The 144179-nt window shown below is 45.1% G+C and overlaps 4 protein-coding genes across 13 annotated transcripts in view; 3 read left to right on the top strand and 1 right to left on the bottom strand.

The window, feature by feature from the left end:
• TAGLN3 (transgelin 3) overlaps positions 1 to 1388 on the top strand; it is a 13449-nt gene extending 12061 nt beyond the window's left edge. For all 4 annotated transcript variants that reach the window (XM_085852785.1, XM_085852810.1, XM_085852794.1 and 1 more), the window contains exon 5: positions 375 to 1388. In XM_085852785.1, the coding sequence (XP_085708911.1) occupies positions 375 to 519 (145 nt within the window). In that variant the 3' untranslated portion in view covers positions 520 to 1388. The remainder of the gene's footprint in view (positions 1 to 374) is intronic.
• Positions 1389 to 52415: 51027 nt separating this feature from the next.
• ABHD10 (abhydrolase domain containing 10, depalmitoylase) lies at positions 52416 to 61703 on the top strand. 2 transcript variants are annotated; one of them, XM_085852634.1, is made up of 5 exons: positions 52416 to 52561; positions 59482 to 59665; positions 59813 to 59924; positions 60020 to 60157; positions 60274 to 61703. In XM_085852634.1, exons 1-5 carry the CDS (start codon positions 52444 to 52446, stop codon positions 60649 to 60651), a joined length of 930 nt encoding a protein of 309 aa, XP_085708760.1. In that variant the 5' UTR covers positions 52416 to 52443; the 3' UTR covers positions 60652 to 61703. The 2 variants fall into 2 exon arrangements, with proteins under 2 accessions (XP_085708760.1, XP_085708750.1); XM_085852624.1 differs by having other exon boundaries at positions 59804 to 59924.
• A 1293-nt stretch (positions 61704 to 62996) lies between these two features.
• MRPL39 (mitochondrial ribosomal protein L39) lies at positions 62997 to 87936 on the bottom strand. 3 transcript variants are annotated; one of them, XM_085852611.1, is made up of 10 exons: positions 87918 to 87936; positions 83721 to 83897; positions 83271 to 83410; positions 74945 to 75044; positions 74671 to 74738; positions 67722 to 67834; positions 66772 to 66831; positions 66453 to 66657; positions 65916 to 65963; positions 62997 to 63125 (listed from the first exon to the last, which is right to left on the bottom strand). In XM_085852611.1, exons 2-10 carry the CDS (start codon positions 83758 to 83760, stop codon positions 63036 to 63038), a joined length of 864 nt encoding a protein of 287 aa, XP_085708737.1. In that variant the 5' UTR covers positions 83761 to 83897; positions 87918 to 87936; the 3' UTR covers positions 62997 to 63035. The 3 variants fall into 3 exon arrangements, with proteins under 3 accessions (XP_085708737.1, XP_085708730.1, XP_085708721.1); XM_085852604.1 differs by lacking the exon at positions 87918 to 87936 and adding an exon at positions 87474 to 87570; XM_085852595.1 differs by lacking the exon at positions 87918 to 87936 and adding an exon at positions 87393 to 87565.
• Positions 87754 to 141583, top strand: LOC147031680 (uncharacterized). 4 transcript variants are annotated; one of them, XM_085851980.1, is made up of 6 exons: positions 87755 to 88286; positions 108632 to 108735; positions 114738 to 114766; positions 119937 to 120019; positions 120680 to 120776; positions 135517 to 141583. In XM_085851980.1, the coding sequence occupies exons 5-6, from the start codon at positions 120689 to 120691 to the stop codon at positions 141234 to 141236; spliced, it is 5808 nt and encodes a 1935-aa protein (XP_085708106.1). In that variant the 5' UTR covers positions 87755 to 88286; positions 108632 to 108735; positions 114738 to 114766; positions 119937 to 120019; positions 120680 to 120688; the 3' UTR covers positions 141237 to 141583. The 4 variants fall into 4 exon arrangements, with proteins under 4 accessions (XP_085708095.1, XP_085708106.1, XP_085708102.1 ...); XM_085851969.1 differs by lacking the exon at positions 108632 to 108735 and having other exon boundaries at positions 87754 to 88286; XM_085851976.1 differs by lacking the exon at positions 108632 to 108735 and having other exon boundaries at positions 87755 to 88127.
• The last annotated feature ends 2596 nt before the right edge of the window (positions 141584 to 144179 follow it).

Below are 144179 nucleotides of genomic sequence, written 5' to 3'. Positions count from 1 at the left end.
TTGGGTGGTGGGCTTGGGATCCGAGGATCCTGAGTTCAAATCCCACTTGCCGTTGAATTAATACCAGGTGGGGTTGACTCTGCCTGTCATCCTTCCGAGGTCGGCAAAATGAGTGCCAGCTTGCTGGTATCCTGTGTCGGGGTGGCGACCCGTCCAGAATTGTGTCCAAGAGCCAAGGAGACTGCTGAGGCAGCATCAATTCTCTGCACAGAGTATGGTCTCAATGGATGGAATTGTAAGGTTGAGCTGAAAGCTGTGTTAAGGAAATTGGCAAAAGCAATAATGAAGTGGAGCAGAAATGGTTTGATATGCATTTGTGTTTTATTGTGCCTAACTGTTCAAAATGTTCTAACTTCAACTTTATGACTCCGCAGGAAGGCACAGGAGAACCCACGGGAGTTCTCCAATGACCAACTAAGGCAAGGACAGAATGTGATCAGCCTTCAGTACGGGAGCAACCAGGGCGCAAGTCAGGCTGGGATGACGGGTTACGGCCAGCAGAGGCAGATCATCAACTAGGCCAATCTGTTTAGACCGAGTCGAACTTTGCTGTTAAATGCTCTTTGTCTGCGAACTGGCCTGGATTGCTTGTATTGCTCCGCTCACAAGCATAACCGAGTAACATTATGGGTGGCACAATGCAATTTTTAATGAAACACCCACCTTTGTCTCTCCTCCACATTCACTTGCCGTTTTACAAAATTGCATTCCAATTTAACTTTTATCGACAGTGAGTTTGCCAATGATGGCTTGTAGCTTTGCTGATGTTTCCATCATGGAAATGGGAAAACGAAGCTGCCTGAAATTTGGAACCTGTCCATGAAGTCGCTGTACGTTTTCTCAATGTGTCACGTGACTATATTTGTGCCCCTACATGGTGTTGTGAACTGTCTGGATGAAACATTGATGCTTGGTCCAAATTCTGACTTTCCTCTGCTTATTCAGTTCTTTTTCATTCTCACACTTGTCGACAAATACTCCTGTTTTTTCACACTTCCTTTGTACAAGGTTTAACGGCACATAAAACAAACAGTCAGTGCTATCTTGGCCTGTTATTCCGGGTGTACGGCTATGGCTATCCCAGGCAAACTTTCTGTTATTATCTGGATTAGACATTCCACTTCAGGATCCACTTGTTGGATTGAAGTTTATGTTTTCACAAACATGCATTCCTTTACCCTCGCTTCCCTTATTGGTTGTTGGCTGCCATTTTGATAGACTGGCTTTGTAGTTGAGTGAAGTTGTGCACTTTGCCTCACTTTTTTGGGTCTGTTTGCCATGGCTATTAAATGTTTTAAATTTTCTTTTTTGCTGTGGATATTAAAGCTCCTTTGGTATTTTTGTGTTTCTTTTAAAAATAAAACCTTTGGCCAAGTATGCTGGAAAAATGTATGAAATGCTTCATCGGTTAATGTCTGGTCTGTCATGTCCTCAAGATATGGAATGTTTTGACTGTGACTAATTCAGGTCATGGAAGAGGTGGAATGATACCGTAAGCGTTATTTGGACGATCATGGAAATGTTCTGGTGCGCGGAGAATTCTGAGTGGTCGTGGCTGTAAAACATGGTTCGGAGAATGCAGGTGTTTAAAGAAGTTTAAAGTTGACTTGGTTGAACAGAAAATGTTTTGAACCACCTGTCAAATGATGGATAACTTTGAAAATCTCCATTTATAGAAGCACGTTCCTTCGGTGCATTCTCTGCATGTCTAACATCATTGTGGAATGAGGCTGCAAGTCCAGAGTCAGAGGTGAGAGAAAGGTGTGGGAAATAAAACAACGACTTGTAAGAAAATTAATAGATGTTTAAACCTCGAGACTGATAATTTTTGGATTCTTGTGTTCTGCACGAAGGCAAGTTTCGTTCTGCCGAAGCAATTTCATGGCAAGGGTTATACTAGGTAGTTTGCCATTGCCTTCCCAGCAGGAATTTGGCTTTGTGCCGGCAATGGCTCGCCTATTCTTTGTGAAGGACACCGTTGGATCTTTAACGTCCGCCAACAAATGCCGGCAGACGGGACGCCCAGTTTCACGTCCATCCGAGGGACGGCCATCCTGCCACCCCCGAGACTGCTGGTGTCTCTTCAATCTCTTTTTCTCCAGCAGAGCATGTTCGACTGTCCTCAGATGGGGAAACCAGGTTAAATTTGTGAAGGAAATGTTTATGCAAAATACAACGTTTAAAGAAAGAAATTTGGTGTGCCCAAGTCAAAACTGGCTTTGAGCTTTTATGAATGGGAAAATATAAATATGTATGTACACACACACACACACACACACACACACACACACACACACACACACACACACACACACACACACACACACACACACACACACACACACACACACACACACACACACACACACACGCTTTGATAACACTTTTTGGTGAAAACCAGGCTTATATGATTTTTTTGTCTTTGCTTTTATTATTTTTTGGTTTCTGTTAATCTGCTGATCTTTATATGTAAGTACATGATACACAAGGAACTTTGGTGGAGAAGGAGGTCATTTGGCCCATCATGCCTGTGCTACACCAACCCCAGTAACCATCAGTCATCCACACACAGACTAACGATATGTCCTCCAAATAACCCCCATACCCCTCCATCTCCAATGCAACCAGGTACTGATATAATCCAAATTTGAACCTATCCACCCCCTCCACTGCCATTACCTTTCCAGGGAGACCATGCTATGCATTAACCACACTCTGACTGCCTTAAAACTGTCCAACTTTCATCTTCTTTACACAAAAGCTATGGCCCCTGGTCCTAACACTCTCCACTCTGCTGAGAAATTCCACTGCACCTGTCTTGTCCACACCTTTCATTATTTTAAACATTTCTATCAGATCCACTCATAATCACCTCCTCATGTATGAAGTCCTGTCTACTTCAGACACTCCTCATGACTAAGTGTAGCTCAGCCCGGAATCAAGCCAGTAGCCATACGCTGACCCCGATATGTGGCAGCTATGTCCTTCCTCACATGTGACCAAAATTGAACATAATATTCAAGATGCCCTCACTAAATTCCTATATGGTACAGTGTCAACACAACTTCTTTCGATTCATCATTTATCCCCTTATGAATACAACAAACAACCTGAAATCATGTTTGTTTTACCAAAAGCTGCGAGCTGGCACTGTGCTGTCTGCTTATCCCCTGTTACCATTTCCAGATCTTTCTGTGTGACACATTCCAAGCCTGCCCCTTTCATTATGCAGTCCCTATTTTTATTCTTTCAGGTTAAATGATAAACAAGTTAACTTCATCACATATATACATATATGTATTGTTGCGGCCACGGGTACCGAGACACCAACTTGATTAATCCCCAGTTGCCCTCGGTAGAGCCGGACCTGGGGCCACCGCTCACAATTAACGTTGTGGTATGGTGGGTTGTTTTAGAACCACGAACGCCACCCAGTTAACCACGAGTTCCATTGTCCACTGTCTAATTATTCCGGTTAACTAGAGGTCACGTGGTTACCTGAGCGGGGAGCGCGCCCTCGACAAAGCACCAATGTTATCTGATGAGATTTTAACTCGGGCGGCCGAGCGTTTTAACCGCTGGTGCGTGCTGACTATTTTTGGTCAAATCTGTGGTAATTACCCCCAGTCTATTTCGGTTCGGACAATGCTCGACCAATGGAAGGAAAGGACAAACACGGACAGGTTGGAAATCGACAAATAATTTATTAATAATAAAATAAATAAATAAAAAGAACTTTATTTGCTGAGGGAAATAAAGAATGAATTTCAAAGCAAAATCAATCAAAATGCCAGGAAAGAGACGAAGAGCAGATGCTTATTGGGGGTTGACTTACTTACAGATAAACACAGACAAGGGTACCCAAGAGGTCATTCAGGGGGGTAGAAGAATCGTCTCACTCCGTGAGACGTCCGTGAAGTGACGTGAGAAGAGAGTAGTCGTCCGTGAAGTGAAAACATCCTGAAATGTGTGCGTGCGTGTCACGTTCGTCGCCAGCACCCAGCCTTGCCGTGCACCCTCTCGCGAACAGCCTTGAACGCCAGTCAACGTCTGGGAGGGCACGGAGATCGTCTGTCACGGGCTTAAGCCTTGGTGCTACGACACGGGCAGCTTCTCACACTTCATGAAACTGGTGACGTCCAGTGACCCACACGGTCCATCGGTGACTGACCCGTGCTTCACTTGTTGGTGGCCGACCCGTCCCTCACTCGCCGTCGGCGCTACTCACACCCACACGCACACTACACGCTCACTTGCTCAAGCACTGGGAAGGACGAATTGTCACGTTGTTGGCGCTGGTCAGACACCCACACACGCACCACACGCTCACTTTCTTCTCCTCTTTTGCGCGCTTACACCCATTTTTTGCTCGCTTCTCGCGCTTACTTCTCTCGCTTTTGTTTTGACTCGCTTGCCCTCTCGCTTTCTTCTCCTCCTTTTCCTCTCTGGCTTTTTCTCATTCTCTTCTCCCACCTCTTACTTCTCTCGCTTTCTTCTCTTACTTCTCTCTGTTCTTAGAACGGACCTCCAACTCGTTTTGTATCTGCGGGCTGTCTTGGCGGGTGCAGTCCGCCCAAAGCTCACCCCGCCCCACTTGCTCACAGTTAGCATGACGACCTGTGTGCTCCAAAAAAAGGCGGGCATCATAGCTCACGAAAGAACGTTGCTGAGGAAAAATAAGGGCGGGTGTCAGAGCTCGCGAAAGAAATGTGTGTAAACGTGTCTGTCGTAAAGAAAAAAGTTTCCCATAAGAGAGGGAATCTATTCTTTACCCTTCTCAACGCATCACATTTTAAATCCCACTAAACATGGGGATGGGGCTAATCTGAACATGCATTTAAGGAAATAATTGTCTGAGGACCTGGATGTGTGGATGCATTCATCAGACCGGATTCTGAAATCTGTAACACTATATTGTTACGATTTGGAAGTTTACTGCACTCAACATACAGGTCCGATAGATCAATTATATCGGTAAGTACATGTTGCCAGTTAGGGTCCCGTCCCTAGTCTAATGGGGATTAAATGTTCATGCGCTGTGGAGTTATTTTGACAGTTTGGGTTTTTATTTTACATTTTTTTCACCAACATGAACGACAACAACAGCTGCGGATCACTCCAGCTGCGAATAAAACAATGATGAAAACCCTCTGCTCCCGGCATTCTCCACACGCTCACGAGGGGAAGGGTCATGCCCCACCCACCAATTTGCTTGGCGTGGCGCCAGGTAGGGAAAAGGTCAAGCCACGCCCGAGAAAGAATCACGCCTGAGTGAGCCACACCTGAGAACGAATCATGCCTGAGTGAGCCACGCCTGAGAAGGAATCATGCCTGAGTGAGCCACGCCTGAGAACGAATCACGCCTGAGCGAGCGCGCCGGAGAGGATAAAAAAACAACAGAATCCTCGCAGAGAGCATCTTAGAGCGTCTTCTTCCTCCTCCTCCTCCTCCTCCTCCTCCTCCTCCTGCTCCTCCTCCTCCCGATGATCAAGAGCTTGGGCTTCAGAGACACCATCCACCACCGGAGCTGCAAGGGTGTGCACCGTCTCTCGGAGGGATACGGAGGAGAGGCTTTGACTGTCAGGACGAACGCCGAGTGGAGCTGAGGAGGCTGATCGCGGCTCGCCGGTGTCTGGGTTTGGCTCACCTCGCGCTGGTGCCTGGGTCGCCTCAACGCGAAGACCACACGAGGTGGACAGGTCCAAGGCAGAATCTGGTCTTCAGCTCGTCCTTTACATCCGGGCTGGAGGCCTCAATAAAGACCATTTTGGTCCGCTTCTTTTGGGTGTATGCGTATGTGTGTTTGTGGCGCCAGTCTGCTAAGTAATGAAATGTTGAGTGCCTTGCTGTACATACGTGCTTATTAATATTCGGATAACTCTGCCCTTACGTGCCCCCCCTCATTTTCCTATTGTGAATAAATATACTATACCCATGTGTTAAATGTGCCGATTCGTTTTTGTCTTTCTTTTATTGGTTTATCGTGCTGCGTATTGGAAAATTAGCCAGGCTGTTGCCGCTGTAACGGGACAATTGGACCGACGGATCTCGGCGATCAACCGCTAGGTTCTAACACGGTTCGAGTACGCTAAGCGGCTCGTTCTGTACGGGTGCCTGCGAGGGTGTGGAGACTCGGTAAATCGCCACGTGGAAATCGAGGTATTTTTGAAAATTGTCAAATAACCCTGTACCACCTGGCAGAAATCTTGACGCTTCACGGTCCGAAAGGGACCCGTACTTTTTCTGAGTTTTCCGAAAAGGTATGATCTAAATTCCAGGCGATCGGTCGAGCCGACTCTACTGCTCCATCTAGCGGTCGTGCTCGCAGCCGATACCCGGCCCCCGTAACCATTGGTGTTCAGGAGCGGGACTTGTACCCCTCCGTCTCCACGAAATTCACGGATTCGGATCAGGGGTGGAGGGAGAGAACCCCCCCCCCCCCGTTTTCCCTAAATTCCCAGCACGCAACATGTTGAACCAAGACGAGCTGAGGCAGGTGGGTAGTGGTAGTGTAGTGGGAGACGAATCTATGGCCCAGGACGAAACCACCGTACAGGACACCGCCATGCAGGTTGACCATCCCCCACAACCAAAGTCAGAGTCCGTAATGGGCGCAGGGGCTGCGGTGTAAAGGGGATCTGCGAAGCCATATGGATGCGAACATGCGAGCAATGGAAAACCGAATGAGGGCGATTTACAAGCAACGAATGGCAAAATGGATGAGATGAATGGGAATATGGAAAACATAATGGACGAGATGAGGGGCGACATGGATGCAAATATGCAAACACTGAGCCCCGAGGGGTGAAATGCAGCGCATGGGGTGAGGCCTGCAGACAGGCTTGGACGGGATGAAAGGCATCATGGCGGCACCACGTGACGAAGACACCGAACCAACACGGAGTGTGCAGTGTGTCCGGCCCGCAATGGCCACAGGTAAGGTCGGGACGAGGGACGCCGTCACGGTAATTGGGGAGACACGAGGGGACGACGGAAAGATTAACGGAGACGCAGGAGACAAAGGAAGAAACACCAGAGACGCGGGAGGAAGAACAGGAAAAGGTGAAGGAAATACGGGGAAACAAAGATAAAGAACACAACGACACACACACACAGCACAACGACACACACACAGCACAACGACACACACAACGACACACACAACGACACACACAACGACACACACACACACACAACGACACACACACACAGCACAACGACACACACAACGACACACACACACACACACACACACACACACACAACGACACACACAACGACACACACAACGACACACACAACGACACACACACACACACACACACACACACACACACACACACACACACAACGACACACACACAGCACAACGACACACACACAGCACAACGACACACACAACGACACACACAACGACACACACAACGACACACACACACACACACACGACACACACACACAGCACAACGACACACACACAGCACAACGACACACACAACGACACACACAACGACACACACAACGACACACACACAGCACAACGACACACACAACGACACACACACACACACACACACACACACACACACACACACACACACACACACACACACACACAGCACAACGACACACACAACGACACACACACACACACACACACACACACACACACACACACAACGACACACACACACAGCACAACGACACACACAACGACACACAACGACACACACACACACGCACACACAATGACACACACAACGACACACACAACGACACACACACACACACACACAACGACACACACACACACACACACACACACACACACACACACACACACACGACACACACACAGCACAACGACACACACAACGACACACACAACGACACACACAACGACACACACACACACACACACACAACAACACACACACACACACACACGCACACACAATGACACACACAACGACACACACAACGACACACACACACACACACACAACGACACACACACAGCACAACGACACACACAACGACACACACAATGACACACACACACACACACACACACACACACACACACACACACACACACACACAACGACACACACACACACACAACGACACACACACACACACACACACAACGACACACACAATGACACACACACACACACACACACACACACACACACACACACACACACACACACACACACACACACACACACACACACACACACACACACACACAACGACACACACACACACATAACGACACACACACACACACACAACGACACACACACACACACACACACACAACGACACACACACACACAACGACACACACAACGACACACACACACACACACACACACACACAACGACACACACAACGACACACACAACGACACACACAACGACACACACACACACACACACGACGACACACACACACACACACAACGACACACACACACACACAACGACACACACAACGACACACACACACACGCACACACACACACAACGACACACACACACACACAATGACACACACAACGACACACACACACACACACACACACACAACGACACACACAACGACACACACACACACACACACACACACACACAGTTAGTGAGGGACAATGGGGTTGAGCTTGGGGAATGTCTCGTGACCCGGTGTGAGCAGCAGGATAGCCTCCTTCAGGAACGGAGGAAGGAAATATGTTCCCTTGAAGAAGATCGCGACGAGGTGGATCCGGTCGAGCCGAACGAGGTGGAGCGGATGAGTGCTGTTAAGGGGTACACGCGCAGCTTGGGGGTATGGAGGCCCCGGGATTGCTTGGGGTAACGCGAATCCCCAGCGTGATTGTCCCGGTGTGTGTGGTAAAGAGTGTGAGTGGTGAGGGTGTGTTGAAACGTGCGTATTGTGTTTTTTGAAATAGCGTTCGTGAGTGTGTGGAAATGGACGATGGACCGGTCCAGACGGGAGACACGAATGGCGAGCCTGGAGGGCCGCAAAGGGTTAATTTGACCTATGGGCGTCGATTGGTGGGGGACGGGGGGGACATGTGCCCCCCACTTTTTTATCAAGGGGGGGGGACAACATATCGATTTCCCCCCTCCCCCACTTTTTTCATTGAACGTAAGTTACGTAACACAGAACGAGCTGTTCTAGTACAACCAGGCCGAGATGCTCCTCAAATACAAGAATAAATTTTTTAATCTCTATTAAAGTTTTATTGGTCTATTATAGTTCTATTAAAGATGATAGGTTAACAATTCAACATTGAGAATCCGTGCTTCCCAAGCCATGGTCTCCCACCGGCCAAGCGTCCATAGCGACGTCGCTTTTTGATCCTTCGATGTCGGCTCTTCCTATCATTGCGAAGCAGAATTCGCCAAGCGTTGGATTGTTCACCCACTAACAGGGAACGTGACCAGGACATTTTGAGGTATGTTGGGACGTTTTCGGACTTTGTATCGTCATTTTATGAGTGTTTAAAGACATCGCGGCTTCATGGCCAGGAGCGCCACGCCTCGGATAGTGTTAGGCCGCAACGGCTCAGGGCCCTTTAGCGGCCAAAATAGTTTAGTTTATTTCACCTTTCCAACTTATATCGCCGGATGCCTGATGTTATTACCTGCACGATGATGTGTGTGTTTAATTTTTGTGACTTTGCACCGTCGAGTTACAAGCCAATAAAAGATTTCGCGGCCTGGTATGCTGATTGAGATGGTGGAGACTGTGCAGGATGACGCGGTTCCACTCTACCGGCTCGCACGAACGAATGGAAAGATATTTTGTAATTCTATTTTCATATTTCGCAGTCGATAACAGTGGCCTAAATCCCAACGTTGAAAACCGGGTGAAAATCAAAGGAAAGTGCGTATTTTGGCGACTAAATTAGCTTCGAATACTTGGGAAACATAAAATAAAATGCGCTGATTCACTCGCTTTTGCGGCGGTTAATGTAAATATTTTTTTCATCGGTACTTGGACTTGGGGGAGGTATATACCGACACAACGAGAGGTATCATTCGGTCGTCGGACTTATGAGGATTAAAATATAGATTTTAAAAAGGTAGCTGTTGAAAAATATGCAAAATTCACGTAAGCGGTTCGGACAAACGAACGGAAAATTATTTTTGAATTCTGTTCTCGGATTATACAGTATCTATAGGGTAGTAATGAGATTACCTCGAAAATCCGATTAAAAAAGGCTTAGGCTTTGTAGCTTAGCCGCGGCTAAGTTCCGGTTTAAGTTTTTTACGAGGAAAAATAACGTTCCGGAAGGAATTTCTCTTCCGCCATCATCATCTATATATTAATACTGAAGGACCAATTTTGTGCTCCTCCGAGCGGTCGAGTCACATTTTTCTCGGTACTGTGACCTGGATTGAAAGAAACTTCGTACCTGTGAGAGTGCATCGCATATAGTGGCAATAGTCAACTTTCAACTCTGAAGCAGAATAAACACTTTTCGTTTTACATTCGTTTACATGGCGACGTGTGACGTCACCACATCATCGGTCATTCGGAGACGTCATTACGTCTGCCGTCGACAGACCGTTACCACTGAGAGGTGTAATTGCACTCCTCGAAAATAGCGTCTGCAATGTAAAACCCTCTTCTGCACATGCTGACTACCTCAGAATGTGAATTTGACACAAAAAATGTAACAAGAAACATTGTATCTTCTATATATTAATACTGAAGGACCAATTTTGTGCTCCAACTGGCGGTCGCGTCATGTTTTTCTCGGTCCTGTGACCTGGACTGAAAGAAACTTCGTACCTGTGAGAGTGCATCGCACATAGTGGCAATAGTCAACTTTCAACTCTGAAGCAGAATAAACACTTTTCGTTGAGATGGGGGCGAGGAGGGAAGAGGCGGGGGGCAGGGGATGAAGATATGGGGGCAGGGAGTGAAGAGGCGGGGGGCAAGGTAACCTCATTTTTGGGTGGGGGTAAGCAAATTGAAAGCGGGAAACGGGGGGAAATGGGACAGGGGCTGGGGTGAATTAGGCGGAGTTGAGTGTGAGGGGTGGACAGGGGGGCGAGGGCTCGGGGGCAAGTGGGGCGGGGAATCAAGAGCCCGGGGTTGGGGAGTGAAGAGGCGGGGCCGGGGTAATTCTATTTTTGGGTGGGGGTAAGCAAATTGAAGGTGGGGGGGGAATGGGGCAGGGGCGGGGGATGAGTAGGCGGGGGCAAGCACGCCCTGTCCAGTCCATGTCCCTCGAGTGTGGGTGAGCTGGTGAGGGTGTTTGAATGAACGGAATCCATCTGTGACGGGGCTTCGGCTAGTCCGAATAATTTTCCGTTTGAACGAGGACGAAGACGAAGGATAGACCGACAGAATAAGGTGTCTGATTAAACTGTGTGATTTAGAATGATTAAATTAGAGTTTTTAAATGCAGCGTTGAAAATAAAATAAAGTAGATTGTCAGTTTCTTCACCATATCGACCCCGCAACGGCTTGGGGCCCCTTCAGCGACCAAAATGGTTTATTTCACCTTTCTAACTTATATCGCACTATACTTAAACAAAACGTACGGGCATGCACTAAACTTAAAACGTACGGGCACGCACTATACTTAAACAAAACGTATGGGCACACACAAAACTAAAACAAAACATACGGGCACGCACTATACTTAAAGAAAATGTACGGGCACGCACTATACTTAAACAAAACGTACGGGCACGCACTATACTTAAACAAAACGTACGGGCACGCACTATACTTCAACAAAATGTACGGACACGTACTATACTTAAAGAAAATGTACGGGCACGCACTATACTTAAATAAAACGTACGGGCACGCACTATACTTAAACAAAACGTACGGGCACGCACTATACTTAAACAAAATGTACGGGCACGCACTATACTTAAACAAAATTTACGGGCACGCACTATTCTTAAACAAAATGTACGGGCACGCACTATAATTAAACAAAACGTACGGGCACGCACTATACTGAAACAAAATGTACGAGCATGCACTATACTTAAACAAAACGTACGTGCATGCACTATACTTAAACAAAACGTACGGGCACGCACTACACTTAAACAAAATGTACAGGCACGCACCATACTTAAACAAAACGTACGTGCACGCACTATACTTAAACAAAACGTACGGGCACGCACTATACTTAAACAAAACGTACGGGCATGCACTATACTAAACAAAACGTACGGGCATGCACTATACTTAAACAAAACATATGTGCACGCACTATACTTAAGCAAAACGTACGGGCACGCACTATACTTAAACAAAACTTACGTGCACGCACTATATTTAAACAAAACATACGTGCACGCACTATACTTAAACAAAACGTACGGGCACGCACTATACTTAAACAAAATTTACGGGCACGCACTATTCTTAAACAAAATGTAGGGGCACGCACTATAATTAAACAAAACGTACGGGCACGCACTATACTGAAACAAAATGTACGAGCATGCACTATACTTAAACAAAACGTACGTGCATGCACTATACTTAAACAAAACGTACGGGCACGCACTACACTTAAACAAAATGTACAGGCACGCACCATACTTAAACAAAACGTACGTGCACACACTATACTTAAACAAAATGTACGGGCACGCACTATACTTAAAACGTACGGGCATGCACTATACTTAAACAAAACGTACGGGCATGCACTATACTTAAACAAAACATATGTGCACGCACTATACTTAAGCAAAACGTACGGGAATGCACTATACTTAAACAAAACGTATGGGCACGCACTATACTTAAACAAAATGTACGGGCACGCACTATACTTAAGCAAAACGTACGGGCACGCACTATACTTAAACAAAACTTACGTGCACGCACTATACTTAAACAAAACGTACGGGCACGCACTATACTTAAACAAAATGTACGGGCACACACTATACTTAAGCAAAACGTACGGGCACGCACTATACTTAAACAAAACTTACGTGCACGCACTATATTTAAACAAAACATACGTGCACGCACTATACTTAAACAAAACGTACGGGAACGCACTATACTTAAACAAAATGTACGGGCACGCACTATACTTAAACAAAATGTACGGGCATGCACTATACTTAAACAAAATGTACAGGCACGCTCTAAACTAAAACAAAACATACGGGCATGCACTATACTTACACAAATTGTGTGGGTACGCACTTTACTTAAACAAAACGTACGTGCACGCACTATACTTAAACAAAATGTACGGGCATGCACTATACTTAAACAAAATGTACAGGCACGCTCTAAACTAAAACAAAACATACGGGCATGCACTATACTTACACAAATTGTGCGGGTACGCACTTTACTTAAACAAAACGTACGGGCACACACTATACTTAAACAAAACGTATGGACACGCACTATACTTAAACAAAACGTACGGGCACGCACTCTACTTAAACAAAGCCACGCAATTTCAAAGTTAGGTTTTTTTTGTTTTTTTTTGCACGTATGGGCACACACTAGTGGAAGTGATGAACGTATTTACAAATCAACAAACTACGTGCAATAATTCGAAAGAAGAGAGTGCACGTCCGGACGGCAACAGATCTTAATCCCTCATCTCCTGGTCTCGTGGTTTGTGAGAGGTAAATAATTACATAAATGTTCACATTACAACTGATTTTAGGTCATTGGTTAATTAAATGCAGATTAAATAAAATGATGAATATAAATAATCCCAGGTAATAAAATACCAGGGTATCTGACCCCAACCAAAAGTAATAAAAGTAATAAGCGCATAACTGGGAACTAAGCGAGTAATGGGATGCTAAATTGGGAGCTCAGATGCTAAATTAAGAACTGAACTCGTATCGGCGCTCTTTTGGTAATACATGTGCTACGCAAAGCTTATCACATGTCAACATTGTGCCTGGAGGTTTAGTGACCTAGCCAAAAGTATGTTGACCTTAAAAATGCCCTGTTACGCAAAAATAACCCCTATAATTCACATGTCAAAATTTATTGAACTGAAATGTAATTCCCTTCTCGTTTCATGGAGGATATGGATGTCAGAAAGTTTTTCGCGACAGCATCAAGTAGCACATCCCCGACCACTCTCCTGGAGCAATCAAGTTCCCAGAAAGAGGTGGACGATTCAAAGGAGAAGATAGCAGAAATGGGTGCATGTGCGAGTACTCGGCCTAATTTCCCAGATCAGCCTTTTCAACTTCATGATGTCAGTTGTATCCCAGTCCAAATACTGCCAAACCAAAAGTTGAAGTTTCAACAACAGTGGTTCAAAGATTTTCCGTGCCTTCATTTTGATCAGAGCATCGGCGGTGCACTCTGTCACACCTGTACGGACGCTTCTCGTGAAAAACTTACCGAACTTGCCCACTGTGCAGAAGACGCATTTGTCTCGAAGGTCTTTCGGAACTGGAAAAAGGCTACAGAAAAATTCAGACAACACGAACGATCAAACACACATAGGCTTGCCTCTGAAAATCTGAAATGTCGCAGAAGTCAACCTGGTGTCCATGTGCAGCTGAGCAGCAAACTGCTAGAAGAGCAAAGATCTGCACGGTCAGCACTTCTGAAGATTATCACCTCACTGCAATATTTAGCCCGACAAGGTTTTGCAATTCGTGGGAAGGATGCCTCTGAAGGGAATTTCAAAATGCTCTTACAGTTGCGGGCCAAGGATGATATAAACCTCAAGACGTGGCTGTCAAGGAAGACGACGTTCACAAGTGGAGAAATTCAGAACGAAATTCTACAGTTTATGAGTCATGCCATCCTCAGAAATATCTGCAGTAAAGTGAATGAAATGTCCACTCAGTTCGGACTCGTAACTGATGGAACACAAGATATTCAGGGAAATGAGCAGGAGTCGGTGTGTGTGCGCTATGTGACGGATTCCTTTGATGTTCAAGAAAATCTCATCGGCCCCTACCAAGTATCATCAACAGCAGGAGTATCACTTTGTAAGATGATTCAGGATGTCCTAATTCGGTGTCAACTCTCTATTGAACACCTTAGAGCGCAGACTTACGATGGGGCAAGCAACATGTCCGGAAAGTACAAGGGCTGTCAAGCACAGCTAAAAAAAACTCCAACCGCTGGCCAATTATGTTCACTGTGGAGCTCATGTCACCCAAATCATTACATCCAAAGCCCTACATACTGCACCGTTCATAAGAGACCCCCTTGATTATGTCCAGGTACTCGGCAACATCTACAACAACTCTGGAAAATTCAAGCATCTGTACTTGAATATCCACGCTGACGATGCTGACACTCCTTGCCCTACACGCCTGAGGCCAATTTGCCTGACGCGTTGGTTAACTCGTTCTCCTGCCGGGAAATCAATATTGGATAACTATGAAGCGGCACTGGATGCCCTTCAACAAGCAAGTGATGACTTTGGTACGAACACGGCATCGCGAGCCAATGGTATTCGAAGCTGTCTCTCATCAGGAAAGTGTGTTCTCGGTCTGTTTGCATCATTGCCCATTCTCCAATCCCTTTAATACCTCAATAAGGCACTTCAGGGTTCACAAGTTACCGTCTCTGGTATGCTTACTGCTGCAAAGGTAACTGCACAGAATCTCCAATCTCTCCATACCGACCAGACGTTTAAGGAGGTTTTCGAAGCAGCACAACAGAAGCTCCAGCAGTGCCAACTAGATCCAGTGACCCTCCATCGTAAGGGCAAGCTTCCGAAGAGACTTGATGGAGGCACGCAGGAATACACTGCCAATTCTGCAGAGGAGGTATACAGAGTTGAATTTTTCAAAGTCATCGACAACGCATCCGAGAACTTGAACGAGTACTTCACATCAACCGACCTCATGGCGTACAGGGACTAGGGTGAAATGCTCCTGCCTGGGTCATTCAAACCACAAATAGTCCGCAAATATTCCGAACTGTCGGATTCCCAAGAGTAAGAACTTGGCTTCTTTCGTAACCAGTTCAGTGGTTCATCTGTTGAGGATTACCGTAAGATATTTGTAGACATGGTGCCGGAAGTCCGTCGAATGTTCCCACAGGTAGAACGTTTGCTTAGGCTTCTATTTGTTTCCCCAGCAAGTTCATGCGAAGCTGAACGGCCATTCAGCGCACTCAGACGTATGAAGACTTGGTTACGTTCCACAATGACCCAACAACGCCTCAACCATCTCATGATCTGTCATGTTCACTGAGATTGTCTGACTGCACTTGACCCCCAAGACATTGCTACAAAGTTTTTAACTGGATCGGCAGACAAGAGGGTTCATATTTTTGGCAAGTTTTAAGGTAAGTTGACCGTACTCGTGTAATATCAATTTGTATGTCAGTCTAGTTTAGTGAATCGGTTCAAGGGTCGTGAGAAGGAGGCTTGATAAACAATTCTTTATATATCCTCGCGGATTTTGTGTGCGAAGCGAACCTCGCGAAGCGGGCCGGGTGCGAGTGACGTAAACCGCGCGGCACGAGAGCCGGGTAACGGGCGCGCGGTTCACATGGGGAACACGGCGGAAGCGAGCGTTTGTTGCAATTGGCGAGGCGACGATATGCTTTTATTATCGCCCAGAGGAAGGGACGTGCGAACTGCAGACCGCCATCCTGGAGCTGCGCTCCGAGTACACGAGGCCCCGCCGGATGTAGTGAACATCCCGGTGATTGGGCAAAGGAAGCACTAGTTTGTGGGATGGGTTAGCGTTAGTTAGACCGGCTTCATGGGGACCTGAGTTGTTCCTCATGGAGCCCGTGGAATGGGTTAGTTCGAGCCATTTTAGGATATATTTGGAGTGGAAAATGGATTTTGGGAGACATGGACAGACATGGAATGTGTAGTGGAGATGTAGATTAAATGGAATGTGCATTTGTGTAAGGGATACATGGAACGTGATGGAAGAAATTTGGGAGCAGATTTCAATGGGCATGTTGGGGAAAGGAATAAAGAGGATGAGGAGGTGATGGGTAGGTACGGTCTCAACAAGAGAAATGTGGAGGAGAAGAGGAAGGCCAAAGAAGAGGTTCATGGATACGGTGAGGCGGACATGCGGGTGGTTGGAGTGACAATGGAAGATGTGGAGGATAGAGCGAAATGGAGACGGTTGATCCGCTGTGGCGACCCCTAATGGGAGCTAGCCGAAAGATGAAGAAGAAGAAGAAGAAGAAGCATTTGTGGAAGGGATGACGAAGGAGCACGAAATAGTTAGGGGAACATAAGCAGAGTATGGAGTGGATTGAAAAGTGAAAGGAAAATGTGTAATGAGTGAGTATGGGACAGCAGGCCTGAGTGTGTATGGAGTGAATGGGGAATGTATGGTGCGAATGAATGATTGGGGGGAGGAGTGATTCCCACCCAAGGGACCCCGGGGTCAGTTTAATGTTAGTTAGGGGGTTAGTTAAATTTACCAAATGGAGGTCGTTTTGTTGGTGGTGTGGAGAGAAGGCATGATACCCGTTTGGAGGGTGCAGGAGTAAAGTTGACCGGCTGGGAGCGTGGCTTGGGAAGGTGAGTACCGAGTAGTGGGCACTACGGGCACCAAAGTAGTCGGCCAAGGGTGCAAGGGACCAGGATAGTGTACTGGGCACGGGCGACCCGTGGATCGGGACCAGGAGCACCAAAGATGCCACGTGGGCATGGAAGGGGGGCTATGCCAGGAAGGGCAACCCCCTTGTTCATAGGGAGCAGGTAGGCTCGGAGACATCCTCAGGGCCCGGGGGTGCTGTAGTTAGAGTTCGGCAGGGGGAAAATCCCTGCCAGTTGAGCCACGTTGGCCAGCCACGAAATTGTGCAAGGGCACGAGTGAAAATTGGAGGGCTAGGCCCAAATTTATAATGGACACCAACACAGGCGACGGGAATTATGGTTGTTAGAACATATAGTTTAAAGTGACGGCGTTTTGGAAAGCCCCAGGGTAGTTTAAAGTTAAAGTTAAAAATAAGAAAGTTAGGAGATGTACCCCCTTCGCACCATCCATCCATTCGCTCTCCGTAGGCTGCTGGACTCTCTGTGGAAAGATTGCTGAAATCTGAGGAGGCCATTCTGAGGATTCGTTGGGCCTCGAGACAGGACGCTAGTCTCTCCCTATTCCCCTCCAGAAAGGGATCTTCGGGGTTGGGAGTAGGCTTGGTGGACAGAATAGGTTAGCCGGACAAAGACAGGAATTGGGTTCGGGAGACGTAATTATAAAAGGGAAAAAAATAAATAAATAAAAATGAAACGGGGCTAACTTTGTTCATTGTTGCGAATTAAGGGAGTGGGTATGGACAGAGACAGGCAAAGGCGATAGGTTGGGGGGAGACCATAGGTTAGGTCCTAGCCCGCTTCACTCCTGAGTGAGCCACGCCTGAGAACGAATCACGCCTGAGCGAGAGCGCCGGAGAGGATAAATAGGAATAGAGAATCCTCGCAGAGAGCGTCTTCGAGCGTCTTCTTCCTCCTCCTCCTCCTCCTCCTCCTCCTGATGATCAAGAGCTTGGGCTTCAGAGACACTATCCACCACCAGAGCTGCAAGGGTGCGCGCTATCTCTCGGATGGACACTGAGGAGAGGCTTTGACTGTCAGGACGACCACCGAGCGCTGAATGAAGTTGAGGAGGCTAATTGCGGCTCGCCGGTGTCTGGGTTCAGCTCGCCTCTCGTTGGTGCCCGGGTCGCCTCAACGTGAAGACCACATGAGGTGGACAGGTCTGAGGCAGAATCTGGTCTTCAGCTAGTCCTTTCCATCCAGGCTGGAGGCCTCAATAAAGACCATTTTGGTCCGATTCTTTTGGGTGTGTGCGTATGTGTGTTTGTGGCGCCAGTCTGCTAGGTAATGAATTGTTAAGTGCCTTGCTGTACATACGTGCTTATTAATATTCGGATAACTCTGCCCTTACGTGCCCCCTCATTTCCCTTTTGTGAATAAATATACCCATGTGTTAAATGTATCGGTTCGTTTTTGTCTTTCTTTTATTGGTTTAGCGTGCTGCATGTTGGAAAATTAGCCAGGCTGTTGCCGCTGTAACGGGACAATTGGACCAACGGATCTCGGCGATCAACCGCTCGGGTCACACACGGTTCGAGTACGCTAAGCGGCTCGTTCCGTACGGGTGCCGGCGAGGGTGTGGAGACTCGATAAATCACCACGTGGAAATCTAGGTATTTTGAAAATTGGCAAATAACCCTGCACCACGTGGCAGAAATATTGACGCTTCACGGTCTGATAAGGGACCCATACTTTTTCGGAGTTTTCCGAAAAGGTACGATCTAAATTCCGGGCGATCGGTCGAGCTGACTCTACTGCTCCATCTAGCGGTCGTGCTCGCAGCTGATACCCGGCCCCGCAACAATATATATATATATATATATATATATATATATATGTATATATCCCTGTGTCGTAAGAGGCGACCAGTGTTGCGTCAGGAAGGGCATCCAGCGTAAAACATGTGCCAAATCACTATGCGGATCATACGGATGATCCGCTGTGGCGACCCCAAACGGGAGCAGCCAGAAGAAGAAGAAGAAGAAGAAGAAGAAGAAGATATATATATATATATATATATATATATATATATATATATATATATAAATATATATATATATATATATATATATATATATATATATATATATATATATATATATATATATATATATATATATATATATACACATACACACCAGTCGTCCCTCGCGATATCGCAGTTCACCTATCGCGCCCCCGGTTCATCGCGGGTTTTCCCTTGGAACCGAACTAATTTTTTTCTGCGGATTCCCCCGGTATATCGCGGTAACAATATATAAAATATAAATTATTTAAGCAATAAATTACAACGTGTGGCGCTCGACCGGTCACACAACGCATGAGACAAAGACATGGAGCGCGCTATTCATTTATCCTTGGCGCTGATTGGCTGCTGCCCACGAGGCACACTCTCGGGTCGAAGCAAGCAGCATCCGCTAGCATCCTTCAGTTCATCGCGTGTCGCTGTCTTGCGTGTTTTGCTTGTGAACTTCGAATGTTTTCTATGTTTTTTCTCCAAGCCCTACGATGCCGCCAAAACGCCATGCACCTTCCAAGGCTTCTGGCAAGGAACCAAAGCACCAGAGGAAGGTCCTGATGCTCCAGGAGAAGGTTAAGGTGCTCGATATGCTTCGGGAAGGAAAAAGGTTTGCCACGGTTGGATGCCATTACGGTTTGAATGAATCGACCATACGCTACATCAAGAAGGACGAAGCCAACATCAGGAGTACCGAAGCAGTCAACTACTGCCAAAGTGCAAAAAGGGTGGCAAGTGCACGCAACAAGAACATCGACAGGATGGAATCGGCATTGGCCCTTTGGATCACCGATTGTAGGAAGAAAAACATCCCATTGGACAGCAACACCATCAGGGAGAAGGCCAGAAAACTCTTTCGGCAATTCGCTGGAGTAGCAGGTACCGAAGAGGATGACCCCGACGACCCCCTTTACCAGGACCATCGACAGCACCAGATCCAGCAGCAGACCCCATTGAATTTCAAGCCAGCAAGGGCTAGTTTGACCGATTTCAAACTGAAGAATGTATCGCTGCATGGAGAAGCCGCATCTGCAGACAAAGGAGCCGCTGAAAAGTACCCGGAGACATTCAAGGCGATCATCGAGGAGAAGGGGTATAAGCCAGAACAAGTTTTCAACATGGATGAGACTGGCTTGTTCTGGAAAATAAATGCCATCCAGAACTTTTATCATGAATGAGGAAGCCCGAGCCCCTGGATTCAAAGCTCAGAAGGACCGATTAACCCTGATAATGTGTGGCAATGCTGCTGGGTTCATGTTGAAGCCAGGGCTAATTTACAAGTCTGCGAACCCGAGGGCCATGAAAAACAAGAATAAAAACGTGCTGCCAGTCCACTGGATGCACAACCCCAAGGCCTGGATTACGAAACTCCTTACGTTCGATTGGTTCCACCAGTGCTTCATCCCTCAAGCCAAAATGCACCTCGGCGACCTCGGAATGGAGTTTAAGGTGCTGCTGCTGATGGACAACGCTGGAGGCCACCCACTGGATTTATCCTACGAGGGAGTGCAGATCGAGTTCCTCCTGGCAAACTCAACATCCCTCATCCAACCTACGGATCAAGGCGTCATCCGCGCCTTCAAGGTGCTTTACATTCGCAACGCCCTGTAGCACCTCGTGGAGGCCATGGATTCAGGTCAGGTATGGGAGCATGTGCCAGAACAGCGCGTCGCTGCGTCCACTTTCCGCCGGTACTCCAGGGGCCTCCGTCTGGCCATCCCCCAGGCAGATGCCAGGCCCATCCCCATCTCCTTGAGATGATGGTCAACCTGCTGCAACCATGAGGCACGTGGTCGGCCCACTGGCCTCCTCCACTCATGAGACTCCCTCGCTGAGAGAATCTGGTGAGCAGGATCAGCGTCAGGAAAACGAGCCACATGTCCATACAGCCGCAACTGACGCTCACGGACTATGCAGGTAACAAATCTCATCCGAGTCTCTCTCAGCAACCGCTCGTTGGACGCAAAATCCGACCAGCGATAGCCAAGGATTCTCCGAAGACACCTGGTACCAAAGGAATTAAGTCTCCGTCTCAGATCCTTGGTCAGAGTCCAAGTCTCGCACCCATAGAGCAAGACTGGAAGTACCAAGGACCTGAAGACTCGGACTTTCGTCCTCTCGCACAGGTACCGGCAGCGCCACACCCCATGATCCAGTGAATCCATGACTCCCCAGGCCCGACCCAGACGTCTATTGACCTCTGACTCGCAGCCAGAAGAGACATGAATATCACTGCCAAGGTAAGTGAATCTCTCCACGACCTCAACATCCTCACCACAAACAGACACAGACAGGACAGCAGCATCCAAGATGTCACCGAAAGCCTGGATCTTCACCAGCCTTGAGAAGTTTGGCATGGATGCCACAAATCCCTGGAGCTTTGCCCCGTTTCAACTGGTTCACCGCAGCACGTGTTTCCACAAGCGAAGGTGGACCACAGTTGATTTGAGGGTCAGCAACAGGGATTGTAACACCCTTGACGTCCAACTCGACAGCTGGGGGATCAGCCTGGTACAACCGCTCAAAGTAACCGGCCCAGCGGGCCTTCACTTCAGACTCCTCTGTCAAGAGCCTACCACTCTCTGCTCGAACTGCAGTGCTCCGAGGGATGGGCTTGGATGAACGTAATGCGCGAATTCCCCTGTAAGCGGGACGAGAATCACCTGTCCACAGGTGATGCTCTACCCCCTCACAGATTCCTCGCACATAGGCCTCCTTGTCCACCCTCAGTGCACGTACAGTTTTACGCCTCAGCTCCCTGAACAGTTCAGCTCTGCCATTCAGCCTGGCCCTGCGACTCTGGTCAATGGTATCCAGTGTCCCTTGAGAGACAAAATTCTTCTTTGCCCTGCGGTGAGCTCCAAGACATCCACCGGCAACATCAAGGACGGTGGTCTTGAAGGCGCTCCACAACTCTTCAGGACCCCCCAAAGCACCCAGACGCCCCAAGTGTCCACTCAGCATGTTCGCAAACTCCTCAGCTACTCTCTTATCCCTGAGCTTGGCAACATCCAGCCTAGGCTGGGATGGTACCATTCTCCAGGATTTAAGGTGCAGCTTTGGAGTTGCTACAACAAGCCTGTGGTCAGTATTGAGGAACTGAGCACTCCGGTAGACCCTGCAGTTCTGGATCATCCTCCAACGACCGTCAATGAGGACATGGTCAATCTCCTTTGCCACACCGCCAGCGTTGGATTACCAAGTCCAGCGATGAGCTTGTGGGCGCTGAAACCATGAACCAGCCACCCTAAGTCCATGACTTCTTGCAAAGTCAAGGAACTTAGTGCTATTCTGGTTCATAGTTCCTGACCCATGGGGACCAACACACACCTCATAACCGTCCCTATCAGTGCCAGTCGATGCAGTGAAATCCCCCAAGACTAGAAGTGTATCTCGTCTGGGGCACTGATCAACCACAGACTCGAGTGTGGCGTAGAATGCATCCTTCACGGTGAGATCACTCGCCTCAGTCGGAGCATAAACAGAGACCAGGGAAATGACACCTAAGGAGTGACGAATCCTTAATCTCATAATACGCTCGTTGACCGGTGTTACCTCAATTATCATTGGGGTCAGCTTATTGGACACAGCTACAGCAACTCCTTGGGTATGGTAACCATCAGAGCGACCAGACCAATAGTAGGTGTAACCACCCACCATTATCTCGCCGCAATCCGGTCTCCGAACCTCAGAGAGAGCTGCAATCCCGATGTCCAAACGCTTGAGCTCAGATGATAACAGAGACAGGTGATCATCCTCTCTTTGGGATAGGACATGCCAGGCACCCACCCGAAGGGACCGCCTCAGGTTAACCCAAGGAGACCGCCGTCTGGTGGACGACACCTCAGCACCACTCCGACACACTCTCCCGCAATCTGACCCAGGGATGTTACCCCGTGGTTTCCCTCCTATCATCAAAGATTGGGGGTCCCGAAGGCTTTGCCCCAATCCCGTCATCCGGTGAGCTGCCCTGCGAAGAGAAGCTGCACAGGAGGTACTCCCACGGAGTGGGTTTTCAGATTTTTTTTGTGTTTTTGCGTTTTGCGGAATGAAGGGTTTTACGGTGGCCGGAGTGCAAATCCTGCCACCAACCTCCTAATAAAAAGTAACCCAACTGCAGGAGGACGTCTGCAGACACAGTTGGGCACTAGATATGGATGGCCATTGGCTCACAAGGAGCTCCTCCGCCCTTTGAGGAGCTCACAAGGAGCTCCTCCGCCCATGGATTCTGATGACAGTTTTTCTCTGAGGGCGTATTGGTGTGATTTCACGACAGCAACATGTCTCCAAATAATTCAGAAGGCTCTACAAGAAATGAAAAAAAAGAAACCTTAAACGCCTGTTGGAAGAAGCTGTGGCCAGAATGCATCCACGAATACAAGGCCTTTTCTCCAGACGAAATTCACCATTCGACAGTCGATAAGGCGGTCAAGCTGGCGAAGATTCTAGGAGAAGGATTCGACGACATGACGTAACCCCCGCGATAAACGGGGGACGACTGTATATGTATATATATATATATATATATATGATTGACTCCTCCCACACTCCTCCAGCCAAAGAAGCTGCATAAGCCGATCCGAGAAGGCCTACCCAAGGTAAGTGCTTTGCTGTTTCAAACCCTTCCTGGAGTTCCTCCACAACTATAAAGACTTTCACACATAGTACACACATGAGAATCCCAATGCTCCACACCCCCTCAGCTACCGGACCGGTTTCATCGCTTATTGGTGAATCATCATCAGCGACAGCGCAGATAACAATGCATACCAACGAGGCTCCCAAGCATGAACCACATGAAAATGTCAAAAACAGTCAATATATAAATAATGCTGATTAGGTGAGAGCTGATTGGCTATTCCCTCCATTAACAGGTCAGAGATATGGGTGGGTCAACATATATGTATATCGAACTGTGGTGTCGGTGTGTTGCTCTGTCTGTCTCCCGTCTACGGCGGTCGCATCCTGTGTTGCATTTGAAAAGCTGCATACACAGATAAAGCTCAACATTCACTCTTTTTATAATCCAGTCTTATTTAAAATCAACCCTAACACCTGAATTAAAGTAGATTTAATACAGATCTTCATGGAGTAACACAATTTAAAACTGGACTGGCACTCGTTAGTACGTATAACTTCACTCGGCTGAACAGTTTACGTTTTGTATCCATTGATAGGCCGGATCTCCGTCCAGACCTGAACCAAAATCTAATCTGCGTGTTCTTGTCACCTACCCAACTGATCCACTGAGTTTCGTCATAATCCCAACACAACTTTTTGAAATATCGCGCTATTTATCGTTTTGGCCCTATATATCGCTATATATCAGACATATATAATGGCTATATTATATATGTCTGATTGATAACGAATCACTTAAATATTAGATAATTCTAGTATCTGGATTCGGATCTTCACCAAAACGGAATCTTTTCATCCTTGTCACACACCCAAACTCTCCACCAAATTTCATCGGAATCCGTCCACAACTTTCTGACATATCTTGTTCACAAACAGATTGACAGGGGTGTAAACATCACCTCCAACCGCCTTCGGTGGTGGAGGTAAAAACAGTTGTTTTCTTTTTCTAACACGTTTGGAAGAAAGTTGTGATATTTCCCCACTGCTCACCGTAAATACCATAATTCCTTTTTTTCCAACCTCCTTCCATCTCCTGCAAAAAAAAAAATTCCATTGAATGTATTGACATAATGTTGTTGTTTTTCGAGACAAGCTTTCATGTCATGCGAATAAAATTGCACTAGCTAAACTAGGCACAGATGTGAGGCCTTGTACATTCCAACAAACATCACACATTTTTCCCAGAGGTGGTTGCGTTTTGCGATGCCAATGGAAATCGAAGTCATGGTCGCTTTTGAAAAATTACAATGTTCGTAAAAACAAGATTTAAAAACCATAAACATTCAATCAAATGTAACATAAACAAGTCTGAAGACGACGATGGTTCACGAGCGGTATTTTACGATGTAGATTGTTTCAGAAGTCAAGGATGAGACGATGTGATAATGTTTGACCAAGTTATAAAAATGATCAACATGATGTGGTACGAGTGACGGATTATTCACTGCAAAATGTCGAAAACCCGGTTTCGTTCAACAACTTAAAAAATTTGACCTTTGCATAACCTTTAAAGGTCCCAAAACAATGTTGTGGATATTAAAATAAGGAAACAGGATACGTGCTATAGGTTATTGGAGTTAGTTCGTCGAAGAAGGTCGAAAACGCAGTTCAATTCCCCCAACTTTGAAAATTTGACCTTTGTGAACTTTAAAGGTCGAAGGTCAAGGATTATGACCTTTGGTGCAAAACTTCCTCTGGAACATTCCAGGAACAATATAACGTCATATAGGCTATATGGCATTTCACACTCCTCGGATTATCCATACTTTGATGAAATCAGCGTAAAAAACAAACTTGAAGTGGGCGCCGCGGGCAAGGTGTTCGAGATAGAGAAAAATGGTTTCGAGACTTTAGGTGGGGAATGACCTCAAGATTATGCATAAAAAATATTGTCATCCTAGCTCTTAAAGTTTGGGCGGTCGTATGATTTTTGTCAAAATTCGCAATTTTCTAAGTTCGTGACCTTGTGACCTTGACCTCAGGACGAAAATGAAAAATCGAGCTCCGTGGGGCTATGCAGGTGTCATTGGGCTAACCAAATACCGAAACCCCTGTCAGATTTGACAAACCCCCTCGGAGAAGATGGATTTTTATGTCAAAATTCGCAATTTTCTAAGTTCGTGACCTTGTGACCTTGAGCTTGGGACGAAAATGAAAAATCGAGCTCCGTGGGGCTATGCAGGTGTCATTGGGCTAACCAAATACTGAAACCCCTGTCAGATTCGACAAACCCTCTAGGAGAAGATGCAAATTGAAATTGGCTACCCCCTAAAAACGCGTTTTTTGGGCGTGGCTCCGCTCATAATGGGTGCACCACGCTCATTCTCAGGAAAACACAACTAGATCATGATATAAACCTCCCACCAAAATTTTATCAGGATCAGATCAAAACGCACGGAGCTATGCTCGGGACAGACAGACAGACAGACAGACAGACACACACACCAATAACGAATATAGTGGTCACTTATTTTTTTTCGTGAAAAATATTTTTTCGTGAAGCAATACTCTTTACTCAGTCTTAGTGTTGCTGAAGCAGTTACTGGGAAAGGGAGTGACGATGAGAGAAAGCAAGCGGTGACTATGGGCAGCCCTCTTCAAAGACTATATTGAGGGATGGGCACAAGATGACAGACACAGCGACTCTGTTTTGGACGAGAGGATGAGGGATGAAGGAATGGAGGTGAGCGTTCACCTGAGAATTTGGGGGTGGGGTAACCAGGTGTGAGATTCAGGAAGAATGTGTTTGGACTTTGGGAGGACAGAGGGGTGAAGCTGGATGTGAGGTGATAGAAACGTGAGTCGACCAACCTGCCTGCAGTTGTCAATAAGCAAACCTTGGGACTCGGCCTTCCGAAGATATTCCAAGAACGTACAGGTTATGGCTATCCAAGGAAATCGGTTTTATGGTTTCGGATATCCAAAGAAAACTTTCAGTAAACCATGCTTGACATAAAGTTTGATTATTTATTTTTTTTCCTACATGGTCTAGGCTCGTGGAAGAGCTATGACAGAACAGATCAGGACACAATATGACAAAGGGAACAGCAGGAGAAGAGGGAAATGTCATTCGCAGGACAGAGGGAGAAAGTAGACGAAAATAGACAAACAAGGGATGCAGGTAACGATGGGTGAGGGAGGGAGAATGCAAGGGGTGGACAACATGGATACATAAGCAAAATTTAGGGAGGGATGGGGGGGTGGTTTAACAGGTGTAGAAAAGATCTTGATTTTGGATGTGGGATAACTTCAGATGGTGGTGAACAGCTGTATTGAACACCTGGTGCCATTGTTTCCAGGGCGTGAAGCTGAACAAGATGTGAGGCTGTGACCTGTGGACCCAGCCGAGAGGGGAGAGCAGTACTCCATCAAGCTGCGGATGAAAGCCTTGTGGGTGGATATGAGCTCAGGTGTGCCAAGGAAGGACTTTGCACAATGGAGGATGCTCAGTCGGCGTCTAGCTTTGGAGGCAACTCTAAAATGTGGCTTGCCCACCAGCGATCATGGCTGAGAGTGAGACCCAAGAGTTTAGTGACGGAACCTCTTTGAAGGGGTTGGTATGAAAGTCGATGGGAGGATTTGCAGTGTGGTCCTTTTGGGGAGAGAGAGAGAGTGTGCGTGGGATTTCTCCGGATTGAAAGACATATTTCAAGTGTTTCACCAGTTTGTGATTTTGTCAAGTTCTGGGGAGAGGAAAGAGGCTGCTGCCTGTATGTCAGAATAATGAGACATGTCATGACAAAGAGTGGAGTCATCAGCAGAGATCGAGGATTTTCAGATTTGGAGAGATCACTGATGAAAATTATGAATAATATGGGCCCTTGAACACTACCTTCGGGTACTCCAGCCTTGACAGGGAGAGGAGATGAAAGGGTTTCCTGTTGAGAGCAACACATTGGCTACGAGAGTGGAGGAAGTTGCAGTCATCCAAGAGTGGAGTTGGTATTGGATTCCGTAGACAGACAGTTTGGAGAGCAAGGCAGGATGTCAGACTATGAAAAACTTGAGATTTGTCCAGAGAGACGGCCCTGATCTCATGTCTGACATTGAGGGGCTCCAACCATTGTTGGGAGAGTAGAAGCAGCATGTGCAAGGTAGAGTTACCAGATGTGAATCCGAATTGATGATCTGAGATGAGGTTGTTGGAGAAAAGGAACGATTTTATATTTACTGCGATGATGAATTTCATGACCTTGCTGATGATTGGAAGCAAGATAATTGGTCTGTAGTGAGGGGGATCCGATTTTGCACCTTTTATGTAATGCTGTGATGTTGGCTGATTTCCAAGCAGATGGAAGATGACCTATGGTAAATGAGAGGGTGAAAAGGGCATAGAGAGGAATTGCAAGAGCAGCAGAGCAGGTTTTTGGGTCACGTGAGCTGATGCCGTCCTGAGAGTCGAGGGTTGCAGGAAACGTTTCCACCTTTTCAGGTGCAAACAACACAGAATTCAAGAACAGTTGGGTACGACTGGGAAGGATGGAGAGAGAGAGACAGAGACAGAGACAGAGACAGAGACGGGTTGGTGACACAAGATTATGAAGCAAACACAGAATTGAGGAATTCGGCCTTCTCACGAGCGGAGTCGGTTGTGGTGCCATTTGAAGTGAGAGAAGGGATGGAAGGGGAACATACTCCAGCGATGGACGTAACAAGGCGCCATTAGGATTTACAGGAGGGATAATAAGTTTGAAAGTTGATTCTTGAGATTGGACAGATGTTGTTTTCTGGTTCTCCTGAGCGTAGACACACACTTGTTGCGGGCTTTGTGGAATGATCTGAGGTTGCCTTTTTGGTGGGATTTAGTTCCAGGAGGATAATGCAAGTTGTTTTAAAGCACCTTCCTCACCATAGGATTCAGAGAATCTTATTTTCTTCACTTATTCAACTGGTTTTGATTTTCATACACTTGGAAGTAGTGTTGCGGTTTTTACACTGGACTATCATACAATATTTAACTTCACTAAATGGATTGGGCACACAAATCAATGTGAGTCATCCTTTTCCTGTTTAATGGCTCTGCCGTCCAAGGAGAACTGCTTCAATTAGCATTCATGGTTTGGGGCTTTGCCAATATTTATTTCAAATGGATTTGTTAAGTTTTCTCACCGTTACATATGAACTAGCATTAATGTTGAAACAGCAATTCGTGCACTTTCATGGTTTCATTATCTCATCATGAAGAGGTGAACGTTTATGTCGTGATCAACCAAAATGGAAACATGTGGCTGTTCAATGCTTCAAATTATTGAAATCTTAAGCCTGGTGTTGGTTGAAAGGTTAAGGTGGCGCTGGATTAAGATCTTCGGCTCTTGAGTTCAAGCCTCTCGTCTACCGTTGAATGAACACCAGGTGGGTTGATTCTGCCTGTCACCCTTCCGAGGTCGGCAAAATGAGTACCAGTTTACTCGTAACAGGGACACCGCAGCAGAAGATGATGCAGCCAAGAAGCCACAGGCTTCACACGAATAAATAAATAAATTTAAGTTCCGGCATATACACCTGTGCGTGCCAGCCGTACTTCTCACGTGGTGCCTTGCACAATATATAATCTACCTGACACAAAGACACACTCAGAGAAGCACAGACAGAAGAAAGCCACTCTCGGTCCATCAGGCCCCTGATCATGCACACAATCCCGACAACCCAGGAATACAAGATTATCACAGCACCCAAAAAAAAGACAATGGTACCTACACATTCCCATTTGAAACCACATGTAAAACAATCGGATGTCTGCAACTTACAAACATCACTCATGAGCCAAACCTGGCTAATCTTAATTGCTATACCTGCCATTGCAGCCATTATCCCAGCTGTATCCCTCCATGACCGCTCTTCCCATTCGTATAAGTAGTTATCCAGATCCATTTTAAACTACCAACTGTCCTTGCTGTTGTTACCTTCCCCAGAACAGCATTCCATGCATTAATAACTCCATAAAACACCCTCCAGGGGCCTTGCTTCCGTTCAAACACTCCTCTTTGCACACCATTTGTGCCCTCTGGTTCTGGCAGTTTCACCCTAGTAAACCAAAAAAAAACTGTGCAGCTTACATTTTATCTTCACCCTATATTATCTTAAACATTTATATATGAGGGGGTCATCTCGTAATCGCCTCTTTGCTGATGTAGGTAAAGGATGTAATATTAAATGAGGTGAGTGGAGGGAACAACGTAAGGGTGCTGCTGCAATTTCCCTGCTGTGCTTCAAATTTTCAATGAAACCAACTGAGTGCACAATTGTGTTGCATCTGGGTTCATTGCAGAGGCTTCATGTGCGACAGGTTGAAACAATAGATGATGTCACTCCCCATTGTTTATTTGCTATTCCCTGTCTTCCTTTGCGTTCCCCCCCTCCCTGTTCCACTCTGTCCGAATTTCCTTTAAAGGAAACAGTTGAACATTTTAGGATGACTTGCCTCTCCTTCGTGCTTTAAATGCTTAAACCCACCCCCTATATTTCCCTCGTCCTCTAACCACTCTTTCCTCCTTTACCCATGTTCCCTCGCCCTCACTACCCTTTCCCCCAACATTCCAAAGTTTCAATCTGTGCAGATAACGTGAGAATTTTTGGCTTTCGTAGAAACCCATGGAGGAAACGACACAATCCGATGAGAGTTTGAAAGTTTGGTGAACGGTGAAAGTAAAGTTAAAACGAGAAAAGTAAAGTAATACTGATGTTGCTGATTGTGAATAGCATCCTCGATATAGGGAATCGGACACAAGAGTACCAAAAGAATTTCACGTCAAATAATGCTGACAATGAATTATTATTAAGGATTAGTTCAACTCTCATGTTGAGGCCTCTCCATTGTGGGTTTTCATTGATTACCTTCGCATTCTGCGAAAGGTTATGTTTTGGTCGGCGTGTATTTATTTATTTATTTATTTATTTATTTATTTATTTGTAATCTTGTGATTCGTATAACTCAAAAAGTATTAAACCGAATTGCATGAAATTTGGTGGGATGATTGGTTATTAGCCAGGAAGCATTCGATTAGATTTTGGGATCGTTCGGGTCAAAGGTCAAGGTCAAGGTCACGAAAAGGTCAAAATAGTCTTTTTACGATAACACGGTCAATTTTTATTCAATTTGCATGCAACTAACGCCAAAATGTTCAGAATTCAACACCTCATCTTGTGATATGCAATATGACACAATGACGCCCATACTCTTGTCAAAGGTCAGGGGGGTCACGACCTTGAAAAATATGCGGTTTTTGTCATAACGCGGTCAATTCTTGTCCGCTTTACATGAACCCAGCACCAAAATCTTCAGAATTTAATGCCCAATCTTGTGACACAATGACATCATAACACATGTCACTGGTTGGGGTAAAATGTTGGGGGGGGGGGGTCACGCCCTTGAAAAATATGCGGTTTTCGGCATAACTCAGTCAATTCTTATTCGATTTGCATGAAACCAGCATCAAACAAGATTACCTTCTCTTGTTGAAACGTTGTATTCACCGAGCTTGCGAGTGAAGACTCGCCAAAACGATGTGAGTTGATTGTTGTTTAGTCCGTAGCCCCCGAAAGTTCGGGGGGGGGTCATGACATTATAGATATGTGGTTTGTGTCATAAGACCATTCATATGAAACCAGTTCCCCACACTCATACCAAGAACAAAAACAGCAGTGGCGGCGAAGGTATGCACTCTATGAGTGCCCGTTCTAGTTTAATCGATAACTTGAGATATGTTCTCTGCTGGATAACTGTTCACACTTTTGCACAAAATTTAGATCCAAAAAGGTGAAATTATGGCCTTGGGATGGTATACATCTTCTATCTTTTCTCTCTCTTTTCGCTCTCTCTTTTTGTCTGAAAAAAAATTCAAAGGTTAAATTAACAATCGTACATCAAGAAAATGACGTGCTGGAGGGAAGTGATGACACAATGGGAGGGAGTATTATACATATTAGGGCTGGCGGGTGAGCAAGACAGAAGGGAAATAGGGGCAGTAGGAGGGAGCCAGGAGGCTGACAATGGAGATGTTTAGAGGAAAACAGGGAGGGGGTGTGTTAAGGATGCTAAGGGGATTGCCGGATTGTAGAGATAAGGCTGCTGGACCACCATATCCTCAGCACAAGAAAGAGAGAGAGCCAAACGGAATTACAAGTTATCATGATGCTGAGGGCTTGGCTCTAAGATCACACAAAGAGACTTTAAAGGAGTTGCGTCGTATCCGAGCCTTTTTAGGAAGTACAATCTCTGATGAAGTGATACACCAGTGTGGCATTCCCAATGGTTGCGTCGAGTAATCCTGCAATCCTGTCATTTCGAGTCACTCTTGAAATCAACTGTAATTGTTGTATCATTTTCAGTAGTCATTTTCACTGAGTTTTGAAATGAATTAAATGGCAGTGTTCCATATAAAGATGTCTTCCCTGTTTATTTTCCATGCTGTGCGGATAGTTTATTTTATGTAGTTTATGTGCGGATAGATACTGCCCTGCAGATAGTTTATTGGTGGGAGTAAAGTAAAATAAATTATATAATCAGTACTGGACGGTCCACGTGACCATATTTGGTTTGTTGATGCACCAAGCGCAGGGCAGTAGGAGAGGAATGGAATTTCAGTGTCGAAGCCGCAGCATGGATTTCCCATTAATTATCTTTGGAGCAAATTACATCACCAGTAGTGTTGAAAATTGGTGATTAGGTCACCGGTGAAGTCATTGTTTCTCTTCCTTGCTTTTGTGCTGCCTGTTTTGGTGATAATGACTCTTTGCCTCAACTTTTTGCCGCTGCATTGTCCTTCTGTGCTCTTCTCTCTCCGTTCTTGGACAAAAAAATGTCGGAAAACTTTCCGCCTTCCATTCCTTACTCATTACGCAATGAACTGAATTACTGTCGTGATCTGCCTCCTTTCTTCATCCTTTGAGATCATGTATTTCTGCAATCTTGCTTCACTGCACTGAATATCTTTCCTCAATGCAAATTGGAGATCCTCGTTTCCTCCATAACAAAAAAAATCCTCCATTGGGTCCCTTCTCTCCTTCATCAATCGCGTTAAAATATGTAATTTCGTGTTTGTCTGTCTGTTTGTTTGTAGTCGATGCGTTCCGTCATTACTTATTCAATCTCACAGAAACTTGCCAGAGGGACGAAGGGTCATAAGGCAAAGGTTGTAGCTACTTGGTTGTGTGGCTTACCCTCACCCGTGGGTTCCAAAGATGGGGCTGATGCAAATTGTCGACGGAAATGTGTGCAACGCCGCTTCCGGTGGGGGTGGGAGAGGGTATTACGAGTGACGCTTCAGAGGCCTTAATTGTATCATGAGTAAGAGGCCTTCACCTTATTTTCAGTTGTTTAGCGTATTTTGCTTTATATTTGACTGCAAAAAAACCTGGAGAAATTTGCCCCCATGTTTTGTTGACTTTTTCCACCTTGGAAAAACACCATGTTAAGTTGTATAGATGGCAGTGTGAGCGTTGTTCACATTATCGTAGCATTTTTTTCCAAGGCCGCTTCCAATAACAAAAGTAAGAACAACAATAACGATAGTAGCATCTATGTATAATTCCAGCAATCTGTGTGTGTCTGTCTGCGACCGCCGTTTCTCTACAACCGCTGGTCCGATCTGATTGAAACTTGCCAGGAATATTGCCGGGGACCTGCGGATGTGCCTTTTCAAGGTTTGATATTAATCAGACGAGCGGTTCCCAAGTTACGGCCATTTTATTGCTTTTTTCAGTGTTGGAAAGGTGTATATATCGCAGCTGAAGTGTCGTTCCACCTTATCATGCCATTTTTTCCCCAAAGATATCTCAGAATAATGATAACAGCATGTTAATAATAATAATAATAATAATAATAGCACAATAAATGGCAGTAATAAAAAGAATAACGTGATACAATGACCAATGTCTGTCAACCAATAACGGCCTATATATTGTCGTTCAACCAATAATGACCAATAATGTCTGTCAACCAATGACAGGACACGGTGCTATGACGTCACAAATGACGTCACAATTAATGTATATTTATTTATTTATTATTACTTTTTTTTGCATGATTGACGTCAATTCTTCTTCTTCGTTTGGTATGACGTCACAATCGACGCTGGGGACCTGAGTATGTGCCTTTTCAAGGTTTGATATCGTTTTTCATCCGTTTTAGCTGTTTCCCAAGTGTTTCCCAAGGTTTGGAAGCTGTTTTTTCCCAAGGTTTGAAAGCTGTTTTTTTCCCAAGGTTTGAATTAATTGTTGTGCTTGGTAGACATTTGTGAATACATTTACAGAGAGAGGGGGAGAGAGGAGGGGGGAAAGAGGGTGGGGAGAGAGCAGGGCGAGAGAGGGGGGTGGGAGAGAGGGGTGTCGCAATTCAAGAGGGGCGAGAGGGGGCGAGAGGGGGGTGAGAGTGGGGGTGAGAGAGAGGGGCGAGAGAGGAGGGGGAGAGAGGAGGGCGAGACTAGGGGGGAGAAAGGGTGGGGAAGAGAGAGGGGGGATCACAATTCTTCTTCTTCTTCGTTTGATATGACATCACAATTGACGCTGGGGACCTGAGTATGTTTCCCAGGTGTTTCCCAAGTTATGGCCATTTATGATACAGTTGGTCCGATGTAATTGAAAAAATGCCCCAATCCAATCGTCGTTTACGAGAGTGAAGGAACGAAGCTGTACATACTGGCACGCACCTACGGGCCCGCATTAGTCATAATAATTTTAACAAAAATAATAGTGACAATAATTGGCAATAATAATAAGGATAATAATATGACTCCTACCACCTTCCTGTTCACTCCCGTATGAAGTCAGTGTATCCAGTTCCCACCCAAATAATCATATTTTCACACTCATTTTACTGGCACGATATCACATACAATGGCCTCCTTTAAATTGCGATATTCAAAAGTAACAAATACTTTGACATCCAACTGAAAACTTTCATCCACATGCACTGCAGCACTTTGCCTTTGGAAATTGGATGGAGACTTTGCTGCAGCTCAATAATATCAAAAACCAAATACTGTCCAAAACTAGAAAGAAGCAGTTTTCTGTATCATTATTAAAACAACTTTTCAACCACAATGCTTTGACTTTTATAATTCCAGGAAATGTCTGAAACAATCCTGGTTTGTTGGACCCAGGTACAGCACATATTGTTACGGATTTGGAAGCCTTTGGCACACAGACAGTCAGCAGCCCCCGCAGTTCAGTTATTTCGATAAGTATGTGTTTATAGTTAAGGTCCCATCCCTTATGTCTAATGGGAATTTCATGCGTGCGCTGCGGGTTTATTTTTTAGTCAGGGTTTTTTTTTACAACAACAATAACAGCGGCACCGTCCCTCACTCAACCCAGTCGCCATTGTGCACGTGTTTCTGGCTGCGGACATGGGTGGGACCCCTCGCTCCCGAGCCGACTCCGCCCACGAGGGTAAGGGTGCGCCCTTCGTCCAATCAGGAGGCTCATCGCCTCAGAGCCGACTCCGCCCACGAGGGCAAGGGCGCGCCCTTTGTCCAATCAGGAGGCTCGTCGCCTTAGATTGAGACTCTGCCCAAAAAGGCAGGGGTGTGCCCCTTGTCCAATCACGCACAGAGGGCGACTTTCCCACGACATCCCAGCCAATGAGGGTTGAGATTGCCACAGAGGGCGACTTTCCCACAAGACCCCAGCCAATGAGGGTTGAGATGCCTCAGATGGCGATTTTCTCACCCCGCACAAGAAAAATGAATAAAGGAACGCCAGGCTCCGGAGCGCTGGTCTTGGGGGTCGCGGGTATTGGTGCTGGCTGGTTCATCTGGTCATGGGTCATCGTCGTCTCTGGTCTTCTCCTTGGTCTTGGTTCGTTGGTGCATGGCTGGCTGAAGAGCGCAGTCCCTAGTGCTTGGTGCGGCAACGAAGGTGTGGGTTCGAGTGCCCCCCCTCTCCTGAACCAGCTCGTCTCGACCAGACCGCACGAGGCGGAAAGGTACCCAACCGGCCCCATTTATTTTGGGTGTGTGTGTGTGTCGGTGGCGCCCGTCCTGTAAGTAGAAACTGTTTAAGTGCCTTGTACATTAAATTGCATTTCTGATTGTCGGTTTAACTCAGCTCTTTCCGTGCTCCCCTGCCCCATTATAAATAAACTCCCAATTGTTCAATGTACCAGCTCGTTGTTGTGCTTTCTATTATTGACCCAGCACAGTTCGTGCTTGAGAACCTGTAAGCCGATTGGGCTGTAAGTTGTCGTTTGGACCGACGGACTTTGGTAACTCCGCTCAGTTACACCGGACCGAGGTCGCTCGAGTCCGTTGAGGGTGTGACTTCCCCGGCAATTTGATGACGTGGGTACTTAAGCTTATTTAAATTTGGCTATTAACTCCACCCAACGCCGTCAGAGAATTGGCGATCACGGTCCTTAAAGTGACCCGTGACCTTCGGAGTTGTCCGAAGGTTACGACCTGCAATTCCGGGTGTTCGGTTGGAGACTGCTCTACTGCTCCACCTGGCGGCCGTTCCTCGCCACCAACCCCCACCCATAACAATATATCATACTTAACACCACTGGCTCTTTCTATGGTACAGTCAGTACTGTGTTAAAAACCATCTTTTCACTCAGTTATTTTTTGTCAAAATATATATATATATATATATATATATATATATATATATATATATATATATATATATATATATATATATATATATATATATATATATATATATGAGACGTTTGTCTAAATTTTTTTAGTTATTTTGGTGAGCTCGCTGTAATACTAATATCTGCAATAATTTGGCTGAGCTTTCAGTAATCTTCTTTATAAATAATACACTTTATTATTCCGTTTGTTTGTCTTTCCAATGGTTTTTCGATTCAACGACTCGACCAGTGACCTTAAAAATAATTTTATTATCGAGGTTTTTGACTTTGTCCGAGGAATTTCGGTTGCATGTTATTTTTTTTTCCATTAGGAATGACCGTTTGTGTTATTTATACTTATCCGCTTTTTATACACTTTGTTTACTTTTCCGCGATTGAAGAATTGAAGATGACCCAATCTCGCAAGGTTGTGAATTAAACGTTTTTTTATTTATTTACTTTTAACATTGCTCTGAACGAACAGAACAGGAATGTTACGTACCAACGGGAAGAAAGGGGGGAAGACGTTGTGATTTGAACATTCCGTCATTATTTACTTTTAACACTGTTCTTGATGAACGGGAACAGGAACAACGCAAGTATGTTTAAATCATTCAGGCATTTGACTTCGTGCTTCACTTACCTTATGCTGTCGTTTTAGACTATCATTTGTGCCTAATTCAATTCATATATTTAATGCTAATGTTAAAAGGATATGAGGCACCATTTTTGTATTGAATATGGGACTATCAAAATGACATACAGTATGAATGCTGACGAGGCATTTTGTGTGTGTGTGTGTGTGCGTGTGTGTGTGTGTGTGTGTGTGTGTGTGTGTGTGTGTGTGTGTGTGTGTGTGTGTGTGTGTGTGTGTGTGTGTGTGTGTGTGTGTGTGTGTGTTTTCAGTGATTTGCTTCTGCTAGCAGGGCACTTTTAATCTGCCGTCATCGCTCCCAACGAAATCTGTAATTCAAATGGTCTTTTGAACATAATTTTCACCATTTAAACGAAAGATTGGCAATTTCAAAATGGTGAACCATGATTGTTGTGTTCCTGGATGCAAATTTGGCTCGCAGAGAAATATAGGAAGTACGAGAAATATCAATGGATGTGAGGTGTCGAGTTCCAACAATTTGTAGTTAATACAAGCAAGCAGCGGAAGACACACACACACACACACACGCGCACACACACACACACACACACACACACACACACACACACACACACACTGACACACGCACGCACACGCACGCACGCACACACACGCGCGCACACACACATGTGCACACACATACACACACACATGGACAGACTCTTCTCCTTTTAGCAATAGATGCACAAATAGAATACAATTGATCTTGTGCACCGGAACCAAACATGCTATATATTTATAGCAGCCCTCACAGCTCCCTCCCCCTCCCCCCTCCCCCTAATTGAGGTAACAATCCTTCTCGAGCATGCACAAGAGACATTCACATACCCCAAAGATCGCTATTTGTAGGTGTTTCTATATATATATATATATACTTATAGCTTTCTGGGGCGGATTATGTAATTTTGAAAGTCCCATATTGCCAGTGTATGTTTCATGTGGATTTTGGACAATAAAAAGAATAAAATGAAATTAAATGATGGGACGAATGGCCTCATCCTGCACCAAAGTTACTTTTGTGTAATTGTGTAACGTTGTTAGGAACAGGAAGAAAGGGGGAGGGGAGAACACAGAGTTGGAGTTTGGGGGGGTGGCAAAGAGTTTGGAGAAGAAGGTTGTGGGATTGAGGGGAGTTGAGGTGTTGTGGTTGGGTGGAGGGTTGAGGACTTGGCATTGGGAGGGGGATTGAGGATTTGAAGAAGAAGGGGGAGGGGAAGACAGAAAGTTGGGGTGGGGCAGGGAGTTGGGAAAAGGAGGTTGAGATGTTGGTGGGAAGGGGGTTGAGGACTTATGGAAGGCGGGATTGTGAATTGGGGGTTGGGTGTGGGGGTTGAGGTCTTGGTGCTGAGAGGGGGTTGAGAACTTGGGGTTGGGAGGGGTGTTGTGGACTTGGGGTGGTTGGGGGAGGACTTGAATAAGAAAGGGAAAATGAAGGATAGAGTTGAGGTGGGAGGGGGGGGTAGAGGAAGGACACATAGTTGGTTGAAGGGAGTTGAGGCTGGGGGGGGAGGGGAGGGGTGTTTAGGAATTGGGGTTGGGTGGGGAGTTGTGGACTTGAAGTTATACTTTACATTAAGTGGAATTTCCCTGATTGTAGTAATGAGAAACTGGAAGGACACTCTTGAACATCGCGAAATCGCCAGATATGCCTCCGCCCACATTATTACATTATTATACATACTTGTACCAAATTTGATTTAAATCCCTGAACCCAAGTTCAAAATATTAAATCATTCTGGCAGCTAGACCATGCATATGATCAAGTTGAAATTTAAAACATGTATTCCCCATGACTACTAGATCATAACTATGACGTTTCACATCGATTTATGAAGCGGTTCAACAGAGAGAATTTTAAGGATTTTGTTCAAACCAATATGGCTGCCAGACCAATATGGCTGTGACCTATTAATTATTAGTGAACACCCTGCTATCCCCAAGGCTTGGGGAACATGTGGGTGAAGTTTCCCCTCGATCTGTCAAGCCGTTCTGGAGAAGAAGATTTTTAAAGGTTTATTCTTAAAGCAATCAAAGCTGCTAACCATGTGACTTGTGAAATCATTGGTGGAGATCTTTTTGTTCCTCATGGATAGGCGATCATACTTGTAGTTTTTCCTCGATCTGTGGCTACTGAATTACGAAAATGATAGCGTCATCAATTCCCCCCCCTCCCAAAACAATGTTTGCCTAAGATGACCCTCAAAAATTTTCATACTGATCTGATAGGGTGTTTGACATCAAAAAACAAAAAAAAAAATCAGACTTGTTTCCCATAGGGAGTGAGTACTTGCTATGTGCCAAGTTTCAATTTTTTTTCCATTAAGTGATTTCAAAGATACAAAGGTCCAAAGTTTTTCCTTTTTTTCCAACATGGCTTCCACCACGTGACTTATGACGTCATGATTACCATTAAAAATTAAAACATTCTACATGAGTTGTCGCACATATGGTGAAAATTTCTTGTCAATCAGATAATTAAGCGGTGGCAGAGGAAACAAAGAAAATTAGCATGGACGGACGTAGGGACGTACGGACAACCCGAAAACATAATGCCCCCGGCCACTTCGTCAGGGAGGCATAAAACGCAGTGTTTAAGTTCAGGTTCATCAGCATTATGTGATCTATGAGACGTGCACGTGGATATAGTATAACATAACATGGTTGTAACCTTTTGCCTAAAGGATGTAATCCCTTTATCTCTCGTTTCCAGATACAACTCCACAAGGTCTCATCAGGAAAAAAAAAAGAATTACCCGGTACATTGTGATCTCTTAATGAAACCGTCACAATGGGAACCATCTGGCACAATCTCGCCTCTCCTCTCCTCTCCTCTCTTCCACCTCTCCTCATCCTCTTCTCTCATCTCCTTCTCTCCTCTACTCTTCTCGACATAATAAATCACCATGAAAGTGGTTTGTGGCTACAATTGCATGCTGAGATGAAGTACCCTCTTTATGGAGACGTTATATTCGTTCATCGCACGATGTGGAAAAGTCATTCATCCATTCGAATTAATTTGCGTGCAGCGACATTCTACATCACAACAAAATCAGCCGCACCAGCACATGGCTGCTCATTTACATCATTGCTGGGAGTGTCACTGTGCCCTTGATACAGATACAGCACAACCTTGATGACAACAGGAATTTGGAACTTGTCCAGGGTACCAGCGATAGCTCGCCTACTCTTCATCTTAAAAAAAAAAAAAACGATGGGATATTCAATTCAATGTCCACCAAAAACCAGTGTTGGTGGACGGTGCACATTATGCATCGCCCTGGATAACGGATCACTATCGGGTGACATTGTGTAGCTGCGTCAAGTTTTACGTTCGCGCTTGATGATACCTCAAAGCTATTTTGCCAAACTTCTCGAGAGGTGCACAGTGGTCACTCAAGTGGCCAACATCATCAATTCAACTTTGGCTTGAATGTATGAAACAAGCATCACGCGTGCGCCCTCTGTTGCGTCATATGTGAACTTGCCATGAAGCAATATATCTCAGCGCAGTTTTAGGAGCACTCACTCATGGGACTGCGGACGCAGCTGACTAGCCGGCTTGTACACAAAATTGATACCCTTTATGCACTTCAACTGTTTCTTTTCACCTGAACTCTGCCAGGATGCTCACAACGTTTGTCCCGATTACGATACTCTGTGTAGGATTGTATACCAGACAGTATGTATTGTGATCACCGCACTCGACAATGTCTGGGTATTTAATATACTACTTTATGTGTATTTTGTTCGTCATATTTGCAGTCGAAAATGGCTTTCATGAGGAATAACTATTACGCACTGTAATTTGTAAACATTTTCAAATTTATAGATCCTCCGCGATACTCAACGTTTTATACCAAAAAATATTGCAAAGAGGAGTACAGTGATTGTTATAGTTTGTCTGACAGTCAAACGGAATTGAAAGTCATACCAAACAGGAAACTTACTGTTTTTAGGGACATCATAAAGGACACAAACAACAGGTACACAAATAATGAATTTAATGTGTTAAATAAGGTGGTGTAAAAGTCACTGCATCGATGGCGGTAAACTTCAGCGACAAATTTTTAAACAATTCTACAACATTAAAAAAAACTTTTATTATATTTAAATTGAATTATATACTTGAACACTCGACAACACAAATCACCTTCTTGGCAATTCCAAAAACCTCGAGTCTCGCAATACTTGGACAAAATATTACGCCATTTTATGCCGTCTTGACTACTCAAATGCGCCGCTCACCCTCTCTGCGTTGGGGAACATCGAGATTCAGAGAAAATGGCGGCTCGTAGGAAATATAGCTTGTCCTCAGAAATGCAATGCAAGTTGAAAAGACCCTTCCCATGTCCTTTTCCTGAACACTGCGTGGGGTAAGGTGTTCCACGAACTCTCTAGTTCAGGAAATGTCTGTCTGTCTGGTTGTTTGTTTGATGCACCCCTGAGCCACTGGATGGAACAAGTTGAAAATTGGTGGTTATACTGTACGTGTGCAAGGGAAGCTTTTAGGTGGTTAAAATAATTCATACTCCTCGAAGTGGGTACTGCCACCCCAAATATGTTTTAGTCTTAACATTAAGAAAAACAGATGCTTCATATACTGAACGTTCGTAACATTAATAACTAGAATTGCAATCAGTGGAGCGCATACCTCCGCCACGTTATACCTGATCCACGAGAACATATCGGGCCCAATAAATTTTTGAGATATCGTGCTGTACAGGACTATATCGTTTATGGCCCCATCTCTCAATGGTGAAGAATCACTTAAAGATTAAATAACTCGTATCCAGATCCGGATCCGGATCTTCACCAAAATTTAATCAATTTCAAAAAATTTCATCCGAATCCGTCCACAACTTTTTGAGATATCCTGCACACAAACAGACAGACAGAGGAGGGGTGAAAACACAACCTCCTTCCACCTTCAGTGGCGGAGGTAACAACAGATGAAGATGGACGTGCACAAAAAATAACAATTCATGCCCCCGAGGATTAGGGGGAACATGGCAATTCTCTCTTTGTAAATGTGTATTGTTTGCGCCACCTGGTGAGTGGGAATATCTATTACAAGTAATAACTGAAATACCCCAATTCTGGGGGTATTAACCCATCTTTTTCATTTTTTGTTCTCAAAGAATTACGGATGGGATAATTCCCCCGTGAATTGGCCCTTCCCTATTTTAGTATGCAACACATATGACCCTCGTAACTTTCTAAGCGCCAAGTGTTACTTGTAGTATTCCCTCCCACTGGAGCAGCGCTGTGCCAAACATACAGGGGTGCTCCAAAAAGACCCGGACAACTTTGATTGTTAATACGTTTAGAATCGCAAACGATACAATGATACCCTTGGGTTTATATGATAAAGAAATTCATCAAGTTTTGTGAGCATCATCAATACACTTCAATGTGAGCTCCGTTTGTCGTGCGCAGACATCAAGGCGGTACAAGAGTTCTTGCCATGTTCGACTCAGCATGTTTGCGTCCACCAATGTGCATACAGCTGTGATCCGAGAACGAAGATCCTGCAAGTTTGCCACCTTGGTGTTGTAGACAACATTTCTGACAAACCCCCACAGAAAAAAATCAAGGGGGGTTATGTCTGGTAATCGTGGGGGCCAGCCGGTCGTCCATCTCAGCCAATCCAGCGACCTGGAAATTCTTTTTGGAACCTTCTGATTTCGAATCATACTCAGTGCAGTGGATCAAGTAGCCCATGTGTTGCCACTTTGGTGACAGTTGACTACCTTCACCTTCCAAGCCTTATTTAAAAAAAATACAAGAGAAAACAGAAGTTCATCAATCTGGAGAGTTTATCAGTCCATGTACTAATCAGAAGGATTTTTGCTCTGGTGTACTGATTGTAATGTACAGGGTGTTCCAACAAGACCTGGACAAATTTAGTTGTTAATACATTTAGTTCCACAAATGATACCATGATACCCTTTGTTTTATATAGTACAGAGACTCATAAAGTTTTCATTATTTTCAGGTCTGGTGGTTTAATGTAAAAGGAAATGGTGACTCCACAGGAGAAAGTTCAGAAAGTCTCATGGTTCATCGAGACGAGATCTGCCACGCAAGTTCAGCGTAATTTCCGTACAAGGTAGTGAAGGAATCCGCCATCGCAGACTAGTATCACAGAGTGGTATAAGAGGTTTAAGGGGACCGGAAGTAGTCAGAGACAGAAAAGTACCGGTCGACCAGGCATAAGTGCAGCAGACATTGAACGAGTGCGTGAATCATTTCAACAAAGTTCTAAAATATCAATCTGACATACATACAGAGGACTGGGACTACCAACCACCACTCTACACAGGATTTTGCATAAAAGACTGAAGCTTTATACCAACCAGGTGCAGATTCTGCCGGAACTCAAACCAAATGACGGGCCCAAACGCAAGGCGTTCTACCTTGGAAATGCTCAGTCGCACAGAGGATGACAAAGATTTCCTGAAAAAGGTCATGGTCACAGAAGAAGCTTGCTTTTATGTATCGGGGGAGGTCAACTAGCACAATGTGAGGATCTGGGGGCTCTAAAACCCCCAACATGGTCATTGAACACATATGCGATAGTCCAAAGGTCAATGTGTGGTGTGACCTTCTCCGTGACTGCTTGGAAAGATAGTTTTTCTTTTCTGATGATACAGTAACCTCAACAATTTACATGACCATGTTGGAAGGATTCGCCTTCCCACAGATTGAAGACCTGCAACCTGATATCGGTTTTCAACAGGACGGCACTCCCCCTCATTGGGCCATAATCGTTCGAGCCGTCCTGAATGAAAAATTTCCAGGTCGCTGGATTGGCTGAGACGGACCAACCGGCTGGCCCCCACGATCACCAGACATAACCCCCCCTTGGTTTTTTTTTCTGTGGGGGGTTTGTCAGAAATGTTGTCGACAACACCAATGTGGCAAACCTGCAGGATCTTCGTTCCCTGATCACAGCTGCATGCGCACTGTTGGACTCCAACATGCTGACCCGAACATGGCAAGAACTCGTGTACACTGATGTCCTGTGCATGACAAACGAAGCTCATATTGAAGTGTATTGATGGTGTGCACAAAACGTTATGAGTTTCTGTATCATATAAACCAAAGGGTATCATTGTATTATCATTTGTGATTCTAAATCTACGAACAACCAAAGTTATCCACGTCTTTTTGGAACACCCTGTAATTACAACGAGACTTGCCCCTCCATCCTGAATCCTCGGGACTGAATTATTTTTGCCACCAAAAACCTCCCGGTGCACAACCGATTACAACCGAACCAACTCTTTTTAACTCATTTTACCCTGAGGTTCAGAAATGCAGATAAATAGAAGCCAAACAAACAAACAAACAAGAAGAAGAAGACGTTGTGCAGAGCACGATGCTTACAAAATCCATAAACCAAATTTGACCTCAAAATGATTTGTGGTTGAATTCAACGACAAAATATGCAACTCTTCAAATTTCAAGTGAATCTGATGAAAACTGACAATTTTAGAAACTCGGCTTATGTTGACCTTTTGGCCGAGATGGACCTAGAAAATATTTGGTGGTTGAATTCAGTGATCTGAAATATAAACCCTCTTCAAATTTCAAGTCAATCAGATGAAAGTTGAGGATTTTAGAAATTTCACCAAAGTTGTTGACCTTGGGCCGATGTTGACTTTTTGACCTTGTGACCTCAAAAAATAGGTTTCTTCCTTATGACAAACTCTACCATGCGGTGAAGTTTCATGAAAGTCGGCTTAAAATTGTGACCTGTAGGTGACAAACAGACAGAATAACAAAATCGACTTGCCAATATGCTTGAAAAATCTTCGATTTTGCAAAGTAACAAACACGTGACTTTTCTCTTTTCTACGTGGGACTTTTCTCTTTATTACATGGGACTTTTCTCTTTATTACATGGGACTTTTCTCTTTATTACATGGGACTTTTCTCTTTGCTACATGGGACTTTTCTCTTTGCTACATGGGACTTTTCTCTTTTCTACGTGGGACTTTTCTCTTTTCTACGTGAGACTTTTCTCTTTGCTACGTGGGACTTCTCTTTGTCACGTGGGACTTTTCTCTTTGTCACGTGGGACTTTTCTCTTTGTCACGTGGGACTTTTCTCTTTATTACATGGGATTTTTTTCTTTGCTACGTGGGACTTTTTAGAGGGTCTCAGGGTTATAAAGGGTCTTAGGAGTCTTAATAGTTATTTGGGGTCTTAGGGGTCAAAAGTGTGGAAGGGCTCAAAATGTGTACATGTCTAAAAGGTATGTTCCAATAGTCCATAATTAATATACATCGTCAAGGTCCAATAAAAAGTCATTAATCGACATACTCACAGAGGTCAACCAATACTTCACCTCAACGAGGGTTCACCGCCAACTGTTTTTCAGTTTTATATTCAGTATGGTGTGTAATTATACATACAGTATGTATCAAGTGAATTGGTTGAAAATTGACGATCTATGTAAACTTGACGTTTGACCTAGGTCAGGTCAGGTCAGTTATGGGAGCATGTGCCAGAACAGCACGTCGCTGCGTCCACTTTCCGCCGGTACTCCAGGGGCCTCCGTCTGGCCATCCCCCAGGCAGATGCCAGGCCCATCCCCATCTCCTTGAGATGATGGTCAACCTGTTGCAACCACGAGGCACGTGGTCGACCCACTGGCCTCCTCCACTCATGAGACTCCCTCGCTGAGAGAATCTGGTGAGCAGGATCAGAGTCAGGAAAACGAGCCACATGTCCATACAGCCGCAACTGACGCTCACGGACTATGAAGGTAACAAATCTCATCCGAGTCTCTCTCAGCAACCGCTCGTTGGACACAAAATCCGACCAGCGATAGCCAAGGATTCTCCGAAGAGACCTGGTACCAAAGGAATTAAGCCTCCGTCTCAGATCCTTGGTCAGAGTCCAAGTCTCGCACCCATAGAGCAAGACTGGAAGTACCAAGGACCTGAAGACTCGGACTTTCGTCCTCCCGCACAGGTACCGGCAGCGCCACACCCCATGATCCAGTGAATCCATGACTCCCCAGGCCCGACCCAGACGTCTATTGACCTCTGACTCGCAGCCAGCAGAGACATGAATATCACTGCCAAGGTAAGTGAATCTCTCCACGACCTCAACATCCTCACCACAAACAGACACAGACAGGACAGCAGCATCCAAGATGTCACCGAAAGCCTGGATCTTAGTTTTCACCCAAGAAACCCGTAATCCCAACGGCTCCGATTCCTCATTCAGCACCTCGAGGGCCCCCAAGAGGATGTCTAAAGTCTCCGCAAAGATGACTGCATCATCTGCAAAGTCAAGGTCCGAGATCTTGACATTCCCAAATGACGCACCGCAACTTGATCTCTCCAACATCCTCCCTAAAATCCAGTCCATACAAGTGCTGAAAAGTGTGGGGGCAAGTATACATCCCTGACGAACTCCAGTAACAACTGGAAATAAGTCAGAGATGGTACCACCACACTTCACAGCACTCTCAGTACCAGAGTAGAGTTCAGACATCAGATCGATCAGTTTTGGTGGCACCCCACGAAGACCAAGAATCCTCCAGAGGACATCCCGATTCACTGAATCGAACGCTTTACAGAGATCAACATAGGCTGCAAGCAGCCCCTGCCGAAACTCTCGTCTGCGTTCGGTGAGGACACGAAGTGCAAGGATACGGTCAATCGTTGACCTCTTTGGTGTAAAGCCTGACTGTTCTGGACGCTGGTGCTCAAGCAGATGGTGGCGAACCCTATCGAGAATTATCCGAGCAAAGACCTTGCCCGGCACTGAGAGCAGCGTCACCCCTCGGTAGTTGTTGCAGTCTTGGCGATCACCCTTCCCTTTCCAGAGAGGGACAACAAGGCCCCTCTTCCAGTCAGTTGGGATGATGCCTGTGTTCCAGGCAGAGCACAAAACTGCATGCAACGACACGAGTGCAGCATTTCCACCAGCCTTGAGAAGTTCGGCATGGATGCCACAGATCCCTGGAGCTTTGCCCCGTTTCAACTGGTTCACCGCAGCCCGTGTTTCCACAAGCGTAGGTGGACCACAGTTGATTCGAGGGTCAGCAACAGGGATTGTAACACCCTTGACGTCCAACTCGACAGCTGGGGGATCAGCCTGGTACAACCGCTCAAAGTAACCGGCCCAGCGGGCCTTCACTTCAGACTCCTCTGTCAAGAGCCTACCACTCTCTGCTCGAACTGCAGTGCTCCGAGGGATGGGCTTGGATGAACGTAATGCGCGAATTCCCCTGTAAGCGGGACGAGAATCACCTGTCCACAGGTGATGCTCTACCCCCTCACAGATTCCTCGCACATAGGCCTCCTTGTCCACCCTCAGTGCACGTACAGTTTTACGCCTCAGCTCCCTGAACAGTTCAGCTCTGCCATTCAGCCTGGCCCTGCGACTCTGGTCAATGGTATCCAGTGTCCCTTGAGAGACAAAATTCTTCTTTGCCCTGCGGTGAGCTCCAAGGCATCCACCGGCAACATCAAGGACGGTGGTCTTGAAGGCGCTCCACAACTCTTCAGGACCCCCCAAAGCACCCAGACCCCCCCAAGTGTCCACTCAGCCTGTTCGCAAACTCCTCAGCTCCTCTCTCATCCCTGAGCTTGGCAACATCCAGCCTAGGCTGGGATGGTAACATTCTCCAGGATTTTAGGTGCAGCTTTAGAGTTGCTACAACAAGCCTGTGGTTAGTATTGAGGAACTGAGCACTCCGGTAGACCCTGCAGTTCTGGATCATCCTCCAACGACCATCAACGAGGACATGGTCAATCTCCTTTGCCACACCGCCAGCGTTGGAATACCAAGTCCAGCGATGAGCTTGTGGGCGCTGAAACCATGAACCAGCCACACTAAGTCCATGACTTCTTGCAAAGTCAAGGAACTTAGTGCTATTGTGGTTCATATTTCCTGACCCATGGGGACCAACACACACCTCATAACCGTCCCTATCAGTTCCAGTCGATGCATTGAAATCCCCCAATACTAGAAGTGTATCTCGTCTGGGGCACTGATCAACCACAGACTCGAGTGTGGCGTAGAATGCATCCTTCACGGTGAGATCACTCGCCTCAGTCGGAGCATAAACAGAGACCAGGGAAATGACACCTAAGGAGTGACGAATCCTTAATCTCATAATACGCTCGTTGACCGGTGTTACCTCAATTATCATTGGACACAGCTACAGCAACTCCTTGGGTATGGTAACCATCAGAGCGACCAGACCAATAGTAGGTGTAACCACCCACCATTATCTCACTGCAATCCGGTCTCCGAACCTCAGAGAGAGCTGCAATCCCGATGTCCAAACGCTTGAGCTCAGATGATAACAGAGACAGGTGATCATCCTCTCTTAGGGATAGGACATTCCAGGCACCCACCCGAAGGGACCGCCTCAGGTTAACCCAAGGAGACCGCCGTCTGGTGGACGACACCTCAGCACCACTCCGACACACTCTCCCGCAATCTGACCCAGGGATGTTACCCCGTGGTTTCCCTCCTATCAAAGATTGGGGGTCCCGAAGGCTTTGCCCCAATCCCGTCATCCGGTGAGCTGCCCTGTGAAGGGAAGCTGTGCAGGAGGTACTCCCACGGAGTGGGTTTTCAGATTTTTTTGCGTTTTTGCGTTTTGCGGAATGAAGGGTTTTACGGTGGCCGGAGTGCAAATCCTGCCACCAACCTTCTAATAAGAAGTGACCCAACTGCAGGAGGACGTCCGCAGACACAGTTGGGCACTAGATATGGATGGCCGTTGGCTCACAAGGAGCTCCTCCGCCCTTTGACAGGTTTTCTTTTTAATCCTGCTGGGTGTCCATATCCAAACACCCTCCTCACCAGAAAACCTGGTGGGGGAGACGGTTTAGTCGCCGACAACCCGACCATGGAACAGGTTAGTACAGGTTTACATGGTACCTGTAGCAGGTCACAGTTTGACCTATTGACCTCAAAAACAATAGGCTTCCAGCTTGTCATTACCTCTACCAGGTGGTGAAGTTTTGTGGTGAAGATTGGAGTAAAAATGTGACCAGTAAGGGATTGACCTACAGACAGACAGAACAAGAGTGAAAATTGCTTTCCAATACATGCCCCCTACAGGTCCCAATGAATGTTCGGGAGATAAAAATTTGCGTTTAACGCACGCTCGAGCCTATATCGGAAGCAAAATGAAGAAGAAGAAACTCTTGACAAATCGTGTTTGGGTCTATTCATCAAAATTGAAGGAAAATCCATTTTCATTTACCGATATATTTTGTAGACTATAAACCAATAACGACAGCGAGGATAACAAACCGGAGATAAATATTTGTTTGCTTGAATGCACACTCAAGCCAGTACCAGAACCAGAATGAAGAAGATGAAACTCTGAAACCCAATGTGTTTCGTTCGGTCTAGGTTATTCCAATTGCACTGGGACTAACACCCAGCCCTGAGGCCTGAGGCCTGAGGCCTGCCGATCTGTGCTGTTTAATGCAATGGCAGTGCATGATTCTATTGGGGTTAAGTTAGGTCAGTTGTTCAGGCAATGGGTATGAAGCAGTGGGATGGAGTTAGGGCAGCTGAACACTGACCCATGTATCATATGTGATGTTTTTGAAGTTTAAAAAGGAGCCTGGTGTTGGCTTAGTGGCTCGGGTTGCTGGCTTGGGATCTTTGGGTCCTGAGTTTGAGTCATGTTGGCCACTGATTTATCACCAGGTGGGGTTGACTTGGCCTGTCATCCTTCTGAGGTAGTGAAATGAGTACCAGTGCACTGGTACAAGAGCACAGCATCAGTGGCACAGCCATGCTCTCAGGAAATGATAGCTACATGACAGCCAAGCTGCCATTGCGCAAGAAGAAGAAGTTGAAAAAGAGCATAACTGTTAAAAATTGATGAAATGCCCTGAAAGTTGAACTTGTTCTGTAACTTTTCATAATAAAGCAATGAACTAAGTTTCAGTTAAATATGTTTTGGGAAAAAAAGTCGCAAAAGTCTCAGGTGCGAGAGAGACAGACAGACGGACCGCAAACCTACCCTATATAGACAGAGGACGCATGAGTGTCGATGTTTGAACCTGTCCATTACGCCATGATGGAGTCGTACAGACATCCCAAACTGTCCTTGTCCAAACATTACCAACCACATTTTATCACCATCAAGAAAATGTGCAAAAATGGTTTAACCATTTAAATAAGGTTTAAAAAGGTATCCCAAAACTTAGAATTATCCCTTTGAAAATGCAAAAGCAAAAAAATGCCAATGTCCCGGACATTTTTAGAAATTTAAAAAACCCCGCCGGACGGATATGTAAGAACCGAAAAGGAGGACATGTCTGTGCAAAACCTTCCATATGGTAGCCCAACCTACAGTCCCGTAGTGTACTTTTCATCGGTGCCAACTTGTTAGTACTTTCCCATGATGAATCTTGTTCCATTTACTCGTCCGACCAATGGCAGCACTGCAGGCGTGGTTCTTATCTGGTTTCGAACCAATCATTTTGGCCGACACGACCACCGCGGGCTCTAGCACCTCCCTCGTGAGGGAGGAGAGAAGAGGAGAGGAAGGCTTTCACATGAGTGCGAGAGTTAAACTAAAGTTCACTGGAGTTAAACCACATTCACAGCCCGATCTTCAGCGACACATCATTTCCTCTCTTGACTCACAGAGCTTGGTTCCATGTTTGTTGTTCACGGCTCTATCTTCATTGGGTTTTCGCTCCTTTCAACCGCAGGACTATCATCATCGAACCCCTTTTGCTGAGCAGCTTATTCTCATGACACCTGATTGGCCCACCGGGTGATTTGCCATTTCTTGCTTCTTATTGAACTTGCGTCCACTGGATTCACCCGCACTCAAGCATAACAGCTTATGGGACAACGCTCACAATGGACGAAGTTATCAACCTTTGGCAGTGACAAGTGGATAACTCGAGTCTTCTAGAATCAGGTGGACATGACACCCAATTTAACGTCCATCCGAGGGAGGGCACGCACCATTGATGAATCAACCTGCCTGAAAAACACCAGGATAGTCGGGTCGGGATTCGAACCCAGGCTACATAGCTCAGAGGCGAGTGTGCCTACCACCTCTAGGCCATCCTGTCCTCCCCGAGGTTGCATTGATTACAGTATACTGCAGTGAAACATTTTTAGATCCTCGTGGAGGATCTCTAAGTCTTACTCACGTTGTTGTTCTTGTGGACTTTTTTGTTTCACAGCCTACAGTTTTCATCGAAACTTCCTGAAACTTGGCGTATACATGTGAAAATACCCTGCGCAGACAGTAACCATCTCCGATTTTGAAAATTCCTCTGAGAAAAAAAAGTTATGACGTCAAAATATCTCCGCTTAATGGAAATCGCCTAGAAAATTATCTCAAACTCGGCAAGCTTTTTGAATTCTGTTTGCGGGAATCGAACAGGGCATTGGCAGAGATGAATTACCGCACATATGATACATCACTATGACGTCATATCAATTTTTTATGACGTCATTCCTATTTTTTGACACTTTTTGTGTCACAACCCAGAGTTTTCATCGGATCTTCGTGAAACGCAGAAAGCCCACGCGCAGGCAGTAACCATCTCCGATTTTGGAAATTCTTCCGAGAAAAAAAGTTAACGTCATAATATCGCCGCGAATGGAAATCGCCTATACCACTATCTCCGAAATTAGGCAAGCCGTTTGAATTTTGTTTGCGGGAATAAAGCCGGGCATTAGCACAGATGTAATTTATCGCAAACCTGATACGTCACAATGACGTCATATTCATTTTTATGACGTCATCATTAAGAGGACGAGGATCTTCGCTCATTCGAGCTTGTTTTTTTTAAAATTGTGTGCAATGTATGTCGTCCATGTCGGTACAGTTGGTAATAGAATATTAGAGAATCGATAATAACTTTTCCGGCGGTTTCCTGTCACAGCTTTGTGAGGGTGCATTATTCGTCTTTATTTATCTTACTGCACGGATTTATTTAACATGTGAAAAATGAAACACAAATTATGGATGGAGAAAAATAAATGAAGAAGAGGAGTGCGCATGGCGTGCTTGGTGAAGAGATGTGCGTCGGCCCTTTCCCCTCGAACCGGTCTCATCCGTCCTTTCCCGCCCCTTTGCCCTATTTTCCCACCCCGACTCAGAACGCCTTGGGTGCAAAGTAAGCCGTCGTCGGTGTGTGGTCGTGTAGACTTGAGGATCGAGATTCGGATCCAGCGTCCTGACTTTTTACATCGCGCTGTTATATAATTGGCTATTCTGTCCTGCGTCTTCTGTCACACTTGTGGGCGGAGATTGCCGGGTGGATTGTGGGCGGAGATTGCCGGGTGGGTTGTGGGCGGGGATTGCCGGGTGGGTTGTGGGCGGGGATTGCCGGGTGGGTTGTGGGCGGGGATTGCCGGGTGGGTTGTGGGCGGGGATTGCCGGGTGGGTTGTGGGCGGGGATTGCCGGGTGGGTTGTGGGCGGGGATTGCCGGGTGGGTTGTGGGCGGGGATTGCCGGGTGGGTTGTGGGCGGGGATTGCCGGGTGGGTTGTGGGCGGGGATTGCCGGGTGGGTTGTGGGCGGGGATTGCCGGGTGGGTGGTGGGCGGGGCTTGCCGGGTGGGTTGTGGGCGGGGATTGCCGGGTGGGTTGTGGGCGGGGATTGCCGGGTGGGTTGTGGGCGGGGATTGCCGAGTGGGTTGTGGGCGGGGATTGCCGGGTGGGTTGTGGGCGGGGATTGCCGGGTGGGTCGTGGGCGGGGATTGCCGGGTGGGTCGTGGGCGGGGATTGCCGGGTGGATCGTGGGCGGGGATTGCCGGGTGAATCGTGGGCGGGGATTGCCGGGTGAATCGTGGGCGGGGATTGCCGGGTGAATCGTGGGCGGGGATTGCCGGGTGAATCGTGGGCGGGGATTGCCGGGTGGATCGTGGGCGGAGATTGCCGGGTGAATTGTGGGCGGGGATTGCCGGGTGGATTGTGGGCGGGGATTGCCGGGTGGATTGTGGGCGGGGTTAATGCGAAAGAGCGACGTTTTTTTGTACTCAATCATTTTCTGTGTGACGCCAGAAGTTGATTTTCTGAGCAGGAAGTGATCATCTTCTTGTTCCGTTGTCGACGCGCAGGCAGCGTTGTAACGCTCATTCTTCATTGTTTGTTTTTTATTCATATTTTTTTGCACGTACGTTTTTTTTTTTTTTAATAGCACGGCGACATCGCGCTGTGATATAATTGGCTATTCTGTCCTGTGTCTTCTGTCACACTTATGGCCGTGTACGTCCCTTTGATCTGAGGGCTATAAATAGAAATTTGTCCAACGTCACAACTCTTCCCATCATGCATGCTGAGTCACCCGTGTGTACATTTAAATTTTATAACTGCAAAATTGTTTCATCATTGTTAACCTTGACTTTTATTGCCCCCAGCCGCGCGATATCAAAGTATTCGCTTCTTGTTGGTATTATACTTACAACTACAATCCTGAAAAATAAATTTGTTCTTTTTCTGCCCCCCCACCCCCTCTCTTTTATCAAAAGGGCTGGGCTGACAGGATGGCCTAGCTCGAGGTATGCACACTCGCTTCTAAGCTATCTTACCCATGGGTTCGAATCCCGTCGCAGCTATAAACTGTCATCCCAGTGTTCCACAACAACAGATGGGCGTCCCGTCTGCCAGCATTCGTTGGTGGACGTTAAAAATCCCACAAAGGTGTCCTTGGTGAAGCGTGGTCAAGCTCTCACCGGCACCCCCTGATCACATTCCGAATTCTGCCCAAAGCAGCAAAGGGCATTGAATCAGCATAGCAGCAGCAGCAGCAGCAGTAGCCTCAGCCGACACAATCAAGTGTGTCTCTGTCTCTGTCTCTGTCTCTCTCTATATCGAGTGCAGCCTGTGGCTGCTGGTTGCATCATTGGTCGGGATGCGGCTATGCCATTGATGCAGTGTCCCCCTTACCAGTACACTGGTGCTCATTTTGCCGACCTTGGATGGATGACAGGCTGAGTCAACCTCCTGGTGTATTAATTCAGCGGCCAACAGGGCTTGAACTCAGGACTTTTAGGATCCCAAGCCATCACCTTAACCGCTAAGCCAACACCAGGCTACACAATCCAGTGAAACTGACCATTGTCTCCAGCAGTCCCAGCAATTTAGCACGACCAACCTCCATTGGGAAACACTCAAGATCCTATTTTTGGCCTCAGGAATGGAATAATGGGTCCGGTGGCCCAATCAGTATGCTTTTCATGAACCCACAAGTGTCATCGTGATTATATCAACAATTCTTTTCAATGAGAGCAAAGTCATGGAATCAATCATCACTACTGACATTGTCTTTCCTCTTAAAAAAAAATAAGAAAAAGTCTGATATGTGACAACCTGTTTGTATTCAGTCACTTGACTCTGGATATGCTGCTGTTCCTCTCTCTCGGCATTGGTCGGAGTTTCTAAATTTCAAACAAGAGGGAAAGACCGTTTCCCTGTACGTGTCTCAGGTATTTGATTCATTCTGGCATCTTGCTTTGCTTGCCAAGCTTGCTCACTGTGGCATACCAGGCTGCCAACACATCTGCCTTTCTGACTTCTTCAACTCTCAATCAATGTGTTTCCATCAATGGAACTCTCTCCTCACCTCTCCAAGTTGTGCCAAGAGTGCCCCAAGGCAGTGCATGTGGCCCAGTCTTGTACCTCATCCACACGACGTGGCCATAAGTATGTGGTCACCTGCTCGTCCAACGTCTCATTTTATTTCAAAATCATGGGCATTAACATGGTGGTCCCCCCTTTGCTGCAATCACAGCCTCGACTCTTTTGGGAAGGCTTTCCATTAGATGTTGGAACATTGCTGTGGGGATTTGCTTCCATTCAGCCACAAGAGCATTCGTGAGGTTGGGCACTGATGTTGGGCAATTAGATCTGGCTCGCAGTTGGCGTTCCAATTCATCCCAAAGGCGTTCGATGGGGTTGAGGTCAGGGCTCTAAGCAGGCCAGTCAAGTTCTTCCACACTGATCTCAATAAACCATTTCTGTATGGACCTCGCTTTCTGCACGGGGGCATTGTCTTGCTGAAACAGGAAAGTGTCTTCCCCAAACTGTTGCCACAAAGTTGTAAGCACAAAATCGTCTAGAATGCCATTGTGTGCTGTAGAGTTAAGATATCCCTTCACTGAAACTTAGGGGCTCAGCTCGAACAATTAAAAATAACCACCCCTCCCCCAGACTATGATTCCTCCTCCACCAAACTTTACAGGTGGCACTATACATTCGGTCAGGTTGCGTTCTCCTGGCATCCACCAAACCCAGATTCATCCGTCAGACTGCCAGATAGTGAAGCGTGATTCATCACTCCAGAGAACGCATTTCCACTGCTCCAGAGTCCAATGGCGGTGAGCTTTACACCACTCCAGCCGACGCTTGTCATTGCACATGGTGATCTTAGGCTAGTGTGCGGCTGCTCGGCCATGGACCCCATTTCCTGAAGCTCTCGCCGAAGAGTACTTGTGCTGACGATGCTTCCAGAGTCAGTTTTGAACTCTGCAGTGAGTGTTGCAATCGACGACAGATGATTTTTCCACGCCACATGCTTCAGCATTCGGCCGGCCCGCTCTGTGAGCTTGTGTGGCCTACCACTTCGCAGCTGAGTTGTTGTTGCTCCGAGACGTTTCCACTTCACAATAACAGCACACAGTTGACCGGGGCAGCTCTATCAGGGTAGAAATTTGATGAACTGACCTGTTGGAAAGGTGACATACGATGATGGTGCCATGTTGAAAGTCACTGAGCTCTTCAGTACGGCTCATTCCACTACCAATGTTTGTCTATGGGGATTGCATGGCTGTGTGCTTCATTTTATACACCTGTAAGCAATGGGTGTGGCTGAACTAGCCGAATCCAATCATTAGGGGTGTCCGCATACTTTTGGTGATGTGGTGTATATCGCCGACTTAACGCACTAGAAACCCTGTCTTCCTTTTTGTGGACGACGTCACGTTTCGTCGTACAGTGCTCCCATTCCACTCATCTGCGGATTGTAGCTGCATCACTCTTTGCTGATTTGGAATTGTTTCAGCGCTGGTCTGATAAATTAAGCATGTCCTTCAATCCTGGAAAATCTCAGTCTAACCCTGTCACTGTGGAAGGATCGACAAACAAATCCCACATATTTATTTCAATAATCAGCCTTTGGAAGAGATTCATTGTCATGAATTTCTCAGCATTATACTGTAATCGGCCATGACCACTGCTTGACTGACCACCGAGCAAAGCTGGGCTCTAATACCAGCTACAGACTGGGCATCTTCTGTTGTTCCAAGTCATTCCTTGAAAAATCAGAACTACTTTCCGCCTTCAAGGCCTTTGGCCGTTTTGAAATGAAGTAATGCTCCCCTCGAAAGGCTAGTGCCTCAGAATTTTATCCGGGACAGACAGCCCAAAAAGTCGTACATCCGACCTTCATCTGCGGAGGAATAAAAACATGAGGTTGACCTAATCGTGTCGCTATCTGAACGCCATGGCTAATGGTGTGAGGAATTCAGGTTCAAAGGCCAAATACGACACATTCGTTATTTACTCGGGTCCTTGCCATTCATGTAATAGTACACAGACAACTACTAATATCTTTGTCCCACATGTGCCTGCTCCACAATGAACCTGAGATTAACATTAAAAATAAATAAAAATGGTTCATTCTTTTCTTAAGGCCCAGTCACACCTTGACGTTTTAGCCAGCGATGGCAACGTATTAAAATTTATGTAAAACACTGGCTTACGTTGAACTTTTGATGATTTTTTTTTTAAAGATTCGGACGTATTCATAGCGACTTGGTCTTATGTATAACGCATTAGTAACGGACACAGAACGTTTCGTTGTGTTATAGATAACTTATACCAACGAATGCTGAACCTGTTGTCGGCCTACACAACCTATGCCCAACGATAGTCTAACTTAGGCATAGCGCGTTGCACGCATCGCCGACGATGTCGTGACGTAGCCTATTAAAAGGCTGACACACAACGATTCGAATCATAACTGCCGTAGAAATGGAAGTGTCAACATCGCAGTCACACCTTGGCGATCTTGCCAGCGTACGCCGACCTCAGAAAAATGTGTCTAAAACGTTGGGGCACGTCAAATACGGAAAGAGTAAGTTTGGTATACGTGAGTAGAACGCTAAAGTATGCTATCATACGTTGTAGTAAGTAGAGTACGTCAAGAAATTTTAAACGTGTTCAAAATTTTACAACGTACTTGGCGTATGACACACGTTCCGCATGCGATGGGGATAAGTTTTACACACGATATGCGGACGCTTACACCCATCCACAAAGGCTACTTATAAGCTACTCATAAGTCCAAACACGTCGCGGTAATGTCTTTTTTTTTTACGCGAAACTTATTTCTAACTTATGTTTGACGTGCTTTGAACCAATTCTTTACGTAGTCCCAACACACATTGACGTATGTAGACATATTCCAATGACGTCTTCCGGTCGACAAAAAAAAATAAATGAACGTGTTTCTAACTTACAACTGCCATATAAAGACGTGTTCCCAGCAATTTTGGGAATTGGTATATAAAAATGGTGTTCATAAAAGGGGAACCCAACAGTGTTTTTGAGTCGATGTCCATGTCAGCAGTAACAGTATCAGTATTAGTATTAGTAGTAGTTTGTTCATGTTGGCAGTAGTAGGTGAGTGTGAGGGGGAGGGTGTGGGTTATGATGGATCCTCCTTGCGTCCGTGTGTCCACGGGTAGGAGACATCTTTGCACCATTGTTTGAAGTTCTTCGCGGCTAATTTTTTATGGGGCTTTTTCAACAATGAGCTATCGCTTGTTTTTACGATTTAGGTCTATTCATAACGGTTTGGACAAATGCACAATGAACTAATAATGTGCATAGATCGCTTCGATAACTTATAGATACGGTATACCAACGAATAATTATCGTGTAGCCGGCGTTCACAAACTATGCCCAATGATAGCCTAACTTATCCATATAGTGCGGCAGTTTATCTTTGCCGGTGACGTGGGGTTTGCTATTCATAGGCTGCCACTCAACGATTTAAATGGCTGCATCTCCACTATTGAAAGTAGACGCTTGCGCTCAACAATTGGATTTTTTTTTACACTCAACGACTTTTAAACGGTACCACTCAACTGTTTTCATTGTTTACAATGAACGATTTAAATTGTTGTCACTCGCCTTTGTTTTTTGACGCTGGGGTTTGGAAATTTGAAGCGTTTCTTCTGAACGTGTTAAAACGCTCAAACTCGACTATTTTAAATAGACGCTGCCGATGGACAATTGGAATCATATCCAAGCGAGACATCGAAGTGTGAACATCCTCGTCATACCGAAGAAACGTTTGAAGAATGCTGCAAATAAGTGTCCTGGCCGTGGACGCTGACGCAAGGACGATCCATTATACCGACGTCTTTCAGCCTATGAGTAACTTAAAAGTAACGTCTGTCGACGTGTGGCAACGATCGCGTAACGTGCCAACAACACGTTAATCATAGGTTAGAAATAAGTTTCGGGTACGCTAAACATTACCTCGGCGTGTCTCAACTTATGATTAACTTACAAGTAGCATGTGTTGACGTCTGTCAACGATCGCAGACCATGCATACAACTTGTGGCCAGCGTAGCGGAACGTGTGAGTCATACGCCGGCATACGTCGTGAAATTTCAAGCATGCAAAAATTTGAGAACACCCGAAAAGTACAACGTTTAAAGCCAGTGTACAACGACGTATGGCAGTGTTTTTCAGCGTGCTCTCAATGTTATCAAAACTTACCCATAACGTATTCAACGTGTGCCAGCGTTTTAGAAAAAAATTTCAAAAATCGGCATACGTTGGCTAAAACGTCAAGGTGTGACTGGGCCTTTACAAGGAAACTAATTTATCAGTAGATTTCATAACAATTGAAGCTTTATTTCTTTGTTATATTGAGCCAATTTTGAAAAGGTTACATATGTAGAATGTCGTTTTATCAGCGCTGCAGAAGGAAATGAATAAAAAGTATGTTCTTGTCATTCAACCCACAACCCACCAACTCACAAGCAGTCTGATATATAATTTGTCTTCTTGCCATGGACAGGTCAAAGAGAGAAGGCAACTGTCCAGAAGCTGCATAGAAATGGCGGTCCATCTCTGTCATATGTCCAAATTGATGGAAAAGGTCCTGGAGTCCTGTACCTTCCTGGGTTTCAATCCACCATGGAGGGTAAAAAAGTAGCTGCTTTGGAGGAATATTGTCGCTCTGTGGGGCATGCATTTGTCAGGTAACATTAAGTCAATATGGCACTTGCAATTTATATCCGCGTAACCCTCGAGCACTTTATGGAAACAATGCAAAGTGCTTCAGTTCACCCTGTAAAAAGTTGTCTCATTTCATAAGTTTGTAGGTTAACTGGATATAGGTCAAACAGGTTTGATTATTCTGGCTGCGGAACATCGGAAGGAGACCCTGAGGTTGTGTCACTCACTGAATGGAAGAGAGATGCTCTGGCTGTGCTGGATGAACTCACATCTGGACCACAGGTATGAGTTGAGGCAATGCACGGTCAGACGTTGAGAGAGGTTGGGCAGGGTTGATCGTTCATGGAGATGTGTGTTCAACGTCGTGCTGATTGTAGGTGTTGGTGGGCTCCAGCATGGGGGCAGGCTTTGCAGTGCTGTTAGGACTTGCTAGGCCGGATCAGACAGCAGCCATCATAGGCATTTCTCCAACTCCTGACTTTCCTCTTTCTTCTTATAACCAACTCACTGCCAAGGTAGGCTGGCCTCACTTTTGAAAAATGTTCTCAAAGAAAAGTGAGTTCATATCAATTATGGAAATCATACATTTTAACAATCCTTTCACCTCCTTGCTTACAATTTTTATTTTTAGGAAAAAGCTGAGGCTGACCAGAAGGGATATTTTCTGCTCCCTTCTGAGTATGGCCCTCCTGAAGGTTATCGCATACCCCTCACCGCGGTTTCTGAGGCACAAACTCAAGTTTTGCTGGCAGCCTCCAATTCAGCAATTCCACTGTCGTGCCCCGTTCGGTTCCTCTGCCCGCTTCCAGTGGTACCAGAGTCTCAAAGCTCTAAGAGGGTCCATGGAGCATGGGAGTCAAGCTTGAGTCTGGCTGCTGCTTTCACTGGGACAGATGTTACTGTGGTTGGTAGGAAAGGTGCAAACCTTAGGATGTGTGGAGAGGCCGAGTTGCGGTTGTTGACCACAATTCTAGATGATCTCATTGAGGCTCTGCGCCGCGCTCGGTAAAATTTTGGCCGACTATTTCGAGCAACAACGAGTAGTAATGATGTGAGAGCAGGTTGCTCAATGCTATTTTATGGGTTTTGTTGCATATCTATCCCCGTAGTAAACCAAATAATTGTGGCTCACTTGTTCAGCCTGGAAAGGCATAGTATGCTACACCAATACTGATTTAAATGCTGTTTTAAAAAAAAAATCATTTACAATGATTACTTGCTTTCACCCTGATTTAATTTTAATCACAAGCAGGCACTCCCGCCCTCCCGGTGGTCATAACCTTCTCATTTTATCAGAGCTTGGGCTGGAGTATGTGCACAGAGACGTTTGGCTAAAGTATGTACTCGTCTGCTGGCTTTGGGAGGTCACTGAAGGTTGACATTGGGGATAGAAAGAGGTAGAACCGGGTTTGGAACCTCGACCTCGGTCTCAGAACTGTTACATGTCAATTTTGGAGTTTCGGTGACATCCACGTTTGCTCCATTATAGTAAGAAGAAGATTGATGAAAAGTTTGACTCCTATCGGTCATTTCCCATTCAAAATGCACATTTTGTCTCTCTACAAAGGATATCGTTTGAACCTTTCATACTGTTTAAAGGTTTTCCACTTTTTGTGAACTTACTTGGGCAATGCATGTGTTGAGTGTGCCATACATGGCACAGCAAATGTGCTTGTGAATGTGAGCATGGGTCTCTCCCACACTTCGTTTTGAACATTCCTACTTTGTGTGGTTACCAAAACATATTTAGAAAAAGGAAGGCTATGAGAGTTTGAAAGTAGGTTGGGAAGAGTGTGTACGTAGGTAAGGGAAAGAAAAACGGAAGAAGTGGATGTTTAATGCCATTATTGGACATTTAAAACCAATCATAGTTGACATGTCATGTTTGAGATTGAATGATTGTTTTATTACTTGGGTCAAAACTAAAGTTATGTGGAGGTAAAAGTCCAACTGTGCAATACTGTACATACATTGTGGTAAGAGCTTTACTGTTTAATCGATCTTGCTTGTAATGACTGCAAGTTGAAGCAGTCTCAAGATTAAAGATAAGAGCGACAACAACCACGGATGTTATGTTATCGTGTACTTTGACCCAAGATGTGCAACATTTACAGTCAGTCATCCCAAATCGTAGACTTTGTCTATATCTGCTGATGTAAAGTGGGGAGAGAAAAAAAGCTAATGGAGCGTTACTGCAGCGGGGAAATATTTGATACTAGGAAGAGTTCCCGTCTCCAGTGATGGGAAAAGTTTAAATTGATCTATCAATTTTAATTATTTCATGGACTTTGAAAAGGTTAATTGTGTTGCACTCTTGGTTTCACTCAGAGCCAAAGCTCTGAACTACGCATACCACACACTGAAATGGTGGTGCAACATCAGGTGGCGGAAGTTGAATTTGTTTAAAAAGGACAAAATATATCTATTTTAAATTGTGTGTTGAATCTACTTCAATCCAGATGTTCATGTTGATTTTGAAGGTTACTGGAAGGAACAATAAAGTGACTGACTACAATGCATCAAGAAAAGTGCAAGAACAAATCAGCAGTTTTTCAAACACACCACGGGAAGTGGCCTCCGTAAACAGGAGACAGATGAACACATGGACAGACACCACGGTTTGCCATCTATCTATAATTCCAGCAGTGTGTGTGTGTCTGTCTGTCTGTCTGTCACCGCTGTTTCTCGACAACCACTGGTCCGATCTAATTGAAACTTGCCAGGTATATTGCTGTGAGGATGTGTCTTTTCAAGGTTTGATATTCATCGGACAAGTGCTTCCCAAGTTATGGTCATTTATTTACCAACCAATGACAAGACATGTTGCGTGGCCGATGGGAAAGGGAAGCTCAGCCACGTTCCCCATTACGGGTTACAACGTACGGACTTCCAGAGAGTGATGACTTCGTGTATTCTAATAATTTCTCGATTTCTTATGCGTATTTATAGATAAACACAATGCCCCAAGTTATGATCGTTTTCATATTAGACGGTGCATAAATTTCGGTAACAGAGTGCTGGTATGCTCCGAACCAGGAAGTAATTTTTTTTTTTTCTCTTCTCTTCTCTTTTTGTTTTTCCTTGCGATGACATTGCGAAAAGGCAAAATACATTGGCGCTAATTGAATAATTGGCCATTAAAACGTAAATTGTGAATCATTGTAACTGCGAATAATATGCGAACTTCCAGGTCACGCACGTCCGGGCACGCGAGAGCGAAGAAATGGCCTGTGTGGTTGGTTGTTGTTTGTTGCTCGCGGTTTCAATATATATATATAATTTTTTTTTTTACGGGCACGTACTAGTACATACAAATATGATGGTGATTTTTTGCACGTAAAAAGCCCCAACAAGTTATCTTGTACAAACTGTTTATTGGAGTAGGAAATAAATTCAGGGAGGGGAGGGTAAAACAGGGGTGCTGGGAGAATCGGATGACTGAGGTTGAGTTTCCTGGTCTGAATTCCCACTTGATTCCAACACCTGCCAGAAACAAAAACACCAGACATTGTTCAATGAGATATTGTTATACGCAGGTCGCAGAGCAATAACATCGTTGCTGGACAACTATCAACAGAGAGAAATGATGCACAAACCTTAATGAGAACCACACAGCTAAAGTGGAACTATTCTGAAAATAAACAGCCAAATAAGAAAATCTACGAACAACCTAAAATCAAGGACTGGAATGTTTTAAGCCAAAGAATAACTACTGTCTTACAGGGCGTTTAGTGCTGTTAAAGGCCGAGGTGAGTGATCATGGGCACCGATCAAACTTGCATTTTATGATTGACAATACCCAGTGGAAGAAGGATGCACAAAATGCATGACTTACGATGCACTTGAAAGGGAGGGGGGAACAAACTTGTATTCAGACTAGTTTGGGACTTTTTTAGATTGTACCATCAAGGCGTTATTAAATTGTATGCTAATGTCAGGAAATACATTCTACAAAACTAAAAACAGATTAAAATGATTTGAAAAGTATCCACTTGAAAACAAAAGGTGTTGAGACATTCAACTTGGTACATGCTGAGTAATGGCCCTCTGACCTGAAGAAATGCTGGTGCACAGGAAGAGAATGGAATTTAAGTGTTCACTTCACACAGATATGGTTGCAACAAGTTGGCTGAAGAGCAACCAAGTGTTATTATTAACCTCCGCCGTCGAAGATGGATGGAGGTTACTGTTTTCACCCCTTTCTGTTTGTTTGTGAACAGTATTACGGAAAAAACTCTGACGGATTTCGACGAAACTTGGTGGGGGGGGGTTAGGTCTGGTCCAAGGATCATGCCATTAGATTTTGGACTTGGTCCAAAATCCAATATGGCTGCTATGGCGGCCAATTTGAAAAAGTATTTGAATTTTTTTTTGCATTTCTACATGTTTTAAGTGATTTCCAACCCCCCCCCCCAAAAAAAATTGTTAGAGAACAAAAAATTGCAAATTTTTTTTCAACAAAATTTCGATTTTTTTTTTTTTTTGCATTTCTACATGTTATAAGTGATTTCCAACAAAAAAACATGCAAAAATTATAATTGCAGCTGATTTTGGAACTTCAGGTGGATATACCCACATAAAATCAATTTCTGTCTCAAGGAATCTAGTTATGACGAATGAATTGAATATGTAAAAGTTAAAATTAAAAGGGAAAGTTGCAAACTATAACTCTGTGAGCACTGTAACAGTTGACGTCAAATTGAATAAGATATCAGGTTCACTTGAGTGACCTAGCAGTATTGGCGGTGGAGGTTTTGCACTCTACCGAGTGATCCCCCTCGAGTTAACCTCCGCCATCGAAGATGGACGGAGGTTACTGTTTTCACCCCTTTCTGTTTGTTTGTTTGTGAACGGTATTATGGAAAAACTCCTGGATGGATTTCGACGAAACTTAGTGGGGGATTAGGTATGGTCCAAGGATCATGCCATGAGATTTTGGACTTGGTCCAAAGTCTAATATGGTGGCCATTTTGAAAAAATATTTGAATTTTTGTTTTTGCATTTCTACATATTAAGTGATTTCCAACCAAAAAAAAAAATGTTGGAGAAAAAAAAAACTTGGAAAATTGTACTTTTTTTTTCAAAAAAATTTCGATTTTCTTTGAAAAATTTTTTTTTTTTTTTTTTGCATTTCTACATGTTTTAAGTGATTTCCAACAAAAATGCCAAAATTATAATTGCGGCTGATTTTGGAACTTCAGGTGGATATACCTATGTATAATCAATTTCTGTCTCTAGGAATCTAGTTATGATGAATGAATTGAGTATGTAATAGGGAAAGTTGCAAACTATAACTCTGTGAGAACTGTTGATGTCAAATTGAATGAATAGGATATCAGGTTCACTTGAGTGACCTAGCAGTATTGGTGGCGGAGGTTTTGCATTCTACCGAGTGCTCCCCCTCAAGTTACTACTTCGTATGCAGCCTATGGCTGCTGGTTACATTATTGCTGGGAGCGTAGCTGTACCGCTGATGCAAACTGGTACTCATTTTCCTGACCTTGGAAGGATGACTGGCTGAGGTCAACCCACCTGGTGTTATTTAACGACAAGACAGGGGGCTCAAACTCAAGACCCTAAGATCTAAAGCTCGCCACCTTAACTGTTAAGCCAACACCAGGCTTAAGCAAACGAGCTAGCAGGTTTTTTTTTTTTCCAGCAGATGCAAAACAATCTGAAAATGGACATTAAGCACATTGTCCATTTTATCCATTTCTCCCAAAAAATTGAAGCCATTCTTTAACCCCCCCCCACCCCACCCCACCAAAAAACAAAATTAATGAGCAGTCCACACACTCTCCTCTTAAGTTGTCTAGCCTGGGTTTTAATCTCAACCCAGCTATAAGCTGTCACCCTAGTGTTTCACAGGCAGGGTGATTCATCAATGTGTGTGCCGTCCCTCAGATGACGTCAAACTGGCATCCCATCTGCCAGCATTACTTGGTGAACGTTAAAGATCCCACGGTGTCCTTCACAAAGAATAGGCGAGCTGTTGCTGACACTGAACAAATTCCAAATCCCTACCCTGACTACTCAGTCGAGCGTCAGGCCTGGCCAGCTGGTTTGTGAAAGACTTGGCTGAAAACTTCTCAACCAATGGAGCCAACTGAGACCTAAAGAACATCTAACGGTGAAAAATTGGGGAAAGGAAAGTCTTTATCTTCAAAGCATAAAATCTGAAGGAATAGTCATACATTAGACAAAAACAAAACTTTGAATTTACACTTGATAAATAAAAACTTCCTTGTGCCATGCCTCCAGTGGAATACTCACCAGGCGTGTCGCCCTCTTTACCAGCTTGTGCCAGATCACATGGTGTGCCTAAGTGAGAAGATAAGGTAGATGAAGGATGGCTTTGGATCATTTTTACTCGAGACTACATTTACCACTTTCCCCTCCTCAATCAATTGCTACCCATTGGCAATGACCGAGAAAGGGAAGGTCTCAACATCTATAAGCTGTCCAAATGCACCACAGGGTACAATAAATTGCAAATTCCATTGTCACATCGACTCAAATTAGTAGATGTAGATGAGACGAACATGGGTTGGTCTGCTTCGTGTTCCCATCTGAATTCCTGGCTCATGATGCTCGGAACACAGGTTCAAATCTTATATACCATGTGTGTTTATCTATTGTCATCAAATGTTATTGGAATTCATGTGAAGTACACTGATGTCTCCTAATGTCATCCTGTATGTGATTTATGCAAATGCTCCTCCATAAGCTCAAGATGAAGGAAAACTTGGAAAGTGATCATTGCAGTTGATGCACATCTGTCACCTAATCTGTTCTGAACAAGAAACTTACTCTTTGATAGACAGGAAGAGATAAGCCCTGGAAGCGATGAAAATCATATCCTGCAGGGAAAGCTGAGGTCTCTGAGGTGTCGCTCAAGGCCTCCGAGGCTGAATCTTTGCCTTTCAAAGGATGTGCAGCAGTGATAGCAAACTGAAAGCAGAGGCTAGAATATGGAATAAGAGGCCCCTCCGATAGATCAACAAAATCCCCCAGTCTGGAAAGGAAATGTGGTGAGGTATTGAGGAGAGAGGGATTACATCTATTGTGAATATGGATGCAAAGAACACAAATGTGCATCAGCATGTAAATGCATGGACAGACAATATACCTGTACACTGTGACCTCTTCTTGTTGTGAAGCAATCTCTTCTATTTGCTCTTGTTTATACCTGAAACCATAGATCATACAAGAAAATGAAAAAAAATTTCATTCTCATTCTAACATTCTCTCTCAATCTAATATATAAAGCTCTTTCTAACCACTGACCGACCGACTGGTATTAAAGATCGGTACCTTCCGAGTGACGTAGAAAGCTGAAATTTTGTGCCGAGGGACATCGAAGCCGGTGCATCGGGAAAAAAAAAATCACAATCGGCTGACAACATCCATAAATGAAGATATATGAAAAAAATGCAGGTGAGCGTGTGTATGCATACGCTGCTAATATATATATATATATATATATATATATATATATATATATATATATATATATATACATATATATATATATACATATATATATATATATATATATATATATATATATATATATATATATATATATATATATATATATATATATATATATATATATATATATATATATATATATATATATGTTTGTCTATGAAAAGGGACAACTGTGCTCTTCGTCTTTTACACCTGAGCTAAAAAAAAGGGAATAAATTGTAAACAAAAAGAAGGCACCTGAGGGGTGAAAAAAATAAGTGGTATTCAGCAATTTGGGACTAAGATGTACCATACTCTTTACAGAGCGTCGGAGCTGCCAAAGCAGTTTTTTGGAAAGGTTTATACTGGGTGATTTGCCATTGCCTTCTCAGCATTGCTTGCCTGTGCTCTATCCTTTTCAATGCTGAGCATCAAGCAAGGAAGCAGCACGTACCATTTTGAAAGTCTTTGGTTTGACTCTGCTGGGGTTTGAACCACCGACCTCCCAGACTCAGAGCCGGTGCTCAAACTATGATGAGCCTGGTTCTTTAGGACTAGCAGAGTGTAAAAACAGAGCAACGCAACAATACAGGTTTGGATACCAACCTGTTTTCTTGAAACATTTGCAATGCTAGGTTGGGATGGAGAGACAGGTGTTCATAAGGGAGGTTCTTGCCGAGGAGGGCAAACGCTCTGCGAGTTAGAGCTTGGAACTGGGCCTTGGGTAGATATGAGGGGAATAAAATGGCAAGAAGAATCAATAAAACAATGTGGAAAAATGCGAACACCCCACGTCCATTAAAGATAGGCGCTTTTGTTCGGAAAGAGTACGTAAAAGGATTGAAGTTTAAAAAGCAGAATTTTTTTAAGCAATTTTGATAAAAAGGAGAGAGCGAGCTGATGAATAGGAGCAACAAAGGAAAGAAAAGGCTGTATGTATAGGTTGGATCAGCAGTTGATCCTTCCACTTCTTCAAAGCTAAGTTTTCTGGTCGTGTCTTTCTGTTTTATTTTAGACCGTGTTGCTGTTTGTTTTTTTTCGTCCAATTTTCCGAAATCGTACCTTGTTGTGCTGTGATGTGGAATATGTGTTCGTGTCGCTCAGGCCTAGTCTTGGGATAGCCAGTGTGCAAATTATATCTCTACTCCGATAATTATATCTCTACTCTATATTCCACTTCTTTTCAGCCTCCTCAACTTTATGTTATTCTCCTCCTCACTTCAAAAAACAAAAAAACACTTATTTTTCAGTCTGAAACACGAAGTCAATCTGCCTGGTAATTCCTTCTGCTTGTCTTTCCTGTACTTCCTTTTCTGCTCCAATTAATTAATCTGGCCATATACTTGTGAGTTTATAACGACACATATCTTTTAAGAAGTACTTGAAGGCTTATTTATACCATTTCATGTAGCTGTTTTTCACAACCCCCCCCCCACCACCAATTCCTGCCCATACGTATTGTTGTGGTTCTGTAAAACTGCATGCCTCCAAGGCATGGCACACAACATACAGTGATCCCAAGACAGTTATTTCAATAGTATATGTCTTCGTTCGTCCCTTTTGTATGTCTCGTGGATAAAAGATGAAAGATGCGTTGTGTGGGACTCTTGTCGTCAGGTCTCTTATATGTTCTTAACCTTTACTTTTTCTTTGCTACACCTCTTTCTTTTACACGAAACATGCAAGCACGCACGCCAACCATTAGGAAATAAGCAAACACACGGTGGGCGAGCGTCTCCAGTACGTTCATGCTGTGAGTGCATCCCATGTGCTCGGACTGCGAGCGTCCGCGGCTCTCGGGCATTTGCGCACCAATTTTCATTCAAACTGCCTGCCAATTCCCAACCGCCATTTCATCTCAGGCCTTCATTTTTCTCATCAAACCATACCACGCTTACCACAACTGCTTCATACAAGTGACAAAGATAACCCCACAACTCACGTTGACACGTGACCTGTATTCATCAATCTCGGTACGCACGCCACGTGGAAAGCACCTCTCGCTACAGATGCCACGTGACAATCATCATTCGCTACAAACGCTACATGGCCACCATCTCTCACTGTGAATGTCACAAGAGCGCCCTGCTCTACAACCGCCACAACGGCCCCATGGTCGTCAAATCCACACCGTAGCCTCAAGGGACCCAGAGGAGATGTGGGTCGGGCTATTTCGAGGCATAACATGAGGCGTGAACGTGCGCTGCAGCTCGAGAAGGGACCCACAGGTAGCGCAGGGATTTCTCTGCCATTCCACGATGGAATGAAAACCAGCATACGTTCGGGGCTGGACAGCGTGTCCGAAAACCACAGCCCCATATTAAACTTGGAGTTCCGACGCATAACGAGGTCAGCGAGCAACTGACCCATTTTTTGCCTTCAAGGCCTGGTGGGTCGTGGCTAAAACCGCTATGGCCCAATAGGGGAGCATGATTTCATCTTCCACACTGCTGCCATGAGGCAGGGCTGCTCCATTGCAAGTGACCCTCCTTAGGTTACAGACACCTACACATACAGATTCTTACATGGATGGGATAGGGACTTTCTTCTCAGGCATCTTTTTCTGCCATCTCTCTCTCGTCCATTGAGGACGCACAAAAGAGCATCAACGCAGGCAAAGCTAAACTGTTCTCTTAAGGGCAGGAACTAAAGGAGCGAACCGAAGTGACTTCACCTCACATTTTTCCTCGCACACCACACCGCCCCCCCACATTGCATGACACTCGCATCTCACACTTTGGACACACCCAGTATTCCTCCCACCTCCTTTTTGAAGCGTTCTGCCGACCGTGCCAGGTATTGAGAGGTCATTTACCCTCATCTACTTCTTGCTTTCTGGGCTATCTCTAATTTTCCTCGGGGTGTGTGTGTGAGGGTGAGAGTGAGAGAGACACAATGCGTAAGTTAAGACTGCATAAGATTGAATGGCATAACTGTTCTGTGTCTCCTTTTGTCGCATCACACAAATTCCTTGCTTTCCCTGCTGTACATTGCAATAAACCTCATTTACCCTGCCACATAACTTTCCTCGCATTCTGGTTTAAAATAAATGTACTGTTAAGAAAGGTTCCCAGCTCGTTTTCGTCTTTTCCTTCATTGGTCCAGCATGGCTCGCACCCCAGCTTCGCCAGGACGTTATTCCCCAAATATTTTTTTTGTAGCCGGTATGTACTTGGCAGTTCCGTTCAGCTGCACCTGATCCGGTAGATAATCGGGTTAACACAAATACGTACCAAGGGCACGTTCCCCAGTAAGGAGTTCACGTGGACCGAGGTAAACGGTTTGTAAAAAGGAGGACCCGAATTCATGTGTTCGAATTATTGATGTTTGTGGTCGTTTAGCGATCCGCCGCGACACCAAATTATTCGTGTCGATGACCTGCGATTCCGGTGAGTCCGGAGAGGAAACCGAGAAAGTCCCTCACTCGTGGTTTCCTCTGCGATAGCGGCCCGCAACAATATTATATATATATATATATATATATATATATATATATATATATATATATATATATATATATATATATATAGTTGAAAGTGTGTCTGTGTGTGTTTCTCTGTGACCAATGCACGTGAAAAGTACTGCACTGATCCTCACCAAACTTCACATGCTGACAGAACATGTAGCCGGGAGTGTCCCGATGTAAAAGAATTGTACTTCCAACTTCCGGTTTCCGAATTATGACATCACCTGATTTCGTAACGTTAATTTTTCAAGTTCAGCCGATTGACATGGGGCCAACACCATTTGCAATGGAATGAAAAAATAATGCTACAGTCAATTGAAGACAATGACCTCCGACTTCCCAGTTTCCGAATTATGACGTCATCACCTGAATGCGCAACGTTAATTTTTCAAGTTCAGCCGATTGACATGGGACCAACAGAATTTGCTCGAGAATGAGAATTAATTAAGTCGCAAATGATGACATGAAACCAGCCTCACATTGTTGAGGCATTATGGTTTTTTTTATCTGATGCGGCAATAAATCTTAACATTTTTGAACTCGAGTCTTCTGCATATAAAACATGGCGGGGAAAATATAATATTATAGTGGTGATGAAAAAAAAAAAATAATAATAATGGTGGCAGCCTCTACAATTTTACAATCAACTGTGACATATACTCCTTCAGACCCGCCGTCATCCACGGGATTCCTGTGCGGAGCACGGGTATCCCTGCTAGTATGTATATATATATATATATGTATATGTATATATATATATATATATATATATGTATATATGTATATATATATATATATATATATATATATATATATATATATATATATATATATATATATATATATATATATATATATATATATATATATATATATATATATATATATACTAGCAGGGGTCCACCAAAAGTCAGACTGTATTTGCATTGTAAATTGTGCTAAAGGCAATGTGCTGCCTGTTTTTTTTTATTTTTTATTTTTTTATTTTTATTTTTTCTGTTGCAGGTTCATCTAAAGAGTTGAATCTATCACGGATAAGTTTTTACACCATACACTGGAGACCAACTTGACAAGGCACCACCAGTTTTTAGAGGAGGGAAACGAGTTTGAAAGCTCATTCTTGAGATTGGACAGATGTTTTCTGTTTCTCCTGAGAGTAGACACACTTGTTGCGGGCTTTGTGGAATGCTCTGAGGTTGCCTTCGGTTGGATTTTCCTTCCAGGAGGAGAATGAAGGTTGTTTTAAAGCACCTGCCTCACCACAGGATGCAGATAACCATGAGTGGCAGGATGGGTAAAATAATTGAAGAGGATAGGAGAGAGCAGTTTTCTGTGGAGGAATCCCCAGGTTGAATTAATATCAGTTGCATTGGATGAATCCTTTTATCGCCTCTCCGTCAAGGCTGGAGTGCCCCAAGGCGGTGTTCTGGGCCCAGTCCGGTTCTTGATCTTCATCAATGATCTGACTGATTCCTCTGACTCTGGAAAATCCTCTATCTATTTTCTGATGACTCCACCTTCTGCTATGACATCCCTCATCCTTCAGCCAGAAAGGCTGCAGCCATCCCTCTTCAGAGCTTGACAAAACAAAACAAAAAAAATCACAAGCTGGTCAAGCACTTGCAATATGTATTTCAATTCTGACAAATCTCACACTCACTATCTCTCCCGAAAGGACTGTTTGGCAAACCTGCCTAGGTATGTTCTTTACAATCTTCTGGAGGAAGTTCAGTCATTCAAACTCCTGGGTCTCACTATCAGCCATGATCTTTCTTGGGCAAACCACATTTCAAAGTTAGCCTCCAAAGCTGCCTGGGCATCTTCCATCATACGAAGTCCTTCTTTGGCACACATGAATTCCTATCCACCTACAAAGGCCTTCATCCGCAGCTTGATGGAGTACTGCTCTCCCCTCTGGGCTGGCTTCCCTGCCTCACATCTTGCTCAATTTGATGCTGTGGCAATGAAGGCCTCCAAGATCATTGGATTCTCCGGTGAAGCTGAGTCAATGGGCCTATCACTTTCTCATGGCAGTCAGGTCGGTAGTCTTTCTGTCTTCTACTGCCTCCTTTCTCGTCTTTCATCCTCTGCTCACTTTGTCCCCTCAAGGTTTCTGCACGGCACACGTGATCAACCATCAACACTCTACCCCAGTTTCAGACCAAGTCACTCTACCCTGGATATGCTGCTTCTGCTCTCCCAACAATGGATGGAGGTCCTCAATGCCGGACATGAAATCGGAGTCATATCCTGAGACATATCGCGTGCTTTTGACACGGTCTGGCACCCTGCCCTGCTAACCAAACTCTCTTCCTATGGTCTCCAAGGCCATCTCCACTCATGGCTCGCAGACTTCCTCTCCTGTCGCAGTCAACATGTGGCCTGAAATGGAGTTCTTTCATCCCCTCTTCCTGTCCAGGCTGGAGTTCCTCAAGGAAGCGTTCTGGACCCTGTTCTTTTTCTGGTTTTCATCAATGATCTCTCCAACGCTCTGGAAAATCCTCTTTATCTCTTTGCTGATGACTCCACCCTCTACCGTACCATCTGTCATCCTTCAGACGGGCAAGCAGCTGCTTCTTCGCTCACTGTAGATCTGAGTAAAATCACAAGCTGGTCCAACACGTGGAACATGTCTTTCAATCCAGACAAATCTCACTCTCATTATGTCTCTCCGAAAGAACCATTTGGAACCCCCCCCCCAATCTACTTTCTGAACAATCCTCTGGAAGAAGACCTTTCATTCAAGCTTCTGGGTCTCACTATCTGGCATGATATTTCCTGGGAAAGCCACATTTTCAACCTGGCCTCCAAAGCTCGTCGCCGACTGGGAATCCTCCGTCATGCAAAGTCCTTCCTCGGCCCACCTGAGTTCCTGACCAGTTACAAAGCTTTTGTCCGCAGCCTGATGGAGTACTGCTCTCCCCTCTGGGCTGGTGCTCCTGTCTCTCACCTTTCTCGGCTTCACGCTGTAGAAACCAAGGCATTTCGGATCATTGGCATCTCCCACGATGAGGCTGAGTCTTTGGGCCTCTCACTCTCTCACCGCAGGCAGGTCTTCTACTGTCTCCTCTCCTATCTTGCACCCCTGTCTTCTACTGTCTCCTCTCCCATCTTGCCCCCCCCTGCTGTGTCTGCGATTTGTCCCCACCATATTTCTGCAGGGCGCTCAAGGTCTGCAAACAACCCCCTTCTGGTAAAACTACCATAATCATGAATCACTGCCCACCTTCGCTCTTTCATTCCTCTTTTTCCCCGCCTTTGGAATAAACTCCCTCACTCTGTTCAATTCCATTCTTCCCTGCAGGCTTTCAAAACAGCTGTTCATCACCACCTCTTATCGTCCACCATCCAAATCCTCGATCTTGTTTACCCCCATTAATCCACCCCAAACCCACCTCCTTCAAATTCTCTGCTTTCCTTCCTGAAAGTCCCTGTAATGTCCATCTTGTATACCCAGTGTTCCCCACCCCACCCCTCTCCCTTCCACAGATCTCCTAATGTCTCTTCCCCACCATTTTGTTCTCCCTTCTCCCGACCCTCTTGTCTCATGCCCCCCCCCTTTGCTATGTGTTGTGTGTTAGCTCTCATACGAGCCTCGACAAGGTATACAAAAAAAAAAAACACCCGTCCTGTGAAGCTACCGAAATCCATGATCACTACTCACCTCCACTCATTTGTTCCTCTTTTTCCCACCTGTGGAATCAACTTCCACATTCTCTTCAATCTCATTCTTCCCTCTAGGTCTTAAAGACAGCTGTTCACCCCCATTTCAGATCATGATCTTTTCTACCCCTGTTAACGACTCCCCACCCCAACCTCTTCTCCTTCCAAATATCCAGTTTTCCTTCCTGAGAGTTAAAGTATCCATATTGTTCACCCCATGCATCCTCCCCAACCACTTTCCTTCCCACATTCCTTATTTTGTCCAAGTGTCTCTCTATTTTGTCCTTTATCCCTGCTGTTGGTGTTTCCCCCTTCCCTTTTGTTCTGTTGCATCCTGATCCGTTCTGTGTTCTCGCTTTTCTACGAGCCTTGACTTTGTGTCCCCCCCCCCCAAAAAAAGTACAAGACTGTAAAATGAACACTTACCTCAGATGGCTTCCAGTTATCCAGCTTTTGATCCAAAATGACATCATAACAGAAAGCACCGGATATGACTGCAAGAGCACATAGAAATACCAATGGGAAGTGAGAAGAAAAAACAAAAAGACCAAATAATTATATTTCTCATTTTCCCATAACCTAACATAATGTTCCCATTTAAAACTTTTCATTTACAAATCTATCTGGTACTGTCTGACAATGTGTTCAAGTGGAAGGTCAAGCCACCACATCTTTATATACGAGTACACACAACAAACACCTGGCACATCTGGGGCCCGCAACAGTGTGACTGCAAATTCATCTTTGAAGGCGGATTCAAGCACAGCTCCCAAAATGAAGGCACACGAACGCCAGTATGCCTGGGTAGGGAGAGAAGTGGTCATAGGTGGGAGAGGGGACGGGAGAAAAGTGATGTTAAAATGAAGGGGTTGGAATGAGAAATGTGGTGATGATGATGAGCATTGATGGAGCTGAAGATAACATTGAAATCATTGCATAGCATTAGCAAACAAGATTTCTAACAAGACACCCTCACCTCTCACATATCCTGGTCCAAACATCCCTGTTACATATTTTGCGACAATTGCACTCCCTGCCATAAAAAAACAACTGAACCCGTGATTGGCTCTGATGCTATTTATTTATGTGACAACATGGGACACAGATGGGGTGCAAACCTCTTTGACTGAGATAAATGCTGAATAATTACACGTATATTTCACTGTGATCTCATGACATAATGCTGCATTGTGGCAAATGTTTTCACATAGGGATCCAACAAGGAAGTAGCAATCTCAATACTGGGTATGTCCACCTCCGGCAGCAATCACTGTATTGCACCGGCGTCGCATTGACAATATAAGCACTCGAATCTGAGCCTTGGGAATGGCATTCCATACCCGAATTGGATCCTGTTATAGTGCATTGAGAGTCTGTGGTGGTCTTGTCAAGGTTCAAACACGATGAACAATGATATCCCAGAAATGTCCAATTGAATATAAAATCTGGCGAGTATGCAAACCAGGATGTCATGACGTTCACGCTGGCATTGATAGGAACATTCCTTGTTTGAATGACCCTGTTAGCAGGAGCATTATTGTGCATAAAGATGATTCTTTGACTATGGTGTTGAAGGCAAGGCAGCACATGCTGCCGTAAGATCTCATTTATGCATTGATCTGCCATCAAATTGCCATGGATACGGATCAAGTTGGTGCAAACGATTTCAGCTATACCACCCCACATCATGACACTTCCACAAACAAAATTGGTGACTTCCTGGACACAGACTGGTGCATGTCGCTCAGAGAGTCTTGTGTAGATCCGTGCATGACCATCATGCTTTTCAAGGAGAAACGTAGATTAATCACTGAACATTTGCCCACTGTCTGTGTCCATCGGACATGCTGATTTGACCACTGCAAGCATGCTTGGATGTGTAGCAGTGCAAGTTCTGGAGGTTGAACAAGATGCCAAGCATGGATTCCTGCATCACGAAGACTCCTCAAGCCGGTGCGTAACACTTATCCTGTGAGGTCCAGGGAGTAAGTATGCAGTCCTATGGGCAGTTTGAAATTGATTGCTTAGATTGGTCATGCAAAAGTATCGTTATCCTGGGAGTCATTATCTAAAGTGGGAGTCGTTATCCTGAGAAGTTCACTTCTTGGCAGTCTCTTGTTGATATAGTGGCTTGATTACATCTTCTGAAGTCATAAACAGTTCCTCTTCTCAAATTAAAGATCCTTGCAATATGGCTAATGGAAGACCCTGCTTGAGTGTGTCCAATTACAGTGCAGTATTTCTTTCCTCATTTTCTGACAGAAGTGGCATTGCAATGGATTGTTTAAGATTGTAATCAGTAAGTATTTTTTTTTTTTTAGATGACCCACATGCTGGTGTCTCAAAGACTCAAATTTGTTCAGAATACCTCATGTCACCTCTAAAAACCTGAGGGCGCATGAGTTGCATGTGCTGAACGATTATTACATGAAGCAATGACGTGACGTGACGTGGAAACTTGCAATTGAGTGTTCTGCACATCCCTCGTGTCAAAACGGCACTTGGAATAAACGCTGGAACAGCACTTGAACAATCACATTATCACTTCTACATGTTCGTTTTGTTATGGTGGAGAGTATCTAACTGCCTCCACGCTGAAATGTTGTTAATGAGAACCAATTGCATAATATGCTTGGTCTTTTGAATTGCATCATTCAATCAATTAACTTCCCAACTTTGTTCTCTGCAAACAATCACGAACGCAACAATCAAGAAAAGCTTGATTGTTGCGAACGAACGCTCTGCAAACAATCAAGAAAAAAAAATATCATAAATGTTCCCTACCAAATATGAACATAAATACTGAACGTTCTCTCGTTCTCGTTCTCTCGTTCTCTCGCTCTCTCGCTCTCTCGCTCTCTCTCTCCGACTGGTTCAGCTTCGACAAAATTATCCTTCAATGCTTCGAGCTAGTTCTATGAATATAAACAAACTGACCTGTCTCACCTTTCTTACACTCTCATGTTCCAAGGAAAGGGTTTGACCATGGCATCACACCATGCCCCCATAGCACAATAACCAGCTCATTGGTTCAATATTGGCTATTGTGCTTCACTGGTATGGATTAAATTTCCGTTGTAAGTTTACTAAATTATCAGTTTCCATTTTCTTGCTCATGGGGCCGTCTGACATGAGATTGTTGTTATCGATGCTTTGTGCAACAATTAAGCAAGGAGAAATATTTGTTGTATCTCAAGCACAGTTCCAAATTGTAATCGTCTCAATTTATTTTCCAGTTTCCCAGCCATTTTCCACGAGAAACTGATCGTTACAAGAAACACACCAAAACCTCTCCTCCATATGCAAATGCCCACTTCAAACTTTGTTCCCCATTCTTTGACCAGTGGAGAAGGCTATTTGGGTCTGTCGATTCCTACTTCTCCTTCAATTACTTTAAGGTTCAGTAGTTGCTCACCACCATTTTGTTGTTTCCCAAAAAGATCAACCATCCAGCCCAATTATTTTACATCATGTTCAAATACATCACAAGATGTCCAACCTTCCTGTTATAATCTCGTCTGTCTATTCCTCCCAACACCATTGCCAACTCGTATATATATATATATATATATATATATATATATATATATATATATATATATATATATATATATATATATATATATATATATATATATATATATACACACACAAGTTGAAAGATTGTGTCTGAACGGGGTAAACGTTTCAACCACAGCATGTATAATGCTAAATTATACCTGATTTAATAGCTCTTGGATCTGAACATTGCATGCAGAGGTCTAAAAATATTGATATTCATGCAATTTGGAGTTTTATTCATTCATTTTTTGTAGCGCACGTGGTGTATATGGTCAGTCGTTGGTTTGCACACCTTCCGGAAGTAAAAAAAAAAAAATTATATAACCACAGACTACTCAGCCAATTCTGTCAATGCATAATTACCTTTCCGTCGATTTACTTTACCGAGAAACATTTGCAGTCTCAACAGTTCGTGACTATTCTGCTGTCAAAGGAAAATCATAACAACAAAAAAAAAGAATTTGAATTCCCTGAAAAAACCGAATCTGGGCCTCCTTACTAATGCTTCCAATTTCTGTTCATGCACGTGAGGCACACAAAAGAACGCTCCAACAATGCCTTGTGTGAGTGTAAGCACGAAGTTTCACGGGTGGTGTATAAGCTCAGTGTGGCTGGTTTGCACACCTACCAGAAGTAAAAAAATAATGTAACCAAAAAATTATTCTGTCCAATGAATAATTTGTGCTGTGTCACGTGATTGGGTTTTCGTATATCATGCCTCGCCCGCTAGGGGTGGCAGGAGTGTACTGGTCGCGCAATAAAGCGGAGTTGATGCTGGCGCGCGTGCTTCTTGCGTCCCACTGCACCTCGTACACTCTAGTTGGCTGATGAGGATGGTTGAAAACGGACATGTGCCCGTTTGACGGAGACGACTTCGAATTGTTTTCGGAGCAATTGGGATGCTATTTCCGCGCGAACGATGTGGTCGACGAGAGCAAACAGAAGTCGATCTTGCTCGCTTCGCTTTCGCCGGAGCATTATCGGCTACTGGGTGATTTAGTGGCACCGAACAGGCCCCGGGATGACGAGCTGTCGTTTCGGGACATTGTGCAGAATATGAAAGCACACATGGCACCGGAGAAGTAATTACAGCTCGCTCGATTCCAGTTCGATCGCCTCTCGAAAGGAGCAGAGGAACGCGTCGCTGATTTTGTGGCGCGGATTAAGCATTCTTCCGTGGCCTGCAAGTTCACGGCGGGGGAACGGCCAGCTCGGCTCGGAGATCGTTTTATTGCTGGTTTACGAGATGCGAAGATGGTTTCAGCGGTTTTACGGCTGAAGGGTGAAGCCATTACATTCGACTCGGCGGTCAGCACGGCTACAGCGGTCGAGCAGACTCGCGGGGATGTTCGAGCCATCACCGGCCGCGCGGGGTCGCGAGCACCCCGGGACGCACGCACTACCTTCGATGCGGGTCGGACGTCGCCGCGCGGCCGCGCGTGCGGCGGGGTGACCCCGCGGACATGCTTGGGATGTGGAGGTCGACACCTGCGCCGTGCATGCCCGTGTAAAGGCAACGTGTGTTTGAATTGTCACAAGGTGGGTCATTTGGCGCGTGTGTGCCGTGGGGCGCCGGCCACCGTTAAGGTCATGGACGGCGATGTGCGAGGCGACTCGGGGCGGAACCAGCGGCCGTTGATGGGCCTGTTTTTGATTGGCCCGGCGACGGCGCGCCCGATGACGGTGGAAGTCGAAGTGAACAAAACGCCGATCACGTTCCAGGTCGATACGGGAGCAGCGGTGTTGCTCATTGGCGAACAGACCGCGCGTAGACTCAACGGCTTGAAGCTTATCAGGTCAAACCTCACGCTGTTCACGTACACCCGCGAGAAGATAACGCCAGTCGGGATGGCAGACGTGTCTGTGCGGTACCAAGGCCAGGTCGCCACGCTTCGGGTGTACGTCGTGCGGGGGAGGGGACCGTCTCTCCTCGGCCGAGATTGGATGGCCCGCATCAGGCTAGACTGGGCCGCAGTTCACCTTGTGCAACCCGTGCCGAGACAGTGGGAGGATCAGTTGGAGAAGATTCTTCAAAGACATCAAGGGTTGTTTCGCGACGACCTTGGGAAACTCAAGGGCATGGAGGCAAAGCTCTTCTTGAAGGAGGGGGTGGTTCCTCGGTTTTGTAAACCGCGTCCGGTGCCGTATGCCCTGCGGGACAAGGTCAAGGGTGAACTGGATAGGCTGGAGGCCTGTGGAGTGATCGAACGGGTGTCGTGCTCGGATTGGGCCACCCCGGTTGTCACGGTGCTGAAACGGAATGGAGACGTCCGATTGTGCGGGGACTTCAAATCCACGGTTAACCCGGGGCTCAGCGTGGAGCAATATCCGTTGCCGTCAATCGATGAAATATATGCGCGATTGGCGGGGAGTCGATACTTCACGAAGCTAGACCTGCGTGATGCATATTTTCACCTGCCGATGGATCCCGGGAGTAGCGAGCTTTTGACAATCAACACGTGTCAAGGACTCTATTTTGGGATTGCTTCGGCCCCAGCTTTGTGGCAGAAAGCCATGGATCAGGTTTGCATTGGCCTGCCCGCTCAGACCTACCTGGACGATGTGCTCATTGCGGGGAAAACTGCGGACGAGCATCTTGCGAACATTGCCCAAGTGCTGACAAAGCTAGAAGCGTGCGGCCTACGCTTGAACAAGGACAAGTGCGCGTTCTTCAAGCAGCGCTTGGAATACCTCGGGCACATCATCACGCCGGAGGGGCTGTTGAAAGGTCCTCGGAAGGTGGAGGCGATTCAGCACATGCCACTGCCTCGCGACAAGACGCAGCTGCACTCGTTCATTGGTATGGCCCAGTATTACCAAAGGTTCGTGCGCGGGCTCAGCTCACAACTTGTGCCGTTGACGCGGTTGCTCAGGAAGGACGAGCGCTGGGCTTGGGGGCCTGCACACCAGGCGTCGTTCGACCCCGTCAAGCGGCTGCTCACAGAGGATACGGTCCTCGTGCACTACGAGCCTGCGCGTCCGCTCCTATTGGCATGCGACAGCTCTGCATATGGCATCGGGGCAGTGCTCTCCTACAGGATGGACGATGGTACCGAGCGGCCTGTTTGTTTTGCATCCCGGACCCTGTCCACAGCAGAGCGCGGATATGCCCAGATTGAGCGTGAGGCTCTCAGCCTCGTGTGGGGTGTGCGGAGGTTTCATCAATACCTGCTGGGGCGGCATTTCACTTTGCAGACGGATCACAAACCGCTTCAATTCATCCTGAGACCCGAACGCGGGGTGCCGGTGGTAGCAGCCGCGCGAATACAGCGGTGGTGTCTGTTTCTGGGTGCTTACGATTATGATATTCAGTTCCGAAGCACCGAGAAGCATGCTAACTGCGACGGGCTCTCACGCTTGCCGTGTGCGGAGGGTCCAGCTGCGTCTGAGTTGGCCGACCGGGTCGATGTGTTCGCGCTGGGCCAGGTCCAAAGCGGGCCGGTCACGGCCAGGCAGGTCACGGTGGAATCGGCTCGTGATCCGGTGCTTGCCCGTGTCGTCCAGGCGATTTCTACGGGGAATTGGAGCGATCTGCCTTCGACACCGGCATTTCAACCTTTCACGTCACGCGCATCGGAGCTGTCGTTGGTCCAACGGTGCGTAATGTGGGGAATGAGGACGGTGATTCCACCGAGGTTCAGGCAGCGGTGTTTGGAAGAACTGCATGTCAGTCACCTTGGCATCGTGAAGACCAAGAGTCTTGCTCGTAGCCTGTTGTGGTGGCCGGGGTTGGACAAAGACATTGAGCAGTTGGTTAAGCGTTGCGCCGCGTGCCAGACATGCTGATAACCCGCGTCGAGCTTCGGGTCTCTGGCCTGTGCCAGACCGAGCTTGGCAGAGGGTCCATGTAGATTTTGCGGGACCGGTTAATGGCAAAATGTTTTTGATTGTGATCGATGCGTTCTCTAAATGGCCGGAGGTTGTAGTAATGCAGCATACATCAGCAAACATTACAGTAGAGAAACTGCGGACGATCTTTGCTAATAAAGGGTTGCCGGAGATCCTGGTCTCTGATAATGGTCCGCAGTTCCTTGCGGGTGTATTTGATGAGTTTATGCGCCAGAATGGTATTCGACATCTAAGGTCCGCACCGTATCATCCTGAGACGAATGGCCAAGCTGAGTCGTTTGTCAAAATGTTGTAGCGGGCTTTGCGCAGGGGGGGGGGGGGTGTTGCACCTGTGCAGACAGTGGTCGATGTCTTTTTGCTCCATTACAGGAACGCAGTTCATCCTGTCACGGGCGATTCGCCTGCCATTCGTCTCTATGGACGGGCATTGCGGTCCAGGCTGGATTTGCTGCGACCTGGAGGGTCGGGGAGTGGGGCAATGTCGGGTCCGACGCGGCTGCGCAGCTTCGAGGTGGAGCAGCGGGTAATGGTGCGCGATTATTTCCACGGTTCCAAATGGGTGCCGGTGGTGGTCTCTGTGGTGCTGGGGCCGGCGAATTGCATGGTGCGGACTGATGGTGGGGATGTGTGGAAGCGGCGCGTGGACCAAATGCATGATCGCTGTTCAGCGTCGCCCCCCCCCCCACACCTCCCCGGGCCGAACGATGCGGGACCCCCACCGGTAGTATCGCCGGCACCTGACGTTGTATCGCCGGGGCTGGTTGGGCCGACGCCAAGGGGGTCTTCGCCTGATGCCGTCCTACCCAGGGACGTCGGGCAGGCTGGGCGGTCGGGGGTGGCTGGTGTTGCGGAAAGTGCGAGTCCGGCGAGGGTGTCACCTCGACCGAGCCGGGAGGCGTCTTAGCCTGGGCTGTCTGGCGGCGCTGCCCGTCCGAGGCGGGTCAGGGTGCGGCCGCAGTACTTGGAGGATTATGAGTGTTGATGGGTTTCAGATGGTCATGTTGTGATTGTCCGTTCATCGTGTGACGGGTCATTTTACGAGGGGAGGAGTGTGCTGTGTCACGTGATTGGGTTTTCGTATATCATGCCTCGCCCGCTCGGGGTGGCAGGAGTGTACTTCTGGTCGCGCAATAAAGCGGACTTGATACTGGCGCGCGCGCTTCTTGCGTCCCACTGCACCTCGTACTTTTCGTCAAGTTATTTGACCGAGAAATCTTAGCAGTCTTAACAGACGTGTTGGGGAGGGATGCGGACGAGGAGTTGGGGAGGGGAGGTAGGGATGTGCACTTGGAGTTGGGAGGAGAGATAGATGCAAATTTGAAGAAGAAGAAAGGGGTTAAGGACTCAGTCACACTTCACATTACAGAGAAATTTCCACGGGTGCCATTATGCAGTCAAAAGATATTCCTGTCTATTTCCCTAAATAATCCGCTCTATTGGAAACGAATTCCCTTACAACAGCCCAGTGGAGCTGGGTTATCTGTGAGCCTGCAATAAAAAGCAATAGAAACTCAGTGACACCTCAGGTGCCACATTTCTAGTACAATAGTTATCACTGTCCAGGAAATTAGACTGTGTTGTGATAAAACTAGATTAATATTATCTTTGCATGTTACCTTGTTCACCTCTTCCAGTCTTTCTCCAACAAAATTTAGTAATGAGAGAGAACAGTCAGCATGCAGTGGCCGCAGCATGTGATATGGACGATCATCCACAAGTGCTACGACTGAGCGTTTGGACAACCATTCTGAAATATCTGGGGTTGTAAGTGGGGAGGAGGTGGGGGATAGTGAAACCTTTATATTTATGCATCTTTATATTTCCTTTGTCTGAGCAAATTAATATCAAGACTAAGTGTTTGAGCAGATGCTGTGCATGATGCCTCTTGGGTAGGGTGCTTGGCCATGCGCGATTCAAGAAGTAAGAATCACAAACCGGTCTGCAGAATGTTGACTCCACAAGTCCACTGAGCACCAATGTCCCAATTAAATTTATTCTCGATATCACCGACTATCAGTATGGGGAAATGCAATTTGTTGCTGTAAAGCAAGCAATGGGTGACTCACGCATGGCACAGTTATACGGTGTTGATACACCACGGTTCATCAGCAGGGTCTTCGTCTCAGGTCCATCAGGTCCTTTACGGTTGAGTCGGACTCTAATCTTTTCTACGCGTGCCACCTGAGCCTGCTGTCGACGAAGTTCCTCGGAGAAGAGGAGGGAGCGATGAGATGATTGGAGAGCTTGGGGAGGAGGGGGGGGGTCATGTGGAAAATAACATCACTGATAGTTTAGAATCATGACATGGAAGTATGTATATGAGGGAAGCAAAATGTCTTAGGTGCGACAAATTCACAAGTCAAGAAAGAATGGAGTCAAGGAAGAGGCAATGAAGGGGAGTTTGGATTGCAAGTTATGGGAGTTCATCAGGGGAGAAAGTGTGACAAAGAGCTCCTCAAACCAAATAAAAAAAAAAACACAAGCTAAGTTGTGTGCCATCGCAAGGTTGAAAGATGGCAAAACGTTCCACCAGGATTGATCCAATATCAGATTTTGAGGTTTAAAAAAAAAAAAAAATCTTCTGTTTTGACCCTTGTGACTCTCAATTACCACCCCTTGGGGGCATGAACCAGGGAGGAGGAGATTGGGACCATACTCTGTGCAGAGCGTTGGTGCTGCTTAAGCAGTCTCCTTGGCTATTAGGCCCAATCCTGGACTGGTCGCCACTCCGACACAGTATACCAGCAAGCTGGGCACTCATTTTGCCAACTTCAGAAGGATGACAGGCCGAGTTAACCCCACCTGGTATTTATTCAACAGCCGAGTGGGACTTGAACTCAGGACCCGAGGATGCAAAGCCCACCACCCAATCCATTAAGCAAACACCAGGCATGAACCAGGGGTCAAATCCACCAAAAAAGTGTGACATGTTTCATACCTTCCCCAATGTTAATTGTATTTCCAAAATTTCATTGAAAAAATGTTTTAAAATGTGCCTGTAATTGCATTTATGGGGTATTTGACATTTTGGCCCCACCCCAAAGGATCTTGCACCTTGTTGCCAGGTGTTGATCACAAACTATAAGTTTGGTGAATTTCTGCACAACCATGGATAGCGTGATGGATAGATAGACAGACAGAGCAGATTTTTTTTTTTTTTAAATCGGGGAGTGGGATGGGGACGGAGAGTGGGATGGGAGAGGAGGAGGGAGGAGGAGGATGGGAAGTGGGATTGGGATGGGGAGTGGGATGAGAGAGGAGGGAGGAGGAGGATGGGAAGTAGGATGGGAGAGGAGGGAGGAGGAGGATGGAGAGTGGGATGGGAGTGGGATGGGGAGAGGAAGACGGGGAGTGGGATTGGGACGGGGAGTGGGATGGGAGAGGAGGGAGGAGGAGGACGGGGAGTGGGATGGGAGAGGAGGGAGGAGGGAGGAGGAGGACGGGGAGTGGGATGGGAGAGGAGGGAGGAGGAGGACGGGGAGTGGGATGGGAGAGGAGGGAGGAGGAGGATGGGAAGTGGGATGGGGAGTGGGATGAGAAAGGAGGGAGGAGGAGGATGGGAAGTAGGATGGGAGAGGAGGAGGATGGAGAGTGGGATGGGAGTGGGATGGGGAGAGGAGGACGGGTAGTGGGACGGGGAGTGGGATTGGGACGGGGAGTGGGATGGGAGAGGAGGGAGGAGGAGGAGGACGGGGAGTGGGATGGGAGAGGAGGGAGGAGGAGGAGGACAGGGAGTGGGATGGGAGAGGAGGGAGGAGGAGGAGGAGGACGGGAGTGGGATGGGAGAGGAGGGAGGAGGAGGAGGACGGGGAGTGGGATGGGAAGTAGGATGGGAGAGGAGGAGGATGGAGAGTGGGATGGGAGTGGGATGGGGAGAGGAGGACGGGTAGTGGGACGGGGAGTGGGATTGGGACGGGGAGTGGGATGGGAGAGGAGGGAGGAGGGCGGGGAGTGGGATGGGAGAGGAGGAGGACGGGGAGTGGGATGGGAAAGGAGGGAGGAGGAGGACGGGGAGTGGGATGGGGACGGGGAGTGGGATGGGGACAGGGAGTGGGATGGGAGAGGAGGGCGGAGGAGGACGGGCGGGACGGGGATGGGAGGAGGACGGGGAGTGGGATGGGAGAGGAGGGAGGAGGAGGATGGGAAGTGGGATGGGGAGTGGGATGAGAAAGGAGGGAGGAGGAGGATGGGAAGTAGGATGGGAGAGGAGGAGGATGGAGAGTGGGATGGGTAGTGGGACGGGGAGTGGGATTGGGACGGGGAGTGGGATGGGAGAGGAGGGAGGAGGAGGACGGGGAGTGGGATGGGAGAGGAGGGAGGAGGAGGACGGGGAGTGGGATGGGAGAGGAGGGAGGAGGAGGAGGAGGAGGACGGGGAGTGGGATGGGAGAGGAGGGAGGAGGAGGAGGATGGGGAGTGGGATGGGAGAGGAGGGAGGAGGAGGAGGACAGGGAGTGGGATGGGAGAGGAGGGAGGAGGAGGAGGACGGGGAGTGGGATGGGGACGGGGAGTGGGATGGGGACAGGGAGTGGGATGGGGACAGGGAGTGGGATGGGAGAGGAGGGCGGAGGAGGACGGGCGGGACGGGGATGGGAGGAGGACGGGGAGAGGGATGGGAGAGGAGGGAGGAGGAGGATGGGAAGTGGGATGGGGAGTGGGATGAGAAAGGAGGGAGGAGGAGGATGGGAAGTAGGATGGGAGAGGAGGAGGATGGAGAGTGGGATGGGAGTGGGATGGGGAGAGGAGGACGGGTAGTGGGACGGGGAGTGGGATTGGGACGGGGAGTGGGATGGGAGAGGAGGGAGGAGGAGGACGGGGAGTGGGATGGGAGAGGAGGGAGGAGGAGGACGGGGAGTGGGATGGGAGAGGAGGGAGGAGGAGGACGGGGAGTGGGATGGGAGAGGAGGGAGGAGGAGGACGGGGAGTGGGATGGGAGAGGAGGGAGGAGGAGGACGGGGAGTGGGATGGGAGAGGAGGGAGGAGGAGGACGGGGAGTGGGATGGGGACAGGGAGTGGGATGGGAGAGGAGGGCGGAGGAGGACGGGCGGGACGGGGATGGGAGGAGGACGGGGAGTGGGATGGGAGAGGAGGGAGGACGACGGGGAGTGGGATGGGGATAGGGAGTGGGATGGGAGAGGAGGGCGGAGGAGGACGGGGAGTGGGATGGGAGAGGAGGGAGGAGGAGGAGGACGGGGAGGAGGGAGGAGGAGGACGGCGAGGAGGACGGGGAGGAGGACGGGAGAGACCAACCTAAAGATATTGTCTTCGAGAAATGGCAATAATTATACTCTTATCCAAGCGTGTTTGCAATCTCGAGATTATGGTTCATGACGTTCAGCGTAAAAGAGATGAAAGTGTAATTTCTTAAAGTCAATCACATCGAGGTCATATACACGAGTTTGACTTCGGGACCGTCCATTAGTACGCGTGTGGGGGAGTTGGGTTGGGGTTCAATCAAAACAGACAGCACATGCACACTGAACAAGGTCCACACGTGTCGCACTCAATGGCAAGGTCCCATCGGCGCAGGTTAACATGTACATGTAACCATGGATACCACCATTCATTTTCGTCTTCATCACCGTGTCCCTTTAAGGTTCATGCTGGCCTCAAAAAAGGTCAGGAAATGGAAGGAAAATACCGATTAAATCGAAATGCGCGGCGGCCGAACGCAATTAGCGGTCAGATGCAGCTCTCACAACTCGAGCAGGCAAAGCGTTTCGAGCTGAGCGGACTTACAAGAAGAGCAAGGCAAACGGAAGACCCGGGAGGCCATGGAAGAGGAAAACAATAAAACCCCAAGATAAATTTTTACAAAACCCGAAAGACGAGACGCGTGATGTCATTCGCTGCAGGACGTCACGAGTTCGACTCGAAATCGTTCGTCCGCAGTTCACGCGCGATCCTGACGTCACGGGTGTTAATGGCTAAAAACGTTCGTTTAAAAATTTTTAAATTAAAACTTTCTCTGTGGAACAAATTCTTGACTGGAAGGATACAGAACATGCTCAGCTTGCGCTGTTGAAATCCGAACAATTACACCGCCAGCGACAGCGCCGCCGTCGTTTACACCGATCAAAACCGAGCCAAATCAGGGAAACGCAAATAAAAAATCGTCAACAACGTCAGAGCGAACGAAATGCGCGTTGTCAGAAGGTCGGACATTCAGGTCACACGTCACGAACACGAACATAATCACCGCCAGTCCCGAGGATCTGAGTGAAGGGTTAGGCCCATGGTATTCATTTATTTGTTTTCATTTACCGAAACGTTTCTTCTCACACGATCCAGTTCGTGCTCCGTGCGACTTCTGTCATTTAAGGTTATCGGTGGAACGTGTCGGTGTGGACAGCCGGCTCTCTCATTGCTCGTCCCTCGGCTAACCCTGCGATGTGCGGATCCTTGACTAGGCCCGAGCCACGGCCTCAACTAGAAGATCGTCCGGTTTTTAGGCGTCTCACGTCCTTCCGGATGGTAGGCCGATGCTCGCCATGTGCAATGTAGGAACATTTTGTGTTGTTTCTAAATTTCCACACGAACGGGTCTAGTTCAGGTTCTTCGAGGTTTGTGTGGTCGCCATGTGATGCCGGAAGCGATCGTCTTGGGTTGTTCCGATATGTCCAAAGCGCACAGGTAACTTTCTCCATATGGATTTGTCTTTGTTTGTTTGTTTGTTTGTTTTTCCTGTTCTTTTTTTGATTTTGCCTTCCTTCCCGCTCTTTATCGTTTTGCGCTTGCTTGCTCAACAAAACGACGTGTCGATCCTCGTTGCTTTCTTGAAAGAATTGACAATTTGATCTTCTACCTGCTGGTTCCACCAAAACCCGTGATGCTGCTATTCGGTTCCTGGAAGGTCAAGATCATGGGGCTAAAGAAGAACAGCAGCCCTCGGTGGCGCAATCGTTCGAGCGACGTCGGTGGTTCGAACCCTGGCCGAGTCTTACCGAAGTACGTGCTGCTTCCTTGCTTGAAGTTCAGCAATTAAAAAAAAGGATAGAGCACGAATTAAAACAAGCTTAAATGAGCTAAGATCCTCGTCCTCTCAATGATGATGTCATAAAAACCAATATGACGTCATTGTGATGTATCAGGTTTGCGATAAATTTATCTGTGCGAATGCCCGGCTTGATTCCTGCAAACAAAATTCAAACAGCTTGCCTAGTTTCGGAGATAATGGTATATGCGATTTCCATTCGCGGCGATATTATGACGTCAACTTTTTTTTCTAGGAAGAATTTCCAAAATCGGAGATGGTTACTGCCTGCGCGTGGGCTTTCTGCATATACATGGCAAGTTTCACGAAGATCCGATGAAAACTCTGGGTTGTGACACAAAAAATGTCAAAAAATAGGAATGACGTCATAGTGATGTATCATATGTGCGGTAATTCATCTCTGCTAATGCCCTGTTCGATTCCCGCAAACAGAATTCAAAAAGCTTGCCAAGTTTCGGAGACAATTTTTTAGGCGATTTCCATTAAGCGGAGATATTTTGACGTCATAATTTTTTTCTAGGAGGAATTTTCAAAATCGGAGATGGTTACTGTCTGCGCAGGGTATTTTTACATATATATGCCAAGTTTCAGGAAGTTTCGATGAAAACTGTAGGCTGTGAAACAAAAAAGTCCACAAGAACAACAACGTGAGTAAGACTTAGAGATCCTCCACGAGGATCTAAAAAGTCCACAAGAAGAAGATGAAGAACATCAACGTGAGTAAGACTTAGAGATCCTCCACACACAATTTCAGCTTTCTACGTCACCCGGAAGGTCCCGATCTTTAATATGTCAGTCATTCAGTGGTTAAGGCCCAGTCACACCTTGACGTTTTAGCCAGGTTATGCCGATTTTTGGAAAATTTGTCTAAAACGCTGGTACACGTCGAATACGTTATGGGTAAGTTTTGATAACATTGAGAGCACGCTGAAAAACACTGCCATACGTCGTTGTACGCTGGCTTTAAACGTTGTACTTTTCGGTTGTCCTCAAATTTTCCATACTTGAAATTTTAAGACTTATGCCAACGTATGACTCACACGTTCCGCATAACGCTGGCCATAAGTTGTAGGCACGTCACGCGATCGGTGACACACATCGACACACGTTACTTGAAAGGTGCTCATAATTCGAAACACGTCAAGGTAATGGTTAGTGTCAGTGTTCCAGACTCCCTGTTTTTTTATTTTTTTTTTAGTTTTTTTTTTTTTCTTCCTTCCTTTGGTATGATGGTGATTTTGACACTTCGATTTCTAGTGCGGTTATAATATAATATAATTAATAGGCTGCCGCTCAATGATTTAAATCATAACCGCACTGTACACTGAACACCGCCATACCGAAGAAAAAAAAAACCGGGAGTCTGGAACACTGATGCTAACCATTACCTTGACGTGTTTCGACTTATGAGCACCTTTCAATTAACGTGTGTCGATGTGTGTCAACGATCGCATATCGTGCGTACAACTTATTCCCATCGCATGCGGAGCGTGTGTCGTACGGCAAGTACGTCGTAAAATTTTCAACATGTTTAAAATTACAAGACGTACTCCACTTACTACGACGTATGATCGCGTACTTTAGCGTTCTATTCACGTATACCAAACCTACCCATACCGTATTCGACATGCGCCAGCGTTTTAGACACATTTTTCAGAGGTCGTCATATGCTGGCAAGATCGCCAAGGTGTGACTGCGATGTTGATACTTCCATTTCTGTGACGGTTATGATTTGAATCGTTGTGTGGCAGCCTTTTCATAACCTACGCCATTTCATCGTCGGCGATACGTGCAGCGCGCTATGCCGAAGTTAGACTATCGTTGGGCATAGGTTGTGAAGGCTGACAACAGGTTCAGCATTCGTTGGTATAAGTTATCGATAACACAACGAAACGTTCTGTGTCCGTTACTAATACGTTATGCAGAAGACCAAGTCGTTATGAATACATCCGAATCTTTAAAAAAAACATCAAAAGTTCAACGTAAGGCAGCGTTTTACATACATTTTAATACGTTGCCATTGCTGACTAAAACGTCAAGGTGTGACTTGGCCTTTAGAAAGATATATACTCTACCGGTCTAAAGTTTTAGAACACCCCCATTTTTCCAGTTTTTACTGAAATTTTAGCAGTTTAATGTTTCATTGTACTCTGCAATTAAAGCACAGAACAAATAAACAATTGCAGATAAAAAAGAAATCATGGAATCGTTTTGTTAAACAAAATTTAATCGAAATTTTTGACTCATCAAAGTAGCCACCTTTTGCAGATATAACAGCCGAACATACTCGTGGCATTCTTTCTACAATGGAAATCAAATATTGTTCGGAAAGTTCTTCCCAACACTGTTGCAGAAGTTCCCACAAATGTGTTGCACTTGTAGGTTGCTTTGCTTTCACCCTTCTGTCCAGTTCATCCCAAACCAGCTCGATGGGGTTTAAGTCTGGAGACTGTGCTGGCCATTCCGTGATTTGAAACCTACCATCTTGGTCTTTTCTTCTAAGGTAGTTCCGACATAGCCTGGAGGTATGTTTTGGGTCGTTATCTTGCTGTCGGATGAACCCTTGACCAACTTGGCGAAGATCAGAGGGTATTTATTGCATGGTGTTGCAAAATGCTGTGGTAGCCCTTTTGGTTCAGGGTGCCAGTTACTCTGTGCAAGTCACAGACTCTGGATCCAGATAAAGAGCCCTAAATCATCACGCTTCCTCCTCCATGTTTCACAGATGGTGTCACACACTGAGGAACCATCCTTTCGCCTACTTGACGGCGTACAAAAACCCTGCGTGATGAACCGAAGATTTCAAATTTTGATTCATCGGTCCATAAGACCTTCCAGTTTTCAGTAGTCCACTGGCGGTGCTTCATGGCCCAGGCAAGCCTCTTTTTCTAATTTTGCCATCTTAGCAATGGCTTTCTTACTGCCACTCGACCTGTCAAACCCGCAGCTCAAAGTCTTCTCTTCACAGTTGGAACTGAGACTTCCTTACCTCGACCAGCGTTAAGCTGTGCTTGAAGCTGCTGTCCTGTGAGCCGCCTATTACGCAAGCTGTTGACTCTCAGAAACTTGTCTTCTGATTGTGTTGTGGCTTTCGGTCTGCCAGACCTCTTCCTGTCAGTTTACAAGTGCCTTTTGATGGTGTAGGAAACTGGATTCACTGACACCTTTGCTTTTTTGCAATTTCTCTGAAGGAAAGACCTACACTTTTAAGGGTTTAATGGTCTGTCTGTCTTCCTTTGTTAATTGTCTTTTTCTTCCCATTATGATAGCAATATTGTCCAAATAATGCTTCAGAGGGTGAAGCAACACAGTCTGTTCCAACACTGCTTTGATACAGACAGAGGGTTTGAACCTAATCAACAAAAGTTGGGACACCTGTAGGAATTGTTTGCATTTACTTCCATTGCTGCAGAACAGCTGCAGTTGTTAACCCATTACTTGTTCCCTGAAAGGGGAACTCTGAATTTATTTAGTTTTTAACAACTCTTTTTTTTTTTTTAACTTGACAGACTTTTTAACAACTCTGAAATTTACATTATTTTTAATTTTTTGGTAACCTAAACTTTTTTTAACCTCTGGCAGTTTACCGCTTCGCTTTGTACCATTTCAGGTTATTCACTGGACTTGAACTGCTTGAATTTCAGTAAAAACTGAAAAATGGGGGTGTTCTAAAACTTTTGCCCATTAGGGTATATATATATTGTTGCGGTTGAGGAAATTTGCAAACCACCATTCAGGTCCCGTAGGTGAGATATCTCTATAAGTACATGTGTAGTTAGCCCAAACCCGTTGTTTAGAGGGAATAAATGTGATTCATTCGGGCTGCGACCCTTTGAGATAGCCGTTTTTCTGTTCTATCTTTATTTTGAACCAACCACATCTCAACCGCCATCACACAACAACCACCAACCACAACGCTGCTTCACAACAACAACAACGCCAACAGCCACGATCTTTACCTTCACAACTCGCTCCCACAAACATCGCATCACCACCATTACAAACGCCCACCATGGCCATAAACCACCACCATAAACCCTCCACCACCTTCACCTCTCTCCTTCTGCGGCCATTCCCGCACCACTTGTGAGCACCGAGCGTCAGGCTGTCCTGGGCTCGTACGGGACGCGCGCCGAGCCGCGAGTGCAAAATGCGGCCTTTCCGAGGAGAATTCGGATCAGGAATGCTACACGCCCACTTCTGATCCATCCAATCAGCAAGCGCGGGGCGGTTTGGCCCCGCCTCCAGGTGCATCGGTGTTGAATCGAGATATGCAAATTCTAGGATCAGGGGAGACCCACGCCCCTTTTTCTCCGTCTAATGGGTGAGCGTGGCTCCACCCCCGAGCTCGTTCTGATCCAGAAATTTGCATATGGGTTCTCCTGCCAGCCTATAAAGCACCGAGCGCGGGGCGAATCTCAGCAGAACCGGTTTTGGAAGAGAGTAGAGTCAGTTTTGGAGAGCAGAGTGTGGCAGCGGCAGAGTCGGTTTGGGTCGAGTCGGTCTCGGTCGAGTTGGTTTGGGCAGAGTCGGCCTCAGAAGAGCAGAGAGTGTTTTGGGCAGAGTCGGGTTGGAGCGCGGAGTGGAGTCGGGAGGCGAGGGCGTACAGGTGGTTTGCTGCAGTCGGCTGAGGATAATTGGGGAAGAGACCGAAGAGCTCGGGTCCGAGGCAAGGAAGACGGCGGTCGGCAACGAGGTCGCGGTGGAATCGCTCGTCGCGGGACCCAAGCAAGCCAGCTATACTCTTTCCCCAGAGCATCAACAATTCCCCCCCTTTTTTCCCCCGCGCTGAGATAGTGCGAAAAGGGGGCCCCGTTCCCACCCCACTCCAAGCAGTGCCAATGAAACCCGCGAAGGAGCACGAAGTCGGGGCACCGCCGCGCCGCCACATTTGCGGCTCATCACAAAGACACGGGTAGGATCCACCCGGTCTCGCGGACCTGACCGCTCTTTCAGGTCCCGCGCAAATATTGGCCCACAGGCCCGTCTGTCCCCTTGTCTTTGAGGGTGGCCTTTTCTTTTACTTTTGAGTAAATGTGTTGTTGGCGCCGTCTGTAAAATAAAACTCTTTAAGTGTTGCCGTGTGCTCGCGTAGTCGGTTGTAGATCTGCATTGTTGTGTTTCTTTTGTTGCAATTGCTTTATGTGCATTCTGTTTAATTGTATATGTGTGCTTTCCGTGTGCCGCGGAATAAATGTGCATCATGTTGAACTGTTTTCCCGTTTCGCTTCGTCTTTTCTTTAATTGAATCTCCATCTTGCTTCACGTAAAGGGTTGGTAGTGGGTTTAATACGCCCGATAATTAATCGGAACCGTCGAGGCCGACGATAACACCGCTCGGTTATCCCGATAGTACGGAACGGGTCGCTTAAGTGGCCCGTGTCCGGAGTCGACCTGCGGCGAGGTGCGATCGCCCGGTCTACCCTCCGCGTGGGTTCTTAGGTAGGTCGAGTTTGGCGAACAACCCTATCCCACGCGGGGGGCCGATTGGTACGATCGTGGTGAGGCCGAAAGGCCCACCCGTGACTAGCTCCCGGCGTTAGTCCGAGAGGGTCACGACAGAATTGTCCGTCCGGTGGGCGACGTGCCGCGATTCGAGTCACGTGGCCGTTCGCACGCCGGCGGGCGCGACTTCGCAACAATATATATATATATATATATATATATATATATATATATATATATATATATATATATATATATATATATATATATATATATATATATATATACACACACACATATATTTTAATGTAAATACATCTCAGGATGAAATCTCAAAAAACCAACCAAACAAGGTATAAATGACACCACATTCTGGTGCCACAATACAACACCACAATCTTCTTCTGGATTAGCATCATGATATCTTTTGACATTTTACTTTTGTTGTGGGATTGTGATGGAACAATGTCAAAAGATGTTGTGATGCTAATCCATGAGGATTGTGGTATTGTATTGTGGAATCTTAATGTGGTCACTTGTGGAATTGTGGTCGTAATATTGTGGAATTCTGACCTTGTTAAATTTTTTTTTGAGATTTCACCCTCTTTGTTTTTTACCTTTTTTTTTTTTTGTTTGTTTGTTGAGGTCACTCGTGGGCCTGTTTGTCCGATTGACCAAATATTCATTGGTCTTCATAGCCTTCTTGCATACCAGCCTGCTGTTCTGATTAAGCATCAGCTTCCCTTTCACGAAGCCCAGATGTGCTTGGGGCCAATGTGGGGATGAAATGTTCATTATTATTATTGCCATATCGTGGGTTGAGAGACATAATGTTGTAACTGAAAATTTCCAATTTCCTGCAAATCGCTAATGAAAGATAAATGGTGTTGAAAGACATGTTGAGAGCCATTTTATTCAATTTCGCCAAAAACTTTCAATTTCGCAGTTTCAACATTATGTCTCTCAACCCGCGATATGATACTACTATTCTTATTATTGTTGTAAATATTATTAATGTTCATTAATATATGCTGTGTTACAATGGTATCATTGTTTTTGTTATTTATTGTGTAATTAAGCCTGGTGTTGGCTTAGTGGTTAGGGTGGTGGCTTGGGATCCCAGGGTCCTGAGTTCAAGCCCCGTTGGCTGCTGAATTAACACCAGGGGGTTGACTCAGCCTGTCATCCTTCCGAGGTCGTCGAAATGAGTACCAGTGTACTGGTCCCGGTGTATGCCCCGGTTAGAATAGGTGTACCATATCCCTGTGTGTCGTAAGAGGCGACCAGGGTTGGCGTCAGGAAGGGCATCCGGCCATAAAACATTGCCTCAAGAAAAAGCCCAACCCCTGCACAGCAGGGAAAAATGGCTGTAAAAACGGTCATTATTTATTGTGTAATTAGGATGCCATGCCGTGGTCGAAGGACGTATTAAGCTGTTTAATATACCTTAACATGACGTGCGTCTCGCAGAACTCCACAAAAAACAACACACACACACACACACACACACACACACACACACACACACACACACACACACACACACACACACACACACACACACACACACACACACACCATCTATTTATAGTAGATAAAATACTTAATGTTTTATTTATGTTGGAATGGATTAAATCCATCTATGTTATTCAATTTGGCTGATGGTACATTCTACCCCTCCCGTCAATCCTGGCTTTTAGTTCAGTCCACTATGTGGATTACCACATATGCAGAAATGTCATGCGATTATCGTTTTTAAAAACAACAAAATGCTTCATGTTTTATCTATTTTGGTTATGAAATAAATCCATCCATGTTATAATAGCGAACGTAGTGAGCTTCATACTTAATGCGTGCACATGAGAGAATAGGAAACAACAACAACAACACAATACCCTGGCAATTTGGAATCCGTGTCATTGGCTATGACCCTTTTGCTTCCGGTTTTTTTTGTGCTTCCGGTTTTTGTCATGGGGAATGATGCATGCCTGGAGATAAAGGCATCGTCCGAGACATGAAAGACTCAAATATCAGACATGGTGTATATTTCCTCCACTGATTTTAATAAAGATATCTCCCGCATCATCAAAAAATAATTTTTAATCGTGATTTACATGATTTGATCGCTGATCCCGAATCCACGCCAAAGTAACCGGAAATTGCGTATACAGTTGTGAACAAGTTATAGGTAAAGTCAAAAGCGAATGTACGAATAATTCTAAATTCGCTTCTAGTATTTATTTTTTTAGATGAGATCCTGTTCTCGACAGTGTCGTTGTTGTTGTGAAGGTAATGTTGAGGTAATATTTATTTTTTTAGATGAGATCCTGTTCTAGGTGGTGTGGTTGTCGTTGTCAAGGTAATGTTGAGGTAATATTAATTTTTTAGATGAGATCCTGTTCTAGGTGGTGTAGTTGTTGTTCTTAAGGTAATGTTGAGGTAATATTAATTTTTTTAGATGAGATCCTGTTCTAGGCGGTGTAGTTGTTGTGAAGGTAATGTTGAGGTAATATTAATTTTTTCAGATGAGATCCTGTTCTCGGCGGTGTGGTTGTTGTTGTGAAGGTAATGTTGAGGTAATATTTAATTTTTTAGATGAGATCCTGTTCAAGGCGGTGTAGTTGTTGAGGTATAATGTTGAGGTAATATTTATTTTTTTAGATGAGATCCTGTTCTAGGCGGTGTGGTTGTCGTTGTGAAGGTAATGTTGAGGTAATATTTATTTTTTTAGATGAGATCCTGTTCTAGGCGGTGTAGTTGTTGTGAAGGTAATGTTGAGGTAATATTAATTTTTTTAGATGAGATCCTGTTCTAGGCGGTGTAGTTGTTGTTGTGAAGGTAATGTTGAGGTAATATGCAGTAGTGTTATCACGGTTATAGAAATGCACAAATAATTAATTTGATCTATAGTATACCCAATCACACCTTTATGACTAAAAAATTAACAACAAAACGAGAGAGTAAAGACTCGAGCAGTTTTAAGTCGATCTAATTTTATAAACTAAGATATCTCCCGCGTCATCAAAAAATAATTTTTAATCGTGATTTACATTATTTGATCGCGGATCCCGAATCCAGGCCAAAGTAACCGGAAATTGCCGCATTGAATGTAAGAAGAATTCTACGTTCGCTTCTAGGCTTTGCCTATTACATATTATTGTTAACCTCCGACATCGAAGATCGGAGGTTACTGTTTTCACCCCTTTCTGTTTGTTACTTACGAAATCTAAAGATTTCGTAAGTATATTGATGACTTCCGTTTCTGTTTGTTTGTTTGTGTGTTTGTTACTTATGAAATCTAAAGATTTCGTAAGTATATTGATGACTTCCGTTTCTGTTTGTTTGTTTGTCGTCACGATAACTCGAGAACGGAAGAAGCTACCAATGTCAAATTACACCACGTGATTCAGGAGGGTGATGGTTAGTGCTGATTAGATTTTGGTCAAAATCGGTCAAAGGTCAAGGTCACAGTGAGGTCAAACATAATTCCGTAAATTCATGTGGAGAAATGGAGTATTTTTGCTTCGCTCGACGTGACGAGTTCGTTTTAACTTCGATTTTAATTTTGTCTTCGGTTTTTGCGATCGCTTAGGACGCTTAAAACTCGGTTGTCGAAATTCTGGTAAAATCGGATGTTTTGGAGACGTTTTAAGATTGTGTAAAAAATATTTCACTCGACGCGTCACGGGTCGTCCCATGATGCAGTGCGCTCGAGCAGACGCGTCGTTGAGTTACGTTAAGGTATAATATAATTGCGTGGAGAAATAGAGATTTTTGCTTCGGTCGACGTTACGATTTTTGATGGTTTGATACAGAATCATCGTAGAAACTTCTGGTTTGCGTCGCTACCTTCTCGAGAGACAGATTTTATAAGACAAGGTCAGAGGTCAAGTTGACGATTTCGTAAGTACCAGTCTATGACTGCTTGTTTGTTTGTTTGTTTGTTTGTTTGTATGTTTGTAACTTACGAAATCTAAAGATTTCATGAGTATATTGACGCCTTCCGTTTCTGTTTGTTTGTTTGTTTGTTTGTTTGTTTGTTTGTTTGTAGGCACGATAACTCGAGAACGGAAGAAGCTACCAATGTCAAATTACACCACGTGATTCAGGAGGGTGATGGCTAATGCTGATTAGATTTTGGTCAAAATCGGTCCAAGGTCAAGGTCACAGTGAGGTCAAATATTCGATTTTTGATGGTTTGCGACAGATAACTTGAGAACGGAAGAAGCTACCAATGTCAAATCACATCACGTGATTCAGGAGGGTAATGGCTAGTGCTGATGAGATTTTGGTCAAAATCGGTCAAAGGTCAAGGTCACAGTGAGGTCAAACATCCAAAAAATGATAACTCGAGAACGGAAGAAGCTTCCAATGTCAAATTACACCACGTGATTCAGGAGGGTGATGGCTAGCGCTGATTAGATTTTGGTCAAAATCGGTCAAAGGACAAGGTCACAGTAAGGTCAAACATCCAAAACATCCGATTTTTGATGGTTTGGTACAGTATCATCGTAGAAACTTCTGGTTTGCGTCGCTACCTTCTCTCTCTCGAGCTTTTATAAGACAACGTCAGAGGTCAAGTTGACGATTTCGTAAGTACCAGTCTATGACTGCTTGTTTGTTTGTTTGTTACTTATGAAATCGAAAGATTTCGTAAGTATATTGATGCCTTCCGTTTCTGTTTGTTTGTTTGTTTGTTTGTAGGCACGATAACTCGAGAACGGAAGAAGCTACCAATGTCAAATTACACCACATGATTCAGGAGGGTGATGGCAAGTGCTGATTAGATTTTGGTCGAAATCGGTCAAAGGTCAAGGTCACAGTGAGGTCAAATATTCCATTTTTGATGGTTTGGTACAGATAACTCGAGAACGGAAGAAGCTACCAATGTCAAGTTACACCACGTGATTCAGGAGGGTGATGGTTAGTGCTGATTAGATTTTGGTCAAAATCGGTCAAAGGTCAAGATCACAGTGAGGTCAAAAATTCAATTTTTGATGGTTTGGTACAGAATCATGGTAGAAACTTCTGGTTTGCGTCGCGACCTTCTCCAGAGACAGCATTTATTGGACAAAGTCAGAGGCCAAGTTGACGATTTCGTAAGTACCAGTCTATGACTGCTTGTTACTTACGAAATCTAAAGATTTCGAAAGTATATTGATGCCTTCTGTTTCTGTTTGTTCGTTTGTTTGTTTGTTTGTTTGTAGGCACGATAACTCGAGAACGGAAGAAGCTACCAATGTCAAATTATACCGCGTGATTCAGGAGGGTGATGGCAAGTGCTGATTAGATTTTGGTCAAAATCGGTCAAAGGTCAAGGTCACAGTGAGGTCAAATATTCCATTTTTGATGGTTTGGTACAGATAACTCGAGAACGGAAGAAGCTACCAATGTCAAGTTACACCACGTGATTCAGGAGGGTGATGGTTAGTGCTGATTAGATTTTGGTCAAAATCGGTCAAAGGTCAAGGTCACAGTGAGGTCAAACATCCAAAAAATGATAACTCGAGAACGGAAGAAGCTTCCAATGTCAAATTACACCACGTGATTCAGGAGGGTGATGGCTAGCGCTGATTAGATTTTGGTCAAAATCGGTCAAAGGACAAGGTCACAGTTAGGTCAAACATCCAAAACATCCGATTTTTGATGGTTTGGTACAGTATCATCGTAGAAACTTCTGGTTTGCGTCGCTACCTTCTCTCTCTCGAGAGCTTTTATAAGACAACGTCAGAGGTCAAGTTGACGATTTCCTAAGTACCAGTCTATGACTGCTTGTTTGTTTGTTTGTTACTTATGAAATCGAAAGATTTCGTAAGTATATTGATGCCTTCCGTTTCTGTTTGTTTGTTTGTTTGTTTGTTTGTAGGCACGATAACTCGAGAACGGAAGAAGCTACCAATGTCAAATTACACCACATGATTCAGGAGGGTGATGGCAAGTGCTGATTAGATTTTGGTCGAAATCGGTCAAAGGTCAAGGTCACAGTGAGGTCAAATATTCCATTTTTGATGGTTTGGTACAGATAACTCGAGAACGGAAGAAGCTACCAATGTCAAGTTACACCACGTGATTCAGGAGGGTGATGGTTAGTGCTGATTAGATTTTGGTCAAAATCGGTCAAAGGTCAAGATCACAGTGAGGTCAAAAATTCAATTTTTGATCGTTTGGTACAGAATCATGGTAGAAACTTCTGGTTTGCGTCGCGACCTTCTCCAGAAACAGCATTTATTGGACAAAGTCAGAGGCCAAGTTGACGATTTCGTAAGTACCAGTCTATGACTGCTTGTTACTTACGAAATCTAAAGATTTCGAAAGTATATTGATGCCTTCTGTTTATGTTTGTTCGTTTGTTTGTTTGTTTGTTTGTAGGCACGATAACTCGAGAACGGAAGAAGCTACCAATGTCAAATTATACCGCGTGATTCAGGAGGGTGATGGCAAGTGCTGATTAGATTTTGGTCAAAATCGGTCAAAGGTCAAGGTCACAGTGAGGTCAAATATTCGATTTTTGATGGTTTGGTACAGATTACTCGAGAACATAAGAAGCTACCAATGTCAAATTATACCACGTGATTCAGGAGGGCGATGGCTTGTGCTGATTAGATTTTGGTCAAAATCGGTCAAAGGTCAAGGTCACAGTGAGGTCAAACATCCAAAAAATAACTCGAACGGAAGAAGCTGCCAATGTCAAATTACACCACGTGATTCAGGAGGGTGATGGCTCGTGCTGATTAGATTTTGGTCAAAATCGGTCAAAGGTCAAAGTCACAGTGAGGTCAAACATCCAAAACATTCGATTTTTGATGGTTTGGTACAGAATCATCATAGAAACCTCTGGTTTGCATCGCTACCTTCTCTCGAGACAGCTTTTATTAGACAAGGTCAGAGGTCAAGTTGACGATTTCGTAAGTACCAGTCTATGACTGCTTGTTTGTTTGTTTGTTTGTAGGCACGATAACTCGAGAACGGAAGAAGCTACCAATGTCAAATTACACCATGTGATTCAGGAGGGTGATGGCTGGTGCTGATTAGATTTTGGTCAAAATCAGTCAAAGGTCAAGGTCACATTGAGGTCAAACATCCAAAACATTCGATTTTTGATGGTTTGGTACAGAATCATCTGAGAAACTTCTGGTTTGCGTCGCTACCTTCTCTAGAGACAGCTTTTATGAGACAAGGTCAGTGGTCAAGTTGACGATTTCGTAAGTACCAGTCTATGACTGCTTGTTTGTTAGTTTGTTTGTTTGTTTGTTTGTTTGTAGGCACGATAACTCGAGAACAGAAGAAGCTACCAATGTCAAATTACACCACGTGATTCAGGAGGGTGTTGGCTAGTGCTGATTAGATTTTGGTCAAAATCGGTCAAAGGTCAAGATCACAGTGAGGTCAAATATTCGACTTTTGATGGTTTGGTACAGATAACTCGAGAACGGAAGAAGCTACCAATGTCAAATTACACCACGTGATTCAGGAGGGTGATGGCTAGTGCTGATTATATTTTGGTCAAAATCGGTCAAAGGTCAAGGTCACAGTGAGGTCAAACATCCAAAAAATGATAACTCGAGAACGGAAGAAGCTCCCAATGTCAAATTACACCGCGTGATTCAGGAGGGTGATGGCAAGTGCTGATTAGATTTTGGTCAAAATCGGTCAAAGGTCAAGGTCACAGTGAGGTCAAATATTCGATTTTTGATGGTTTGGTACAGATTACTCGAGAACATAAGAAGCTACCAATGTCAAATTACACCACGTGATTCAGGAGGGCGATAGCTAGTGCTGATTAGATTTTGGTCAAAATCGGTCAAAGGTCAAGGTCACAGTGAGGTCAAACATCCAAAAAATAACGCGAGAACGGAAGAAGCTGCCAATGTCAAATTACACCACGTGATTCAGGAGGGTGATGGCTCGTGCTGATTAGATTTTGGTCAAAATCGGTCAAAGGTCAAGGTCACAGTGAGGTCAAACATCCAAAACATTCTATTTTTAATGGTTTGGTACAGAATCATCGTAGAAACTTCTGGTTTGCGTCGCTACCTTCTCTCGAGACAGCTTTTATTGGACAAGGTCAGAGGTCAAGTTGACGATTTCGTAAGTACCAATCTATGACTGCTTGTTTGTTTGTTTGTGAACAGTATTACGGAAAAACTCCTTGACGGATTTTGACGAAACTTGGTGGGGGGATTAGGTATGGTCCAAGGATCATGCCATTAGATTTTGCACTTGGTCCAAAATCCAATATGGCCGCTATGGCGGCCATTTTGAAAAATGTTTTAATTGTTCCTTCATTTCCACATGTTTTAAGTGATTTCCAACCCCCCCCAAAAAAAAATAAAATTGTTCGAGAAAAAAAAAATTTTGCAACTTTTTTTTTTCAACAAAATTTCGATTTTTTTTTTTTTTGCGTTTCTACATGTTATAAGTGATTTCCAACAAAAAACATGCCAAAATTATATTTGTGGCTGATTTTGGAACTCCAGGTGGATATACACACGTAAAATCAATTTCTGTCTCAAGGAATCCAGTTATGACTTATGAATAGAGTATGTAAAAGTAAAAGGGAAAGTGCAAACTATAACTCTGTGAGCACTGTTGACGTCAAATTGAATGAATACGATATCACGTTCACTTGAGTGACCTAGCAGTATTGGCGGCGGAGGTTTTGCACTCTACCGAGTGCTCCCCCTCTAGTTGTGGCTGATTTTGGAACTTCAGGTGGATATACCCACGTAAAATCAATTTCTGTCTCAAGGAATCTAGTTATGACGAATGAATTGAATATGTAGAAGTTAAAAGTCAAAGGGAAAGTTGCAAACTATAACTCTGTGAGCACTGTTGACGTCAAATTGAATGAATAGGATATCAGGTTCACTTGAGTGAACGAGCAGTATTGGCGGCGGAGGTTTTGCACTCTACCGAGTGCTCCCCCTCTAGTTAACCTCCGTCATCTTCGAAGATCGATGGCGGTTACTGTTTTCACCCCTTTCTGTTTGTTATCTTGCCAAAACGAAGTTTTTGCAAGATATGTTAGTCAGCTTGTATGTTTTTTTTTGTTTTTTTTTGTGTTTGTTTGTTTGTTTGTTTGTCTGTAATCACGTATAAAAAATTCTGCAGAGCACAGTTATCATTGGAAATTTTTGTAACTTCGCATATCAGAGGCCTATAGAAGTCCCTTTCAGCGCACTAAATTTTGAAGGTCAAGGTCACTTTGTTGCAAATCAGGGGAGTCGACGAAACCCTTATTTTTTGAGTAATTTTGATCGGATCGTCTTCAAACCTCATGGGAATATAGTTCATGGTCTGGCGCTCAGTTGATTAATTTTTGGTGGCGATTGGCCTTGACCTTCATGGTTAGCGCCTCAGGTCAAACATATTTGACCCCAAGGTCAAATTTTCAAGTTTTAGGAACCATATCGTGTAGTACCTCAAATTGAACACCTCGATGAGTGCTTTCTAGATATGTCAAGCTTGAGACATTATGACGTCATTTGGTGATGGTATGAGGCAAAAGCATATTTTCATGGTTACTCTGTAGAACGATTCTCATCGGAATCTCTCGTAGGCAGATATTCCTCAAAGAGTCACACGTGGTCACCTTTTGGCAAGATACGGGTCACTCTGCGGGTGACATTGGTTTTTTGTTTGTTTGTTTGTTTGTGAACAGTATTACGGAAAAACTCCTCGACGGATTTCGACGAAACTTGGTGGGGGGGTTAGGTATGGTCCAAGGATCATGCCATTAAATTTTGGACTTGGTCCCCCCCCCGCCCCCCAAAAATTGTTCAAGAATTTTTTTTTTGCATTGCTGCATGTTTTCAGTGATTTCCAACCCCCCCAAAAATTTTTCTTACCCCCCCCCAAAAAATAGAGAATTTTTTTTTTTGCATTTCTCCATGTTTTAAGTGATTTCCAACCCCCCCAAAAAAAAATTGTTACCCCCCCCCAAAAAAATTGTTGGAGAAATTAATTTTTACATTTCTACATGTTTTAAGTGATTTCCAACCCCCCAAAGAATTGTTGCCCCCTCCCAAAATAAGAGGAATTTTTTTTTTTTTGCATTTCTACATGTTTTAAGTGATTTTCAACCCCCCCCAAAAAAATTGTTACCCCCCCAAAAAATAGAGAAAATTTTTTTTTTTTTTGCATTTCTACATGTAAGTGATTTCCAACCCCCCCAAAAAATTGTTACCCCTCCAAAAAAAATTGTCAGAGAAATTTTTTTTGCATTTCTACATATTTTAAGTGATTTCCAACCCCCCCCCCCCCAAAAAAGTGAATTTTTTTTGCATTTTTACATGTTTTAAGTGATTTCCAACCCTCCCCCCAAAAAAAATTGTTATCCCCCTCCCCCCCAAAAAAAGAATTTTTTTTGCATTTCTACATGTTTTAAGTGATTTCCACCCCCCCTCCAAAAAAATTGTTCGAGAAAAAATACCCAGAAATTTTGCAACTTTTTTTTTCAAAAAAATTTCGATTTTTTTTATTTATTTTTTTTTGGCATTTCTACATGCGCGTCGATCTAGTTTAGTTTCTTCAATCATGGTTCAGTAGAGTCTGATCCGTTTTGACCTACAATGAATAGGATATCAGGTTCACTTAAGTGACCCAGCAGTATTGGTGGTGGAGGTTTTGCACTCTACCGAGTGCTCCCCCTCTAGTTTAATACCTGTTTCAGTTGATTTGTGGGATGGGTTGGATATGTTTCGGGAAGCAGGCTTGGTATCCTAGTGTCCTGAGTTCAAATTCTGCTTTCACATTGAATTGATACCAGGTGGGGTTGACTCAGTATGTTATCCTTCTGAGGTCAGCAAAAATAGTACCAGCTCATATCCTGCGTCGGAGTGGCGACCTGTCCAGGATTGTGCCCAATAGTCTAGGAGACTGCTTCGGCAGCACTGACGCTCTGTACAGAGTGTGGATGGATGGATGGATGAGTGGATATGTATCGCTTTTGGAATGGTTCTATCCATTGTCCATTTTACCCCCTCCCACAATCTTGGCCTGGTTTGGTGGAGTCCACATTTATGTTCGATTTCTTTTCATAATAAAACGATTAATGTTTCATGTATTTTCAAATTTTGGATTGCATGCACTTGCCCAAAGAGGAAGTAACTTCCTCACGTTGGAATCACCATCATGACTTCAGTAGTTATTGAGGGAGGTCAGGCTACAGTTTAACCTTATTTTTGGAGGGGAAGAAGCAGAAGTACAAATTGACGATTTAACGATCTCTCGTTGTGGTACTTTAGTGATGTATTCTGGTGTCTTTTTAAGACTTGGTAGTTTCAAAAACACTTGAGAATAAAAGGTATGGCTTTTAAATGCTTATGATTTCACTCTATAGTAGTTTTTGAACATATCATTGTATACACATTTGAATGAGACAGCCATTTTTTTTCCTGTATCATCCCTCCATATGGAGTCCTCTATGATATATATATATATATATATATATATATATATATATATATATATATATATATATATATATATATATATATATATATATATATATATATATATATATATATATCTATATATATATATATATATATTTCTTCTTCTTCCTCTTTTGGCTGCTCCCGTTTGGGGTCACCACAGCAGATTGTCCGTTATGATCCGCATAATGATTTGGCACAGGTTTTACGCCGGATGCCCTTCTTGACGTAACCCTGGTCGCCTCTTACGACACAGGGATATGGTGCACCTATTCTAACCGGGGCATACACCTATTCTAACCAGAGACAAAAAACCCAATTATATATGTATATGTGTATATATATATATATATATATATATATATATATATATATATATATATATATATATATATATATATATATATATATATTGTTTCAGAAATGGCCCTTATTGGAAGACTAAATATAGGATTAGCTCAGATCCCCCATTAAATGCCTGTTTAGCTAGGTTGTGTGGTAAAAGGGACGTTGGAGGTGTAAGAGACTGTTTTTATGTTTGTACAGTGGTGGTGAAACAAGGGCCCCCTCTTCTTCCTCCCCTCTACGGACAGTAGGTCCTGCCCAGTCGGCTGGGAGGGTGTGGCCAAGGGGAGGAAGTGACCTGAAGGGGCAGAGCTTTTTGTCGGCAGTCGCCGAGAGAGGCATCCTCGTGAAACCAAAAAAAGAGGAAACGTAAGGTTCAGGGCTCAGTTCTCGAGTTTGGAAAACGGAGTCGCTGAGAGAAGGCATCCTCGTGTGTGAAGAACAGTCGGGTTCTCGAGGCGTGCTCGGAGTCGCTTTGAAGCGAGCGAACGAAGGAGGCACAGTGTTGGATCTTTCCAACACGGGAGGCACGGGAGAGACGCGGAACTTGCCTGCACGTCGAGGATTCTGCCGTGAGAGGGACGGCAGCCGGCTTTGAGAAGTGAGCGAACGTAAGAGAGGCTGCCTGCATGTCGAGTCTGCCTTTTTGGGGCAGTGGGAGAGGCGGCTTGCACGGAGATGCTGAGAGGACGGAGTTGGGAAGTCGGGCTTCGAGACGGGAAGACAGGAGAGGAGACGCCAAAGCTTCTGACGGTCTCTGCTCACACCAATGGCTCGACATGTTTGCCGGAGCTCAGCAGCTTGATTTGGGCCTTGTCTGAGGAACAGACCAGGCCTGGATTTGTATGTTGAACCCTGGAGAGAGATCGGCGGAGGCCCATCATCGACATTGCGTGGGGCCGGAACGCGCTGAGGAGAGCGTGCGCACGCGGTGACTTGAGCAGGAAGAGTAGGGCGCCGCCATCTTTCCGCGCGGCGCGTTCGAGCTGGAGCTCAAATCCGTGGACATCCGCCTGTTGCGGGTGACATTCGTGCTTTGGACACTTTCCTCTCGTCCATGACACATCACCAAGTACTCTGTCTGCATGCATTCTGTCTGTCTTTGTCTGCACGTGTTGTATAAGGCATATTTCAGTTGAGATCCCCTCAAAACCTATACTCCGTAGTCCCCTAGTTAAGAACGGGTTGAGAATTGGTAATAAAAACATTGTCGTGAATTTTGTTTGTGTTGTGTTTCCCGATGTCCTCCCCAAATCCGATTGATCCGGATGAAGTTACACCTTGAATCACTTCGTGTCGCGCCAATAAATTCGCCCAATTCGTTAAAAAAAAAAACTGCTGAGGACTGTGATTGGCGACAGCCTGAATCCCACCACTGCTCGAATCCCTCCGTCCCCGAACCATCAAAGTTTGGTGTTGGGAGCGGGATATTTGGACCAGTGGTGCATTTCGCACCCAGGACATTGGTTACGAAAAAAAACGGTCCAAATTTGATTTGATTTTATGTTTGAGCGGATCGAAGGAAAAACTTGCAAATCATAAAGAAAATGGAGCCGTGGGTTTTTGGCGGCGCAGCTCCACCTTGGCGCGAAACAAAACTGGAAGTGGAAAAACATGAACGCGATTTGGAATTGAAACAACTGAAGGAAGAGGTAAGATCAGGCAATCGGATAAGAGAAATCCGAGAACAGACAATAGAAAGAACAGAGAAATATCTGGAACAACTGGAGGAATACGGTAAGAAAACGGATGGAAGGAGAAAGCAAGCATGCAAAAGAGGTGAGGAGGCGAGAGAGGAATTATGGAAAAAAACTGAGTTACAAAAACACCGAAATAAAGAGAGGGAATTACAAAACGAGCTGAGGATGTTAAGAGACGAAAGAAAGAGAACTGAGAATGAAACATTAAGTAACCACACTGTGCAGATCGAACAGCAAGAAGCCAAAGCAAGACTAAAGAATGAGATGAAAGAAAGAATAGTGAAAGAATAACGAAGGAAGCAGGAAAGAGAGATTAACCAATTGAAGGAAACGAAGGGATTGGAGAAGGAAGAACAAGAGAGACAGTGGGATAGAAAACAAAAAGAGTATGAATTTGAAACTGAACAACAAAAGGAAAAAGCAAGGTTGGAGTACGAGGAGAAAGTGAAAGAACAACGAATGAAACAGGAAAAGGAAATCAGCAAAATGAAGGAAACGATGAAATTGGAGAATGAAAAACATGAGCGACAGTGGGATAATAAACAAAAAGAACAAGGAATGAAGCAGGAAAGGGAGATCAATTAATTAAGGGAAACGATGAGATTGGAGAAGGAAGAACAAGAGAGACAGTGGGATAAGAAAGAAAAAGAACAAGGAATGAAAAAGGAAATCAACAAAATGAAGGAAACAATGAGATTGGAGAATGAAGAACATGAGAGACGGTGGGATAGAAAACAAAAACAAAACAAATTTGAAGCTGACCAACTCAAGGAGAGAGCAAAGTTGGAGTCCACGGAGATGGAAAAACTCTGGAAAGATAACGAACAACTCAAAAGGCTCGGAGAGGAAGAACGACTCAAATGGGAAGGAAAATGGAGCCAGGAAGTAGAACAGCACAATAATATGGGATGTGTGATATCACCACAGGGAGTAATGTTGGTGGTGCGGAACTTGATTGACATCACTCGTCGGATGACACCACAATTAGAGTAAACCCTGGTGATTGAGACATTGAGGGAGCATGCGGGGTTGTTGACGAGTGAGATACATTTTGAGCAGGTCCAGCATGTGGAGCTGACAGCCCCAGAGGAGAGTGGCGAACCGATGATGAGCAACCTGCTGGAGAGAAGCGACCGGACAGAGGTGACTCTGGAATGAAGCCGGTACGTGGGTACATGCATATATGGTGCGGACGATGAGCTTAAGGTAGAAATTGAATTTTATGTTAAAGAGGCTCTGTCCGATGGGGTGCACGTATGCGTGACCCCTGAATGTGTGTGGAGTGTCTGTGAATGAATGCTGTGAGCCCATAGTCCAGACTACAGCACCGGTATGTGCTGCCGAGGCTGAAGTGTGTGTGGGTACTCACCTGGCGGTCGAGAATGTAACCCTGGAGTGCGAGGAAGTTGGTCAGTACACAGACAAGGTTGAAGGTGTGGAATGTCAACACATAACCTTGGAATGTGTGCAGCCTGCTGTGTGTGGGAGTCCTGAGCATGGAGTGAGTGGTGACGTAGGAAATAGGTTTGAGGTGTAAGGGGAAATAGAAATGCCACCAGGACAGAATTTGAGCCAGGGGACGGAAACCATAATGGACAGCTCCGCATGGGTTCTTACAGAGTTGGAGGTGCTGCATCCAGGAGCAGTTTTAGATTGGATTTTAGAAATCCAATTTAGAAATTGGATTTTAATTTCTCTATTAGCCTCACAGGAACTTTGGAGTGGAGTGCAGATGAGTGGCAGGCGGCACCGGCGTGTGTCACATGGTCTTCGGACCTTTCTGAGCACACAAGTGGGGTTTATCTGTCTTGAGAGAGTTGTAGAGAAGAGGGGGGGGGGCATTCCACTGACTGGGGTTCACCTGATTTCCGTGAACCCTGGAGAAGAGGGGGAGGCCATTCCACCGATTGGGGTTTACCTGACTTCCATGAACCCTGGAGAAGAGGGGGAAGCCATTCCACCGATTGGGGTTTGCCTTACTTCCGTGAACCCTGGAGAAGAGGGGGAGGCCATTCCACTGATTGGGGTTTGCCTGACTTCCGCGAACCCTGGAGAAAAGGAGGGGGTAGATCACAGTCCCCATTGAGGCATGACCCCCTTGAGCTGTGGCATAAAGGCGGCGGGGTCATGTACTGGGAAATGAGGGATTCGTTCCCTCACTCTCCTTCCAATGAGCCAAAGAAGCAGGCCATATGGGGATGTGAAAATCTTGATTGAGAGTTGTACCGAAAGTGATTGCAAATTGAGAGATGACAGAAGGCATAAGAGTGGCATGAGTGGATTTGGGTGATTATTGAAAGAAAAAGCGGTGGAGACATTACAGGCAGAGCGTTAGACACATCTGAAACAAGTGGATGACAAAGGGGGCTTGCTTGTTTGAGGGAGGATTGAAATGCCTGGTTAGAACCATGTAGAGGTTCATAAGGCTGGTGAAGAGATTTTGATGTTTCGTTTAAATGGTTGGAAATAAACAATTAGGGCAGTATGGAGGAGGCCAGCGGAAGATGGATGTAGAGACAAATTGATTGGGGTTTGATGAAAAAGTGTACCAGTTAAATTTGATGACCCAGTGGGATCCGAGGGACTGGTGTGTTGTTGTTTTCACATGAACGTGAAAGGTGTTGGATGGTGTTGTGGACTGGGTGTGCAGCACTGTGGAATGAATGACTAAAGTGTTTGGGTGAATGGCGTGATTGTGCAGATGAGGAGAATGAGTGCGAACATCGTACCCTGTCGGTAGGAGTCTCCTAACCAAGTTAGTGTCGGTTAGTGGGACTTAGAGGATTTGACATGGATTCTGGCTGCTGTTCCATTGTGCAGGCAGACTGCGAGGGGGTAGGTGCAGGCTAAGGTATGGGGATACTGGTTGGTAGTGTGACATGGTATGGGAGGTTGGTGAGTCGGGAAACAGGGCAGCAGGGCTTTGGGGGTTCCTGGTAGGTGAAGGCTGTCAGAGGTGCCAGGAGAGCATGGTAGGTTCAGTGCCAGGAGAGCACAGTATGGGTGCTATGAGAGCACAGTATGGGTGCTATGAGAGCACAGTATGGGTGCTATGAGAGCACTGTATGGGTGCTATGAGAGCACAGTATTGGTGCTATGAGGGCACAGTATGGGGGCTAGAGAGAGCCACCCCTTCGTTAGGAGCGCCAGAAGCACGCTCAGGTGAACCCCGAGGTCGTTAAGTGTCCTCCACCCCCGATTAGAAGCAAGCAAAGAGTCCTAGTAGTAGTCATAACTCCCCAGCCAGCGAGTTATGCCTAGCACCACCAAATGGAAAAAGACAAAGGAGGGCCTTGCCCAGGTTTAATTGAATGGAACAGTGTGCCAGGTCGGAAAAAATGGGTCATTAGGATCATTCTAGCCAGAGCAGGGTTTGTTGCATGGTCTCGAGCTAAAAGTAAATGGTTAGGTTCGATGGACTCTCCTCCGCACCATTCATGCATGACACTTGGTACGAGTGATGTTGATGGGAGAATTTGTTGGCAAGGGCCAGGCGAGGTCACCCTCTCCAAGTGCCAGAGAGGCCACCAGTATTTCATGAGCACACATCCACGAAGATAACGTGAGTAAGAAACACACCATCCTGTCTGTAAAGAAAAAAAAAAAGAGAGAACTTAACCAAAACAAGTCAGGCAAGGAAGGTTAAGGGTACACTCCATCTCACCTGGTCTGAGGTCATCACACCCATTTGCGTCCTCAAGAACACTTCCAAACTGCATTTGCTTACCATCGATATCACCATGCCACCATTGCTGTGTCATCTGCTGTCCAATGCAGGCCTTGTTGCCTGCTGCTGCTTGTGAGTAGGCCATATGGGCCGAAGCATTTTTGTGGGCTATTGAGGCCAAAGTGCTTTTGTGGGCCGTTGCGGCTGAAGATTCATGCCATTTTATGGGCTCAGTGGGCCGGAGAACTCTTTGTGAGGTTAGGCCACTGGGCTGACTGAACTCACCTGGTGAGAGGCCAATAAGGCTACAAAGTGAGGAAACCCTCAGGGGTGAATGGACGATACTGCCGGGAGGAGGCATGAAGGAGCGAACACGTGAAAGAACTTTGAACCTTTGAATGTTCTGCTCCGATGCAAATGTGGTGTTAAACGTCAAATTGAATGTCCTGCCATTCAAATCTATAATTAGAATGTTAAATACTGTGCATAGAGTGTGAATTTGTTTGTTAGATTGGTGACCTGACACACTAGGATCGGGACATGCCAATCTTACTGTGACACTTTGATTTTTGGAGTTAAGTGCTTCCCATGTTGTGGGTTGGAGTAAATGGGAGATCTGTGCTGTACGTTAGACAGGGCCATTGCCGTGGGCTGCCCCAAATGGAGGCTCGGGAGAGCCTCGGAGAAAGGTGGGGGTAGTGTTATGGAAATGGCCCTTATTGGAATACTAAATATAGGATTAGCTCAGATCCCCCATTGAATGCCTGTTTAGCTAGGTTGTGTGGTAAAAGGAACGTTAGATGTGTGTTGGAAGGTGTAAGAGACTGTTTTTATGTTCGTACAGTGGTGGTGAAACAAGGGCCCCCTCTTCTTCCTCCCCTCTACGGACGATAGGCCCCGCCCAGTCCACTGGGAGGGTGTGGCCAAGGGGAGGAAGTGACGCGATGGGGCGGAGCTTTTTGTCTGCAGTCGCCGAGAGAGGCGTGCTCGTGAAACGAAAAAAAGAGGAAACGTAAGGTTCTGGGCTCAGATCTCGAGTTTGGAAAACAGAGTCGCTGAGAGAAGGCGTCTTTGTGTGTGAAGAACAGTCGGGTTCTCGAGGTGTGCTCGGAGTCTCTTCGAAGCGAGCGAACGAAGGAGGCACAGTGTTGGATCTGCCGGGAGAGACGCGGAACCTGCCTGCACGTCGAGGATTCTGCAGTGAGAAGGACGGCAGCCGGCTTTGAGAAGTGAGCGAACGTAAGAGAGGCTGTCTGCACGTCGAGTCTGCCTTTTGGGGCAGTGGGAGAGGCGGCCTGCACGGAGAAGCTAAGAGGACGGAGTTGGGAAGATGGGCTTCGAGGCGGGAAGGCAGGAGAGGAGACGTCGGAGCTTCTGACGGTTCCTGCTCACACCAACGGCTCGACACGTTTGCCGGAGCCCGGCACCTTGATTTGGGCCTTGTCTGAGGAACAGGCCAGGCCTGGATTTGTATGCTGAACCCTGGAGAGAGATCGGCGGAGGCCCATCATCGACATTGCGCGGGACCCAAACGCGCTGAGGAGAGCGTGCACACGCGGTGACTTGAGCAAGAAGAGTACGGCGCCGCCATCTTGCCGCACGGCACGTTCGAGCTGGAGCTCAAATCCGTGGACATCCGCCTGTTGCGGGCGACATTCGTGTTTTGGACACTTTCCTCTCGTCCATGAGACATCACCAAGTACTCTGTCTGCATGCATGCTGTCTGTCTTTGTCTGTACGTGTTGTGTAAGGCATATTTCAGTAGGGCCCTCCTCGAAACCTGTACTCCGTAGTCCCCGAGTTAAGAACGGGTTGAGAATTGGTAATAAAAACATTGTCGTGAATTTTGCTTGTGTTGTGATCCCCTCTGTTCCCCAATAAATGTGGTTAATTCGTATGAAGTTGCCGCTATGGATTAATTTGTGTCGCGTCGAGGAACGATCCGTTCCATTGGCATATAACACCAAAAAAAATGGTTACAGACTGGTGGACTCCGCTCAGTCTCTGACAAAACCAGTCTGTAACCAAGGATTCTATTTCCCAACTGGCAAGGTACAACGATGACGTTGGTATCACGATTGAAGGCGCTTGACCCGAGGCCTGTGCTGAGCCGGCCGGCGTTATAAACCCCGGAGAAGGTGGTGGTGAGGGTGGTGCCTTGGACCGGGTGAGAATCCCGCCGCCCCGGATCCGTAACTATATATATATATATATATATATATATATATATATAGGTTTTTTTGTCTCCCTATAAATTGAACCTCCTCCTCTCACTTATTGCTGTTGCCGAGTTTGTTTCTACAATTAGCATCCCCAATTTTTTATGTAACCACAGTTTCTTCGACCTCCAGGAGTACTAAACCACCATAAAGAATTTTTTTTCTTCTTCCTGCATTCCAAATTTTCCAACTGTATCAATTTATGAGCTGTTCCTGGGAGCCGGCTGGGACTTTTGGAATGAAATTTTGCATCAAATTTTGCATTTAGAGGTCATGACCTAATTGTAGGTCATGACCTTTTTTTCAGTGTGAGAAATGTATTAGCGATATATTTCGGTTATTTCTTCAAAATATGCTCATAGAGTGGGTCCCTGTGTCCGTTCGTATGTGCTAACATCCGTTAGCATTTGACTAAAACATCTTCTCACAAACTACCCGAGCGATATGGACCAAATTTGGTCCGATGTATCAGGACAGCAAGTTCTCATGGGGTTGTGCTCCCCATCCAGATCCGCCCATTTAAGAAGGGTTTAAAGGGGGTTGTGCCCCAAAATATTGGTATTTCATTTATAAAAATCTTCTTCTGAGAAACTGACCAGATCCAGACCAAACTGGCCATGCGGCATCGTGACCATGCCCTAACCTTAAGTTGTGCTCCTCATGGCTGTATCTCCCCTGGAAAGGGAGCCATAGCCTCCCTCCCCTAATCTCTCATGTTCATAGTTTGTAGACCAAACTCTTCATAAAACATGAGGACCATGCCGTTAACTTAAGTTGTGCTCCTCATGACTGTACCACTTCAGGAAGGGGGTGGGGGAGCCCCCTGCCCCTAATCCTTCATTTTCGCCCCTCCTGTTGGGGAAATAACTGTTTGTCCCCCACATGGCTATTGTTTGTTTTTAAAGAAAAATTGTAATGGGACTTTTCAGCTTTATGTCGCTATTGTTCTGTAAAGCTTGTAAGTTGTAAAAGTCAAAAATAACAAAAAGATAACCCATGATCTTTCAATTTTACCCCCCCCCCCCATGGAAATTTTAGAAATCGCACCCTGGATCTAACCATATCTCACATATGCGTGATACCATGCATCTCACTCCTGACTTATTTTGTGATGTTCTTGTTGCCAAGGACATCATGCCCATCCTTAAACATAATAATTCGATTCTTGACAGTATTTTGTTTTTAAAAAAATCACAAGATGTTTTAATCATTCTGAATATTAATGTCCTGCCAAAACAATGATTTTAACTTCTCTCTTTTTTTTTCCCCCTTTTTGTAGAAATAAGAACCGTGAATCCCACAATGCAGGTAAGTGTGTATCATTGAGATTAAATAGTTTGAGACTATGCCATTCTGCTTCCATATGTTTGATCACCGCACCTGTATTGTTTCAGCCAAGCTTGGCAGTTTGGATTAAATATGTAATTGTGAAAAAAAATGATCTGAAAAGTTGTGAATCTGCATTTGCAAGGTTTTGTAAATGACGGCCAAAAGTATTCAAGGAAAAAACAGGTTTAGTATGGTGTGCTGTTGTGGTGTTGACTGAAACACCATTTGGGGTATGCGTGCGGCTGCAGGTAACCATTTGAGATTATTTTTGGGTGCCTTATCACAGTAATGTAAAACTTCATCAGACAAGTGAAGATAACTTTAAAGATCTCCTGCAATGAGGCTGAAGCACAAGGCCTGTTGCCCTCTCATTGCAGGCAGCTCATTGGCCTCTGTTTTTATTTACCACATCTCCTCTGGTCTAGCTCCCTCTGCTCTCTGAGTCCTTTGACCTTCCCCAGATCCTCCAGGATGCATGCATTCTTAAAGTAACCCTATTTGCTCATTTCCCAAAATCCAGGCATTCTGCACGCCTCAACGACTTTTTCTTTTTCTTCCTCCCATTTGTGGAACTGCCTTTCTGAGATTGTTCAATTGCACTTTTCCCTCTACAGCTTCAAGCAAATTAGTGCACAATCATTTCATGTCATGCCCCATATGTACCCCATTAATCTTTTCGAATCCCATTAACCTTAACTCGCTCAACCCTCTTATGTGAAGCATACTGTTTCTCACCCTCTTTTCTTGTTAGCCCATTCTCTTGCTTGTTATATCCAACTGTGGTTCCACTGTCATTATATTGCCTTTTCACCCTTTGTTAACTCCCTCTTCCATGAGCCTTGATTTTTGTACACAAATTTTTTTTTAAAGGATGAACAGTCCCAAGTGGGACAGACGCTCGTCTCCCGATTGAGGGTGGGCATAGTCGGGGTGCATTAGGTGATACATTTTAAACTTTTACATTATCTTACCACCTGGATGGAAATTTTGAAAAGGGCTCTATTAGTTTTTACGCATTGACGTCACGAATCGTAACGCCGAGTTTCAAAACGATCCGTTGAGCCGCCTCGTAGGAGTTTGGGAAAAAAACAAACAAACAAAGATTGTCAATGTTGACGAACTAATAAAACTGAAGGATCACAACCATGCATGACGATGACTACATGCCTGGCTTGGACCATGATGGGGAATGTTGGGGCTGCCACTGCAGGAGAATGTTGTGTTAATTCTGGTGCATGGGAAAATAATACAGCATTTTAACATTACAAGTGCATGCCCGTAGGTGCGTGGCCGTACGTGCAAAAAAAACAAAAAAGCATTTCAAACCACATGCCAGAAACAACAACCACACAGGCCGTCCCTTCGCTCTCGCGTTCTCGCGACAACCACACTTCCACGCACAGAGTTAATTAAAATCCAAATTGAAATCAAGTTTACCTCCCTGTCTTTGCTTGCCATGACATTCGTTGCCATGTAACCGGCACGGCCCGTGACGTCATCGTCGGCTGGCCGCGCACCGGCCTACGCAGCCACGCCTACGCAGCAACGTGTCATGTCATTGGTTGGTAAATAAATGGGTGCAGCAACGTGTCGTGTCATTGGTTGGTAAATAAATGGCCATAACCTGAGAAGCACTTGTCCGATTAATATCAAACCTTGAAAAGGCACATACTCAGGTCCCCAGCAATGTATTTGGCATGTTTCAATTAGATCGGACCAGTGGTTGTCGAGAAACAGCGGTCACACACACACACACACACACACACACACACACACACACACACACACACACACACACACACACACACACACACACACACACACACACACACACACACACACACACACACACATTGCTGGAATTATAAATAGATTATAGATAGATGAAGGCAGAAAAAAAAAGTTTTCAAATGATATGTGGTATTTGTAGTGGATAACATTTTCTGGAAACACGGACAATTTTGCAACTTGTTTTTGACTTTCCCTCCATCTCTAGATGAATGTATTCCTCAGATTGAATAACGTACCCTGTCTTCTTTTTATTCCTGCAACCATTCCTCAAAATAGTTATTTTAATACTCTTCTTACACTTACTTGCCTCTGTATTGATAAAATCAAATAAAAACACATCCTTTGAGGCAGATATTGTTTTTACTTTCCCCAAAATATGCTTCTCCCCCCCCCCCCAAATATTATTTGAATGAGTAATTTTCCCAAAATTGAGGGTAAGGAATGTTTTGTTTTAAGAGTTTGTGGAATTGATGTGAGAACAGAGTTAACGATAATGCGTGGACTGGTGTCGCATGTTTACCAGACCAAGTGTGGCAGACAGATACATCCTACCTTCAAGGTCATTCGTGAGCCAGCTGAGTTTGGACTTGTAGTTTTGATGACAATATAGTAATTCTCTTGAGGTGAGCTCAGTTTTCAGAAGCCAAGATGCAAAATTATAAATATCGCTGCATTCTGGAATGCCAGTCTTGTATTAAATGTTGTTCTGAGTCTTGTGTTGTTCCCTTTCACGAGCACTTTAAAGTTTCTGGTTGAAGTTCAGATGTTAATGGTCATATAACCACGGAATTCCCCAAATTCTTGTCATGTTTGAAAGAAATGAAGTAGTTGTGGAAAAAATCGAGGTGGTTTGTGGATCATTCTTTAACAACTTGAAGTTTCTTTGAATTATGTTCTTCTCTGAGAGGTTACTGGGATGGTAAGTCAATGGAAATTTAATTATTTCTTTAGGCTTTTGCTTGCGAGGTTTTAAAGACTTCTTTCTCTCATTGGTGTTGGCACGATCCATTGTATTCGTGACAATGGTGGCTGCGTCTCATGACACATCTCATCAGACTTTGATTTCATGTCCAAATTATTGCTGTTCTGAGATGAAAGTCTGTGGGAGTACCTCCTGTGCTGCTGCCCTTCTCAGGGCAGCTCACCAGATGATGGGATTGGGGCAAAGCCTTTGGGAGCCCCATTCCTTGATGACAGGAGGAAAAGTACGGGGTAAACTTCCTGGGTCAGATTGCGGTGGTGGTGTGTGGCAGAGTGGTGCTGAGGTGTCGTCCACCAGACGGTGATCTACTTGGGTTAACCTGAGGCGGTCCCTTTGGGTGGTGCGTGGAATGTCCTATTCCTGAGAGGGGATGATCACTTGTCTCTTATCATCTGAGCTCAAACGTTTGACCATTGGTGTTGCAGCACTCTCTGAGGTTCGGAGACCGGATAGTGGCGAGATCATGGTGGGTGGTTACACCTACTATTGGTTTGGTCGCTCTGATGGTTACCATGCCCAAGGAGTTGCTGTAGCTGTGTCCAATAAGCTAGCTCCAATAATAATTGAGGTAACACCGGTCAACGAGCATAGACTAAGGATTCGTCACTCCTTGGGTTTCATTTCCCTGGTCTTTGTATATGCTCCGAATGAGGTGAGTGATCTCACCCTGAAGGACGTATTCTATGCTGCGCTCGAGTCTGTGGTTGATCAGTGCCCCAGGGGAGATACTCTTCCAGTCTTGTGGACTACCTCTTTTCCTCCTACCTTGCACCCTCAAGCTATCTGCTGTATTTGCTATTCTCTCTTCCTCCATCCACACCAAGTGCCTCGCCCACTTCAACCTGGCATTTCACAAATCTCCTCGTCGAGCTCCTCTGCACACCAATCTCCTCCCTTAGTTAATCCATCCTCTTCATATCCACCCTCTTCACTCCCATAATCCTCCTGACCCCGTTGTTCTCGCAGGCTTACAATCTCTGTTGTTGTCTCTGTCAGTGCCACGGTTTTGAGACCGTAAAAGTAGGCCAGCATCATACAAGACACCAAAACTTTCCCTTTCAAATTTCCTTGATATCTTTCTGTCTGCCATTACTCTCTCCACCCTCCTCCATGCGTTCACACCCACCTGAATTCTCTTCCGCACCTCAGCCGCCAACTTACCATCCCCGGTGACTGTTCCTTCCAAGTACTAAAACCTATTTCCTGTCTGATCGCCTTCCCCTCCACCCTGATATTAATTACCTTTGTTTGCTGTGCAACCGATATAACTTCAGTCATCTCCATACTCATCCTCAGTTCATGCTTCCAGAAGGCCATAGGTTTTTTGGGGGGTTTTTTTTAACCATTTGAACTTTTGTCATAAACTTTTAAACAAACCTTTATTTTGAGAACATGGAGAAGACTATTTAATAATTGGGGCAAAGTCGCAGTGAGTACAGATGGGCCTTATTAGCCCATCCGCCATGGTGCGCAAGATGGCCAGGTTTTGTAATCGCTTGTGTTTCTTAATTTTCCATTTGAGCTTTTGTCATCAAATTCTCAACAAACCTTTATTCTGAGAATATGGAGAACATTGATTAATGATTTTTACATTTATTTTTAGCTGTTGTGTTCGTCAACTTTAGTTCGAGTACAAAACAGACGCAGACGAGCTTTGCATTTTTTGATGCTTTCTATTTCCCATTCTTTTCATATATATATATATATATATATATATATATATATATATATATATATATATATATATATATATATATATATATATTGTACTACCACTTATTGTGGTGGCATGTTTCATGCCTTCAACTGGTTATGATCAACGGTGCATCGCCACTGCTACCGAGTATGGGGCCACCACTGATGCAATGCTCCTATTACCAGTTCACTGCTACTCATTTCGCCAACCGCGGAAGGATGACAGGCTGAGTCAACCCCACCTGGTGTTTATCCAGCGGCTGATGGGGCTTGCACACAGGACACTGAGATCCCAAGCCTGCCACCCTAACCACAAAGCCAACACCAGGCTTTTCATCAATGTCATCGCCATTTATTATTGATCCCAGGTTTCCTGCCTCTCCATTCATCGATGCTCTATGCACACAGCCTGTTTTGTTTTCTCCCTTCCTCCCTCACATAAATAACAGATGGTTCATGAACATCATCTCACCTGGTACCGCCAGTTATGTTTTTTTTTTTTGTTTTTTTTTTTTACCTCGTCCTGCATTAATTAATTAATCGTTTGTGCCACCATTACATCTTGCACCTCATTGTTCCTTCGGTTTTGACAGCACATGAGGATTATTGGAGCATTTAAGTATCATGATTATTAAAGAATGATATGTTGCATCATGACACTCTGTTATGCATTGTTTGCAGTGGAGAGACATCGCAAGTTGAAGATCAATTCTGGCATAAGCAAAATTGCCGAACTTCTCCCTTGTTCTTCTGCTTTGAAGCAGGTACGATCGTGTCGACTCTCAATCGCAGAGAGTTTCTCGATGTTAGCTGCTGCAAGCTGGGCATGTCGCACAGCCTTGCTTTTCACAGTGCCACCATGGTGGTTATTGCATCATGTGTTGTCATTGGTATCATCATCAAGGTCGTTATGCCAGCTCTTCTACAAGTATTTATCAGATCGTTCTTCAATTCATCCCTCTATTGCTGTTACAAGTTGCTTTAATCAGCCAGAAGGACAAATGGATGAACTGATATGTTGTTCCTGCTTTTGACTGTTTGCTTGTTATTATAGCATTTCGGATATAATTTGAGGATGTCCTGAGCTGTTGGTGACACTATAGTTTGTTTTTGAAAAGTGCTCGCCTTGTGCCAATTGGTGGGTTTCCATATTTTTGTGGGTGGAGGGGAAGTTGTATTTTTTTTAACCGCTGATGTGAAGATGAAATATTTTGCTGCTGTTTGAGTGGTTTCATGTGAATAGTCAGTTTTAAATGATACGTTTGTAAGGATTTTTTAAAATCTTAATTATTGGTTTAAAAAACAAAAATCTATTATTATTTTTGTACATTGTAAAAGTACTTGCTTATTTTGTACTTTTTTGCTTCAATCTCCACTGGCATATCTGGTTTTCTTAATTTTTGTGTTGTCCATTCATGTGGCAGAGCAAAAACATGATTCTGGAACAGGCAGTCATTCACATTGTGGAGTTGAACAAGAGATGTGAGGACCTGCTTACAAATGGTGGGACAAAAGCCCAGGGTAAGAGATAGAATAAGTTTGTGTTTGTCAAAACTATTGGTGTTCCCTCATGAAAAGGTGTTTCATAGTAATATGTAATGGCATGCCTGGTGTTGGCTTCATGGTTAGGGTGGTGGGCTTTGGATTCTAGGATCCTGAATTCAAATCCCTCTCTGCTATTGAATTAACACCAGGTGGGGTTGACTCTGCCTGTCATCCTTCTGAGGTCAGCAAAATGAGTGCCAGCTTGCTGGTAGCCTGTGTCCGAGTGGCGACCCGTCCATGATTGTGTCCAATCGCCAAGGAGACTGCTTCGGCAGCACCAATGCTCTGCACAGAGTATGGTCCTAATGGATGGATGGATGGATGGATGGATGTAATGGCAAAAATACATCTACAAGTCACAAATAGTCATTAATAGACGCATGTTTCTTCTTAAGTTATTGAGATAAACGTTCTAAATTCGAGGTGTCTTCTATTAAATGGTCTTTTTTCAGGATATAAAGGATGACTGAACTAAATGTCTTCGTCCAAGTTGGAGAAATGGCCAAAAGGCCACCATTCTTGCCTCTTATTCAGAAAGAACGGATTTTGTAGTCGGCAGACTACTATTTTTGTTGTTTTGAAATTAGCAACATGGAATCAAATATGTATCTGGGAAGTGGAAATGGGGTTGGATTTTGAGGGTAGGGGTTGGGAGGGGACATTTAAGGTTTATATAATGCTTTTTTTCTTCTTCTCATTCGAGCAAACCAGCAACATCCTGTTTGAGGAACAGGGTCCATTGAGCTGAAGTTGTACTCTTTGATCAGATATGTTGAGAGGTTTCTGTTGATGTTGATATTGAAACCAAAATTTGGCATGCACTTTTAGCTCAACTGGAATGTAGTTCCTTATGTCATGTCGCGTCGTCCATCCGTCCGCCCACAAATACTTTCAACTTCTTCTCTGAAACTTTACTACAACGTTCATCACCATGTACGTACCAAAGTTTGTTCATGACATTAAAAAAAATCGGGCCCGACGGGGGTTGCCCCCCAAAATAGGTATTTGCTTCCTTCTCAGAAACTACACATGCAATTCTGAAGAAACTTCACCAAAACCTTCATTACCCGTAACGTATCAAAGTTTGTTCACTGCATTAAAATAAAATTTGGGTATGAGGGGGTCTAGGGAGAGAGTTTACGGCGGGGGGGTTGCTCCCCCAAATAGATATTTACTTCTCAGAAACGACACAGAATTTCGATGAAATTTGACTACCAACCTTCATCACCCATGGTGCTCCAAAGATTGTTCATGACATTCAAAAAATTGGGCTCTAGGGGGGTGTAAGGGGAATTGCCCCCCAAAATATGTATTTGCTTTCTTCACCGAAACTACACACACAATTTCGATGAAACTTGGACCACAACCTTCATCACCCGTGATGTATCAAAGTTTGTTTATGGCATTAAAGATTTGGGGTCGAAGGGATTCTATGTGGGGGTTGCCCCCCAAAAATATGTATTTGCTTTCTTCTCTGAAACCACACACACAATTTCGATGAAACTTGACCACAAACTTTATCATTTGTGATGTACCAAAGTTTGTTTGTGGCATAAAAAAAAAATCCATAGGTATTTACTTTCTTCTCTATTACATATTTTGTGGATCATCCATGATTACCAGTGATTCCCTGGTTATCTTATCCAGTCACTACCAGGTGAGCACCCAGGGGTATTGCCCATATGTTTAAATATAGTATCAAGGCTCATGGAAGAGCGGAATAACAGGAGGCAAAGTCAACAGACACAAAGTGTCGGGGCAAAAGGGAAACAGGAGGACAATAATGTGTGGATACATTACAGCATTGGTGGAGGAGGTGCAGGGGAAAGGTAGATAGGGTGGTGATGGGTGTAGTAAAGTTCAGGGTTAGAAACAGGAGGGACCATGAAGTGGCAATGGACGGCAGACTTGAAATCCTGGAGAGAAGAACGTGCGACAACAGGCTTGGGGATACTTTCGAATGTGATATGAGGGGGATGAATGAATGTAGGTGAGCATTACCCTTTTACTTGAGAAGGGTAGCGAGGGAAGAGTTTGTGGAAAAATGTGTGCAATCTGGGTGGGATGCTTTGTGTTTGCAAACAAGGATTGTGTGGCCTTGATCTTGCTTTTGTCGAGGCACACGTATTTCACAGAACAAGTCATTCGGCTTTTAACTTTATCTTCACAACAGACTTTACTGTACTTGTGTACAACAAAATGAAGAGGACCTGCAACAGGAAGGAGTTAGATTATTGTTTTTTGTCATTGTCCAACAATATGATGCTTCAGTTTGCCAAAGATTTCAATCGGATGTGTTTGGACATTTTGAGTTGCAGCATTTGCTGAAATTATCAAGGCTTGCAATCATGACAAATTTTCAACTACTAGTCAGGACGTGATGATTCACCGATCCGAGACTTTCACTTAGGTTCACCTACATCAAATAAAGGCAACCATGAACAGTTCTAAGACTGATAGCTTGTCCACGATATCCAGTAAGATTTCTTCATGGGATTCACAACTGATGGCATAAGACGCCAAAGGACAATCTCAGTTCCTTCTACCAAGCTCGGAACAAGTGTGGATCTACCCTCAGGAGAGCCAGCAAACAACATCTTTCTAATCTCAAGTCTGAACTCTCCAACCTATCTCCCCCCTCCAAATCCTCGTGGCATCTAGTATCTAGTTCAGTCTCTTTTGGTGTATGGTCCTCCTCTATCCGCTTCCTTACCTCAAATGGCCACACAGCTGACATTATACGTGAAAAGGCTGAATGCTTAAACTGTGTGTTTGCTTCTAAATCTTGTATCCCAAACCCACCGCTTTTTGGACCCAACTTACCCAGTCGCACCCAGCTGTTCCTGCACTCTGTCCTTTTTCTTCTGACAAAGTGGAGAGCTTGCTGTCAAACCTCGACTCAGATTCTGCAACCGGTCCAGACGGCATCAGCCCTCGTGCTCTATAAACCTGCTCTGCTGCTCTTCCTCACCCTCTCTCTGTTCTATTCACCCTCTTATTTGCTCAAGGTCATCTGCCATCTGCTTGGAAATCAGCAAACATGACTGCTCTGCATAATAAGGTACAAAAGCAGATCCCTGCAACTACAGATCAATCGGTCTTCTCCCAATCATCAGCAAGGTTATGGAATCGATCATCGCTTCAGACATTAAATCCTTCCTCTTCTCCAATGGCTTGAGTTCCGATCATCAATTTGGATTCAGACCAGGTCACTCTATACTGGACATGCTGCTTCTGCTCTCCCAACAATGGATGGAGGCCCTAAATTCCGGACATGAAATCGGAGCCATCGCCCACAACATATCTTGTGCTTTTGATATGGTCTGGCACCCCGCCCTGCTCACCAAACTCTCTTCCTGTGGCATCTAAGGACATCTCCACTCTTGACTCGCAGACTTCCTCTCCAGTCACAGTCAATGTGTGGCCCTAAATGGAGTTCTTTCATCCCCTCTTCCTGTCCAGGCTGGAGTTCCTCAAGGCAGTGTTCTGGGCCCTGTTTTTTTTTTTTTTTCATCAATGATCTCTCTGACTCTTTGGAAAATCCACTTTATCTCTTTGCTGATGACTCCACCCTCTGCCATCCCTCAGACTGGCAAGCCGCAGCTTCTTCGCTCACTGAGGATCTAGGTAAAGTCACAAACTGGTCCAACACTTGGAACATGTCTTTCAATCCTGACAAATGTTACACTCTCACTATGTCTCTCCAAAAGGACCATCTAGAAAAACCCCCCATCCACTTTCTCATCAATCCTCTCGAAGAAGTCCTTTCATTCAAGCTTCTGTGTCTTACTATCTTCAATGATCTTTCCAAGGAAAGCCACATTTCCAAGCTGGCCTCCAAAGCTAGTCACTGCCTGGACCTCCTCAGTCAAGCAAAGTCCTTCCTTGGCACAACTGAGCTCCTGACCTAACAAAGCTTTCATCCACAGCCTGATGGAGTACTCTTCTTCCCTCTGGGCTGGTGCTCCTGCCTCTCACCTTGCTCGGCTTCACGATGTGGAAACCAAGGCATTAGGATCATTAGTATTTCCCACAATCTGGCCAATTCTTTGGGTCTCTGGGGAACAGAGACAGGAGATCTGTGGAAGGAAGAGAGATGGGGCAGGGTACGCAGGGTAAACAAGATGGACACTTCAGGGACTTTCAGGTCCTCACATAACAGGGACTTTCAGGAAGGAAAGCAGGGAATTTGAAGGAGGTAGGTTTGGGGTGGATTAACGGGCGAAGAAAAGATCGTGGTTTTGGATGGGGGAAGATAAGAGCTGGTGGTGAACAGCTGTTTTGAAGACCTGAAGGGAAGAGTGGGATTGAAGAGAGTGTGGGAGTTTGTTCCAAAGGTGGGGAAAAAGAGGAATGAAAGGTGAGCAGTAATTCTTGATCTTGGTAGTTTTACCAGAAGGGAGTTGCTGGCGGTCCTTGAGCACCCTGTGGAAATATGGGGGGGGGGGGGAGAAGAAGGTATATCTCAGACAGAGCAAGTGTTGGGGGAGGGCGGTGGGGGCGAGGACGAAGAGGAGACGGCAGAAGACAGAAAGACCAACGACCTGCTGCGCTGAGAGAGTGAGAGACCCAACAACTCGGCCTCATCGCGGGAGATACCAATGATCCCAAATGTCTTGGTTTCCACAGCGGAAAGCCAAGAAAGGTGAGAGGTGGGAGCACCAAACCAGAGAGGAGAGCAGTTCTCCATCAGGAAGTGGATGAAAGCTTTGTGTGTGGTCAGGAGTTCAGGTGTGCTAAGGAAGGACTTTGCACGACGGAGGATTCCCAGTCAGCTTTGGAGTCGACCCAGACTGGCTTTGGAGGCCAACTTTGAGATGTGGTTTGCCCAAGACAAATAAAAGCAGTTAGTGAGGAAAAAGGCAACTACTTACAAAAATGCAACATTGACAATATCACTGCACAAGGACAGTGAAAATAAATATGAGGCCAAAATTCAAAAATGATACGGAAGCTTCAGATGACACAAAGAAGCATGAAAAGATGTATGCTTGGAGTTAGAAGACACAGTATACCAGCATTCTGGGCACTCATTTTGCTGACCTTGGAAGGATGACAGGCCGAGTTTACCCCACCTGGTATTAATTCAACAGCTGAGCAGGATTTGAACTCAGGACCCAAGGATCCAAAGCCCACCACCCTAACCATTAAAGGTCCCCTGACATGCAAAAGTACTTAAATTTCATTTATATATGTCCTCGAGGAGTTTTTCATCGTGATTTCAGATCTGACAATGTTTTTTTCACAATACTCGTTCTGTAAAATGTAAGATTAAAAAAACAAACGTCTTCGGGAACGCCCCTAAAAATTATCCTGAAAGGGGCGTAAACCACATGACGTCATGTACAGTATGTCAAAGGCTGCACGTTAATTACTCGGGTTGGTGGACTACGTGATTCTATTGGCTTTCTGTGTGATTACTCGGGTTGGTGGTCCACGTGATTCTATTGGCTTGCTGTGTGTTTCCACATTTGATTGGTTGACTCAATCGCTTCGTTCGTTTCTGCTTTAAAAAAAATCAAACATTTGGTTTTGAATAATGGATGGCATGGACTTTGATTTGTCTGGTAACGACAGTGAGTGTGAGAGAAATGAAGGATTTTGGTCTGAATGACATGGAGAATTGTGGGATAACATAGTCGCAGGAGGAGAAGTTCAGGCAGCTGGAACTGAAATACGGCCTTACCAGTTCGAGCACGAAGCAGGACAAGCAGAGGAAAATGGCGATGAAATTCCCGGAGTTCATGACTATAGGGAGGACATCGAAGGAAGACTTGGAAATAACAACTGGTTAGACTAAATCCTATTCGTAATTCAATAATGTAAATTCGACTTGCATACTGCTCGATATCAGAAATATTTTAGTGAGGTGACGTGAACAGTGCAGCGCAACGAACATGTTGCTTCGCGGCGAATTAATCAGAAACAAGGCCAGCCCATGTCATCAGCCGTATCTCTCCGCGCATAAAACGAAGCAATCTCGCTGTCTGGATACGATGAAAACTTGTGTGCAGAACACACCTTGCGATACAATTGTCTCGAGTAGTCCGATAAATCTGACGTTCTGTTGCATTTTTATTTATTTCATTCCTACTGTGGTCATGTAGCGCCAGTAGGAAACAATGAAGAAAAGAGAGTAATAAAATAAAGCTACAGCATGTCAGGTTTATCGGTCTAGTCGGACAGACGATGGATTTATCGGCCGAGTCGGACGGACGACGGATTTATCGGACTAGTCTAGACTCTAGAGTTGACAAGTAACTTGTATTACCATGCACACAATGTATAAGTCAATGCGTAAGAGTCCCGAGGATATGAGGCCGTGTAATAGGACAGATAAATTTGTCTTTCATAGTTGTGCAAACATTTTTTCCCTTTTCTTTTATTACAGCATTTTGGCTAAAGGTTAATGAATAGCAAGCCAATGGAAGCAGTACCTTCACTTTAGAATAAACCCATGTATGTCGAGTGCAGCCATACCTGGCTTGCATGTATGTGGAATCGTACCTATCCCAGCAGGCTGGTTTCAATGAACAATTCAATAAGCTGCAAAATGTGGGTACAGGTTTTTCACAGTTTGATTTTAAAATTATCTCCTTGCGCCTTGAAATGATGCAATATTAATCTTTAGTATTTTACTTGTATGTCCCTGTAATTTTTTTTTTTAATGGAAAGGTTCAACAGTCAAATTTTATATTTTGTGGACATGGTATAGCCCTTTATTGTGCATACATGTATTGGATTTGTATACGAGTACGACAAGGTAGTAAAGGGACAAGCCGGTAGGCGACGAGGGATTCGCTAGGATCGAAGCGCTGGATACGATGCTTTTCATTCTGACCGATCCACCGATGAAGATTCATTGCCAAGACGTATTGGTTCACATACAATTGTTCCTCTGCCTGGCAAGATTTTTCCTATTGCGTATTTTGCCAACTGGCACTCCTCATAAAAAATGATGGTAAATAGACACCCTATTTTTGAAGGACTACCATTTGAAAAATAATCGGTTTGCTGGTTTGTGCTGTGGAGCCTCACATTGCGCGCGCGCGCGCACACACACACACACACACACACACACACACACACACACACACACACACACACACACACACACACACACACACACACACACACACACACACACACGGAAAACCCGATAAACTTCTCTCAATGCTCTTGTTTGACCACACTTCCTGAGCCACACAATATTTTTCATAAGCCACGCCCACTTTCCTACGCCACTCCCACTTTCCTACGCCACTCCCACTTTCCTACGCCACTCCCACTTTCCGACGCCACTCCCGCTTTCCGACGCCACTCCCGCTTTCCGACGCCACTCCCGCTTTCCGACGCCACTCCCGCTTTCCGACGCCACTCCCACTTTCCGACGCCACTCCCACTTTCCGACGCCACTCCCACTTTCCGACGCCACTCCCACTTTCCGACGCCACTCCCACTTTTCATCAACCACGTCCACTTTCCATAAGCTCCGCCCACTTTCCTAAGCCCCTCCTAAAAAATGACGGTAAATAAACACCCGATTTTTGAAGGACTACCATTTGAAAAATAAAACCTCAATCAAAAATCGGCTCAAGTAAAATTTTCTAAATATCTCGAAGTGTTTAATTCCAAAGTCTTGTTTCTCCACATTCAACACTGAAGGACAAGTATTGAAAATACTGCACGCGGTTTTTCGGCCACTGCACAGCAACGGGTGGTTGCCAGGCAACGAAATACAAACGCGCACATTCCCAGACCATATGGCACCTGTTGGCAAAGTTTCATCGAAATCGGTTCGCTGGTTCGTGCTGTGGAGCCTCGCGTTGCAGACACACATACACACAGACAGACAGACAGAAAACCCGACAATAAGGGATATCTAGCATATATAGCGAATCCAAAAGACAGACAGACGGAAGACCCGACAATAAGGGATATCTAGCATATATAGCGAATCCAAAAGACAGACAGACGGAAGACCCGACAATAAGGGATATCTAGCATATATAGCGAATCCAATAATTGGAGGTGGTGTGTCGGGAGGAGAATCCGAAATGGTAAATAAATAAATAATTGGAGGTGGTGTGTGGGTGGTGGAATCATTTTCGGTAAATAAATAAACTATCTGTTTGCTGGTTTGTGCTGTGGAGCCTCGCGTTGCGCGCACGCACACACACACACACACACACACACACACACACACACACACACACACACGGAAAACCTGATAAACTTCTCTCAATGCTCTTGTTTGACCACACCTCCTGAGCCACACAATATTTTTCATAAGCCACGCCCACTTTACTACGCCACTCCCACTTTTCATCAACCACGTCCACTTTCCCTAAGCTCCACCCACTTTCCTAAGCCCCTCATAAATAATGACGGTGAATAGACACCCGATTTTTGAAGGACTATCATTTGAAAAATAAAACCTCAATCAAAAATCGGCTTGAGTACAATTTTGTAAATATCTCGAAGTGTTTAATTCCGAATTCTCGTTTCTCTACATTCAAAACTGAAGAACAAGTATTGAAAATACTGTACGCGGTTTTTCGGCTGCTGCACAGCAACGGGTGGTTGCTAGGCAACGAAATTCAAACGCGCACATTCCCAGACCATATGGTACCTGCTGGCAAAGTTTCATCGAAATCGGTTCACTGGTTCGTGCTGTGGAGCCTCGCGTTGCAGACATACAGACAGACAGACGGAAAACCCGACAATAAGGGATATCTAGCATATATAGCGAATCCAATAAATAATTGCCTTGTGATTGTTGTGCAGACACGGCTCAGAAGCATAATTTCTTGTCTCTGTGTGTGAGGAATGAGGGGTTGGGATGAATAGAAGGATGAATCGAGCCCGTGCTCAAAGTCACTGTCTTCGAAGTGTGCGCTGCAAATGACGCTCGTGTCGCTGGGGGCCTTTCCAGTTTCCCCTCATCAACTTCACTTTAGATGTCCATATTCTCCGACGATTATCATCTTTCGGGAATACATGAAGGCTTACACCATCTTTGCTTGTATTGCTGCATCCTGCTACGATACATCTTGCAGGCATTTTCGAAAGTACGGCTAAAACTATTAAAAAAATTTCGTGAAACAATCACTGGAATTAAGACGATCACAGAGATTGCACTAACATGTGCAAAATGCATTTGTACGGACTTTATAAGGCGCGTGACATCTCGACTCTCGGGTCGATCCACTCTGTGCGAGTTACTGTATGTGACGTCATGCTGCGATTCGCTGAAGTCCATTTTTTTAGGGGCGGGGCATAGCACGTTGTGAAAGGCTCCAGAAATGATCGAAATATTGCTCTAATTATCCCATTTTTTTATAAAAAAAAAACATGGGTGATTTCTTCACTTGGAAGGTCAAGTTAATATATAAATAACAGGATTAATGGTCCCTTACAGTTTGAGAGTTCAGATTGGACCATGAATCGCCAATAATTCGACCGCGTGGAGTAGGGTTAATTGCCAACTTCAATATACCTAATTACCCACGCGGCAAAGCTTACCGGGGAATTCACACCCTCGGCAGGCCTCGAGCGGAACGAGCCGTTACTGTGCTCAAACCGTGCGTAACCCAAGCGAATGGTTACCGAGGCCCCGTTGGTCCAAATGTACAACTACGCCCTTCCTAATCCCCAAAACGCACCGTGGTAAACAAATGGCAGAAATGATAAAGAACGAGCTGGTACATTCAGCAAGAGGGAAATTTATTAACAACAATAATTGGGGAGGGGAACACAGAACAGAGTTATCACGAATATGCAGTCACTGTACAAGGGCGAGATACTTAAGCAATGTCTTCTTATCGGACTGGCGCCACACACACACACACACACACACACACACACACACACACACACACACACACACACACACACACACACACACACACACACACACACACACACACACACACACACACACACACACACACACATATACACACACACACACACACACACACACACACACAAAAGAGATGGGGCCGGTTGCCCTTTCTTGTGCCCTACAGCTCGGGAGGGAAGACGAGCTGAGGGGAGGGCCTGTTCTAGCACCTGCCCGCCTCGTGCGGTAACGTTGATCTTGTTCGGGACTCAAACCCACGCCGATATACCAGGCACCGAGGGACCAAGGATTCAGCCACGGACGCCAGCCATAATGACGGGGCGAGGGATCACTGCGACGAGACCAGAGCCAGCGACAAGACAAGACCAGCCACGAGATGACTGCGCCGTCCCGTATATTTCTTCTCCCACCGGGGTCGGGGGGGGGGGGAACGTATCTCACGTCACCGCACCGCACCCCTCATTCGCCGTGGGAAATCGGTCATCGCCCCGTGATTGGTCGGGGGGCGTGTCGGGGCGTCTCGATCCCCCGCCCCCCGAAGAGACTCTGCTTCTTTTGAAGCTCGCTCTGCACCCATTGGCTGAAAGGCGGCAAACGCGCTCGCACCCTTCCAATTGGCCGAAGCGTGGAGTCAGAACTTCGGTGACCGAGGGAAGTCCGCCCACATGCGTGTTCGACACGCCATCATGCGGGGAATGGTCCATAGTGTTGTTATTTTTATGGATATAAATTCTTGAGCTAAGAAAATAACTGCGCAGCGCACATACACTTAATCACCCATTAAACATAGGACGGGACCTCACCTAGAAACACATAATTACTGATATAACTGATCTATACGACCTGGCTGTTGTATGCAGTAAGCTTCCAAATTCGTAACAATATGTCTTGGAAGATGGTTCTGATTTCCTGTCCGGCATTGAGGATCTCCATCCATTGTTGGGAGAGCAGAAACAGCATATCCAGAGTAGAGTGACCTGGTCTGAATCCAAATTGATAATTGGAAATCAAGCAATCGTAGAAGAGGAAGGATTTAATGTCTGAAGCAGTGATGGATTCCATAACCTTGCTGATGATTGGGAGAGGGCCGATTGGTCTGTCGTTGCAGGGATCTGTTTTTGCACCTTTTTTATGCAGAGTGGTAATGTTTGCTGATTTCGAAGCAGATGGCAGATGACGTTGAGTAAATGAGATGGTGAAGAGAACAGAGGGAGGGTGAGCAAGAACAGCACTGCAGTTTTTTCAGACATATTGGCTGATGCCGTCTGGACCGGTTGTGGAATATGTGTCGAGGTTTGATGGCGAAATCTCCACCTTGTCAGGAGAAAAGGATACAGAGTCCAGGGACAGTAAGCAATGGGTTTTGGAATACATGATTTAGAAGCAAACATGGTGTTTAGGCATTCAGCTTTTTCACGTGCAGTCTCAGCTCTGCGGCCATTTGAAGTAAGGAAGGGGATGGAGGGGGAACAGACACCAGAAATAGACTTAACAAGATTTGGAGGAGGGAGAGAGGTTTGAGAGTTCAGACTTGAGGCTAGGAAGATGTTTTCTGGCTCTCCTGGGGGTAGACACACACTTGTTCTGAGCTTTGTGGAAGGAACTGAGATTGCTTTCAGTTAGATTAGCCTTCCATGAGGCGAAGGCAAGTTGTTTCAGGACAACTGCTTCGCCATAAGCTTCAGTGTACCATGGGCGGGAGAAAGGGTAGGACAACTGAAGTCGAGATGGGAATAATCTTTGCAGGAGAGAAAGCAAGTTTCTTTGAAAGAATTCCCAGGACGAGTTGTTGTCGGAGGAAATAGACATGGGAGATCAGTCTTGAAGTTTGATGGCTGCTTGAAGTCCCTGCCAGTCGGCCTGAGTGAAACGCGAGACTCTATGGTGCTGAGGTGCCTCTCTGATAACAGAGAAGGAGGGAGGAGGGAGGGGAGACTATGAGAGCAGGCACGGCCAAGGGGCAGGAGGGCGATGGGAGAGGTGGGGAGAGGGGAAAGATGAGACTTGGTGGTGGTATGGTGAGGAAGGGAGCGGGCAGGGGGAGGTACAAGATTTGAGGGGTTGGGAAGAGGGGGAGGTGTGCTGCAAGGAAGGAAGGAGCATGTTTGTGGTGATGATGAGTGTACTGATTGAGAGTATGAGATATCTGTGAGGTTAGAATGGAGCCCAGAGATGTTAGAACACCAAAAACTTTGGGACAACAGAGGAGGAGCTGATACTGAAGCAAAAGACAGTGAAGAGGTGCCAAGAGCAGAGTTAGGATGAGGGGCAAGATGGGAGCCGTAAGGAGAGGGTATAACAGGTGAGGGGTTAGTCGGATGTAGATTTAAGGAGGTGGGGTGAATTAGCACTGAAATTGGTAAAAAGACGATTGATGGAACACGAACATCCGTTGCAAACTGTGATTAAAAATTTTTTTAAGTCAAAGATACGATTAAAGACATTACGTGAGGGATGCAATAATGGAGAATTAAGAGAATGGAGAAAAGAAATGTTGCAACAGTGGGACGTTTTCGACACAGGATGAAGGAAAGGTCGAATTGAAAAGAGCCTTTTGAAGAAGAAATAGAGTAGTGAATTATGACACAACACCGAGAACCACACGTGTGAAAGAGGAAGTTGGAACATTTTGCAAGACTTTTATTTTTTTAATTTATTTTAATTTTTGATAAAGATTACGAAAGATTATTAAAAGGAAAGGTTGAAGAATAAGCCATGCAGGTGTTGGTGAATTTGGATCGGAAAATGCAGAAGGAAGCTGGTGGTTCGACGAAAGTTACAGGAAAAAGAAGAGGGGGTAGAGAATGTGGTTACAGGAGGTGCAACCATGTTCTCTACCCCCTCTTCTTCCATGAGAGGTTAAAAGAAAGATTTTTTTTTTTTTTGAAACATGAGGTAAGATTAGGAAAAGGAAATGTTGAAGAAAAACTCGAGAAGGTGTATGGTGAATGTGGGTTGGCAAAAGTCGTAGATGGTAGATCGGCGGAAGAAGAATCGGTACAGGAAGTCACATGGTTACGTGGGGTATAATGTGAAGTAAAAGGTATTTAAAAAAAAATTATATATATATATATATATATATATATATATATATATATATATATATATTGTGACATGAAACAGATGGTATAGTTGAGAGAGATAGGAGGGGGTGAATGGAAAAGTGGAGAAAATAAAAACTGATGGTAAGAAAGAGAAAATACAATAAACACAATCGCGTCGGCCTCAAGGAAACCCGATATGAAAACACGACGAAAACTCCACAATTAGCACGTTTTAACACAAGACCGAACTATAAACACACATTAAACACAGAGAACAAAATGATAATAAAAACGCGTCAACGACGACCGGAAAATTTATCTTTGAGAAAGTTGGCAGAGACCCTGAAGAAGAACCGGAACCGGAAGTCCTCAAATCGTGAAGGTTTGAAGAGAGTGGGAGTTTGTTCAACCTCCAGTTTTTCAGTGCTCGGACATGTTTTATAAGGTGGTGTGCAAGACTACATCAACGGCGCTAAACTTCCAGATTTTTTTTTTTTCACGAACATTAAAATGATTCTTTTATTTTAGTTGAATTATAGACTTAACACTGCTGGGGTCAGGTGTTCTATGAACTCTCGAGTTGTTGTTGTCATTTTCTTCCTCTGCAGTGTCCTGTTCAACTTTGTTCATTTTTTTTTCTTTTCGATGATGCTTATCTTTTTTCATATGTCGGAGGCCATGTATTGGTTGCAGAGACATGACAGCAGTACAAGTGTGAAAAAGTATTTGGGCTTCAAGGAATGTTTACATAATGGAAGGACGCTCGTTGACCGGTGAAATCCTTAGTTCAGAACGTTCAATGATTTTACTGAAAGAAGAAGTTTGCAATGAGAATCTGAATAAAACATGAATTTGCTTGCCTTGTCTTCCACTCATGGCTTCTTCTTTCAAGAACTTACCAGAACCCCTATTGCTACTTTAACACCACAAGCTGCACAAAGCCAAGGGCCATTTACCACTCATCGGCATGCCGCTCCGGTAGCATTTGCATTATAGTGAGCACGACAGGGTGGAAAAGAGTAGAAGAGGAGACCAATTAACCAAAATGGAATAACGCAATAATTTGTAGAATGACTTCAGCTTAATGTTTACACTTGCTTAATGCTTTCTCAACTTCACACGCATTATGCACAAGTTATCAACTGATGTTGTATGAAGGAAGTGGGTGGGAGGAAGAGTTTAAAGGAAGAGCCTCTGTCCTGCTCATTGAATTTGGTGTATTATTTGGTCTTCTGGGTTTCTTGGAGTACCATCTATATTAAGGTGTGGTTTATGCATTCAATGTAAAATCTCAAATTTGCCAGCATCAGCATATGAAGGGTTTATTAAGAATATACACCATTGGATGTCCAGTTTAAATCACCATGCCACAGTGCCAGCAGCTGTGATATTAAACACCACACTCATTCATCACTTCTTCTTCCCACAACCAAATTATTAGAGAACCTATAGGCATCAGGAATGGTTTTTTCTCCATGCAAATATTAATATTATCACTGTTGGTATCTTGTTAAAATAGCTCTTCATATCAAGTAATTCCTTTTTTTTTAATTGCTGGCAATTTTTTGGAGCTTTATCTCCCTCTATACTCACATGGCTATGGAAAATTGTTGGAAAATGTGCATCTCAACAAGTCAGCCCAATATAGTGGAAATGTTCCTTCATATAAATGGCAACCTTAAACTCCATTCTTCTGAAATATTTCGATATGGAGCCGAGACACTGTAACTAACTTTTATTCGTACAAATTATGACTCCATAACGTTTTTATTTTTTGTTTTTTTTTCTTCCTCACACCATTCCGTAGCTGATGAAATAGCTCGGCTGAGATCCAAGATTTCCTGGCTTCGTGGAGAGAATGTTCGTCTTTGTAGTCTGCTGAAAGCCCACTCAATTTCTTCACACCCAGACCCTAGTCTTCATTGGAGGGTCAAGTCTCGACAAAGAAAAAATTCAAATAATGATGCGACTCGACTTGCAAGAGGAGGGAGTGGTCGACTAAGAGGGAATGCAAAATCGAGGCTCATTGCCTCTGGCAAGAATGGGACCTCAGTTTCCTCAAAGACTGGGGACAAGAGAAATGTTGAGATCGTTGGTCCAGATGCCTTAGAGTTTGTGGAGTCTGAAAGAGAAGATTCACAAGGACAAACAAGGGTTCAAGAAAAAGTGGAGGCAAAAGATGGGAAAAGACAAGATGGAGAAGCAAATAAAAAAGAGAAAAGAACAAATGCCAAGCCAGGTAAATGTAGATTGACTGTTGCAAGAAAGGCTGAACCTGTTAAGCCTCGGCTTGAGACTCCACCAGATCCTGGAATATGCTCCTCACATTCTTCAATTTCTTCCCTCAGACCTGCAGGACTCAGTGCTGGTGCTGGTACTCGAACAATGACAACATGGACAACTCTACAAGTTGGACAAGGGTTTTGTCCCCAGATTTCCATCCCATGCTCAACCCAAACCATAATCTCAGATGTAGCTGCTTTGCTTAAAGTCACAGGTAGTTGTGAGGGTTTAGATAATTCCTTAACCAGGGAGATTTCGAAAATGACCACACCTGCTGCATCCTCAAATTTTATTATCGTGCAGTCTCCACGAGCACCATTGTCTCCTCCAAAACCGCTAGTCATTCTGCATCCAGCACAACCATTTACATCATCAAAGGGATCATCAACCTCTCGTCATCATTTTCCAAGCATCCTTCCCCGACCCTCCAATGAGCCTGGGGTTGATTGTAATCCTGTTGGAGAAACTGGGTCCACTGAGCAAACAAATGTACTCGATGAACAGATATTCAATATGCAACCACTAAATGCTGGTAATGAAATGAGAGGAACTCGGGCCTTTGGCTCGTTGCAAAGCATTCAGCCTGATTCCAGACCTACAGAACCAGTCTGTCATGTCGGAGTTGGAGGGGCCAATAGCTCAGGGGTTTTGCAAATCATTCAGCCAAACCTTGATTCCTTAGAAACCATGGCTAATGGGTCATTGTCTGCTGTTGGAACTTTTACTGGCTTAAACAAAGGGGTTGGAGCTCCATTTATTAAAACCATGCAAGTTCGCGGTCAGAAAACGAATTTGAGTTTAGCCAAGACGACAGATTCTTCTCTTAAGTTTGTTGTCTCGCAGGGAAAATTGCCATCGATCAACCAGAAGTCAGCCACTGTTCACACTTTGCTCGGTCGATATCGAGCCTCAACAACTTTGTCGGTAACAAATAAGAGGACAAATGGACGAGGTGAGAGGCAGAGAGCAAGAGCAAAACGAGTTACCCATCGGACGAAGCCACAAAAATCTGGTCCCGTATGTACACTTCCAAAAACTATAAATGAACAGATATTTAACCCATCTATTCCACCAGTGTCAACAGATGTAAAACATTTCTCAACTCTTGGGCTTCCAGCATTAGTTCCACCATCACCACCTGGTCACACCTCCATTTCAACAGTTTCTGCTGTATCTTCTCCTTCATCTTCAGAAACTGTGGCAGCAACAGAAAGTATTGTTCATCTTAATGCAGTTGTGGAAGCAGATGATGTGGTCGCAACAGAAGTTGACACAGTTTGTATGACAATAAATAAAGATGGTCCTTCCATTAACATCGTGGCAGACCAAGATGGGAGTACGTGGGTGTCGGAAGACGATGCAGTTCAGTTTGAAAACAGAAATAAAGATGTATCAATTATTTCTAAAGATGCATCATTTCAGATGGTGGAGAATGCTGTTGTATCAGACGATTCAGCTCTAGATACGTTGGATAAGGTTGGCGTGTCCTCCAAGCCCAGTCAAAACATCACAGCTGTTGTCTCTCAGATTGTGGAAACGTTGATACCAGAATCTGTCAATGTAGAAAGTGAAAATCTTTCAACATCAAAAGATCTGAATCCACAAACACCTGTTGCAGGTGTATTGGAAAAATGTACAACTTGGCCTGCCACCCTATACAACAGCAATACAGCCGAATCAATTCTGGTTTCCTCATCACAAAGCATCATTCCTTCTGATATAGAATTCTCAAAATGTATTACTGCCTCTGAAAATGACAATGCAAGACATCCCCCATCTTTGCCCTCAGAAGGGCTTGCGGCAACTCAAACAGCAGATTCGTTGGACAACTTCGAAAAGGAAAATATGCTATGCAATCGAGACATGGCAATTGAAGAATGTCACAATGTTAATTTTGTAAGCAGTAGCTGTACTGTGACAGAGCAAAGCACAAATGGTGTTTCTCATGATGCTACAAAAACAGGACAAAAGATTGTTAACACACATTCTGAGTCACCATCAGCATCTGTTTTTGTGTCAGAAATTATTGTGACCTCTGCTGATATGGCCACAAAGTCTTTGGGAAAATGCAACACTGCTACTTCAAGAACAACAGCAACAAAAGGATGCATACTTGCCAATGCCGCAGCATCATCTTCCTTGATCGCACCCATAAGCTGTGCAACTTCTGTTAAGAATCCCAATAGTGCCATGATAGGAGTTCATGATGAGAATTGCGATGCCAAAGTTGATGGCAATGTTGACCTTTTAGGCAATAAAGATAGTGAGGAAGATTCACAAAATGCACTGCCACCACCGTTAAATCCAACTTCTTCAGATGCATCACTTGTATCCGCTGAAGTGGTTACAAGGAGTACTGTAGGTGGGTTGGAGACTCAAGTTTTAAATGTTAGACCAGATGGAGGTGGGAAAGGCTCAGAGAAACAGGGTATTGAGGAATGTGGGGCCGATGGGACACAAACGGATCATACACCTCCCTCAGCTTTTGGAGGATTCTCTGTTGCCTGTTTACTTACAGATGTTTGTCAGGCTGGGGGTGCTGAAGGGCATACGATGGGAGGTCCAAGCCCTGATTCACCAGGGGATATTGTCGCTCTTGCTGCCCAAGCCCTGTTCAGTCCCCCAGCTGTTTCTGCTGCCACTTCATTGCCAATGCAAACTCACCAATCTACAGATAAACGAAATATGAATACTGTTACTTGCCAAGTCGATGACCATTTTCCAGTTATTTCTACTACAAGTGTTGCTACTTGTGGAGCTGATATTTCCTCCTCTGTTTGTACAAATCCTCTTGCAACATTTGCATCATGTGATGTTTCATGGCATGTCAGTGGAGGTATTTCTACCACTTCAGTTCCACCAACAGCTGTTCCTTTTATATCCCCTACACCTACATCTTCAGCTTGCAGTCAGACTCTCTCAAATGTTTGTGTTAAACCTCTAACCTCTGTTTCAACAGCATTTCCCTCTACTTCATCGACAATCCCAACCTCTTCGTGTGCTTATACTTCTTTTGCTTTTGGTGCAGAAATCAGAGGAAGAGCATCAAATGAGGGGGTTTTCCCAACTCTGCGTGGATTTGAAGGACCTGCTGGGAATGGTATCCAGGGAAATCGATCTCTGGATAAGACTGGACTCTTACCTATTCACTGTCCTGGTGTGCATCAACAAGCAGCAGATTCTGAAGGGGAAAGACACTTACCATTCCTCACCCAACTTCGTGACATTCGGACTCAGCCCATGCGAACACTGGGGACATATTCCTCACGTACAACTCTGGCCAAGAGGTCATATTCTGGACATTCAGGAAATTCCTCACCAAGCAGTGGTCATCCTTTGCCAACTTCTGGAAAAAGACGAAAACATGGGCGAGATGGAGGTCCTGCTTCCTCTCATTCTTATGACCGGCATGCAACACCCAACTTTGGCCTGGTAGAGGCTGCAGGAGTAAGACAATATTACCATGGGCCTCATGGTGATGGATGTGCTTCATCAGGTTTTCCTCAAAAAAACCTCCAGGTCAATCCATCTTCATGTCCCTCATCAACATCTGATGCTGCACATCTTGCTGGCCATGCCACAAGGCCATTGGCACCATCTGCTCCCCAGAATCTTATGCCACCGTGTCCCCAACAACAACCACAACATGTTCCACATCAATTTACACATTCTCACCATTCAAACCACCTCCATCATCATCATCATCATCATCACCTTTCAGGACAATCCTCACACTCTGCTGCCCCACCATTTTCCTTTACAGCTCCTGAGGAGTTGGGAATATTGGAGAGTGGGAGTGTTTCAGCTGGACTCGATTTCTCTCATTATCATGGCTTTACTTCTGGAAGACACCCCGGTACAGCACATTTCAATGACTTGACTGTTCCAGATGTTTGTTTTCAGAATCCCTGTGTTCCACTCCGATCTTCTAGCTATTCTGCTGAATCCCTAATTGCAGGTGGGGGTACACAGAGGCGTGGAAGTAGAGAAATGACCCCAAATCGGGTAAGTCACCAACTTCCTCCAGCTTATTCTGATAATTATTCCCCTGTCACCAACCCCTCAGCACTGGGTACTCCACGCTGTTTAATTTCAGAAACAACAAAGCCAGTACCAGAGATGGTTGGACCCATGCACCCTTCTATTCATCACCAGCACTCACAACAGTCTTATTCTTCCACTGGGAGCTCTGTTGGATATGGTCCGAGACTTGACAGTGAGACAATGGGTTCTTGTGGATTTGGTCGTACTACTGGGCAGCTTGGACGACATTCCCATCGTGCCACTCAACACACCCGTTCTGAGGACCTTGGTTCACTGGCTGTAAGTGTTCCAGGGAGCCGAAATGGAAGTCGAGATCATCGGTCTGCTTCGACTGGAGGTGGTAGTGGTGGTTTGAAAACTCCTGAGAATAAAGCCCGAGCTCGGGCAAAATCATCTCGGGGTGCTGTCCAATCAACGTATGGAGGTAGTCGCTGTCCATCATTTCTTCCAGACACTTCACATTTTGTCCAAAATTTTACCTTTCCTTTTGTGGCAGCAGATGGTTCTACTGGTGGATCAATGGCAGCTTCAGTTGCTCCTGCAGCTTCTACCACAAACTTTTCACACCAGGTTCATCTCACTTCAACAAGCTCAGGATCTGTAGCACAACATCACCATCACCATCATAATCCAGTTGCCCCCCCACCACCCAGTCTACTTGCTGTTGATGGTCCCCCCCCATACTTTCCTGCCTACCCACCTCCAAGACCCTCTGCAGATGTTCCACCTCTTCCTATCTTCTCCAACCAGCTGTTTGTTAGCGCTTCAGAAAAGCCACCTGCCCGTGGGGCATTAGGTTCCACTTTTGCACCACCACTTTTATCCCCCCCTCGACCTGTGGCATTTCCCCAGCCTGGTTTTCCCCCACTTCTTTCAGATACTTCTCGCTCCCATGCTGTTCCTGGGGGAGCCTCTGCTACTGTTTCACCTTGTGCTCTGCAGCCTGGACCCCAAACTCAACCTGCACCTCCTCTCTTCCCAAGCTTCAATTTGACATCCCTCTTTCCAGAAATAACTGTAGCTTCCAATGCTGGGGGTGAAAGCCAGGTGTCGGTTGGTGGGGGTGGTGGAGGAGGTGGTGGTATGACAATGCCTCCTCCAGCCTCTCATGGTGGAGCAGAAGGAGGAAAACAAACTGGAGGAACAAGGGGGACACACAACATCAGTCGAATTCTTGGCCATAATGGCTCTTCAGCATAAATCAAAAACATTGCTTGCATGTAAATAACCCACAACTGTTTTACCATGTTTTATCTGCATCTGAAAATTTATATTAATACTGGCCTTACCCTTTTATGCTTTTATCTTTTGATAAATATTTACTGCACTCATCTTTGCCCCTTTTCCTGCCCTCTCTCCAATCTACCATCGACCATTGCAGCTGATTAAAACCAAGCAGTTGCATTAGCTTGTAAAGCAAAATACCCACCACAGACGTAACTCAATGAGTTGGGTTAGTGGGCAGAACGTTGATGTATTTGCACTTTTCTAAGATATGATTCTAAATCTTTTGTCATTTCCTTTTTTGGAATAAACCTTCAAAGCGACCAGCTTGATGTTTCCAGTCGAAGCACTATATTCATGATGCTGCAAGTCCAGGTTTAAATCGGTATACAATTCTCTGTTGATTTTTCTATGTTGCATCTTGCACAAGTACATTGATATATCAAAAATGTCTTTGTCTTTCAAAGAACATATTTGCAAGAATAGGCTAAAGTCTCAAGGAAAAAAATTCCCAATGCTTTCTAATGGCTTTATGGTCATTTTCAGAAAATTAGAGGGCCAATGGTCCTCTAGCTCAATAGGCTGGTTGCCATAAAGTGGAGTGATGATTGTATCAGGGTAAAAATAAGAGCTGTATTTAGAACACACATTTTAGGTCTGGTAGGATCGACATGACATCTACAGTAGTGCAACTCCCTGCTGTCTCCCTGAGCCTTAGTTTTTGAGATATTGCTCATTTCCGGGACAATGATGTTACTTCCTGTTGTCAAAATTAGCCCTATTGGATAAGGTGCAACTCCAAGGTGCCTATGATTCATATTTTTAGAGATACTGTCCACTTTCTGTATTGTGTTAAAGATTTAATCAAATGCTCCCATCGGAAATCGATCATATATTTTAAGTTTCACACCGATCAGTTGAGTGGTTTAAGAGAAGATGATTTTTAAAGGTTTTTCTTTTGACCAATATGGCTGCCATACCATGTGACTGATGTTACTGTTAAACTATATTCATGGGTGAAACTCCTTCCGTATATTACAGAAATCCGTATTTTTGCAACGACCCATACGGAAGTTTCTGTATTTTTATCATCAGAAGAGCACGCCGCGATAATAGGGAATTGAGGTGCTATTTCAATATGCTGATTCCTTTCTTAACCCATTTCATCCAGCTTGGATGCAATGCTAATGCATCATGCCCACGATTATGTGAATTACTTCCATGGTAGTTTTTTTATGAGGTATTTTTGTAGCAGCTAGCTGGGCACAAAAGCTTGCAAGCGCGTTACCTTGATCAGATGTCTGCTAGGCAGGAGCAGGTCTGTCTGTTGGTAAATACGGAAATAGCGTCCATTGCTGGATTTTTCCCATCGCCGTTCCTTCCTATGAACTTCACGGAAAATACCAAGTGCCGTCTTTACATTGCGCGAAGTAAAGACGCGATTCTGCTGGAAAACCTGATAATATCTGTTGGTCACGATGGTTTTTGACCACATCGATACGAGACCAATGAATATTGATGAGGACCTTTGACGCAGGAGGAGGCCATTTGGCCCATCATACCTGTGCCGCACCGCTACCACATTAGATAAATCCATCAGGCTCTCGACTCATTTTCACTGGGGGGAGGAGTGGGCATGAGAAAAGTGTGACAGGCACAGGGACTTGAGTGTTATAAATGTAAATAAAATAGATATTTTAAAACTCATTTGTTTATTACGACTTGGTAACTTTCCCGTGTACATGTGGCATAGTGTGTATTTGTTGACCCCTGCAGGAGGGGTGGTTAGAATACTAAAACTGCTGGTCTCTTTTTAGAGAATATTACCAATTTTAACCTACCCTGTGGAATTGCAACGAAAGCCATGCCAAAATGGTATCTCACATGTTAAATGGCCGGTCACCACACCAAACGTGTTCTTGCAGAATAACAGTTTATTATAAGAAGGCACAAGACAAAAAACAGAGAATCCTGGGACAAAAGATAGATGGACATGAAAACGGGCAGATAAATATAGTACCCGCAAACCGATATAACGAAAACCCACTTAACACAGAAGATCGAATCAAAATGGCCACAATCGTGCAATGGGGGTGCCAGGCGAGATCTTTTGAGCAGACGTTATGCCGTTAACGATTCCAGTATTCGTCAAGTAAAGAAATGAACAGAAAATATAAGGGGGTAATGAATGATCTGGTTTACACTGAAGCCCCATCCACTGCATCCCTCTCCCTTCCACAGATCTCCTAATGTCGCTGTTCCCCACTGTTTTGTCCTTCCCTCTCCCGCCCCTCTTATCTCCTCCCTTGTTGTATGTTGTGTGTTAGCTCTCATATGAGCCTCGACAATGTATACAAAAAAAAGGTGATGGTGATTCTGGGAACCCTCCATTGCATGATGCATCAGTTTAAAGGGTTAGTGAATGCTCTGGTTTTGCACCATGAGCGAGGGTTATTCTGCCAAACCGCTCAAGTGCATGATGCACTTGTGTTAAAAGTCCTGGAAAGGTATGTTTTATTCAGTCTTCATTTATTTTATGATGATAACAAAATGCTATACAAACGAACTGAAAATAATCTTCCCAGCAATGGATGTTCAGGTGAAATAAAATCAAATCGCTTTCATTTGCATAGTTTTTTGTTTGTTACAATTTGGACAGGATCACCACCAAAATGTGTATTTTTGACATCAAAATTTTCTGAGGGGGGGGGGATGCCACAGGATTCCCCCCCCCAACTCATAAGGGGTCGTTTTGCTCGTTATTTTCCTTTTTTTTTTAAAGTTCTGCAGTTTCACCATTGGGTAATTGATCACTTAATTGAAAGTTTTGCGGTATCAGTTAAATTCAAGCACTTTTGGGCCCTTTAAACCTTACAACGACCTATTTATAGGTGGAGGGAATGTTGCCATGCCTGGTGT

This window comes from Eptatretus burgeri, chromosome 2 (genome assembly GCF_056783735.1).
Source record: "Eptatretus burgeri isolate ZD-2024b chromosome 2, Ebu_testis_v1, whole genome shotgun sequence".
Taxonomy (NCBI): domain Eukaryota; kingdom Metazoa; phylum Chordata; class Myxini; order Myxiniformes; family Myxinidae; genus Eptatretus; species Eptatretus burgeri.
This window is presented reverse-complemented; position numbering and strand designations above follow the sequence as displayed.

What these genes read in the sequence shown, in the direction of transcription:
- ABHD10 (XM_085852624.1), top strand. Translation starts at nt 52,444, where the DNA reads ATGGCGTGCTTGGTGAAGAGATGTGCGTCGGCCCTTTCCCCTCGAACC. An exon ending in CAGAACGCCTTGGGTGCAAA is followed by an intron (nt 52,562 to 59,481) that starts GTAAGCCGTCGT and finishes TGCCATGGACAG; the next exon opens with GTCAAAGAGAGAAGGCAACT. An exon ending in ATAACCAACTCACTGCCAAG is followed by an intron (nt 60,158 to 60,273) that starts GTAGGCTGGCCT and finishes TTTTATTTTTAG; the next exon opens with GAAAAAGCTGAGGCTGACCA.
- MRPL39 (XM_085852595.1), bottom strand. Translation starts at nt 87,429, where the DNA reads ATGGCCTCCCGGGTCTTCCGTTTGCCTTGCTCTTCTT. An exon ending in GACTGGAAGAGGTGAACAAG is followed by an intron (nt 75,045 to 83,270) that starts GTAACATGCAAA and finishes CTCCCTACCCAG; the next exon opens with GCATACTGGCGTTCGTGTGC. An exon ending in ATAACTGGAAGCCATCTGAG is followed by an intron (nt 67,835 to 74,670) that starts GTAAGTGTTCAT and finishes TATCTACCCAAG; the next exon opens with GCCCAGTTCCAAGCTCTAAC.
- LOC147031680 (XM_085851969.1), top strand. Translation starts at nt 88,237, where the DNA reads ATGCCGGAAGCGATCGTCTTGGGTTGTTCCGATATGTCCAAAGCGCAC. An exon ending in CCGTGAATCCCACAATGCAG is followed by an intron (nt 114,767 to 119,936) that starts GTAAGTGTGTAT and finishes CATTGTTTGCAG; the next exon opens with TGGAGAGACATCGCAAGTTG. An exon ending in TGGTGGGACAAAAGCCCAGG is followed by an intron (nt 120,777 to 135,516) that starts GTAAGAGATAGA and finishes ACCATTCCGTAG; the next exon opens with CTGATGAAATAGCTCGGCTG.